Source organism: Emys orbicularis, chromosome 1 (assembly GCF_028017835.1).
Source record: "Emys orbicularis isolate rEmyOrb1 chromosome 1, rEmyOrb1.hap1, whole genome shotgun sequence".
NCBI lineage: Eukaryota > Metazoa > Chordata > Testudines > Emydidae > Emys > Emys orbicularis.
In genome coordinates, this window is record NC_088683.1 from 66,776,045 (window position 1) to 66,920,223 (window position 144,179).

The 144,179-nt window shown below is 42.4% G+C and overlaps 1 protein-coding gene across 1 annotated transcript; it reads left to right on the plus strand.

Annotated features, from left to right (window-relative positions):
• The first annotated feature begins 5,440 nt into the window (after positions 1–5,440).
• HMGA2 (high mobility group AT-hook 2) lies at positions 5,441–113,360 on the plus strand. Its single transcript, XM_065402406.1, has 5 exons — positions 5,441–5,557; positions 8,018–8,104; positions 17,444–17,494; positions 84,836–84,970; positions 113,169–113,360. The coding sequence occupies exons 1-5, from the start codon at positions 5,441–5,443 to the stop codon at positions 113,358–113,360; spliced, it is 582 nt and encodes a 193-aa protein (XP_065258478.1).
• Positions 113,361–144,179: the final 30,819 nt, after the last annotated feature.

Sequence of the window (144,179 nt, forward strand, 5' to 3'; positions counted from 1 at the left end):
CCTATTTTGGCTTGCACTCCTTTGTCCTTGTTGTTAATATTAATCGTGTTGAGTATCTGGTCACCATTAACCTTTTTAGTGAAGACTGAAGCAAAAAGGCATTAAACACCTCAGTCTTCGTGACAGCAGTCATTAGCACTCCTTCCCTCCTAAGTAGAGAATCTACTTTTTCCTTCATCTTTCTCTTGAACTTAATGTATTTAAAGAACCTCTTCTTATTGCCTTTTATGCCCCTTGCTAAATGTAACTCATTCTGTGCATTTACCTTTCTGGTTTTGTCCCTATATGCTTGTGCTAGTCTTTTGTGCTCCTCCTTAGCAATTTGTCCGTGTGTTTCTACTTTTTGTAGTATTCCTTTTTGATTTTCATTAAAGAGCTCTGGATGGAGTCATGTTGGCTTCTTACTATTCTTCCTATCTTTCCTTTGCATCTTGTGTTGTGTAAGAGCATCTGAGACTCTGGCTAACACAGGTGGGAGTTATTGGCAGTGTGTACTCAGAGAAGGGCTCTTGTCTATGGGACTTGTGTGTCCCCTTAGTATAACACAGCATGAGCCCGTTGACGTCAGGACATAGTTCAAATTCTGTCTGTTTTCCCAGGCTTTTGAGAAAGGGGTGGATTGAAAAATGAGCCAGGGAAATTATTTTTAAAATGTATAATCTTACATAATTTTTTAACCTATAATTTATAATGAAGAGTGAGGTCTTTCTAAAAGATATGCTCTGGCTCAAGCAGAAGTTATGGGGCTTGATACTGTGGAAATTCTATGGTGTTATGAGAGAAGTCAGACTAGATGATCTAATCATCCCTTCTGTCTTTAAAATCTATGATTTTTACTGAGCCTGAATAACTAAATATGTAAGCAGGAATTAATTAATTTATTTAATAAAATAGATCAGTGTTTTAAATGTTACATAATCCAGGATACATGGCACATTTAATAAAAATCTAAGTATTTAAATAAATAAATCTCTAATTCTTCTCTTCCTAATGATAAGCTTGTAAGCTCTTTGGGGCAGAGACCATGCATTCGTTTATGTGGGTAAAATACTTATCTCATGATAGCTGCTACCAGAGTCAAATAATAATAATTCTTGGGATTGTGATCTTTGTTGATAGACTAATGCTTAAAGCTAAGCCAAAACCTTATGCAGTGTTTCCTAGAGGAAAGTAGGGTATTCCAGTCAGGCTGTCATCGTTCTTCTTTATGGCTGCTCCATTTAATGAACACAACATCAAATTCAGGGATACAGGGTCTAAGTGGAACAATGATCCTTACTTGACAAGATTGGGTAGCTGTTAAAAGGAATTGGTTCCTAGATATCATCTCCACTGACCACTAGTGTGGAAAACCAGGGGCTACATGGCCACTTGAGAACTTGCTTGGCAGTAAGATTAGTGGGAAAGTGCATAAGAAGGTTGTGTAGGAGTATGCAGGCCCATTTAAGGGCCAGGGTGGAACTCACAAACAGAACAGCCTGGGGATAATGCAGAAGACTCCCCACTCTGTTCTAGTGACCTGTTTAAACAGGAAGAGGAAGCTGAGCAGAGTGGGAGGAGAATGGAAGCTGAACAGTCTGCAAAAGGGTGGTGAGCTCTCTCAATCTCCAGAAGGCTAGCCTGACCAGGCACAGAGACTTTGTTTGGGGAGCTCTGAACCCAGGTCCTGAAGTAATGATCTGTGAACTGTTATTTCCAAGTGCTCCTTCCCTGGGGCTCCATTAAAGAAGATATACTTATTTTGACTAGTTTGTTTTGGCTTCTTATTACTCTGATCTGTGCAAGATAATTTATTGATGCCAAGTTGGGGGAAAGAAAGGTGAGGATCACCTGCAGTGCCACTCTTGGGCACAGGGGAATGCATAGAATGGCCCTGCCTGTTACAAGTATCTTCAGCCAGGGTGAGCAGACAGCATCTGTTCCTCATACTATTGTGTCCTTTGAGAAATATTTGCTCACCTTTTGATAACAGTTTGATGTAAACATCTGCTTGTGAGCAGTTGCCTCAAAAACGTTGCTGCTTGAAATCCATTCTGAGTGCTATATGTCCTCTCTGCTTCTGTGTTCAGGTTCCCTGGATATGAGTGGCTTGAATTAAAATCAAGCTGTTTGATTAGTCAGAGGCAGATTTGTACAGTATTATAAATTCTTCCTTCTTTGGTCGATCAGGAATACCATGTTGATTCAAGTTGTAGCGGTTTTCAGGGGATGAAGAAATACACTCAGCTACAGATGAATGATGAACTCATGGGCCTTTATATCTCAGATGATAACACTTATTTGTTTTCTGTTGTTATTGTTATTCATTTCTATTTCCCAACCAGGATTAAAATTCCATCATGCTACGTACAGTACGAACACCAGTACAGAAAGTGACAGCCCCTGGCCTGAACAGCTTTCAAAGTAAGACAGATTTCAGAGTAAGATAGTTCTGGACAGTTGTCTGATGTGAATGTTGTCTGATTATGACATTACATTAATACCTTTGAATCATAGCATTGTCACCAGAACTGTTAAGAACTTGGTGAAGACACACAGGACTATTAATAGCCCATATGGGATGAATCAATAAGAACAGTGGTTTTGGAGATAAAAGTTCATAGGAATCTTATGTACCATTGTCTTACAGAGACATCAACAAGATGAATGGATGTTATAAAAATTATTTACTGCTACACCTGAAACTATTGATTTTATGATCTTTGTTTGAAATCTTGCTCTTTTGTGCAACAGTTAAATCTTTTGATGTACTGGATGGACTTGGAGATCTTCAGATTTCTAGAGCCCTGTGTGGATACAAAATTTGTATCCTCATCCAATCGGCGATCCGCAAACATGGTCCACAGATATCCACAGATTTGCAGAGCTCTAGATATAACATTTGGATCTGCATCCATCTGCAAACATGATCCCCGGATATCCAGAGATTTACAGGGCTCTACAGATTTCTTCACAATGTGAAGAAAACTGAATGTCGTTCAAAGTGGCTTTCTGTCTGTAGGATTCTTGTGATAGTCCATCTGTAAAATCTCAGGGCTATCTCTATCTTCATGGCTAGTTGTTTTGTGGGCTCTATTTCATACTGGGTTTTATTGCTGCTTGGCCCCCTTGTCAATAAATGGAGATATATCTATCTCATAGAACTGGAAGGGACCCTGAAAGACAATGGAGTCCAGCCCCTTGCCTTCACTAGCAGGACCAAGTACTGATTTTGCCCCAGATCCCTAAGTGGCCTCCTTAAGGATTGAACTCACAACCCTAGGTTTAACAGGCTAATGTTCAAACCACTGAGCTATCCCTCCCCTTATTAGAGCAGAAAGCGACAGTCCTGGAGGCAGCTAGTCTTAACCTATTGAGAGCTTTGAAGATAAGGACCCAAACCTTGAAGTGGATATGGAATTAGATGAGAGGCGACAGTAGCCTATGAAGCACTAGTGTGATGCTCCCAGTGTTCTGTTTTGGGAGATGGAATCCTTTGTGTAGCCTTCACAATCAGCTCTATGTAGAGTGAGTCCACCCTTGCCAAGATAAAGGCACGAATAACTGTGGCTAGGTCTGCATCTGAGAGGAAAGAATGGCCAAAGATGGGAGAAGACACTTCTGGATGCTAGCTGATGGGTTTGGTAAGATTTTTAAGCTGTGCACCTCCTAGACAGTTACAGGACACACCTTTTGACAAAGGGCTTCAATCAGTCCCTTAAAGTGTTCCTCTTTCCCATCAGTATCACCTCCACCCAAGCAAGTTTCCTTTTGAGCCAGCTGCACTTTATCCAGGAGCTGTTTTTCTTTCAGAGTCTAAGTAGAGATGAGTAACTGCATTGTCTCATTCTCAGCAAGTGCAGCTGTAATATTGAGAATCTAGTTAGACATATAAGAGGGAAGGCAGCACCAAAACTTCAGGACTGCTGCATGTGAGAGGTCTTGTGGAGGAGAAGTGAACCTGGTGAGCCAGCACTTAGTGGTTAATTGTACAGAAGGCTGATGAGAGGTCTAGAAGTACTAGTGTTTGCCCTTTTCCATGGGTGTAAGGAAATTATCTATCAATGCAACTAGTGCATCTCTGTGCCACATCCTGGTGTAGATATCTTACTTTTCAAATTATTCTTTGTTATTTGCATCAGAAATGTCAACTTCTGAATCAGATCCTATTTGCATCGTACCTTATTGGATTTCTTATACCTCTCATTTGGAGCCTTTGTGCAGCGATTTGGAGGTTGAAGTTGATGGGGCAGGACAAAATAACGAAGTCACTGGAGGAAGCAAACAAGCAGCTATTAGAAAGGTTGGTTGACAAACCTTTATGCCTGACAAGCTGTAGTAGAGGAGCTGAGGTGCATTTGTACAGCTGCCCAAACTTGGCTAGTTCAGGTTTGAGAGAGAGGACCAGTGGTGCTGGGACACTTTTTATAGTGGGCGTGCTGAAGGTGAACACCATATATTTGGGTTGTTATTATTACTTCAAGCTCGACGTGCCGGCAGCATCCCTAGTTCCAGCACCTATGGCAGAGGACTGGGGGCAGTGGGAATCCCCGGTCTGTCCCTTTAAACCTGCAGCAGCGAGTTGGGCATGAACGGTGCTGGACACGTGAGTTGGTCTCAGTGTGCTCTAGCCTGCCTCTGCTTCCACTGCTGCTGTATTTCTAATGTTTTATCTGGCCCAGGTCCAGCCCCCGATCCTAGGTTTTTCGCCCTGCCTCCTACTCCTCCTCGTATTTTTTTTTCACACAGCCCCCTCCTATTTTTTCCACCCACGGGCAAAGGTGTTTTTGTTTTTACTCATCCCAGTTTAATCCGTGGGCAGGACTCGCCTAATAATATTTCTAGCCCCAGCAGCTCACATCACAGACACCACAGCTCTCGCTCGCTCGCTCTCGCTCTCTCTTTTTTTAAATGATCGCTCTTTCGCTGCCGCTCACGAGCCCCCCATCTCCACAGTGTGCATGACTCCTGGCAAGAGGGCCGAGTCCCCCGTGCCTTTCCAATGTGCCTTCTCTTACTGGGTCCTGAGCCGGTCCCCGGGCGATAGCCACCGCTTGCTTCCCATTTTGGCAAGAAGATATTTTCCCCCCCACTTGGTTTGCTCCTGCTCTGCTTGCAGCGGTCCCCCCTCCTGGCATTTGTAGGGCTGCAATTCACCCTCTCTCTCTCCCTCCTTCCCCACCCCCCTTCTTGAATTGCGCCGCGTTACTAGCGATCCCTGTTCCCAAAGCGTACGGGAGAGAAGAGAGCAGAGTCCCCCCCTCCTCCTCCACCACCAGCACCGCTACCACCATCACCTCCTCCTCCTCCCCTTCTCTCCTTTTTGGCAGCACCAGGACGTCCGGTGTGCGGTGGTGGCAGCGAGCGGCGAGCGCTCGGGTTGAATCCCCCCCGCACCCCCCTCTCCAGCTTTCAAGGTGCTCGGAGCGATTGTTCCCGGCTGAGCAGCGGCAGCGGCAGGATGAGCACACGAGGGGAAGGAGCCGGCCAGCCTTCCACTTCCACTGCTGCCCAGGAGCAACCTGCAGCCACAGCGCCTCAGAAGAGAGGACGGGGCAGACCCAGGAAGCAGCCACAAGTCAGTACCCGCTCCCTACACGGAGCGCGCGCGAGAGGAGCCGAGCGTGGCCATGGACGGGCTCCCGCTGCCACTGGAGTCCTGGGGACTGGACAAGGCGGCGGGGGTGCGGGGGGGGGAGCTTTGTTGCGCGCCCTTCCCCGCTAAGCACTGAAGAGGCTCCGCCGCACGCGCCGGGAGAGGGGCCGGAGCTGCCCGCCGGAGGGGGGAAAGGCGCAGCGGCGGCGCGGGGTGGGTTGCCGGGCAGAGGCGCTGGCTATTGTGCGCGGCGTGGTGGTGGTGGCAGCGCTGTTCAATGGAAACGTGCAGCATGGAGCAGCGCAGAGCCGGCCAACCAGCGCGCGCTGGGTCATCCCCGAGCAGAGTTTGAAATTGCGAGAGGGCGAAGGGACTGAGCTGCGCTGGCTCCCTCCTCTCGGAGCCTTTGCAAGCTCCGGGGCTGTGGGGGTCGGGTCCCACCGGGGGCTGCTGCCGCCTCCGAGCTTGATCAGCCCAACCCCTAGATCCTGGAGCTGGGGGGTGCGGCTGTAAAATCGCTTGGCTTTTGGTCCCCCCGACCCCCCTTCGTGTGCACGAAGGTGCCCCCCACTCCCGGCGGCGGGGAGAGGCTGCTGGAGAGGGGCAGCGCCGCAGTCACAACACCTTTTGCATTTCCGGAGCCCTTTGCCAGGCAGGTCGTTCTTCCACCTCGGGGGGGGGGGGCTGTTCCGGGTTCTGGCGCTCCCCCCTCGCTTTGCACCCCTGGTCAGTTTCAGGGACTCCAAAAAAGGGGCGCATCGGGCCCCTCTTCGCTTGCAGGACCCGACTCGGGTTGAAGCTTGCTAGACTTGTGCCCCCCCCCCCCCCCTTCCTTTCCTGGAGTGACATTGCCACTCTGCTTCCCCGAGTCCGGCTTTTTCCACCCCCTCTGAAGCGGTGTATGCTGCGGGGATTTTGCCTGCGGATGCAACCAATTAAGCTTGCAGCTTTGCAGGGGCTGCATGGGGAAGCACCGAGCTGGAGGTTTTGTTTGCCATAATTCGCAGGCTTCGGAAGTACCGATTGGAAGTGTGTGGGGATTTCTAGTGAGCTCATTTAAACTGACTTCCGCGGGCTTTAAACATGTTTACTCCATTCGTTAGCATCTCACCACTTCCTTCAAAGCATGTCAGATGATTAGAAAATATTATGCAGAACATCCTCGAAAACATCCCCCTAAACTGGGGGATATGCGGCTGCTCCTGCCCCTCCAGTGTGCTCCTGAAAAATGCACATAAAATACTTATGGAAAACCACAAAACTGGAGCCCCACGTTTTCCCGCTCTGCCCTGTGACACTTATTCAGCTTTGCGATCTCAGCTTTATACCCCACAAACTCAGTTTACACCTAGCTCCGACAACGTGGTCTTGCAACAAAACCAACCAGTAGCATTGGGCTCTGCAAGTTTTGAGCATGGCTTTTTTTAGCATTTGAATGGCTCGGAGAGAAAGAAAATTGCATCTCCTAAAACGTGTTCGATCCAGATGTGCACCATGTCGCTCTGGCTCGCAACTGAGAATCATATCATTTAATCTCCTTTCCAGACTATCTAAATGTACCAGGGAATTTAAAATCTGAAGGGTTTTAGGCTGGTTTAAGTTAACAAACTGTATTTAATTAGTTTTACCACATCCTGTAATCTGAATGAAATGTTCAATATTTAGAACTAGACGAGTTTTATAGTATTTATGATTCACTGAATAAATATTTGGAATCCGAACTATTAGTCATTCATATCCATTTTAATGACTGGTTTATTTACTATCAAACACAGGGACCAGTTAAGAAAATTGCTAAAATAATCACTGTTCTTGTGTAGATATGTTAAACTTTTTCTTTACAGATATTTTATTTCCACAAATATTTGCATGCCAAAAATCTGTTGTAAAGAAATCTTTACATTTACATTTTAACAAAAGACAATTAAGTTTGGACAAATGCAAACTTCATAAAACAAAGGCAAATAAAAAAAATCAATTTGTGTCCTTAAGAGAAAACTGCAGATTACTTCCCAGTTTTTCAGTATTGAGCTTTTTCAAAAAATGTTTGTGATAGAAACTACATACCATAGTTGTATACTTTTATGATGAAACATAAATGAAATGGGTAATTAATTTTGAAAAACCATCTTTCCACAAAGTTCACAATCGCCATCCCTGTTAACAATTTGTGTTTTCTGGTATGTTTTACTGTTGTTAGAATATGCAAATTTTCATGATGTTCTTACATAATTACAATTTAAATGATAGACTCATAGACTTTAATATGCAAACTAGAGTTCTCTACTTCACTTTAAACTTTGTATCATTCTGTGACGTTGTGCATATTCATTTATACTTCATGTTTTTAGGTAGCTCTTCAGTTGTTGTTTATACTTAAGGTCTATTTGGGTAGTGTCTTGTGGAGATTCTTGCTACAATAGCATGTTTTCCTGTGTTTAGGAACCAACTGGAGAACCATCTCCTAAAAGACCAAGAGGAAGACCAAGAGGAAGCAAAAACAAGAGTCCCTCTAAAGCAGCTCAGAAGGTGAGATTATGAGAGAGAGAGAGAGAGAGAGAGAGAGAGAGCGAGAGAGAGAGTTCTTAACAATTACTGTCCACTCATCAGTTAGTTTCCAAATTATTCCAGTCATTCAGCCTTTGAACTGTAGGGTTTGAACCATTTTTAATAATGGAGGCCACATATTTTCTGCATTTTACCTTTGTAAGATCAGAGTTAACATTTGCTGCAGAAAGACCCTAGCACAGAACATATGAGGTCAATTTACTTTTTGTACAGTGCATGCAGTATGAAATAATATGACATATTTGAGGTATTGATTGAGATCTTCTGCAGCTAGCATTGTGGTCTAGAAAGAAAATCAATATTATTAATTATTATTAGTAGTAGTATTTTCCCAGTTTAAGATTTAAACAGTCTTCTATGCACAAAAATGAAAATTCATTGCCTGTACATTTATTTACATTACTACTTCAAAACAAATCTGTCTATTAAAGCTAAGTGCTTTGTCAAACATGTGCTAATTAGAAGTAAATCCAATTATGTGTTGATAGAAATATTTCTTGAAATTTACAGTTTTAAATTGTGATGGTAAAGTAAACTGTGAGTTACAGTAACAGCCTGCTATGTATTGTTTAGTAATCACTTTCAAAGAGGTTGTTTCTTGAAACAATATTAGTCTTTTGAACCAGTCCTACAATTTGGTGTTGCTAGCAGATACATACCATAGTGGTTCTGAATAGTTTAGCAATGGTACAGTCCAGTCCAGTGAAGACAATCTTTTTAGTTCATAGATTTTAAATTGCAAGTTCAACCTGAAAAACTAGCTTAATTTAAATTTAAATTTGCCAATGCTGTGCATTATAAAATCTTGCTAACAAGGCTAATAATACATTTATATATGACATTTTTTTGGTGAACATAAGTAAATAGAAGTATGTAGTTTTGAAAATAAGTACAGGAGTAATGGTTCTGTGGAGGTGTCCACAGCAGTTAGCACTAATTTACAGGTACTAAGTTGAAAACAAAAGGTTGTGAAATGTGGGAGTGAACTGTGGTGCTTAAGTGTATCAGTGGGTTTTATGTTATGTGGTAAAATGTGTGTTGGAAGATGGCTGTTGGCTCATCTAATTATGGTTAATTTTTAAATGTGGTTTACTTTGTGCCTGTGGGCACTGACCATGTTAAGTTCGATAGTTTTCAGTGTTATAAATTACCATAGCAACTAGTGATAAATATTAAGTTCTTTCATGTCTGTTTTAAATGTTTTGAATATTAGCTGAAGGAACATTTTCCTACAGTGTTTGAATTTCCAATTGTTTTTTAGTGTCTGGGCTGGGAAAAAACAGTATATTCAATCAATAAACGTATACGTTGGTAAAAATTGTACTTTTCAGGTTAGATATTTAAAATATACAGAAACCACTTTGCTACCCTAATAAGTGTAGGTATTTAGGTTTTTTTCTTTGTATAGTTAAAAATGTACATCAGATTCAGTATTAAACAGTTTAAAATTAATTCTTCAAAAGAGAGAAAACACATTTTTATTAGTTTGGAAAATCAAAATTTAAGATTAAACGTTTTGAATATTACTGTTGGAAGATTTCTAGCAAGAATAAAATTTTAAAGTAATTCTTCATCGAAATGTATTTTTAAAAGATATTTCTAGTAGAAATGTTAAAAGCTGTTAATAAATCTGAATGATTTAAAATCATCATAAATTAGAAAAGACTTTTTTATTATACAAAATTATATATTATGCAGTTTAGTTACGTTCAGATCATTTTGGTGCATGTAGTTCCTTTTTAGTCTGAATTAAGAACTGAACAAGTTAATAGCACCTTTTTGATTTTCAGAGTTCACCAAGTAACTACTGTAACTAAGGCAAACTCTACAGAATGTTATGTGTAATAAAATTTGACCAAGGGACACGTCTTATTTACTATTAAAAAATCTTTGATGTTTCCTTAAATATAAGTCTGATGTGGTTTTTTTTTTAATTTTTGTGATGGAATGATTGTTAAAATATGTATCTTGGGTAAGATGCACAAGTCTTTGGTAAATATTCCAAAGTGTAAAACAGTTGTAGAACTTTTAAAAATAAGTAAATAAATAAATAAAGTAAAAGCTTTGGGATCATGTTTCAACTAGCTATTTGTTGCTCTTTTTTAAAATAGATGTTGTAATATCACATTTGACACCTCAAAGTTTTTATTTTATACAATTTCTTTTATGATAAATCTCATAGTAAACATGAATTGAAAAGTTTGCTCGTTTAAAAACAAACAAAAACTCATGGTTCAGTTGTTGTTGGTATCACTTTTTAAAATAATGAATTACAGTTGTAATTTTCTGACATATATATTAATATATATTAATTGAACGGGCTCTATATCCTTTTCCAACTCTCAAAGCCTTGCTTGTTAACTTTGCTAAGACCCTATACATGTAAACTTGGTTGCTCTACATGCAATTGAAAATTGCTGGAATTTTCTATAGAATAGTGTGTGGCCTATGATTTTCAAAGTGAGCTCATTGAAATATACCATAGTGTTCACAACATGTAAGATAAACGTACACCACTAGAACCCACAGAGCGGACGTGAGAAGGCACTCATGATTAATTGATCGGGTGTTCTCTTGCAAACCATTACACATAACAATTAAAAATGTATTACACAAACTGGCAGAGAGCTAAAAATACTCAGACAAGTATTGGAGCTTTGTTTTGTTATACTTTAAAAAGTAAATACCCTTAAATCAGTTGAGGCACCATTTTCCCTGTGATCATGATTCCGTGGTATATTTAAAATTTCTTGGTGTATGGTTTTTTTTTTGTTTTTTTTTTACTTGCAGAGCTTGTGTTTGGACTTAGTAAACTGGCCTTGGGGCATTTGAAAACAAACTGTGCTTGTTAGGAAATTAGCAATGTGAAACTTGACAATGCATGCAGAATGTTGCAAGACCAATTGGACAGCTAATAATGTAGCAATTACTCTAATGTCAGGTAATACACACATAAAAACTGACTTGCATATAATACATATCTAGGCTTGGAAAGATGGATTTTTATCTGTAAATGTTTGTTGGTGAACGTTGATTTCACTGTTCACACACAAATCAATGAAAAATATTTCCATCAATAATAATCAAAATTTACATATAAGCAAAGTAAGAAAAATGCTGTGTGATAACTGGAGTTTGATTTAAGGATATTTACTTTGCATAATTTGATGTGATCACAATTTATGTTTGATCGGTTATAAAGCTTTATCTTTTTTAATCTCAATGTCTGCTGTCATTAAATAATTATTGTCTGACACTCTCATAATTTCCTACAACTGTGAAAATTTAAATTGATACAATTTTTAAAAAAATGCTTAAAACCCATGATTTTGTGCAACAGTGAAAATTTAAATAGATGAAAATAAAAAAGGCTTAGAAACAAACCAATATCAGTCAAAATTATATAAAAATAGAATTCTACCACGCTTATACATATTTATTACATGTATGTATTAGATGAATACATAAGGTAAACCTGCATTTTACAAAAAAACACCCCAACCTCTCAGTCACTTTAATTTTCCACAAACAGTGAATGCGAATAACATATTAACAGATGACAAGTAGGAGACAGACATAAAAGGACTCTAATCACATTGTACTAGAGTGTTTAGATTACTCTATCATTGGAGCTTATGTCTCTGAACAAGTCCTGCTCTCATTGATTTAAACCAAAAATGGAGGTATTCTCTTTTCTAAGGTTTATCTGTTTGACTTTGCAAAAAGAACAACATATTGACATCCCTCTATTATCTTCTTGGTTGCTCCGTACCTATGTTTTATTTGTTAGACTGAGGTAGCACTGTTACCGGTACATCTCCATTTCCCTTATGCATTCAGGGCTTTTCTTTGTTTAGCTCCTATATTTGTGCATGATAAAATTTCCCTTTTTTGGAATGAAAAAACACGCTTTTGGAGTAAAACGATAGAAATAGTTACTATGTGCCATAACAGAAAACTTCAGAAATGCATCCCAAAAAGTGCTCTTATGTCAAATTCACCTTCAATTTAAAAGTTTAGGTCCGGCTCAACTAAAATAGAGTCATTTGTTTTTCATTAGAATGAAATTAAATAACTCAAAAACGCGTGAGTTGGGAAATGCACACTTTGCAAACAAAAGTTAGTGGTACTGTTTGTATCTACACTTTGTTATATGCCTTCTATGAAGAGAGGTTTGTGTCTCTAAGTTAAATAGTCAGGTGAAATCCTGGCCCTGTTGAAATCAGTGAGAGTTTTGCCACTGACTTCTTTGGGGCCACAATTTCACCCTACATTGGTTGATGAAAATCTAGTTGACCTATGAGGAAAGGTTAAAAAAACTGGCCTTGAGAACAGAAGACTGGGGGGAGGGGGAACCTGTTAACAATCTTCAAATATATTAAGAGCTGTTGTAAAGAGAACTGTGATCAATTGTTCTTCATGTCCACTGAAGGTAGGACAAGAAGTAATGGGCTTAATCTGGAGCAAGGGAGATTTAGATTAGATGTTAGGAAAAACTTTCTAACTGTAAGGGTAGTTAAGCTCTGGAGTAGCCTTCCCAGAGAGTTTGTGGAATCCGCATCACTGGAGGTTGTTAAGGACAGGTTAGACAAACACCTGTCCGGGATGGTCTAGGTTTACTTGGTCTTGCCTCAGTGCAGGGGATTGGACTTGATGATTTCTTCAGGTCCCCTCCAGCCCTGCATTTCTATGATTCTATGTGATGTACAAGTGGCCATTGCACCTAAAACATGGAGACTACAGCCACTGAGATGTTTTCAGTAAGATGTGTCAGGCAGGACACCCTGTTTAGTGATAAACTGGGTAAATATGACATGGAAGCTATAACAAGATTATGTCTGTTCAGTACCTCAGAGTCCTTTTATTATTGTTTTTAACAAAGTGACTTCAGTAGAGGGACACTTCATTGTGCAAGTTCTCTTGACTAGGTTCGACAATAGTGATCTTTGTTGAGAGAGCTATCAATTACTCCAGCTGACCTATGCCTCTGACACATTTTATCTTGACATCTCAACAGATCATTTTGCAAAACAGATAGAGTATACAAGATATGGATTCTGTTGCATTTGGGTTTGTGCTTGACAATATATGGATGCCCAAAGAACACTTTATATCCATTCAATTATTTACACTCATCTTGTCTTGTTAATTGCCTTCAACTGCACAGTTTCAGTTTCTGCTTGGCATTGCCCACCCATGCACCAAGGAGGCGCCGGTGGTGGGAAAGTCAGACTCCATTTTTGCGAGCCCAGGACAGTGTGAGGTTATGAAGCAGCTTCAAGTCGCCTTGTGCTACTGAAGCTTAGATGAATTGCAGACCTTTCCATTGACTGTTAATTGCCTTTAATATGAAAAAGATTGAAGTGGCAGTTGTGATAGCATGAAAAATACCATTTTTTCAGACATATTTTGTGCTCAAAAAGCTACTTAATTCAGTTCCACTCCCAAAATGTTTTATCACAGCTATTAATTGCTTCTAATATTGCACATGAAAGTGTGTTAATTTAAAAAAAAGAAAAACACCCTTAAACTGCATATATGCTAACCTTCCCTCCCCTTGCTCAGCCCTCCTCTGTTTTATGTTCAGTGTTAAATGTTGTTGTGTTATGTTATATAGAGCAAAGTCATGTCTCAGCATGTTGAGTCATGTGCTGAGATATAACCCAATACAACACACCTTACTCTACATTGCATCAGAGGATTAAAAAGAAACAGCTTCCTTTGATTAAGCAGGTATAAACTGCAGTGGATAGCTGAGATCACTTGCAAGCTGCCGCCTAAATAATACTGTTTGTTATGTTTAGGAGGTTTGGTGCTCTCTCTGGATTTGTCCCTCGCTCAAGACACAACAGTGTAATAAAAGCAAACAGTTAGCAGAGTAATTAGATTAAATTGCTCTAAATATCTATTAAAAAGGCAAAGTAGTGCTGTTGTGTTGATGTGTTTAACTTCTTGTTAATTAAATTTTACATTTTTCCACACAATTTTATTTATTTGACAGGATCACTGCTAAATAACTAGTCATGACTCCAGGTATTTATATTGTGACAATATTGTGCTCCCAAAGTAAACTTGTGCTATATTTGTCAAAATATTAATATTAATAATAATTAAATATCCCAGTGAAAAACTGGAACTATGTTTCCTAGATTCCTTGTCTTTACTATCATCTTTTGACCATTATTTTCCTTCTTGTTTGTTCAAGAAGTGTTTTGTCTTTGCCTTTTAGAGTAGAGATAAAATGTCCATTACGGAAGTCCTTGTCATTCATCTTCTGCAGTTTAGTCTATGGAAACCTTCCTGTTTGCTTACAGCATCTCTCTGTACCAAAACATAATGAACTGGAATGCACTTCTGTTTGCCCAGCTCACCTCTGGGAAAGATTTGGTTTTGATAAGAACTATAGAAATGTTTTTCTTCTGACATGAGGTGGAAATCATATACATCACTAACATAGTGCCTTTCATTCCAAAGGGTCCTGAAGCACTTTACAAACTGATATACAAACTATACACAGGGAACACTATCCACTACTGAATGTAGCCACCTCTGGGGTGAAACATATTGTTAACAGCTCTCAGCCACACTGCATGAAGTTTAGGACTGGAAATGAAGATTGATTATTCAAAGAAATCTGCATGTACTCTTTCCAGTCAAGCTACTTTATATAGTCTAGGTCAGGGGTTCTCAAACTGGGGGTCGGGACCCCTCAGGGGGTCGCGAGATTATTACATGGGGGGGGGTTGCGAGCTGTCAGCCTCCACCCCAAACCCCCTTTGCCTCCAGCATTTATAATGTGTTAAATATATTTAAAAGTGTTTTTAATTTATAAGGGGGGGTCACACTCAGAGGCTTGCTATGTGAAATTAGTCACCAGTACAAAAGTTTGAGAACCACTGAGTTCAACCATTTAAATCCCTGTGTGGAGACTGCTATTCAGAAATAAACGGCCTTAATTCAGTTTATTTTTACTCACTTTATAAATGAACTAAACTGAACCAAATTAAGGCCACTCTAATTCTGACTAAATGAGAGTGTTCCATTGCAATGCGGATTTAAGTGGTGTAACTTCAAATCCACACCTTTAGTTAATTTGTATTAACTTTCCCAGGTGTCCCCATGTATACAAGCTCTAAGGCTTTGTCTACACTACACAGCTTTTAGCGATATGGCTGTGCTGCTACAGCTGTGCCACTAAAAGGCACGCAGTGTAGCGCAGTGTAGCTGCTGTTTGTTGGCAAAAGATAGCTCTCCTGCCGACAGAAAACTTCCACCTACAACGAGCGGCATTAGCGCTGTCGGCAGGAGCACTCGACAAAACTTTTGCCTTTCGGGGGAGGGTGTGTGTTTTTTTAACACCTCTGAATGACAAAAGTTTTGTCTTTCAGTTGCCAGTGTAGAGAAAGCCTAAGTGTCTTAAAACCTGAAGCGTATTTCACTGAGTCACCCCCAGGGGTTCTCAAACTGGGAGTTGGGACTCCTCAGGGGGTTACAAGTTGTCAGCCTCCAATCCAATCTCCGCTTTGCCTCCAGCATTTATAAGGGTGTTAAATATATTTGAAAGTGTTTTTAATTTATAAGGGGGGGTGTCACACTCTGAGGCTTGCTATGTGAAAGGGGTCGCCAGTACAAAAGTTTGAGAACCACTGGGCTAGGTCAACTTACTGGGTTTTTTAAAGTTTGATTTCAAGACCAGGTTTGCTGTCGATCTAAAAAAGTTCATGTTCATTTTTTTAAGGACACTGGCAGCATGATCTTAGTTTTAAGAGTAGTAAAACCTTAAAAAAAGGAGGGGGATTGTTGCTCCTTTACTAAGATGTCAAGTGTTGATTTAGAACATTTTAAACTGATCCATTCTTAAAAATTAATGCCTCAGATAGTTCAAACAATAACTATGTGTCTATTGGACATCATACACTAAAATTAATCTCTATTTGCGCGGTCCAGCTTATAAGGACATAATAATGAAGGGTTTGAAGGGAAACAAAAACCTCTTAAATAGCTAGAGAATACAGCAAATGTACTTCTTTAAAAAGTATTCTCATAAGAGGGTTTCACCTTACATGTAACACTGGTATAAACTGTTAAAGAGCAAGTTTACTCTTTTAACAAGTCTAAGTGATAATTTTGCCCTTTAGGAATGTGAATTTTATTTTTCACACATTTCTTCTTGGTGAGATTTATTTCAAGGTCATTTCGCTGCACTTATAGTGTAGGGTTTATAGGGATTGGCCCCAGTACTTTCCCAGCTCTTCTTGTGGGATTCATTTTACATGACAAGGCATTACACACATTTTACAGAGATATGCCAATAAGTGATTTATGTAATGAGACAATTGACTCCTGAGGGGAAGGTCAAATACACACACTCCTTTGAAGAAGCAATATAGGAAAACACGTATAATACACCAGGCATACAAAAAACCCTTGATTCTAAGGAATGATTATGCACATAGGGTGAAATCCTGGCCCCATAGAAGGGAGTTTTGCCATTGACTTGAGTGCGGCAAGGATTTCACCTGTAGTTCACCTACCTAACTACCATTATTATTAATCAGATATTGACATATATATGGTGGACATACTTTGTCTGTAAATAACATTTTATATGTAATTTTTCATCCAAGGATTTCAAAGTTGCATTACAAAAGTGGGTAAGTATATCCCACGGTCACCAAGCAAACTAATGACAGAGTCCTGAATGGAATCGGTGTTTTCTCTTTTTGAGCTCCTTGCACTAATCGCTAGGCCATGCTTACATATCAGGTGCCATTTCTAGGGCACCTACTGTTGAATTTTCTTCAACACTTAAAATGAAGACATATTTTGGAATGGTGAAAGGTGTGTTCAGAGTTTAAAGGACGTGTTTGCACCTGAAAAGGAAAATGTTACTCAGAATCAGGAAAGTATCACTAAGTAGAAATACACACATGTTCAAGATGATATTCTTTGTCAAACATGCTGGTTTGCTTTCTGAACATTATCAATAGAGGAAAAACAGGCAGACCATTGCGAATAGTCCATCAGTTTTAAAAAAGTTTCCTTCCTTCTTGAAACAAACTGTATTCTTTTTACTCCACAAGAGGGGATTTTAATATCTTTAAGTCTATGCTATCAAATATTAGAAAAAGGAATGCAGTCAAGATTCAAGCCACAGGGGAGAGAGAGACGGAGACTTAATGCCACCCATCTAATCAGCAGATACATAATTATGGATAATATTACAAGAAATATGTTCCCAGTTACCAGCACTGCTAAATAATGTTGGCTTATCAAATACATTGTTTTTTCACTTTACAGAAAGCAGAAGCCACTGGAGAAAAACGACCCAGAGGCCGGCCCAGAAAATGGGTAAGTATTCCACTTCTAGTCATTTGATTTATTTTTCTGCTTTATAAAACGTTTTAATGCCATTCATTAGAAGAAGACTATTTCTATTTCATTTTTTTTAAAAGAATGTCTGTCTCATTTCTTTCTGTTCTGTTGGGTCGAGGAAAGGGTTAAGGCATCAGAAACCTTATCTCAACTTCCTACCTTTAGACTCTGATAGTTTGCTCAAGACACTTTACTACTAAATGTTTGCTGGCATTGAATACTTATATGTCTCTTATCAGCATGAAAAGAGTCTCAACTCTTCCTTCAAAAAAAGAGTAACAATGAGATAACTTGTTCTGTAATTGAGTAACAAAGGTTAAAGGGGGTATTATCAGGCATCAGAAAGTGATTATGAAAGGTGATAAAATTCAAATGCAGTGTGTACAAGATAAAGTTAAAAAAACAAAACCTCTTTGTCTCTTTAGTAATGCTCCACAGTCCCTGGGAAACAGAGTAAATTTCCACCTCCAAAATCCTTAAAAGGAACAAAAATAAACGTTGGGTAACTTGCACCTAATGTTTTCGCTGTCTGGGCAAGCTGTATACCTCACATAGACTGGGTGATTTGTTATATTTTTCATTTGTCTTGTTATTAAATTTTAAAATATTGCTCTTTCACACTACTATTGGCTCCCTGGATGTTGATGTCAGAGACAAATGTATTTTCAGAAGGTGCCCTTGATCCTCTTGTCATACAGATTTCTGGTCGCTTGGAGTCTAGAAATTCAGTGTTCAGTTGTTGAGTACTTCTTGTACATGTCCTTTTTTACTTCTCTCCCTTATACACACACTTTCAAAAGGAAAGTGATGAAAATGTCACCTGAGTTAATGGGAGAAATTGACAGTGCAACCATATGTTCCATAATAAATTCTCTATCTAGTTTTCCTTCTCCCATTACCTTTAACTTCTACACATCTGTCCTCTATTTTTTTCTATACTTCTTTTTACTACCTCATCTCTTCTTCTTCATTCCTTTATTATGTTCCTTCTTCTCTTCCCTCATCTTCATGTTGTCATTTTCCCTCCATTAGCTCATCCTTTTCCTTTCCAATATATATTAAGACTGTTGTCAAGACATCCAGGCTTCCTAGAGCTAAAACAGCACCACAGGAAGCTTATAACTACAACTGACATTCCCCAAAGTGTCAGCAGCTAAGCGCAAGAGAGGAGGGATGGCTTTAACATACACAATAAAAATAGTCCTATTGTGGTCCCGTGATAAAAGTGCCTGAGGATCTTCCTCTAATATTGTGGAGAAAATCAGACAGTCACATACAGTATATACTATACATGTCTACAGTATTTAGACTAGGCAAATTTTTTGTACACAGAGAAGAAGCCCATTGGCATTAGGAGATTAGATAGTTTATAAAAACTTACATGAATTGGTAACCTTCTCAAAGGTGGCTTGCATGAGGCAAACACTAAATAGCTCAGTAAAATGTATAGCAATTACTATCAGTTTCCTTATAAGGTTGTCTAGAGTTTACTAGGGCCTGAGATTGTATATGTGGATGCTAACTGAACTTGTCTAATCCTCACATTGGGTGCAGTCCCCAGGGAGGCAAAATGAATGGCTGTTTTATGAGAATAATTTATAACATCCAACCTATCTATACCACGTTTGGTGTATGCGGTTGTAGGCAGAAGGTTAACAACTCTGTGGGAATGGAAAGTGTCACAGTCTGTGGTGCTAAGAGGTGCACCATCCCAGGCATTGTATCTGGAGATTAAGCTGTATCTTCTCTGAAGAGAAAAAAAAAGGGTATTTTTTTTATAGTTGGCATATTATACTTTGGTTTGTGTAGCTTATACTGGCAAGAGCGAGCAGGCAGTAGTAACAAAGAAATAAATACGGTACAGTCCTTTGGATGAAAAAATTGAACTGCAGAAATAAATTCTTGACTCTCCCATAGAGGCAGTCTTCACTCTGCAACCAGTTTAATGCTTTCCAACAATGTCACTCATTTCCTTGAAATTAGAGAGTATTTTAAAGCTCTGCAGTATTTTCTTATTGCAAATATCAGAAACGGAATCCTTTACCCATTCGCTACTGTACTGGATGGTTGTTTTTTAGTGAATTTTAGAAATAATATATGAGCATGCACCTAACAATGGGATAAAGTTGTAGACATTGGGAAATAAAAGTGCCATTTTCTCTCTCCTGCTTTTCTTTTTTCCAGCTTGAGTCAGGCTTGCAGGCTCCTCTTTACATGTGGTAAAATGGAGAGTCATATCACATTTTATACATGAAAAAATATTGTTAAATCATTAGGAGCCATTATCATACCAACAATTTTTAAGCAGTACTGTATTTGCTGTGGAAATCTGTGAGGGATTCTACCTAAAAACAGATGGGCATGGCATAATAGGGCCCACTGTGTTTTAACATCTAGCTTCTGTTCAGAAAACACCCCTTTTTATCACATGAATTTCATTTGGGTTTTTAAAGTACATTAGTGGTTATTTTCTTTGTTAATCTAGTATGTTTGTATCAAGCATTACTTTAAACAGTTATGTATCAATTAAAATAAGGAATGCGTAGATTTCCTTTGTGTTTGCGGGGGGCAAGAAATTGTATAGGACGGATATTTTTCTAAGTTTGTAACCTATTTTTGTGAGTTTAGAGGTTTTGTGTCATATGTTGTTCATCAAATTGTAAAGTATTATTTCTGCTGTTTCCTTCAATATGCACATGCAGAAATAAACTAGCTAACAGACTTCTGTAGAATTCTGGTAGCCAGTCTTTCTGCCAGTTCAAATTAAGTATTTAATATTTGTGACTCACAATTTTTTTTAGAAGAAGGACTAAATCTAGTTGACTATGAATGTATAAAACCTGGAGAAAAAAGCTGAAGTGAAGTGAGTGGAAACCTGTTTTACCAGACGTGTACAATAAACAAAGTAATATTTTTAATAAAATAATGTGTACTTTGAAAAATAGTCCAGGAAGATAAGATCCTTGTCTGTTGAACAAACAATAAAGAGTGAGTGGCTCTATAGGAAATAAATATTTGGTTATAAAGAAAAGCCACCCACATTTAGAGTTAATTGATTAAAAGCACTGAAGATAATAAGGAAGAACCAGATGGGAACCATCATATTTGGAATCAGAAATTCAGTTTCAGTTGTAGTAGAACCCATCTGTCACCACAAGTTGCTGGACATATGTGTGCAGTACAATAAAACTTTGGGGGGAGAAAATCCTATTATTTTAATGATGAAAAACATTTATTTGTATGCTTGTTACTCTTTAATTTTAGAAGTTTTGATACAGGGATATGATCTAGGTTCTTTGATGCCAGTGGAACATGCAGATGAAGCAACCTGGCTTTTTATTAGGAGAATTACTATTGTATGTGTCATAGATGTTCACAGCAATTTACAGAGATAATAAAGACATGAGGCCCCATTGAAGTCAATGGGAGTTTTGCCATTGTCTTCAGTGGGGCCAGGATTTCACCTGTGGAGCCTAACCCTACTCACACTGGAGTCAGTGAGAAGCAGGAGTAGGTCTCCATTGCCATTTCCCAAGGAGCCTACACGTTAAACTTCCACATTTTTTACATTTGTGTAAGGCTAGTAATCTGAGTGAAGTACTGTGTTGGGGCAGGAGCGGAACGGAGACTGAATAAGCAGTTATAATATAATTCATTCCAATGGATCATATTGAAAAGTCCTGGAAATTTCACAGACTTCTAGTGCTCTCAAACTTCAGTTTAATGGCGAAACCTGAAACCTCATTCTGAAGATGATGCTTTAAAAGGGTATTTAGGTTTGTCTTTCTTTTTTTCCCTCCAGATTGGTTTTTAGCATTGTCTGATTTCACCCCCACGTTGTTTAAACGGAAACACAACTTTTCAAAAGCACATAAAATAGCCAGGCATATTCCAAAGCTCAATATGCAGATGTTATAACTTTGTAAGGGGTCTGGAGTTGATGTGGGTAAGTGACTGACATAATGATATAATAGTATGAAACTATCTGGTAATGGATTGTGCAAAGGAGGGACAAAACTCCAACAATAACTTGCTTATAACAACAGAGGGGAAGTAGTTAATTTCTAAGCACAGTGCGTGCACAAACACACACACACAGAACCATTGAAACACAAATAACAGATGAATGTGATTTGTTCGGATAACCTGACTTTTTCTTTCAGGCAGCTATATTTACTGCCAAATGTGCTAAAGAGTGCATTTCAAATTGGTAGCGATAAAACAAACAGAAGTAAACTCCATTTCCCTATGCAAGGGTTTGAGCTGATCTTAACATGCGTAGGTGGACAAGTCTATGTTTCTGAAGTTTAAGGGTGTAATCCTTCCCCCATTGAAGTCAATAGAAGTTATGCCATTGACGTCAGTAGGGCCAGGATTTCACCTTAAATGCCGAAAATTAGAGTAAGAGGTACAAAACTGTTTTTAAAAAAGTGAAGAAAATGATTTCTAGCTGATAACTTTTTCTCCAAATTATATAAATACATTAGAAGCAAGAGGAAGACCAAGGACAGGGTAGGGCCATTACTGAATGAGTGGGGGGAAACAATAACAGAAAATGTGGAAATGGCAGAAGGGATAAATAACTTTTTTGTTTTAGTTTTCATCAGAAAGTTTCGTAGCAATTGGACATCTAACTTAATGAATGCCTGTGAAAATGAGATAGGATCAGAGGCTAAAATAGGGAAAGAACAAGTTAAAAATTACTTAGACTTAGTTAGATGTCTTCAAGTCACCAGGGCCTGATGAAATACATCCTAGAATACTCAAGGAGCTGACTGAGGAGATAGCTGAGACATTAGCGGTTGTCTTCAAAAAGTCATGGAAGATGGGAGAGATTCCAGAGGACTGGAAAAGGGCAAATATAGTGCCGATCTATAAAAAGGGGAATAAGGACAACCCAGGGAATTACAGACCAGTCAGCTTAACTTCAGTACCCAGAAAGATGATGGGGAAAATAATTAAGCAATCAATTTGCAAACACCTAGAAGATAATAAGTAACAGTCACCATGGATTTGTCAAGAACAAATCATGTCAAACGAACCTAATAGCTTTCTTTGACAGGGTAACTAACTGTGTGGATGGGGGGGAAGCAGTAAATGTGGTATATCTTGACTTTAGTAAGGCTTTTAATATTGTCTCACGTGACCTTCTCATAAATAAACTAGGGAAATACAGCCTAGATAGAGCTACTATACTGTGGATGCATAACTGAATGGCAAACTGTTCCAAGAGAGTAGTTATCAGTGGTTCACAGTCAAGCTGGAAGGGCATATTAAGGGGGGTCCTGCAGAGATCTGTTCTGGGTCTGGTTCTGTTTAATATCTTCATCAATTATTTAGATCAGTGGTGGGCAACCTGCAGCCGCACATGGCCCATCAGGGTAATCCGCTGGCGGGCCGCGAGACAGTTTGCTTACATTGACCATCCACAAGCATGGCCGCCTGTAGCTCCCAGTGTCCGTGGTTTGCCGTTACCAGCCACGTTACCAGAGCTGTGGGAAGCAGTGGACATCATGTCCCTTTGGTCCGCGCCGCTTCCTGCAGCTCCCATTGGCCGTGAACTGCGAACGTCAATGTAAACAAACTGTTTCGCGGCCTGCCAGTGGAGCCGCGAGAGCTCCAGGGCCGGATCAAAACCGCTGGTGGGCCAGATCTGGCCCGCGGGCCGTAGTTTGCCCACCTCTATTGTAGAGCCTTATGAATGAATCAATGCAGGCAAGACTACTGCCTGTGGACGGTCATCATTTTACCCACCTAAAGATCTTGGATGGGCTTTTATAGCTATAGTGGTCAGACTAATTACTAGTGTCCTCACAATTCCTAAGCTGAAAGTGTAGACAAGTGACATGAAGTTAAGTTACATGAAGAACAAGTTAAAAGACTTAGAAAGCATCATATTTATTTATATCGTTTCCAAACAGGATGATCTGCAAAAAGTATAATCTCTCAAAAGGCTAGAATGACTGCAAAAGCAAGTTATCCAGCAACCTTTAAGATTATCTCTAATTACTGGTGAATTTTTAAAGATTCATAATTTTGCCATTTAATTATTTTCTTTCCATTTGGCATTCTGGAGAAGGAAAACAACTTCTCCATTCTGGAAGCCAATGAATGGAAAACATGCCTTAAAAACATATTCTGCCTTGGATATATTTAGAGAGGTGTGTGCATCTTCATTTCTGTACAAGCTTTGGGTAGGTCTAAGATCAGAGTCAAGTAAAGGATTTTGTATGTGATATCACAGTTATCATCCCTGCTCAGAATTTTGGAGCCAAATTCTCTGCTGGTATAAGTGGGTGTGACTCCATGGATGGCAATGGAGTTCTGCCCATTTATACCAGTAGAGAATTTGATCCTATATCTTTATGGACTACAGTTAGGGCACGTCTACATCTAAAATGTTGCATCAGCGCAGCTGCATCATGCATTGGCGCAGCTGCACCACTGTAGCGCCAACATAGTGCGGTCTACACGGAGGGTTAGGTCGGTATTTTTCACATCCCTGAGCGACGCAGTTGTACCGATATAGGTCTGTAGCGTAGACCAGACCTTAACAAGGGCTTTTATTTATATTATCAAAAGGGTAGTTCACTGATGCCCTCTATGCCAGAATGGGGTATCACAAGATGTCCAAGTTAACCAAAGAGCAAAACTTTGCATTTCTATAGCATTTTCTATCTGAGCTTCTCAAAGCATTCATAGTCATTAAAGGGAAACTGCCAATTCAGATTGGCCCCAAACAGCAAATGTTCATGGTTGAAAGTGAGGGAAATGCAATAAGTAAGGAAACAGTATCAATAGTGAAAAGTAAGTTGACATTTTAAAATGTTTATTTTTTATAATCTCAGGTGTTATTAGTAGCATAGGTAAGAAAGTTAGTGTATTTAAAAATGATTTTTCATTTGACAGTATCCCTTAATTTTCATAGCACTTCTTGTCAGGTAGGTAAGTATTCCTGCATCCCCTTTTTATATATGGGAAAACAGATTCAGGAGCTACATTGCCAAAAGGGTAGCCCACTTCTTCTGAGGGAATTTTGCGCCTCCAGTATGTGCAGCCACAGTTCAGTTGCAGGTACAGTTCTTACTACCTGTGTCTCTAAGGATCTGACTGCACAAATCAGTTAGGTAGAGGTACAAGCACTCAGATTTGCTCCTGCAGTTCAGTTTTTCTCCATGAAAATTTTGTGGGTATAAAAGGAGATGTTGAGCCTCAGCCTATTGAAAATGTACTCCATAGAGGTTAGGAGCCCAGTTTTTAAGACATTTAGGTATCTAACTACCATTGAAATAAATGGGAGTTAAGCAGCTAAATATTTTAGAAATTTGGCCCTAAGTGTCTTGCCCAGGGTCACATATGAAATCTTTGGAAGAGCCAGGAATAGAACTCTGATTTCCTGATACTTGCCTTGTATCATAGGAAGGTTGTCCTTTCTTAGTAGCTCTCACTTGTCTACAGGTTAGTTGATGGAGGGAAGCACACATTTGAATTGTTTCCCAAACCAATGCATCTGCTTGTTTCCAATTCCTATAGGCTAAAGATGCATCCAGCACATGTCTAGCTGTCAGGACAATGACGTAGGGAGGACTTGGAAGGGCCTTGCATACTCTTTGTGTACAAGATGGATGAGGGAGTGTCAGGACCAGCGTGAGTTTCTGTAACTGGGCTCTATTTTCTATTTTTCTATTTTCTAGTTTCTATTTGACGGAAGTGTGAATCCTAGTGAACTTATCTCCTTCTTAAATCTTCATTGCATATAAAACTCCTGCATTTGTCTTTTAAAATGAGAAATACAATCATCAAACCTAGCTGGATAATTCCTTAAATGTTCTGAATGTAAGTAATCTATTTTATTGAGACACAAGGTGATTTTTGCTATGGACACTGGACATGTCCAGTTAAAGGCCTGCCACCAGAGCTGGCACTAGGCATAAGCAGACTAAGCAATTGTTTAGGGGCCCTGAGCAGCTCAAGGGGGCCCCCTGTTTGATTTTTTTATTATTATTTTCATAAGAACTTGCCTGTGTTAGTATTTTACTCATTTTAAAAACTATATGTTTTCAAAAAGATCCGAAAATAAACACTCCAGGCTCAGCTTAGTTTATTAGTATGTGTTGGGGGCACGGGGGGAAACATTCCTGAATAGGACCCCCAATGGGCTAGCACCTCCACTGCCTCCCACTTCAGAAATAAAAAAGTCAACACCTTACACCCTTGAGTATATGGGGGTTGGGGGGAAACCTGACACAATGAATGGAATACCATGTGTAAAAGTGTCATCTGATGGTTAGGCTGAGAGTCAGGACTCCTGGATTCTCTTCCAGTTCTTACTCTCTATGTGGTATGGGGGAAGCCACTTAATCCCTCTGTGCCCAATGCTCATTTACACTGTGGCCTCTAGCGGTAATGATAATTTCCTCCCATTTTATACTGCTAGAGTGGTGATGTTTAGTGTAAATGATAATAAGGCCCTCTGTGCTTAAATTCACCCATCTGAAATAAGGAGTTTGATAACACTTACTACCAGTGATGCTTTAAGCCTGATTCTACATTCTTTACATACCCCAATTGGAGATCTGGATGCAATGCAGGTTTGAGTCTCTTCCGATGGTTTTGGGATGCTTAATGTTTGGAAAATGCTTTGAGGTCCTTGAATGAAATCATTGCATGATGTAAGTGCAAGCATTATTATTATTATTTCCTTTCCCTTAATCATAGGACAAAGGTTTGCTTCATATTGAAATTCAGTATTATATTTTAGTTACAGTACAGGATTTTCAACAAGAAAGGGGGCTGCTCTCATTAAATACAAGCACCTGATTCAGGAAAACCAGTTTTTATACCAACAATAATGTACTTTATATGTGTCTTTAGTTAGCATTGCCCATTTATAGCCACTCAATTTTGGTACAGGTTCAAATTAAAAAAGTGTGAGGAACACGGCATGTTTACAGCAGAGCGATTATTTGTCTTTTTCAGGACCTATGTGCAGTGTTGTTTAGATCTTAAAAGAAAAATAAAATACTGGGACAAAACCTGCCGATTGAATCTGAAAACACTAACATCACAGAAAGATGAATCCAGATCTTTACCATTTAAAGAGTCAGTTAAGATATATAATTTAGCAATTTCAGATGCATCAGTGACATTGTCAATAAAGGAACAGGATATTTGCTAAGGTCCCGGAGAATCCAAATATTTTCATTCTTCAGGGAGACTCTGTAACAGGAAGCACCAAGGCCCAGGGAGGGGAACGACTGAATGAAAAAGTCATATGTTGAGGAACTTGAAATCTTGATGTTATAGATGATAACATTTATAATGCACTGTTTGTTCTGCAATCTTTTGTCATTCTCGGTTCAAAGTGATTCTGATTTTACAAACTCTTGTCAGTATTGGTCTGTGTCAGTGACTGTTGATGTAGTATAACTTCCTTGTTTACAAGCAGAAGGAACTGTCAGTCACAGAGTTTTCTTTTTTGTCATTGCTCACTTGGTTTGTCCAGCTTTAATGTTCCCTTGATTTCTTGGTGGAACTGTGACCTTTATATTGCGCAAGAGCATCCTCAGGGCCACTCTTAGTTGACAGATCTGAGGAGGGAGGTACTACATCTATGAATATGGCCATCTGTAGGCTTCATTATTTTTGCCCGGAGGCTGACATTGCAGAATTCAATACATTCATGGAACATGGCCCTTGTGTGTTTTACAGTGTGGCTAGGACTGTATACAAGGAGAGCTGCTTTCCATGAAGTCTTTCACATGAGCTTATTTCTTGCTTTAGCTGTTGAAATAGTAGTTCATTTCCTACTCGTTGGACCTTAGGCAATTTAATACATGTATTGTGTAATTTTACATATGTTGGGGAAGAAGAATTCAAGATAGTAATTCTTTTCATAGCAATTTATGGAAGCTAGTAGTGCGTAATGTGCTCTTTTGTTTTGCTTGTTATAGTAGAACCTCAGAGTTACAAACACCTTGGGAATGGAGGTTTTTCGTAACTCTTAAATGTTCGTAACTCTGAACAAAACATTCTAGTTTTTCTTTCAAAAGTTTACCTCTGAACATTGACTTAATAAAGCTTTGAAACTTTACTATGCAGAAGAAAAATGCTGCTTTTAGCCATCTTAATTTAAATGAAACAAGTACAGAAACAGTTTCCTTACCTTGTCAAATCTTTCTTTAAAACTTTTCCTCTTTTTCTTAAAGCAGCTTATGTTTAACACAGTACTGTACTGTATTTGCCCCCCTTTTTTTTTTTTTGGTCTCTGTTGCTGCATGATTGAGTACTTCCGGTTCCAAATGAGGTGTATGGTTGACGGGTCAGTTCATAACTCTGGTATTCGTAACTCTGAGGTTCTACAGTATATTTTATTTGGACATATCATCATAAGTTTATCCTTTTCTAGACTGTCAGTGTAGGTGTCTGTAAATTGCAGGGTCAAATTCTGTTCCTAGTTACAGTGATGTACATAATAATATTAATAAGCTAAGCTTGCAGTAACCACATTAATTTTAATGGATTTACACCAGTGTAAATGGGCCCATAGAGGTCTGTATGCTTTAGTGTACCAATGGGCGTAGCTTACATTTTGGAACCATTCAAATTATTAATGAATCAGCCGGGTTTAGAATTTTTTGTTTTACATCCTCTCTGTTTAGAATAACTGCTTAGCACTTAAAACTCATTAAAACTGGTAGTCCCTGTATATAGAGAGAATGGCAACTTTATCCAATATGTTATCTTAATCCATCTTGACTGTTACATCAATTATCCTAATAAAGATCAATTGGGAGCTTTTACAAGTTGTAATACAAACACATACGTGCGCTTCGCTATCATGATCTTATCAAAGTTGCACTGTGCTCACATATTTTTGGGGTTTCCTTAGTATTCACGTTGAACTCATTCATACTCTGCCCACTCATACTGCATTGTTTCCTGTTAATGATGCTTTGAAAAATCTGCTCAGGAACCTTTTTTCCATCGTTTGTCTGATACAGCACTTGGCTTACAGCATTAAAAATTCAGAGCAAAAACACCAGACTCCTGTGGGATGCATGCCTAGCTGTAGAAACAGTTTATGCCACCATTAGGTGCAACAGAGGTCTCCCTGGACTGTATTGGCCTGATTTTGGAAACATTTCATTCAGAGAACTCATGATGAAGTCAATTGAAGTTTTCCAGGCATGAAACAGCTGTAATATCAGGCCTTATATTAAGGTAAAGATTGTTTTAGTAAATACTTCAGGTGGCTATGGTCAAGTAGATTGAGCAGGGGGCTGGGATCCAGGAGATGTAGGGTGAAATCTTGGTCCCATTGAAGTGAACGGTCCTTTTCAATTCATCCCTGGATTCTAGTTCTTAGTCTACCACTGACTTGGTGTGTGACCTTATGCAAGTCATTTAGCTGTCTATAAAATGAGGTATTATTATCATGCTAACATAAAACTGTGAGATCCGTTGATGAAAAAGAGTGACATAAGTGCCAAATATTCATCTGCTACTCAGATTTAAAATGTTCTTTGTGTTTTGTTCAATGTTGAGTACATTGTGAGCATATATCATAATAACAGTTGAATCTCAATAAGTTTGGTACACATTTTACTTAGGTAGTGGTGTTTTGGTTAGAGGAAGGTGGAAGCACCTCCTGCAGACAATACCACATAAATAAAGGATTGATTAGACTTGTACAGAAATTTAGGATGGGATCCACAAAGGGACTTAGGCGTTGCAACACTGAGCATCATGGTGCCCAACTTTTAGGCACCTAAAAATCACAGGAACAACACTGCGATCCACAAAGATGAGTTAGGCACCTAGTCTCCCTGTACAATGAATGGGGAGAGATAGGTGCCTGAGCTAGCCAGTGGGATATGCCAAAGAGAGAGGTGAGTGCTAAACTTCCTCCTTTCTCAGAGACGGGGTCCTAAGTCTAAGCTGCAGGGAGGCACCACCTAGGGAATGATTTAAATGCCTGCCTTGCTCCACAGAAAATAGGGGCTGGGGTAGACAAGCCCACTTCTAGCTCAGTGGTTAAGGTGCTCATGTAGGAGACCGAGGTTCAATTCCCTCTCTCTGCTAAAGGTAGAGACAAGTTTTGAACAGGTGTCTCCCACGTCTCAGGAGAGTGCTCTAACCATAGGACTATGGGATATTCTGATTTGTGGGGAGGGGGGATCTCTCTCTCTCCCCCCTCCCCTTTGGTGAAGCTGTTCAGCTGTGGCTATGTAATGAAAGAGAGGTTAGAGCAGTGGGACTGGACACAGATCTCCCACCACTCTATTACAGTCATTCATTCTCGCGCTCGCTCTCTCTCTTTCTGCCCCAATGGCTGATCCACTGTTGATAAATACTTAAATAGTCATTATAGTTCCATGGTTAAATCACCCCCCTGAGCGTTGGGAGATCCCTGTTCAAATCCTTTCTCCCCACTCTGGCAGAGAGCATGGAATGAACCTGGGTGTCCCACATCCCAGGTGAGTGCTCCAGCCACTGAGCTAAAAGTTATAAAGTAGACTCCACCACCACTTTCTCGTCCAGCTGGATTTTGAATGGGACCTGATCCAGGGAGCATGTCTACAGGATCAGGCCTCACACACAAAGTAGGTGGCAGAACGCCTATCTTCCCCCAATTGGTGGAGTGCTCTGGGGCTTAGGTAAGAGATGAGCATCCAGCTGCCTAAAGGGAGGCAGGAATGTACATACCAAGAGGCAAAAATGTTGGCATGTAGGGAACTTTTACCATGAAAACTTAGGTGCCGAGTGAGTTTAGGTGCCTACAGGATTCGATGAGAATTTTGTGGATCACAATGAGGCCAAAACTGGACTTTAAATGCATAAATACCTTTGTATATCCTACCCTTATGTAACAGGCTTTTTGTTGATGTTTTTACAAAAGGATCATGTGTATCAAATACATAGTGTTGCTACTTTCAAAATTCAAATAATTCTTACTTTTTTCTAATCATTTCAGTGAAGCAGACAATTTAAAAGTCAAACTCATAACTTTACATCAGCAAAGTATTCTGTGGTGTAGAAAGATCCAGTAACTTGAATTATCTTGCTGCCTGAACTAGTGTAGTGTTCAGTTGAGGGAAGACATGGCATAGGTGGGATGCTGGGAACAGTTAGATGCCACTGCAAAACACATTCAGAATATATTACTCCATGGGCCAAATTCTTCAGGTCAAGGACCATGGGTGAAATTTAGGCTCCATTAAAGTCAATAGTAAAACTCCCATTGACTTCAATGGAGCCAGGATTTCACACCATGTATTTATATGTAAATACCTATGGTGCAATATAACTAATATTTAGTCTCCTCTAAGTTACACTAACACAATGTCATTGACTTCAGCTTTTGTGCAGAAGAGAACTTGTCCCTGAATCTATAAACTCTCTTGGGAGAGAGAAGGTTCTTCTTTGAGTACTGGTCCCTATATTTATCCCCGTCTGCATGCATGCACTCCATGTTCCTGAGACTGGAAGAGTCTTGCTAGTAGTGTCTGTTGGTCTGTGCCTGCGCTTTTTCCCTCCTCGTGCTCGGATCTGAGAGTAAAAGGGGTGGTGCAGACCATCCACCTCTCCAGTTCCTCCATATCGCAGCCCTGGTCTGAAACGGAACCCTTCCAGTGTCCATGGGAGCTGATCTTCCTATGTTGAACCTATAAATAGTATAAACTAAACATTGTATAAAGCAAAAACTTGTAGTTAGTTTAGTTAATTTATTAGTGGGCAACATCTAAATATCTAATAAATTAACTAAACTAACTACAAATTTTGGCTTTATACAATGTTTAGCTTATACTGTTTATAGATTCAACATAGGAGGATCAGCTCCAGGTGTCACCACCTGCCCTGCAAACTTTGGTGCCTCACAACTTGTTGCTGCTGAAGCTTCCAACCTGGGCAGCTCACAAACAACCAAACAGCATGCCGATCACATCATGAATGTCTGTTTATAGCCACAGCCCTAGTCCAGCAACTCTGACCCTAGCAATCTGTCAGCAACACACCAGCCATACACTGGCTTCCAGCAGCCTGGATTACTACCTGCAGGGTGATCCCAACACACTCCCAGTCCTGAATTTCCCCCCAAAACATGTGTTCTGCACTCTCAAGCCCTCTCCTGGGCAGTCCAGATATATTTCATCCGTTGCCCCTGGAAGGGGATCAATGTAGAACAGTTTGCTACCATAAATGGAGTTACCAACACAGTTCAGTTTAAAGACAGCACTAGTTTAGTTTTAATTAAAGAATAAAACAAATTTATTTAACTACATAAATAGATTTTAAGTGAGTACAAGTATAAGGCATTAAAGTCAGAAATGATTACAAGAGAAATAAAGATAGAATGCTCTTTAAACTTAACAAACTAGACCTGCTTCAAGGTGAAAGTCTTACCATATGCTCCCAGCAACAGGATTGAGCAAATTTCAGATCAGGGTCTCTCCCAAAGTCCATAGGCTGTTTCTTTTGTCTTCTTAGGCAGAAAAGAGAGAAATGGATAGGGAGAGAAAACTTGGGGTGTTTTTGCTCCTCACTTTCATAGTTCTGTCACCCTTTGAAATGCATTTTCCTGAGGGTTACCCCCAGATAAAGTTCATTCCCACTGTGAGGACATAGACAAAAAGTCTTGTGAAAGAGATTTCATACTGTTGTTTGCTAAAATGCAGATTTACCATGTCTCCCTCTTGCTGTTTAAAGGACCTTGTTTCTTACTTATATGTACATTCATATAAACACACATTCCTGTGTTTAAGACCTGCTTAACCAGTCCTGCCTAACCAGGGTTATGTGGGTTTGAACATGTGCTACCAACATCACTCAGGGGAATACATAACTTTCCATATAATGTTGCTGCACACATTTCATCATGATATTATTGATCAGTGAGTTATTAGTTTTTCAAATGATACCTTAGAAAGGTATATTTTGTTCAAAGATTATTACAATGGTGTATAGAGTGTGAATATAGGGGTGCATTCAGTTAGTGGTGCTGCAGTCATCAATACCACAGAGATTCTCATGCCCTCTGCCATCATGAGATCTGCTTGTCAGTCACCCACAGTGGGATACACATAGGGACCAGCACTCAAAGAAGAAAGAGAGGTTACTTACTTTCTGTCACCAGAGTTCTTCAAGATGTGCGATCCCTGGCTGTATTAAACTACCTGCCCTCCTTCTCCTCTGCTTTGGATCATAATACTTGATTCATGGGAAAGAAGGAACTGGAGAAGCGGTCAGTTTTTCACTATACCTCTTGCCCTTGGATCAGAGCTCAAGGAGGGAAAGAGCACAGGTGCAGATCAACAGACATTGCTAGCAAGAATCTTCTGGCTCAGGTGCCTGGAGTGTTTTCGTACCCATAGAGAAACAGAGGTAGGAACCACACATCTCAAAGAACTCTGGTTACAGAACATAGGTAACCTTTCTTTTCTGTGTCATACCATTTGTTTTTAACAGCTAGATTGAAATTCTGTAGGTATAGCCAAGAAAAAGAGTCCATAGCACAGAAACCCAAAGAGAAATGTTATTCTAGTCACAGTTTGGAAACAAATTAATTGTTTTAAAACCAGACTTTTTAATAATTCTTTTTACAAAAACAACTTCAGCTAGTCACTAGGCTATTTTCTAATGGCACATCCAGTGATGGTAAACTGGGTGGTACTGCTTTATGAAATCCAAGGCAAAGAATAATAATCCCATATAGAGAAAACACCTATGATTTAGGTTAACAGACCCAATTGGAGCTATCATAATTTGGGTGGGTGAAGAAACCTGTGTTAATGTATCATTAAGATTAAGACTTTAATCATTCAAATGCAAACAAATTCACGGTTCCAAAGTAACCTTAACTCTGCCCCATTGCAGTTATTGCCCCCATCCCTTGTGTCCTGTATTCTTTGTTCACCTGAACTCCCATTTACTTCAGTGGGAATATTGGAATATGCAAGGATATGTTTATTCATTTATTTATTTATTTGCCTCCTTGCTTTTGGTTAAAACCTGTTAGTTTGTGTTAAAAAGGCTCTCATAAAAGGTATATCATAAGAAACCCAGGGCCTGATTCTCTCCAGCATCACACCTTGTGTCTTCATTTCCACCTGTGCAAAGGGGATTTTACTCCCACACTGTGCAAGGCAGGGAAGAATCATATCCACATTCCTTCTCTTTCTTCTCTGGTTCTGTATTTGAATCCCCCCTTTCCTTATTCAGGAGTACATAAATGTCATGGGTACGAGTCTTGAAAAAGGTCTGGGTTATAGTAATCTGAGCAAAAAGCATTTGAAAAATTATAAAGGACATTTATTTAATTAAAAAATGTCTAAGTGGATTTATTTGGAAACTATCCAAGAAAATATACATCTAGAAATTTCAGGTAACCTTTGAGAAAGTCGTACAGCAAGTGGCAGAAAATAGGCATTTAGAATGAACACACTCTCTGAATCTTAACTACAGAGCTAACCCTGCAGCGTAGCTTATATCATGTGTAAGCAGAAGTCGTAGAGACAACTGGGAATCTGCATGGCTGGGTTCTTGTCTTGGCTCTCCTAGTAACCAGATGGGAGCCAGATTGTACCCTTCTATTCTGATATAGTGTTTTCAAAGTAGGGAAGGAGAGTGCAAAGGTGCCCTGTCCCCTATTTTTCACAGCAGTGGGGCACAATGGCAGTCCCTGTGTTTCCTAGAGTGCAGGAACTGCTACATCAGCAGACTCCCTGAAGTGCAAAGCATCCTAGAGGGGCAGGGAGGAGGTGGTGCCATAGCTCGCCATGCATTGATCTGCATTTATTTATTTGTATTGCCAAGGTGTTTTGGAGCCCCAATCATGGACCAGGACCCCCATTGTGCTAGGCACTGTAGAAACAGAAAAAACTATGGTCCTTGCCCCAAAACGTTGGTCTGGCACATTTGGGAAATATGTTGCACCTCTGAGGGTTTTAATAGCAGACAAGTCCCTCCTGTGTGCTAGGGAACACCGGGAGGAATTTCCTAAGCTTAATTTCCTTCTGGGGAGGCTGCACACTGCTCCTTAAAGGCACAGCTGAGCCCTCCAGAACCTTGGGCCAGTCATTTAACATCTCTGCCTCCATTTTCCCAACTGTTAAATAGGGGATAATAATATCTACCTCACAGGGCTGTGGTACAGTTTAACGTTTGAAATGCACTTCCAGATCCTTGGATGAATGGAGCTATATATGTGCACAGTATTATTTTTACTATATACTGTATCTAGAAAGCAGTGAAAACAAGATAAGCTCTAGCAATAGTGACTGGAAATATAGTGGAGGTCTACTGACCTGAAGGTTTAAAAAGGAATGTACTCTCCAGTATAATGCTCAAAGAATTGGTGTCCACTGGACAATAGATTATCATCCCAAATGGAAATAATTTTCCTTACAAACTAAAACCTTTAGCAAACCCCTCAACTGCCCTGTAAAAGTCCCAAGTTATTTTCTACCAAATGCAATATTTTTCTCCATAAAATGGGGAAGGGGGTTCCTAACAGTAACTGTACCTGTGACGGACTGTGGAGAATCTCCTTTCATGACCCAAGTACTGTGGGCTGTGTGTTTGCTCCCATCTGATTGTGGTGATACCCATCAGCCTTTGGAAAAGCTATCCCCTTCCGCTGCTTCAGCACAAAAATGTAGGTGTCCTGATGGTATTTGTGCCACAGAGGCTGGCCATACTGCGTGATCTTGATCATTGCATCCATATGATGGACAGCTGCAGAGTGTTTAAAGGAACACACTCACTTACACACATGTCATTCTTGCTTATTTCTGTGGATAGTGATAGTCGTCAGAAGGAGAATTATTTTCTGCAATCTGAGCACTGGCACAATCCATTGCTCTCCTTGACTGTGACAATGTTAGCATCAAGTGATAGAACTTCTCCACAGCCATACTGACTAGAGCCCTGCAAATCTGCTTTATAGTCACAGATATCCACATCCGTGGATCATTTTTGCAGAGTGTGGATTGGATGTGGATACAAATGTTGTATCCATGGGCTCTAATAATGATGTCTTCAGGCAGGGTGTGGGTTTCACTGTCTGCACCCAGGATGTTGGTGTACAGGTCTGCTTTGGAGAGCTCGCTTGACTATGGTTCTGTTTTGATCTCTAACAAACCATTACAAATAACTTGAGCCCCAATTTTCAGGAAAATGAGAGGTGTATAATTAGATGTGACTAATTAGCATTCAGCTGTGTACCAAGGAACTGGAAATGGTATTTGTCCAAAGGCAAATATTGCTGAGAGCAATAATGATAAAGTTATGTTCACTTTAACTGATTATTGCAGGAGGATACTTGTAATAAAAACGAATACTGTTAGTCAGCCTGGTTACCAGACAAAACACAACATAACAGACAATTATTTTCCTACTACATTTTTGTTATTAACTTACTGTTGCCATCAAAGGGCTAAATGGTGGCTTTTTTCCAAGCACCCCAAGCAAGAGGCAGCCCATTTTTGCAGGGGCAAACCAGGAGCCTCAGAGTCACAGGCCATGCCAACACTATGGACACTACATCGGCACAGCTACAGCACCATAGAACTATGCTGCTGCAGTGTCACTGAGTATAGATGTACACTACAGTGAAAGAAGGGGTTTTCCCATCACTGTAAAAAAGTAATGCCACCTCCCCGAGCGACAGTCGCTAGGTCATCAGAAGCATTCTTCCATTGACCTACCCTTGCCAACGCCAGGGGTTTAAGTGGACACAGCTGCAGAGTTCAGGGGTGTTGATTTTCCACACCCCTGAGTTCCACACCTATATTGACCTACCTTTTAAGTGTAGACCAGGCCACAGTCTACCTCCAGCTTTCCCCACGCTATGGTGGGGAAATACACTGTGCCATGTTAATGCCTAGTGCAGCGTACATCCTTCAGAGCACCAGCACTGCTGAGTTGGCAGGTGTAGTGGGGGGCTGAGTGGGTGACTGGAGCCAAGGCAGTGTCCATTCCCCACCCCTTCTAGGAGATTCCCACCCACGTGGGAGGGAGGAAATGTAGTGACCCGGCGGTGGTTGCTTTTCCTCCCCACAGCTATGTATGACACAGGAGATAAAAGGAGCGCATTACACCCTTTTACTCCTCTGTGCAGCCATACAAGCTGGGCCACGATTTCACCCATAACAGACATTGTTTATTTTATAAAGGAAAAAGTGCATCTAGACCATCAGTTTTTGGTCAAAGAGGTGCAGTGGAATCTCAGTGCATCCTGAATCATAATGAAAGGCTTTTTATTTACATTTACTATAAACAGAGTCTGGAAATTAAAGGTGTTCTGAAAACAATTACTGTTTGTTTGTTTCTCAGAAACCAAAGTGTCCAAAGATCTGGCCCTGAAAGCCCATGTGCTTATAGCAGTGACATAAGGGTTAGGATCGGTGGGCTAAGACTGCATGGTGATCATTTTAGCTGCCTCTTTTAAGTAACATTAGTTGATAGTGGAAAAATTGTAGTTTTGATATAAAGATCAGAGGGCCAGATCCATCTGATACTTTCTGCTCTGGCAGCATAGAGCAAGTGGAAAGCTGATTTCACCAGTCAGCCGAGGTGGCACAGCGCTATTAGCTGGTTCTACAGTTTCTTTCTACTCTGTCATAGGGGATGTGGGTGGAGCACAGCACTGCTCTAAGTTATGCTGAGAGCCATGTCAGCCTATTGAGTAGGCCAGAATCTGGGAGGCGCAGCTGTAGCCCTCACGCTCTTTCCTAAGCTGCACAGTTTGTGATGTGTTTCTTGAGAGGTGCAGCACAGAATCGGGCCCATAGTGTATGATTTTTTTAACCACTGTTTACACTGAATTTGGCCCAAACATCACTAACACAAAGTCTGAATTTGGCCTCTCTGGGTGGAAAAATGTAAGTACTGGATAATGGGTGAATTGAGAATGAAACTGACACCTTCATGGAGCATTTTCACACTTGAAGAAAATGGAAAGTGAAACTATTATTTATGCAGATGGAAATGTACATAACTAGTAATATTCAGTGTTATCTTTGCTACATTTGAAGATATTCACATTTAAATGTGGGTTTTCTTCCTCAGCTATGGTTCTTCTGGTTGGGCCTTCAATGAAGTCATAATCCTGTGATTGACATCACAATGTGTAATCATAGAAATTATTGTGATCTCGTAGCTTTATAACAATCCCAGAAAGATGGGGGATATAGCTGCAAGGAAGGAAGTTGCTGTTTAAACTCAAATATCTTTGGTAATTATCAGAAATAGTTAGATAAAGTATTAATATACAGTTCCATAGGACCAAATTCATCCCTGCTGTCACACTATTGAACTCAGTGGAGTTACAACAGAAAGGAACGTATCCCTTTGTGTCTGGAAGGGCTGATGGCAAACATGTGAAGGGGAAGTGAATTTATGCTTAAATCTAATATATTGGAAAGTTTACCTTAGTATGAAAGTCTTCCTTTATCTCTGAATTTCCTGGCTTTTGTGGATTTATATTAGATCCTTAATGTTATTTCAGTGTATTTTTTGGTGTTTGATGTCCTCTATGCTGATTTTATTGGGGAGAGAGAGAAAGAGATACTTAATGAAAATAAAAACAAGCTTTCATTGAGGGGATGGCTCAGTGTTTTCGTGAACAGTACACAGGTTCCAAGTGGAAGACCTCCACACACATGTATTAGAATAGCTATGGCATTCTTTTCAAGGCAAGAAGGTTTAAACAGCTCTTACTGAGCATTTCAGCATCTACTTTCCAAAGTTAAATATTATTGCCATTTTTAATTTTTTTTCTTCTTTAAAATGTACTAAGGCCCAGATTCTCAAAGGTACTTGGGCCCCTATCTCCCATTGAAATCAGTGGGAGTTAAGCACATAATTCCTCTGAGGCTCTTAAAATTAAAGACCGGCAGTACTAATACCTCATAGAAGACTTTAAAATGAAGGATTCTTATTCCTGGCTGTTGTAAACAGGTGGAGTAAATAGTTATATTTCTGCAAGTTGGGCACTCTGGTTTGATTTCCCACTGAAGTCATTTATTTCTGTGTAAAGTGTGCAGAAAACACTACTAGATCAGAATTCTCCCCTCACACTTTACACCTGCTAGCACTACTTTGTATATACACCTCTACCCCGATATAACGCTGTCCTCGGGAGCCAAAAAATCTTACCGCGTTATAGGTGAAACTGCGTTATATTGAACTTGCTTTGATCCGCCGAAGCGCACAGCACCGCCCCCCCGGAGCGCTGCTTTACCGCATTATATCCGAATTCGTGTTATATCGGGTCGCGTTATATCAGGGTAGAGGTGTATGTGAATGATTACACAAAATGGAGACTCGGGCCTCTTAGGGATGAAGTATGTGGAAGGTATCAGTTGCACACTGTTGTAACTCACTAGTTATGAAAGTAGGTCTCACCCGCCTCTCACACCGTTTTTTCACTGGTGCTATTCCATTGAATTCAGTGGGATTATTCCTGATTTAGACTGACAGACCTGTAAGTAGAGTCAGGCCCAGTGTGTATTAGATTTCTTTAGTGACTGGAAATATGTGTGTGGGTTTAGAATAGGTCATAATCTTGGGCACAGAGGAACTAATTATATTGTGACATATTCTAGTGGCACATGGTGTAATTAAGTAGATCTGATTCTCAGTTACACTAAAGCCCCTCTGGTGGCATAAAGAAGGTGGCAGTGGCCCTCTGAGAATACCTCTGTACAATGGGCCTTCTCAGCTGGCATACAGCTGGCATAAGGGCTTTGTGCCAGCCTTGCTCTTGGGCCCTGGTGTGAGGGATACATTTTGGGGGGAGGGACTGGCCAGAATGCATTGTGCTTTGGCTATTCTCTGGTTTCACCCAGAGCTGGGCAACCTTCTGGCTGCCTTAGAATACAAGTGCAAAGGTAGCATAAAGCCTATGCCAAGTGCAAGAATGGAGTAACTGATAATGGGGCCTGCTGACTTCACTGGCGTTACTCCTGATTTACAATGGTGTAAAGGAGAGTGGACTCAGGTTCAGAACCTGTACAGTCTGATTGGTGTGGTGCAGTCATGCCTAGTGGTGACAAGCAGAGGTGAAACTATTCCCACCTTTACATTGTGTATCTTCATGCTCAGGAGCAAGCAAAGTGGGGTATTCCTGGCCTTCCAAATGCTGGTGGCTGCTGGATGATATTCCTGCAACAAACTGTGCTATGGGTCTAACAAGGAGTTGTTTGTTCCCCTGCACTTCTTTATCCTCCTGCACCTTCAGGTGCATAGAGCATCCACTAATTTCTGCCATTTATTTTGGTCTTCTACTGGTCTGTTCAGGATTCTGAAGGTCATGCTGGTGGATTTGGCTTCATTCTCTATTGTTTTACATAGTGTTTCTCTACATCACCCTCTTTTTATCTTTCCAGGTGGTGCCCATATTATCACTTACTATAGAAATCATGTTGGTGGTATCCTTAAATCATGTCCTACATATGTCCATTGTTGTCTGCTAACCATATTTGATGCTTTAGATTGGTTTGCTCTCCTTAGAATTTCTGATATTGCAAGCAGCTCTTTCCAATGGACTCTGAAGATATTCCACAGTCATTTACTTTGGAATGACTTGGTCTTCTTATCAATTTCTGTTGTAGATTTCCATGATTCTGCTCCATAAAAGAGGACAGACATGATGCTGGTGTTAAAAATTCATATTTTTGTATCAGTGCTGATTATGATACTTTTCCAAATCTTTTCAAATGTATTAAAGTTGTTTGTTGCTTTTGATATTTGTTGTATGACATCTAGCTTGCGATCACCAACTTTGCACATCTCACTCCCTAGATAAGTAAAATGACTTACTACTTCTAGTGTTTTTTATCCACTCTGATGGTTACTTTTGGGACACTGATAACCATTTTATTTTGTCATCCCCTTGTTGATGCTGTATCTGCCAAAAGCTGGGTCTTCCCTTTCATTAAGCAATGTGTTGAACTAAGTAGAATAATGTCATCAGCAAAGTCAAGGTCATCGAATTGTGCTTTATTTTTGGTCCATAAAATTCCTCAGTTGGCTTCTGTGGTTACTTTCTTCATGACCTAGTCAATGACCAGTGAAAACAATAATGGAGACATAATACACCCTTTCCTAACTCCAGTTGTCAGTGCAAACCATTGGCTGATTTCACAGTGTCTGACTTCAAATTCAGCATTATCATAATTCTAATAATTTTTACTAGTATTCCATAGTATCCCATAATTTTCAAAGATTGTCTCCGTGTACGCTATCAAAAGCCTTCTGGAAATCTATAAAATTTATCATAAGAGACGGTTGCCACTCCACGCTTTGTTCTGTACTATGTCTGAGAACAACAGTATGGTAGGCACATGATCTCAGTGGTCAAAAGCCTGCTTGTTCCTCTCTTGGTTGAAGGTCTATTTGTTTGTTGATACATTCCAGGATGATGTTATATGTGATTTTCCCAGGCACTGAGAGTAATGTGATTCGTCTCCAGACACTGCAGTTGGTAAGGTCACCCTTCTTTGGCAATTTTACTATAAGGCCTCACTTCCACTGCGTTGGGTTCTTTTCTTCATTCCATATTCTATCAAAAAATCTAAGGAAAGTCTCGAGAGCTGTTTCATCACTTGCTTTAACATCTCTCCAGTAATGTTATCCTTTCCAGCTGCTTTCCCATTTTTGAGTTTACTGATGGCCTTTCTAACTTCTTCCATTGTAATATCTCCTAAACCAATATCAAGCTGTAGTGGTGGGTCTTCATTACATAGTTCTAGTAGTTCACTTGGACCTGGTTGATTTTAAACAGCCTGAAAATGTTCTGCCCATCTTTTCCTTTGTTCTTCTCCTATACTAAGAATCTTTCCATTTGCATCTTTAATAGGGCCTCCAGTAATGCTGAAGTTTCCTGTTAGCTGTTTGATTGTCTTATACAAGGCTGTAAGGTCACCCCTTTATCTAATATCTTTAGCATCTTGACATGATCTGGAGGATGGCGTGGACTGCACTCTCAGCAAGTTTGCAGATGACACTAAACTGGGAGGAGTGGTAGATATGCTGGAGGGTAGGGATAGGATACAGAGGAACCTAGACAAATTAGAGGATTGGGCCAAAAGAAACCTGATGAGGTTCAACAAGGACAAGTGCAGAGTCCTGCACTTAGGACGGAAGAATCCCATGCACTGTTACAGACTAGGGACCGAATGGCTAGGCAGCAGTTCTGCAGAAAAGGACCTAGGGGTTACAGTGGACGAGAAGCTGGATATGAGTCAACAGTGTGCCCTTGTTGCCAAGAAGGCTAACGGCATTTTGGGCTGTATAAGTAGGGGCGTTGCCAGCAGATTGAGGGACGTGATCATTCCCCTCTATTCGACATTGGTGAGACCTCATCTGGAGTACTGTGTCCAGTTTTGGGCCCCACACTACAAGAAGGATGTGGAAAAATTGGAAAGAGTCCAGCGGAGGGCAACAAAAATGATTAGGGGGCTGGAACACATGATTTATGAGGAGAGGCTGAGGGAACTGGGATTGTTTAGTCTGCAGAAGAGAAGAATGAGGGGGGATTTGATAGCTGCTTTCAACTACCTGAAAGGGGGTTCCAAAGAAGATGGATCTAGACTGTTCTCAGTGGTACCTGATGACAGAACAAGGAGTAATGGTCTCAAGTTGCAGTGGGGGAGGTTTAGGTTGGATATTAGGAAAAACTTTTTCACTAGGAGACTGGTGAAGCACTGGAATGGGTTACCTAGGGAGGTGGTGGAATCTCCTTCCTTAGAGGTTTTTAAGGTCAGGCTTGACAAAGCCCTGGCTGGGATGATTTAGTTGGGAATTGGTCCTGCTTTGAGCAGGGGGTTGGACTAGATGACCTCCTGAGGTCCCTTCCAACCCTGATATTCTATGATTCTATGATTTTCTATCAATATGTGCCCTTTTATCTCTTTTAGCACTCCTTTTTAGCTCTCTATCTAGAGGTCTGTATTTTTTTTTTTTTTTTTGGCCACTTGTTTGTTCTCTTCACATATCTTAGCATTCAGAAGTGTTTGCTTTATACTTCTTTTCTTTCCCATTGCTGCTCAAGAAGCATTGATAATCCATTTTTCCCTTTTGGATTTCACTGTTATTAGAACTGTATTTGCACTTTCTAGACAGCAGTCTTCCCACAGGTATGAGTGTCTTGGTTTTCTTCAGTTAACTCCATTAGAACACTCAATTTGTTTAAAAACTTTTAATGTTTGGATCTTTTAATTGTGCACTGTTGATGTGTGGTCTTTTAACTGCCTTCATCCTTTTTAACTTAATCTTCAATTTAGCAATACACATGTTATGGTCACTATCCACACCTGCTTCCCTGTATGTATGTACATCTGCCAGTGAGCTCCGAAACATTCTTGAAATGCAGAAGTGATCTCTTTGGTTCTTTGTAGTACCATCTAGGAAATTCCATGTCACTTTCTGGATTTCTTGATGAGGAAATATTGTTACACATATCATTTGGTTGTTCATATTGCAAATTTCTACTAATCGTTCACTATTTTGGTGCGTGTCCAAGCCCCTGCCACACTTCCCATAACTTTATCCAACCCATCCTGGTTACTTCCAGCATTTTGTGTTAAAATCACACATAGTTACTATGATATCATGTTTTGGGACCTTCATTAACATATCATGTAACAAATTGTAAAAGCATCTTTTTCCTCATCTGGCTTTTCGTTGGCTGGTGCATAGCACTGTGTGACTGTTAGTTGAAAGAATCTAGTCTGAAAGCCAGCTCTAAAAATTCTTTCATTGACTGATTCCCACTCAGTTAGTGCCTGTTTTGCTTCATTCAACATTAGGATTGCTATGCCAGCTTCATGTCTACCATCCACATTCCGAGAGTAGACTGATGCTCTTATTTGTTTCTCTTAAGTGCAGTTGGTTCGAACTAAACTAACACACACTAAAAAGCAAATTCCACAACCCTCTTATCCCTTGTGTAGAGAATCTGATACTCTTTTCCTAAGACAAACAAACAAAGATAAAAGGCAATAAGGCCCAAGTCCACAAAGGTATTTAGGCTCCTAACTTTCATTGAAATCAATGGAAGTTAGGAGCCTAAATACCTTTCTAGATCTGGGCCTCAATGTCTCCTTTTGTTTGTGCTTTCAGAGTGCAGAGCTGGGGGGGACTAAAACAAACCTTTCCAAGAGCCTCACTGCTTGTCCTACAAGAAGCAAGGTGGGTTGCAGGACAGAGTGGTTTATTCATATCTGCAGCAGCTAAGTAGTGCCTCTGAGTGTTTGGCGGGGAAGTGTTTGGGGCAATGGATAAGGTGTGAGGCAGAGGCAAGGTACAGAGGTTTTGAGAGCAAAGATATGTGCATCTGGTGGGAACAGGCAGAGAAACACCAAATGCCTTTTATTGTTCTTGTTCTTCTGCTGCCGCTTGCTACCCAGAACCCACAAATGCATGTGGGGGCAGTCTACACAAATCCTATTCCCGACTTTGTGGGGAGTGTGTTTACTAGGAAGACATGGGGGACTGGGATCAGGACTCCTGGACTTAGTTATTATATTGCATGAACATGAGCACCTTTGTAGAACCCAGATACTCTCATACTGGTTGTTGTTCTCTCATCTACCACAGCATTGAGAGGATTTGGTGGCAAATGTTCACGATTCTATCACCCAATGACACAGAAAAGAGAACCAAACTCAGACTTCAAGTACTCCCACCCATTTGTTCTGGTACCATGCAGTGAGTTTGATTTCTCGAGTTGCCATCTTATGCTTCAGTGTTATACTGTACATATTTTCCTGAGTAAAGAACAATAGCCCTGTGCAAGCCACAAAATATTTTGTGCTACATTCCTACCCCTGGAGGGCAGAAAAGAAGCACAATGATAATCTTAATGATATTTGAAGGGCCTATGTCCTGCCATGGCTAGAAGCATTTTATCAGCTCATTATAAGTACTTTCATAAACTGTTCCAAGCACTAGTTTTGGGCCAGCCATCATGAAGGAAAGTTTTCAGTCGCTGATCTAGGAACAGCACTTGCATTACTTTATGCTGTTCAACAGGTTTTGGGGAAATTTTTGCTTCCTTTATTACTAATTAATTTATTATTATTATTATTTATTTATTTATTTATTTATTATTGCTGGGAACATTTGTAGGAAAACAGGATCTAAGTGTTCATCTGCTCAACTTGTTTATTCCCTAGGTACAGCATCACTAATCCTCTCTTTGTGACATCACAATCATTTACACAGCAACAGACTGTGATGTTGCAAACAAAGTATTATGACTTTGGGTGCAGAATGAGCAGATGAACTCTTAAGAAACAGGTTTTCAGGCAAATGCCCCTATTAAACAATACAGTGGAGGAAAAAAAGAAAAGAAAACATATGAGGTAGATTATCAAGAGCTGTCTCAAATAAAATGCTTTTCAAAATTTCCCATGAGGTCATAACATTGTTTTAGCTGAAGGCAATAAAAACAAATTTTATGAATCCCCCAGAAACTAATTTTTGACATAAGTATGTCTTGGAAATGCCTGAAGTTGCCATTTAAAGCTGCCATGTGTTTGTCGGAAACAAGTTTCATTCTGACAACTTGAGTGCTGAGTTTCAAGACAATGCAATTTTAAACATCAAAGTTATAAATCATTAAAAAATCACAAGGAAGTCAAAATCTGCATTCAAGATAGCTGTAAGTAGATTTAGAAACTGGTCTTTCATTATAGCAGTAGAGTGCCTTGTTATAGTTCATTGAAAAGTAGCTGGAACTTTTTAGATTAGAAGCCAGGATTACATTTTTCCTATGTGCTTGGGAAGTGCTTGAGCACATTTTGGGCACTAGTACAATCTAAATCATAAATACAAATAACTTTCCAGGAAGTTTGTGTTTCTAGAAAATAAAAACTTATTATTTTCCATAAGACAATACAGGACTCCCCCCAACCCCTCAAACACATTTTCATGAGTTCCTGTTGCTTTTCAATGGTATATTAGCAGATGTATTGTTTTTGGTAAAATAATACATAATCAGGGGAGACGGAATGATTTGGGTAACTACTAATAAGGTATCGGTCCTTTACATTCTACAGTATGTCATTGATTTGAATTTGGCTTCGATCAATAGTGAACAAAAATTGTTACCATCTGAGGCAATCTGAAAGAAATAACTTAGTGGTTTCAGTTCAGTGCCTAGAAGACAGGTGTTCATACCATTAAAAAAAAGTCCATTAGTACGATTTGCTGAACTATCCTCGATACAGAGACTATTGCTGATGGTGCAACTGCACCATTGCTAGAGGTGCTGTAATTTTTACAATTATATTATGAAAACCTACTTTGAATAGTAGTAAAAATGCCTGAGCTTCAACTTGACTATCAGCTTACTAAAAATGCAGCTATACCATCGCTGGCTGCTATTGTAATATGGGTTACTAAATTCTCCAGTGTGGATGCACCCCCAGAGGTAGTCTCTCCAAGTCACGCTCAGTGGCAGGGCAGAGCTGGGAAGCTTGTTCCACCACCGGTGTGTGCTGTACCTCTTCTATCAATAAGGCAATACATAATTTAATGGATGAAATATTTCAGTAACTTTCTGCCTTTTGTTAGGGGTGGACAGGGAGGAACCTTAAGGAATTGAAACAATGTATTTGCTTTACATGACAGAAAGAAAAAGGATGAACCATGTTGTCTAGTGGCCAGGACACTGTATTAGGAGGTAGGGTGACCAGACAGCAAGTGTGAAAAATCGGGACAAGGGGGTGGGGGGTAATAGGAGCCTATACAAGAAAAAGACCCCAAAATCGGGACTGTCCCTATAAAATTGGGACATCTGGTCACCCTATTAGGAGGCAGGAGACCTGGGGTCTGTTCCCAGCTCTGCAACCAACCTGATGCATAATCTTGGGCATGTCACTTAGCCTCTGTTTCCCCTCTCTCTCTTTGTCTGTCTTAATTAAATACTTATAGAGTATAAGCTCTTCAGGACAGGGACTGTCTCTCACTACACAATTCTACTGTGCATAACACAATGGGGCCTTGATCTTGGATGGAGACTCTAGGCATTACTGTAATACAAATAATAATAATAAATGAACTACCTGGGATTTGTACCAATTGTAGAGTGTAGTTGATAAATATGTTTCCATGAAGCAACTGAGTTCTCCTTGGAACAGCTGAGTTGTAACTATGCAGTCCCGTGTATTCTGAAGAGTTACACTTAAGCTCCAACATACAGTAGAACCTGCTTTAGAGACCACCTCTGAAGAGAGACCACCTGTCATGAGCGACTACATGCAGAGGCCATGAAATTTTTCACTGTATAATTTAACTGTGAAGAAACTGAGAAGAGCGACCACCTGTCATCTGTGGCCTATGACCACATTTTCTTACTGCCTTCAGAGCTGGGCTGCTGGACAGCGGTGGCTGCTGGACAGGTGCCCAGCTCTGAAGGCAGCACCCCCCACCAGCAGCAGCACTGAAGTAAGGCTGGCAATGCTGTACTGTACCTTTGAAGAGAGGCCATCTCTTACAAGCAACCAATTTTGCGAATTCCCATGAGTGGTCGCTCTTGGCAGGTTTTACATATAAATATACCCTCAAAGATTTAATTGATACAAATTCCAATCCTTTGATTTACTTCAAGAGATTTAGAATCAGTGGCCTTGATAAGATTCTTTCCTGGATCCCTGCCTTTGTTTTATAAATTTTCTCAGTCCACATCCAGAATTGATGAGGTTTATTATTCTTTTTAGAAGTTCAGTTGATTGGTTAGTGTGCCTCAACATTGTCAAAAAATTGTGGACATCAAGAGAAGGATATTCCATAGATTCCCCCAAAAGTGGGTTGCAAGTGTGATCCAAGTGTAGTTTATGGGAGGAGGGTTTTTTCTGTGGCTGATAACACCATAAAACTTCTGTGCTTTTTGTTCAGTGTGTGGTATATAGTCACTTCTCAGACTACCACTATAGAACAGTTTTGCCATACTTTGATAGGACCAAATTCTTTGTGTGTGTGTTGCAAGTACACCTCTACCCCGATATAACGCTGTCCTCGGGAGCCAAAAAATCTTACCGCGTTATAGGTGAAACCGCGTTATATTGAACTTGCTTTGATCCGCCAGAGTTTGCAGTCCCGCCCCCCCGGAGCACTGCTTTACCATGTTATATCCGAATTCGTGTTATATCGGGTCGCGTTATATCTGGGTAGAGGTGTAGTTAACTTTCTTAACTGATGCCACCCTCCACCCCAAATGCATATGACCCATTGGGACTACTCATGTGAACAGGGGCTGAAGCAATGGGCCCACAGTAACCAAATGGATGATGTGACTGTTGTTTACCCATGATTAAAATATATATATATATTTTATATATATATTTTACTATTTCTTTCCATAAGATCATTTCCATGTGAGGACAGAAGGTCATGCCCATGACTTAAACAAACCAAAACCAAACCAAAAAAACCCAAAAAACAAAAAAACAAAAACAAAAAACAAACAAAGAAACCCCAACAACCATGCACAACAATATGGCCCCTGGCCAATGTTTCTTTCTCTGGAGAACCCAGAGGTGGCAAAGTCCAAACCAAGAAACTGAAGATCTGTAAGAGAGCTCAAAACAAACAAATCAACCCCCTCCCTGGTGTTTCTGCCTCCTAGCCAGTCTTGCTGAGGTTCCTGATGGTCGTGAAGATCTGGCAGGCAAGTCCAAACAAACAAACTAGAAGACTTATGATAAATTTCAAAACAAATAAACCAATCTCCCCCCAGGCTTTCTTCCTCTCAGGCATTTTTGCAGGGGTTCCAGACATTCTCCAGAGATCTGGCAGGCCAGTCCAAACAAACAAAGTTCTCCGTGTCGCTGGCAGCAGCTCCATCTCCATTCACTGTTCCCAGCATGCTCCATTGGGAAGGCCCATGAATCATAGCAGTCCTGGGACTATACTACTTATGATTCTCTCTCTGGCTGGCTATGAGAAAGGGAAGCCTCTCCCTGCCCACACATCAGGGCTTCAGTTCCAGGCCCTACACAGAGTTAATAGCCTTGGTTCACCTCAAACCATAAACTGCCACCCTGGGACCACTTCCTCTCTCTCAGTGGCTGCCTCCTTTTTTCCCCGAGGTCTGTGTTTACAGAAAATCCCCTGGCAAGGGGTAGCATACTTTGGGAGACTTCCCTTAAAGGGCCAGCATGCCCCATTAGAGAGCTAATCTGTCTACACTTGCTCTTCAGCATCTGTCAAATTCAAATCTCAGTGTAAGCTTAAATATAATTGTGGTTAATTAATTACTTATTTTGGTTAGTTAATGACAATCTTACTCTGCTCAACAGAGTCTGCGTGCCTAAGGTATACCCACCCATCAGACACTATCTTGTGCCCATTCCCTTTTTTTTTGAGAAAGACAGAGGAAGTGTCTGTTCTATGCCAAAGTTTCTCAACCTTAAATGATTTCCAAATTTCCTTCCCCTTGGCAGAGTTTGGGTAGTGTCTCTCAATTTTGTTTGCACCTCTTGAAACAGAAGAAAGAATTCTCACAAATGGTATTTAAGTAATAAAAATTGAAGCACAGGGCATTTCCTGGGCAGTAGGACTTGCTAGGAGGAATCATTGGCTTTCAACTGATCTTCCCAGCTGGTCACCCATCCTGAGGAAATGCCCTGTACTGAGGTTGCTTTATGAACTGAAGAGGGAAAATAGGCATGCACTTTTTATGAATGATGCCATTTCAGTTGTATTATGTGCAGGCCATTTACAGAGGATCAGTGCCCTGTACACTTGTCAGGTAGATTGCCTGAATTATCTTTTAGCTTTAAGCTCTGTAGAAACAATACTTACACCGTTTGAACATTTGGCTTACTTTCACAATTCAAGCACTGATCCGGTTTCTAAGGGTATGTCTACACTGTATCTGAGAGTGTGTCCCCCAGCCTGGGAGAGTGCTTCCCAGTTTGGGTAGACGGACACGCTATAGCACACTCAAAATAGCAGTGTGGCCATTGCGGCACAGGGGACAGAATGGGTTAGTCAGCTGAGTACAAGCCTGCCCACCCCCCAGGTCTGTACTTGGATGGCTACCCCATGCCACAACGTCCACACTGCAATCTTTGGCATGCTAGCTAAAGCAGACCTAGCACATTTGTCCGCCTGGGCTGGGAGGCATGCTCCCAGCTGCTGTGTAGACATACTTTGAAGGTATTGGGCAGTAAAGCTGCTTGAAAATGTAGATTAGGTTGTATGGGGATAAATGGAGGTGGCATATTCAATTTTGAGAGCCGGTATGAAGTCCTAGAGTCTATGAAACAAAGAAATCAGAGTATACACCTCTACCTTGATATAACGCTGTCCTCGGGAGCCAAAAAATCTTACCGCGTTATAGGTGAAACCGCATTATATTGAACTTGCTTTGATCCGCCAGAGTGCACAGCCCCGCCCACCACGAGCACTGTTTACCGTGTTATATCAGAATTTGTGTTATATCGGGTCGCGTTATATCGAGGTAGAGGTTTAGTTATTAAGGTCCCCTCTTTCCACTGTGTCACTCTTCTTCCCTGTGCCCAGTCCAATGGGATGTGGCCGCCTCCTTGCTTCTTTAGTTTTGCCTCATTACTATCCCAGCCTGAGAGAACTTTGTTCCCAGAAACATTTACCCTAGTGGCCAACATAGTCTTCATCAGGAGCCATGGGCAAGTAATAACACCAGCAAATTATTCCGCATGGGGGGAACCTTCTAAAATAGCAATGATACGTTTGGTCTGCAATCCAGTTTGGATGTCCAAAGTAACTAAAACAAGAGGAGGAAGAGGCAGAAACCACCTGGTATTTATCAGGTAATCTATACCCATTAGTAGATGAATAAATAAGGAAATATTTGGTACATTTTTTGGCACATACTCTGCCTGTGAGACACCCTAGAATCTGGTTGAGACATAAGTCACCTTTGTGCACATAGAGGTATTTTTTAGGCATGAGGTGGGTGGTTATTTTAGTCTCAGTTTCTCAGTAACTATACTTGGAATGATTACATGAGTAACAATGTGAGACATTTTAATGCCAGAAGAAAGTAATGAGTGGTGTTAACTGGAATTCTTCATACCCACACCTCCTTTGCAACCTGAACCATAGCAGAGCAGTGGTCTCCTGCAGCTGTGAGCTCATAAATCTGAGAATCAATCTAGGTTATGTCGATTTTCATTCGGACCAGCCCTCTGTCTTTGCCAAGAATCAAACTGGTGTACTGGAAGGTTTCGATACCAGATCTTGGGACAATCAGACACATTAACGGAGAGATTTGGGAGCTCAGAAAGTTGAGATTGGTTTCATTTTTTGGTTATTTTTCTCCAAAACAGGTGTTTTATTCTGTTGCTCGATGAAGTAGCAGTGCCAGTGACTAGTTTGAAGGCATTTTGGTATTAAATTGTTTAGATATTGACTATAGTTTTCAATTACACAATAAAGCCTGATGGGTGCATTATAATGCCCATGTTCATTTTACAAAATGCTCGTGGTCTGGGGTCTTTCTATGATGTATGTATGGCCTGATTAATGTCTTCATTACCTGCTGCAGACTTTAGAAATTCTGTATAGTCCAGATGCAGGGAGCTGATTATGATGGAGGAGTAGCATGTAGGGAACCACATGCAAGGCAATTAGGTCAGATCTGAGCAGATGGGGAGAGCGTGAGTGATAATGTCCAATATGGGGAATGGGAAGGAGAATGTCTCTGGGGAGATGGGATGCTTTCTGGGAAATAATGAGTCCATCTCTGAATGGCTTGTGACTCGTGAGGACCTCAGACACCCATAACTGAGGGTACGTCTACATTACCCGCCAGATTGGCGGGTAGTGATTGATCTATCCGGGATCGATTTTATCGCGTCTAGTGTAGACGCGATAAAATCGATCCCCGAGCGCTCTCCCGTCGACTCCAGTACTCCACTGCCACAAGAGGCGCAAGCGGAGTCAACGGGGGAGCGGCAGCAGTCGACTCAGCGCCGTGCACACGCTGCGGTAAGTAGACCTAAATACGTCAACTTCAGCTATGCTATTCTCGTAGCTGAAGTTGCGTATCTTAGGTCGATCCTCCTCCCCCCCAGTGTAGACCAGGGGTGAGCAATTCTTAAATATATTTAAATACCTAAGGAAATTCCCGAGCAGAAATCTTGGTTAAACCATAGTTATGGTTGAGCAGATTGTAACTGAATCACCAGCCTTCTATAAAATACTAACTAATATTTTAAAACTTGGGAAATCCAACATTAAAAATTATACTTTAAAGAAAAAAAAGCTGGCAAGTATGAAAATGCTTAGTCAAGGTTGTCCAAAGAACTTTTTCTCTGCCCATGTTGCTTCCCTCAGAACAACCAGTACTGAAGACAACCTTTTCCACAAAGAATTCACAGGTACATTTAAGCATTGACTCCTATCAATAAAGAATACATGTTACTAAAATACCTTGCTCTTAATTAGAGTTGTTAGGCATATGTTAATGAAAATGAAATGTTTACAAAAAATGGAACCAATTCTTTTAAAGTATAGATTCTCACCCAACTTTCCACCAGCTCCAGTCTTAATCTTAAACATGCACCATACTGTCATCTATATCAAACTGCACCAGTGTTTATATCATCGTCCAGTATAACTCCTTTCGTTTAAACCATACAGACCCCACACTGTTTCAAAAACCAGATACACCCCCCACTTCATTTGTCACCCATTATGTACATGTCAGTCACAGAGCTACTGCATCTACAGATAGAAAATTCTAAGGCCTAAATATTTAATTTATGGCATTTACAGGGTAAGAGTAAAGCTTAATGAATTGGCAAAGAATCACACTTCATATGTATGGAACCAGTGCTTTATCATCCTTATTTACTGTGGCATGTTTTACATGCAGACTGTTCAAGTACAACGTTTTTTCCAAAAGTAAGGTGTTTACTGACATAGGCTCTGGATTCATAAAGTATTTAGGAAAATGCTTCACAAAATTTCATTCAGGAAGATGGCAATAAAAAATACCACTTTACAAAATAGTTATGAAGGTTGGAAGACTGCTGGTGAGCAGAGTTAAGGTTGTTCAGATCCCCTTTATTGAATATTTCCATACTTTCCAATATTTGATATGTTTTTAAGTTAAGTTACCCAGATTTAAAAAGTTGTGGAAGTTTTTAAAAATGTAATATGCTTATAAGAAATTTTCTAAGAAGGCTAGTGTTAACTGCTGCCTCAAGTTTTTGTTGTAGTTGGTTTTGGTTTTTTTCCCCCTGGAAATTGATATCTTGTTATTCTAAAGGCATCAACGTACATCACCAAGAAATTGTACAGTATGGGTATGACCTTCCTGTAGCAACCCCTACTGGCCAAACATGGCACTGCTGGCACTCCCTGGTGTTGTGGAAAAAGTCACCCACGCATTATTTTGATCAAAGACTCAGCCTGAGGCCCGTTTACTGATTACACACCAACACGATGGGGGCAGCAGTTATCGGAACTGCTCCCCCCGAAGCAAAGCATACAGTAGCTTTTAAAGCTTAAAACCACAAACAAATTACACATACTTGAGTAATAATGACCTTATTTGGAATTAACACAGGTTAAGAGTTGGGGTCTTTTTGGTACTTTCCAGCACCCTTTTGCAACCTTGCCGTGTATGGATGTAATTGAGTTAAGGTCTCCTCGGTACTTTCCAGCATCTTGCTGCAACTTTGCCTTTTATGGGGTGCTGTTACACAATGCCCTTCACGGGGTACAGTCACATAATGGGGTAGTTGCACAATAGATATAGGGGAGGGCATGAGTTACATTTATAATTGCTTTACACTTATAGGTTACATTATTGTTTTACACAAGCGGTTAATGTATTTTAAAAGCCTCAGGCACCTATTGCAGATTGTTCCTGCTTTAGGGGCTTTCCATTGCCTCCCCCCGTCCCAACTTCTCCCTTTATCACAGCGGTTATGGAACACAACTCTTAGCTTGGTTCAGGCTTTGGGCCTGCCAGCCACAAGGCGGGCCCAGGCCAAGCAAACAAAGGCCTAAACCATTAGGGCTAGCCTAATTTTTCCCCCACACTGGCTTAGTTTCCTTCCAGGGGTGGGCCTCCTCAGCTCTCCACACACAAGTCAGTGCTGGAGATGTGGCTTAGCCCTCCAGCCAAGTCACAAAACAAGAAGTCCAAACAAACTAGAAGGGCCTCGGAACAGGACCCATAGGTTGGGCTGAAAAGAAGCCCCAAAGGGCAGAAGAACCTTCTAGTTTGGTTTGGACTTCTTGTTTTGTGACTTGGCTGGAGAGTCTCTTTCTCTGCTGTGGGTTAGAGCACTGACCCCAGGCTGGTTCCCCTGAAGTACACTTTCCTCTGCAGACCCTGGCTCAGAGCCTCACACAGGAGACTGTCCACTCCCTGTGGTTCCAGCCCATTCTGGTATAGAGCAGTGGGTCCTCGGCTAGTTCCCCTGGAGTCTCTGACCACCTCAGCCCCTGACTCAGGGCCTTCCACAGGTGCCTGCCCATTCCCCATGGTTCCAACTCCCCAGACTGAGCTCTTTCAGTCCTTTTTAAGGCCCACATGTCTATTAATCTATCACCTGGCCCTTGGTTGTCACACCCCCCCAGGTTGGGAAGCATTTAATTAATTATGGCACAGGTGTGGCTGGCACCATCTTCCCTTAAAGGAGCCAGACACCCTGTGACAAGTACACTTGCAAGAATATCTGCTGAATGAATCAGTTTCTAGTATAGGGTTGCCAGGCACCCGGTTTTCGACCGGAACGCCCGGTCGAAAAGGGACCCTGGTGGCTCCGGTCAGCACCGCTGACTGGGCTGCTAAAAGTCCAGTCAGCGGCGCAGCGGGGCTAAGGCAGGCTCCCTGGCTCTGCGCGGCTCCTGGAAGCAGCCGGCATGTCCCTGCAGCCAATAGTAGGCGCAGGTGCGATCAGGGAAGCTCCGCACACTGCCCCAACCCCGAGCGCCAGTTCCGCAGCTCCCATTGGCTGCAGTTCCTGGCCAATGGGAGCTGTGGGGGCGGTGCCTGTCGGTATGGGTAGCGCACACCGTGCAGAGCAGCCTAGCCACCCCTTGGCCTAGGAGCCAGACATGCTGGCCACTTCCCGGAGCTGTGCAGAGCCAGGGCGGGCAGGGAGCCTGCCTTAGCCCTCATGTGCCGCCGACCAGGAGCCGCCTCAGGTAATGCCGCCTGGCTGGAGCCTGAACCCCCTCCCGCACCCCAACCCCCGGCCCCAGGTTGGAACCTCCTCCCGCACCCTAACTCCCTCCCAGAGCCCGCACCCCAACCCCCTGCCCCAGCCCTGAGCCCCCTCCCGGAGCCTGCATCCTGCACTCCCTCCTGCACTCCAAACCCCTCTGCCCCAGCCCTGAGCCCCCTCCTAAACCCCAAACCTCTCATCCTCAGCCCCACCCTGGAGCCCGCACCCCTAGGCAGAGCCCCCACCCGCATCCCAATCCCCTGCCCCAGCCCAGTGAAAGTGAGTGAGGATGGGGAGAGCTAGCAACGGAGGGATGGGAAATGGAGTGAGTAGGGGCGGGGCCTCAGAGAAGGGGCAGGGCCTCGGGGAAGGGGTGGGGCAGGGCAAGGGTGTTCGGTTTTGTGCGATTAGAAAGTTGGCAACCTTATTCTAGTACCCAAAACCAAGGAAGTACTTTTAAATGAGTAACTGGTCAATTATTGAATCAACTAACATGACTCTTTAAAGGAATGCAATTAAAGTTTAGTTTATCAAACTAACATTTGATAAGCAAAACTATGTAAATCTCTTAAACCTGATCCAACTCTCATTAAAACTGAAGGGAAGGCTTTCATTGACTTTAATAGGAGTTGATCAGGGTTTTACAAATGAATTAAGAGATAGATCTGTTTAAACTTTAAGGTATAGTTCTTACAAAATATAATTTTGCAGGTAGGTGGTAATTTAAGTTTTGTCTTTAATAACCAGACCACATATAAATTATCGGGATGATGTAATAAAAGTTTAACATTGGCTTCTGTGTTGGTCATTTGAGATTTTCAGACAGTTGGAAAATGCTAGAATAAAATTTTAGTTTGACTATTGCTGTAAATGATTTTTTTCTTTAGTTTACTGTGCTGAGCAATAAGATCTGTTTGCTGAGCCAAAGTCCAGAATTTTGATTTTAATATGTTTGTCTCTGTCTCTTAGGCCAGTTTGCAAAAAAAAAATTAAGTAAAGGAAGCAAATTAGATGAACTCTTTTTTTTCTGTCTTTAAATGAAAAGCATTTTTTTCCTTTCAAACTCCGAAGCATGCCTCTGATCTGTTTGTTTATTGCATATTCAGGTCAGGTAGAAATCATAATGCTCAATTACCTGAGTTTTGTGGGATTAAAATCTCATCCTTTACATTTATTAATGTAGTTTTTGGCATGTAGTTTCCTTTGGTTTCATTTATATAAAAAACAACATAGTAATAATAATATATGCACCAAGAGGAGTGAATTATGAAGTGGAAATTTTAAAATAACAATAAACAAAATGCTGGTCTCCAAGTAGAATAATATTTCTTCTCTGTGCTTTTTGGTATTCTGCTCCCCTACTGGGAATTTTGCACATGTCAAATGAGCAGAATATCAGATCTGTGAATCAAGTCTGATAGAAAAATCCTTTACCAGTTAATAGGGTTATAAAGAAGTTTAATTTGGTTCTATAGAAATTTCTCTAAAATCCATTTAATAGAAAAAATATCCTTTATATAGGAATTTTGGGGCATCCTATATAATTCTATAGCAAGGATATAATTCTGTATTAAATACTGTAGGTAAATTTTTGTTTTAAAAAATCTATGGAGCATTTATTTTTTTCTATTAAATTCTATAGGATTTTTTCCATAAGGACCTGTGAGAATCAGTGTGCAGAATTTAGCCCTAAATATTTACAGCTTGATATTATAAAGGACATTAGCAGATGTAGAGTGTTTGGGACACAGATAGCAGCAAAATGAACAAAAGGATACGATAAAGAAAAAAAAGATAAAATTGGGAAATAGGGAAAAAATGAACAAAGGAAAATTTAGTTTGACTATCAGGAATATTTCCAAAGAGCAAGATATATTAGATCATGGAACAGTCTCCCAAGGGATGTACTGGAAACCCTACTGCTTGAATCACTTAAGGGACAACCACTAAGTTAAAATGAAATTTGAGATAAGCTTAGCTATATTTGCTGACACCCTACTAACCAAGCTGTGGGCAGCAGTAAGCACAAAAATAAAATTAAATGTTTACAGTTCTCCTCCCCGCCCTGGAAATTCTCTCGTAAATGAGAAAGTGCCAAGGACAGCTGAATATTCATCATTATGTAACACTGCAGATGCCATGATACCCAGGAGACTTATGCTGTCGTCCAGGCCTTGAAAAATCCACTCCCCCATTCATATGTGATGAATAGGAAGCTTTCCCTGGCAAGTGCCATTAACTTTTACAGAATCTAAGTATTCAGTGGAAAAAAATAAGTCTCTAGTCTGTATGGTTACAAAGGTTACCTTCAAAACGTGAATTGAATGTAAATCAATATGGTGCTGTTTGTCTGAGTCTGCAGATAGGCAGTCCCTGTGCCTCTACTGGTGCTCAGAGCTTTGCCAAGGCTCTTGTCAGTTTCCATTCCCGCTATTTAGAATCCTGTTGAAAATGGTGAAACTGAGAAGTTGTAGCTATTCACTTGGAGGAGAGCTCAAAAATAGAAGCTGGAGGAGAGGTAGAGTAGCAGAGACTATCTCATAGTGGTAGCAAACAGGAGGCTTTAGAGCAGCAAACAAAGAGAGAGAATGTTCTTTCTCTCTTTTAGCAGCATGGGAGGGGAGGGAGTCAACTCATCAGAGGCTAGTATGAAAGATGGAGTCACCAAGCAAGGTACAGAGACACTACTCCGGTAGGAATCCCAAATCCCAGCACCCTTTTCTTTTTCCCTGCAGCTAGAGGAGTTTTGGCTTTTCACCTGGGTATTGTTCCTAGATTTTGGGGGGACGTATGTGGGTCTTTCTTACAGGTTGTTGACTAGTAGATTTAGTCCTCTGACTGTTGACTCTGTCACTGAGGGGTGAATGAGGAAATATGTGAGGCTGTAAGTGGGAGAGAAAGAAAATGTGGGGATAAATCAGAAAAGAGAAGTATGGTACCAACTGGGAGAGATTTTGATGAGTGAAGGAAGAAGACACAAAATAGAGAGGTAGAACATAGAGGTTTAGAACACATTATAGGAGGGAAAAGAAAAATGGATGTAAAGAGAAGAAAAAGAAAACAGACACTGAGGACAAAATGGGAAAAGACATGCCATAATCTGTTATACCACAGAAAAGAAAGGAAAAGTGGAGTGAAGACAGGAAGGGTAAGAAAGTACAGCAAACGCAAGAGAGCAAGCTATACTTCACAAAATTTATTAGAAAGTTGATTTACAATATTTTTCAGTAAATAGACAAAGCACTCATAGACATACTGTGAGGAACAATCCTGTATTAGCTTGCAGATGGACTAGATGGCCTGTCCAATTCAAACTTGTGTGATTCTATGATAATATTAACATTAGAGAAGCATGTGGGGGGAAAATCATAGCAGAGATTGGAAAAAGAGAGAGTTTGAGTGCAAACCCAATCTCAGTTTAACTGATGGGCCCAATGCAACACTGACAGATATCAGTGGAAAAACTCCCATTGACTTCAGAGGGGAATGGAGCAGGTCCTGTAGCAGGAGTGGGCAAACTTTTTGGCCTGAGAGCCACATCTGGGTATGGAAATTGTATGGCAGGCCATGAATGCTCACAGTTCCCGGCCAATGGGAGCTGTGGGGGCGGTGCTTGGGGCAGGGGCAGCGTGTGGAGCCCTCTGGCTGCCCCTACACATAGGAGCCAGAGGGGGAACATGCCACTGCTTCTGGGAGCCACACAGAGCCACGACCCGTGCGGAGCAGTGCAAGCCCTGGACCCACCCCGCCATCGGGAGTTTGAGGGCCAGATTAAAACATCTGCAGGGCCGTAGTTTGCCCACCCCTGCCCTGTAACATCGTTATTCCAATTATACAGTATCATCTACATGGCGAAAAGTTTAATTATAGTGTTCCATTCTCAGCAGGCCAGCAGTTCTTTCTAGAAATAGGAAGAAAAGGACAACGCCACATAGGAACCTCCAAAATGTCTAAAATGAAAACAGAAAATTTTAAAAATAGACCAAGATCAGGGCGAGTCAATTTTTATCTTAGTGAGGGTCAGTCACACTGGCTGCTGTTTAAGAAGAGTTGTTGTTTCTGGAAAGTCGTGCTGAGCAGTCCTGAATGAAAAGTCCATACTTTGTAGATTGTGAAGGTGGGGCCTGATCCAAAGCTCACTGCAGTCAAGGGAAAGGTACCCTGGGGCTCTGGATCAGGCTCATGTCTCCAAAACACACGGCTAGAAAAGCAAGTGTAAAAGTTTATAGGCATTGCATGTTGGTGAGTGTTTCCAAAATTAAGGAGACCCAGCCTCTGACTAGAATGTTGGTGTAGCAGGGTGGGGAACCTCTCATATAAATCCTACCAAACAGAATATTTCTGCTATTAGAGTCCACAGTTAAGGGGGTGGAGGGGAAATAACACAGAGCTGGTTAAATCATCATCACCCAGCAAACTCTACACTCTAGTATCACTCTAGGAATATTTAGATAGCATTCCAATGTTAGTTACTCAACATGGTAACATACTTCTATCCCTTCATGTCAGCTAGGAAACCAAATATCATTAAGATTCCAGGTATTATTTTCCAGTTTCTTTTTGTTTCTTTGCCCTTTCATTAGATGGGTTCATCCTTCATAATCAATTTTACCATAGTGGGTACCAGATCACCCATAAATGCAAGCAAGTGAGGCTTTCTATAATTAATCAGGAATTCCTAAAACTCTAACATTCTTTGACCATATCTGGTGTTCTCAGAGTTCTAAACTTCATTTGATCACTAAGTTCCTTTACATAGGCTTTCTGGAAAGAGCACTCTATCTAGCAAGTACAGAATTAAAACAGTTAAGGTTTGAGCTCTTAGTAAATGAGGATTTACTTTCCTACACAATTGACTTGAATGTTTTTTGGAGGAGGGATAGCTCAGTGGTTTGAGCATTGGCCTGCTAAACCCAGGGTTGTGAGTTCAATCCTTGAGGGGGCCATTTAGGGAACTGGGGTAAAAATCTGTCTGGGGATTGGTCCTGCTTTGAGCAGGGGGTTGGACTAGATGACCTCCTGAGGTCCCTTCCAACCCTGATATTCTATGATTCTATATTTTCACAGCCAGGCTCTCCACCCACTTGTGCCATATGTTCCATTTAACATTCCAGGTCAGGAAGTTTAGGAGAGATACCTTTCACATCTAATGACAATTAAGTATTCTATATCGAGTCATTTTTTTCAGTTTACTAGCTCCAGCATTTCACAGATGGAGCTTTGTGCTAAAGAAATGGTAATTGAGGAGGGCTTTGCATTTCCACTGAAGAGTGCTGACTTCTCAGCTTTGCTTTTATAATTTGGTATTATAGGAGGCAACGGCAGGCAAAGAATACTTTATATACAGATGGAAAAACAGATTTTATAGACATAGCTGAAGCCATCAAGGAGTTTAGATAATTGGGAGCTTCCATCCCATGGAACTGTGAAGCTCTGCAGGGCTGAAGCTAAGCTCTGCATGAGTGAAGTTGGAGAGGAGTTTTGGTCCAGATCTGCAGCTGGTGTGAATTCTCACAGGTCCTGCGAGCTCTGACAGTTTACACCAGCTGAGGATTTCCCCTGTGCTGCATCTGCTGTTGAAAACAGTTAAGCTGTTAGCTGGGTTAAGCTACCAGAAAACCATAAGCCTAAAGGCAGAAACAATGAAAACTACAGGAGCTGGACAAAAAAGCCACTCCCTGGATTCCCAGGCAGTCTCCACCCTCCATATCACATTTTAAACAATGTTGGTGTGAGGGTAAGTCAATATGCTATCTACTGTCAGAATGAAGATATAACGAAATTACAGCCCAGGTATTGTGTATAAGGGTGATTCATACTCATATATTTACCTTGTGAATTATTTGCATTTCATTCATTTAATCCACAGAAAATGAGATACCCGAGGACAATAGACCAATTTCTGCTTTGAGTTAAACACACGCATACAACCCCATTGAGATCCCAGGGTTGCAGGAACGTATCTCACAGCAATATCTGCCCCAATATCTACTCTATCTCACAGACTTAAACAGAAAGTGAAAAGGTCTCCCTTTGCTTACACACACACACATACACACTCTGATGCATTTGCCCAACAGTTGGCCAAGTTTGATAATCCACTTATAATAAGTAAGAGAACTGTTGAAGGATCCTAGTATAATAGAGTACGTGTTACACTGTAACATTTACAGCTTCACTAACATGCAGCTAATATATAACAATTATGTCCCCTGCCTGTGCCGCTATAGGCATGACACCTCTAACTGTATTTTAGTGCTGCGGGTAATAGGATAGAATTGTTTTCATGTACAATTCAAAACACATTTTGAGCCTGGTTTTGAAAAGTGACCTTAATTTTTGTTCCTTCAGTTTTGCTTCAGGAAATAATTGTGGTTGCTGTTTATAGCACTTAGAATTCTAATGACCTAGTTGCACCTACAAATTAAGCAATTAGACCTCTAAGAGCTAGAAAATGCACCTGTGAAATTGCACTTGTAGTTATTTCTGGGAGCAAGATTTTGGCCAGAAAATCGTTGGCTGAATTCAGGCCCCTTTAACCTCCCCCTCTCTTTCCCCTTCCCCCCCCCAAAACAACAACAACAACCCCTCAGGGCCTTTAAATTTGTTCATCACAAAACAGTTATTGCCACAGTTCTAGCTCTTGTTAGGTTTGGTTAGGCCAAGGAGGACTCAAATATTTGATTCACCTGAAAAGCCAGTGATCTAGAGCAGTGACTCATAGTAGTGACAATTTGTATAAAATATAATGTCTTTGTGGGACTACAGTGTTAGTGGAAGATGCTGGGTAGACAGCCTGAAGAAAAGAACATTCTGCATACAGAGAAAAAGGAGAGTATATGCAGGAGCACTGCAGATTTCCTCACACGATCCCAACAACGTTCCTCAACCCACTGAGGGACCACTTAAAGGGTGAGAGAGTAGGTTAGGCTTCATTTTGTCCTCTCAACTTAAATCCCCCAAAGGGTGGAACTTGAGATGGGGAATTCTCTTCACTAGGATTTGAGACCACCAACTCATTTCACATAAGCCATCGAGCAGCTGTCAGGCTGTAACAACTTTAGGTCACTAGCAACCTGGTCTATAGTTGAACTCATGACCTCAAGGCAAAAGCCTCTATATCTCATTACCAATCCCTGAGATGTCTGATCCCCAAATATGTCATATAAAAATACATACTTATAGCTTACTTTTGAAATATATTACATTGCATTTGTACACGACTGTAGTAAAGTCACAGTGGGGCAAAGATGTCCTGTTGCGTCAGCTCTTTTCTTCTTTTTTACAGTGCCATATGGCATCACTGACTTACACAATAAACCATAAATGAGAAGCGAGTGACATGCACAGCCAAGGGAATATTTGACCCTCAGAATAGAAATGAAGCTTCAACTTTAACTGCAGTATCTCTACTGAGATGCCTTACGTCAAGGTTAAAAAATGGGCAGGCTGCCTGCTGTGCAGTGAAACTGCAATTGTTTGTGTCTCCATGTGTAATTCTTGGTGTGTTGTAAATGGACCAGTCTTCATTTTAACACTTCCATTTGCCTGTCTTCAGCAATGGAAAATGCACAGTTACAACATGTCTATCTATGTATTGGCCAGTTTGGAAGAATTGTGTACATGAGAGCTTACTGTTAGGGTGGTAAGAAGCAACAGAGGGTCCTGTGGCACCTTTAAGACTAACAGAAGTATTGGGAGCATAAGCTTTCGTGGGTAAGAACCTCACTTCTTCAGATGCAAACCTGTGACTTGCATCTGAAGAAGTGAGGTTCTTACCCACGAAAGCTTATGCTCCCAATACTTCTGTTAGTCTTAAAGGTGCCACAGGACCCTCTGTTGCTTTTTACAGATTCAGACTAACACGGCTACCCCTCTGTTAGGGTGGTGTTGGGGTTAATTCTAACTCACTCAAATTCACCCCAGTAGCTTGTCCCGAGTTGGACCATGGTAACATGAGCTTAGGCAGGAAATAATATGCCCCCCAAACTTTTAAAACAGTGGGCAAAACTCATCTTGGGTACAAGTTCATTGAGTCAATGGATTTACACCAGAGTGAATTTTGCACGACCAATTTAAAGTTAGAAAGATTCAAATCAGAAATAGATTCCCCTCAGCTAGCTCAGAGAGGTGTCCCAGATAAAGGGGCAGGTTCACATCCAGAGGAGAGCAGATGAGGTTTCCACCTCTGCTCTTCCATAGGGGTTACATGGAGGGCAAGAGCAACTTTGGTTTCCACAGGGGATGTTCTGCTGTCAGTGCTGTCAGTGAGGAAATGCTGGATTAGAGCATGTCCCAAACACAACAGCTATAGTTTTCCCAGGCTAGTAATGCACAATTTTAGACATGCACTGGTCCTTTGTGGCACCCCTGTACAGCTACATCCTCCGTCTTGTCAGACTTTCTGCTCCCAGGAACCCCATGAACTCTGGATTATGACAATGGAAGTCTGCATAAATCAGCAGTGAATCTTTGCCCTGTAAATTTAGCCTGTAATATGGGATGGACCTTGAGGGACTAAATAAATCATCAAATGTATTATTCGCTTATCACTTTAGTATCAGCATCTCAAAAATATTAGAGACCTAAGCTGGACAAAACCCCTCTGAAAGGTTATCCCCATTTTAGAGCCCAAGAAACCAAGGGTCATTGACTTGGTCAAGGTAGCACAGGAAATCTGCTACACAGCCAAGAAGAGAATATAGATCTAGCAGACCCATTCCTTATCCACTAGCTCATACTTCCTCCCTTCTCACCTATTGCACCTTAAGAGCAATTTACACAATGTTTTTAAACAGCACATCTGTGTTCTCAGGTGCTTTAGGATACTGCAGTTTAATCTAATCCCTTGTTGGGATTCCTATCAAAGATAGAGTAACAGTTACAAAGGAGTAATCTTTTAAAAATATGTTTAAAGAGGGTTAGTTCAGGTCAGGAAAACATTGCTAAATAAGGTATTGCCTGCAAGTCTCATGCTGAGGTAGATCAGAAGTAGTTTAAACCTAGACATCATTATTTTACTTCACAAAGAACCAGAGGTACCAAGGCGAATGCAAAAAAACCTAGTGAACATGTGAATACCCCGTGCTCAATACAGAGACATTGCTAAAGGCTGTGACAATAAAGCTTCTATTTTCACCAGGCCAGTAAATTAAGTGAGAGAACTGAAATTCCACCCTTGTTTTAGGTCCAGTTGGTGAAAGACATAGGAAGAGAAGTCAGGACCTCCTACCTTTTGGCTCTGGTTACATTCTCTTTGGCTAAGAGGACAGTTTAGTAGTAGCAAGACAAAGGTGTCTTTTGCCAGACCCTGGGTTTCCCAGAACAATTGGAATGTCATCAGGACCAATTTGGAGCAGTTCACGTCACCGAAAAACTAATCCAGCGGTGCCTGCATACGTACTGCATCATTCCGTAGTGCAAATTTAAGAAGCTTAGTTCAAAAGCAAACAAAAAACCTGTACTGTGCATGACCAGGACATGGTTTTGGAATACTCAGAACTCAGTCAAATCAGTCCATGGCTGTATTGTCTTCTCTGAGAAATCTCAGCAGCTTTGGAGGGAGGACAAGATGACACACCATGTCCCATCCCCCCCCCCGACACACCTGTTCTGCCTATTCCTGTACCCAGCTTATCCATTCTCTGCCTCCTGCCATGTCACAAACCTGTGGAAAGCCCACTTCAGGATCCAGAGGAGAGATGGTGGCAGACCCCCATTTTGGAGGAAAGCCACATTACATGGAAAAAATAGCCTACATGTGTGGCTCTGGAGGGTGGGAAGGGGGACACAATCCAGGCCAGCAGTATTTGCTGTTTATATTACAGAAGTTCCCAAAATGTGCTATGTCCTCTGCAGGCAGAGGCCATCCCCAGAAGTGCTTACGATCAAAAAGACAAAACACAGACAAAGGGTGGGTAAAAGGGACACAATATAAAAGCAAAATGATCAGGCGGGTGATTAGTACGTCTTGTTATATACACACACACACACTCTCCCCAGATGCCCTTGTACCTAGACATTGTTTCTTCCTTTTCAGTTCTGTTAAATGCCACTATTCTTGGCCACTGTAACTTGGTTTGTAAGCCTTGCCTGCTATCATTATTATCTAAAAAAAAATTAACCATTTATCTACTTTCCAGTTTAGTTATTTTAATCCTGTTTGTTGATCAGGCCTTGTCTCATTTCCATTTATTTTCATGATACTTGCATATTGATTGATATTTATTTAACTTATGACAAATGTCCATAATGAGGCTCCAAACTAGTCCCTGTCATTTAGTGTCTGCAACTCTTTTGTAGACACCCCTTTGGATTTGTGTACATTGGGTAAAGAAGAGATCCAGCTTTTCAATCTGCTCATGCAGTTCTTATTTGTGCGCTGTGCATGCCAAATTGCAGGCACAAGTTTGGAAAGATGTACATGGGGTCCTTTGACAATTTGGTCATGGAAGGTGCTGAAGTAAAACCTTGGCCCCAATTCTCCAGAGCATTCCGGCTGCTTTGCGCTATCCCAACAGTACAAAGCAAACATAGAGCTGCAGATCTCGGAACTTGAGGATTCTCCTTGCCCAGGGAAATTCTTAGGCACTCTGGACCACCCTAATGGATCCTACACACTCCCTGCTGATGGGGACGTGGTTGGGTGCCTCTGCATCCGTCTGATCCACGGCTGCTGTAACAGTCCCTGAGGACTTTTGACACCCAGAAGAAGACAGAGCACCAGCAGTTGTAATTTGCACCATGACTAGGTCAGTGCTTGACAGTTTCAGGATGAGGAGATCACAAAAAGAAGCAAGGCCTCCTCCAGACTTGCACTGAGCACTCACTCCTCAACCCTTGTGGAGAATCTGGCCCGCTAGCTGTAAATCCAAGCAGAGAGGAATTAAGAGATATAGAGGCCAGGGAGAAAAGATTTGTTTTAAGATGAGATTTGAAAAGAGATGTAAGATGATCTACAGTAGGGAGAGTTCCCAAAGGACAAACAAATGAGTGTGATATTAATATAATACACAGTAGTGAGTAAAGGGTAGTGTATCAGGTGTATTATCATATTAGGATTGTGTTAAATTAAATCACTAATGCACACTCTTCAGTTACATTAATTAATGTGCTCTGCTACTCATAAATTCCACAAGGGTGTCATCTTTTGTGGTACTGAGTACCTCTTTCAAGGTGCTGAATGCCATCAAGTTCGTGGGAGTTGTAGGTACAAGTCAACAATATGCAGGACTGGATCAGTGGGGAGGCTAGTTGATTACTCTTTCCTCCAGAGTAAAGGGCTCATTTAGATCAGAGATGAAAATGAGTTCTCCTTTTTGTGGACATCACAAAACTAGTACAGGTTTCGTTCAAGAGAGGCTCAGGACTGGAAGAACAGAGGAAGATTGGGATGCACGGCAGAGCAGTGTGAAGCATGGGCCAAGTTCTCTGCTGGTGTAAATTAGCACAGTTTACAGGAAGTCAGTGAAGCTTCACCAGTTCACACCAGCAGAGAATTTGGCCCCGTGTGTCTGCCCTAACGCAAATCAGTCTTGTTAGTCTGTCATTTTCACTTGTCAAGTAGGTGGGCAGGGATGCCAAAATAGTACCAAAATGTTTGACCTTGCCCATGGGGGATTCGACTAGACAGTAGTTTGAGTTATAACTTATTAGCCAATCAGACAGTCCCCTTTCTTCAGCCCGATTTATAGATTAAAGCTGAAATACAGATTAGGAAACTGGTAATTAAGTCTGTCATACCATTCTTTGATGCTGAAAAATATGTATTTATTTGGTACCTCTGAGAGTAAGGCTACTTGGACATGGTTGTGTCTACTGACTGCATATGCACATACTGGCAGGTTGGTGAATGCATCCCAGCCCAGCTACATCGACTCTCATGTCATACTAAGCCTTTCCTGAGCAGAGAAGGTTGTGCCAAATTGCATGTGTGCTTGGTTGTTCTGTGCAAAGGGAGTGGGATGATACTAAAAATCATTTCTGCTTGTGTCTTCTGCCAATATCTGGGGCTCCTGAGGTGAAATGCATTAACTCACTGCACCAGTAGCCTTGTCACACTCCATCCTGGACTCCATTATTGTATTGAAAGCATGGTGCCAAAGAGAGCAAATAAAGAGAAGAATGGAGCTAATTTAGAATTTGCTTTGCTTTCTTAGCTTTCTGCCATAACCTTTATATTATACAGTAAAAGCTGTGTTATCCAGCACTTTACCAATGGGAAAGGTCTAAAAACTGACATTTTGGGAGGGGGTGCGGGCTCCTGGAGGGAGTTTGGGTGCAGTAGGGGGCTCAGGGCAGGGGATTGGGGCAGAGGAGGGCTTTCGGGGTGCCGGATCCAGGCAGTGCTCACCTTGGGCAGCTCCCTGCAAGCGGCAACATGTCCCTGCTGCTTCTAGGCAGAGGAATGGCCGTGGGGGCTCTGTGTGTTTCCCCTGCTCCGCCCTGAGCGCTGGCTCCGTAGCTCCCATTCTCCAGGGACTGTGGCCAATGGGAGCTGTGGGGGCGGTGCCTGTGGGTGGAGGCAGCGCGCAGAGCTGCCTGGCCGTGCCTCTGCCTAAGAGCAACAGGGACATGTCGACGTTTGTGGGGAGCTGCCCGAGGTGAGCGCCACCCGGATCTGGCACCCCACACCCCCTCCCATGCCCCAACCCCCTGCCCCGAGCCCCCTCCTGCACCCAAACTCCCTCCCTCTTAGTTAACTGGAATTTTTGACTTACTGGCACTCCCCATTACCCCAACATACCTGATAACAAAACTTTTACTGTAAATACATTTTAATACATTCTTACCTTAATTAAAATTAAAAGACATAAAGTGAATTAAAGGAACAACATTAAATGTATGTTATTGACCTGAAAGCTCTTTGAATTCCTTTGATAAGTATTTAGCTGGTTTGGCAGGCTGTGGAGCAGATGGGGGTCATTTTACTTTGTGTTTATTACTAACATTAAATTCGAATGTATCTAGATATATACAGATGGTTTCTGTTTAATTGTATTCCTCTCCCCCTTGCCTTCACATATCCTTTTCCTCTTCCACTGTAAGAGCTTTGGTGTAGGGATTGTGGACGGGATTTCTAAAAGCATCTAAGTGACAGGCGTGCAAATCCCATGGATGTCACAGGATTGCCAACACCAAACACTCAGAATCAGGCCCCAAAAATCATGAGATTGGCTCAGAATCATGAGGGTTTTTTTAAAAATACATTTTTTATGTTTGCCTTCTCTTTTTTGCACCCTTTGGATGCACTCAGTTCAGGTTTTCAAGCTTTTTGCAGCAACCATGAGGGCTGGAAACTTACTTTAAAAAAAGCAATTAAAAAAAGAAACAGAGTCTCACATATTCACATGACTCCAAGAGCTGGAGCTTTAAGAAATACATCAAATATTGCAAGACACTACATGAGACTTGTGCTCCGAAAATTTTACCATGTGTCTTTGAACATGTTTATACAGCCCCTAGCACAGCGAAGCCCTGATTCTGACTGGGGTTTCTGTGTGCCACTGTAATATAAACCTCCAAGACAGGAGTAATCCCACTGACTTTGACATAACTGATGGTGGTATATGTCAGGACTACCCCTGTAAATAAGCCTATCCAGGATCAGGCCCATAGGTACTTTGCCAGTGAGTGTAGTTGGTAAGGTGCATATCAGAAGAGCATCTTTCAGACTGTACCAGAATAACCTTTACACAGGAGTCTTTCAGGAAGGTTTTAAAAAACCTGTTGTAGGTGATGTCAGGTGCAGCAATTGCAAGGCAGCAATTCTGATCCATCATATAAATACATGTTTATAAATTATTTACTCGACTGTTCTGGTCTGTTGGGTAAAATATGTATTTAGGGCATTTTTTTTTGGCAAATGTATCAAGTGCCCAGCGAAACAAAACAGCTTCTTCAGCTTTTTCTTCTTCAGCTTCTTTTATTCAAGTCTATTGGTTAAATTTGGAGAGCCAATTCCTGCAGTCTTCACACAGGCAAATGTCCCACTGAAGTCATTTTTGGAAATGGCCGACTAAGTGGAACCTCGCTAATCCACACACTATATAATTCTCAGCAAAAAATGTCCGTCTCTCCCCACTACACAGCAAAGATTTAATAGCCCAGGGCTGTAGTGAGGTCTCATGTTACAGAGTATTTTTACAAAATATTCTGCAGAACATTTACTGGTACGTTATGAATGATTAACACAAGCAGTTAGAATTGAGCTGCAATTGTCAAAAGAAAGGGAGAAACTCCATCTGGGGGGCATTCTCCTTGCTTTTTTATTGTGCTTCTCTGCTCACCCCCTAGCTTGCAAATTGGAAACATTTGCAACAGGGCAAATCCAGTCCCCATTCCTGTAGCCACAGACAATCCCCTGGCAGTGGGACCATTGTGGTTCTTCTGCATGGGGGTTGTGCATCCGGTGAGTATTACAGGGCTCCGTAGACAGCAGGTGGCGGCGGGACTGAGCTGGGCCAGAGAAAGGAGCAGGAGCAGTGCTTGAGAATTTGTTTCTATGCGTATCCTCTTCCCAGCAGAGTTGAGATGGTGCATAAGGGATACAAGTCACTCATGGTGTGGAGGTCCTTTGGCACCAATTAAGCTCTGTATAGGGAGTGTGTTGAGGGGTTGCTGGTGATGTAACTATACATCCCCTAAGCACCAGCCCTCTATAGGTCAGAGTGGAAGCCATGGTGGAAGTGGGCAGGGGGAGGCACTGGAGATCCACATTTGCAAGGATCCTGTAATCACAATACTTCATGTAACACAGAGGTGGAAGCCACTACTCCAGCCCAGGAGCTGGAATAGCAGCCATGAGGAAGTTGTGCAGCCACCCACCTGCTTGGCCTGACTTCAGGAGATGGAATTCACATCCCCAGCCATTCACATAAACCTTGACTAATTGAGTATTATGTGTATGGCGTGGATTTCACCCTAGGGCAGCATAGGGCTGCCTCATTGCCCCATGGGCTTATGGGGAGAATGCATCTCTATCGAGCACCGAGCCCAGTTACTGTCCTATGGATTTGCACCAGTGTCTCTCCCCATCATGAGCGTGATTTATTGATGATCTATTATATCTTCTAATTTCTCCATAGACTCCAACTCAGACTGTCATGTAAAGTCTCATTTAGGACGTGTCCTATCCAAGTGAAAGAAGAAAAATAAGCATTCTGATCAAATTCGCATTATCTACCTGCTGAGGCTCCTTTTCAGGACTGAGTATCTTGGTCATTATTCTTTTCTTTTTCCTCTTCAAACTACCTGGCTATGAGACAACCAGCCTTCCAGTGTCCTTTTGTAGAAATGGAAGATATATACTAAGTAGCATCCAGGCCTAGTAACCTTCTCATTTGTTTAAGCATTCATATGATTTTAAAAAGAGCCAAACCAATTATTTTTGAAATATGGTAAAAATCATTTGCTCTCAAGCTGACAGCTGTATGCGCCAAGTTTTGCTCTGTGAGCCAGTTTTTACTGACAGTTGTAAACCCTTGAATCTAGGGGTTTATAATGGAAACTGCAACTCAACCTTCCCTGAAACTGTGCAGATGCACTACTGTAATATAGCTTTAATTACATACTGTATAGCTATTACTTGTAATGAAAGCAAAGGACATGCAGCCTTCTAGCATCACACAAACTGTTTATATTTGGGATGGTTTGCAGGTGAAAATCTGTAGCGAGGAACTTAAAATACAGGCTCTAAACTGCTTGAATTCACTCCTTCAAGCCCTGGGTTGTGAAGTGATTTATTTGAGCTACAGCCTATAGACCATACATCACCTTCCTGGTTGGCTTTGTTGGCACCTTGTCACATTCTTGCGGGCTTGAGGAATTCATTGTTCTTGTTTGAACTGATAAGAACAAAAAAGGATTTTCTGCCTGAGACCTTGGGAAAGGCAGAGGGGGTGGAATGTTGACACGGAACAGCAGGGCTGCACTTTCCCAAGCTTTTCACCCTTTGCATCAGCCTGCATTCTTCAATAGCAGGGAAGCACTGACTTTAGGTGTGTTGGTTGCAGCTTTATTTACTGTCCTCCAGAAGCAGGGCCCATGGAGATGGTGGCGGTGGTGGGGCGGGGTGTGTGTGAGGGGAAATGGATTGTTTCAGCGCACGAGATAGAATTGCTCAGAAGAGATTCTAGCATCACGTAAAAAGACCACAATCACCAAAAAGGAATGCTAAACTTGAAGTGTCTTAAGATTTGAGCCAGTCACCTGAAGTTCATCTAATTGTGTGTGTGCATTTTAGGAAAGGTACCACATTGATCTTTTTTCTTCCGTTGTGTGTAACCCCTGGATGCTTCACCTATTACTCAGGCAGATCGCATAAACCCGTGGGCTGCGGCTGGCCCTTGAACTCAGCCTTTAGGAGACAGTAATAAAGATTGAGAGCATCATTTTACTACTTAGAGGCTTTGTTCTGGGTTAGCATATCACCTAGCACAATGGGCTTCTGATCCATGACTGGGGTTTCAAGGCACTACTGTAAAACTGCTACTACTAATAATAATAATTAGTAAAAGTAACACTTAACAGTTTCAAAGCACTGTAAAACTTTAGTCTCACAATAGTGATGACAAATATGAAACATTATTATCCCTATATTACAGATGGCAAAAACAGAGGTTAGGTGACTTGCTCAAGGCCACCCACTAAGTTAGTGGCAGGGCTAAAACATGACCCAACGAATCCTTGGATTCCCCTCCCATGGTCATTCCTATATAGAGCTGGGGTTCCCCAACTTTTTTCCCTGAGGCCCACCTGTGCAGCTGCATAGGCACTGCGGCCCCACTGTTAACACTTCTTGAGGGAAATTATTAATTTTAATTATTGCATACATATAAACTATAACATTGCAAATAAACAATGTACATTTCCTTTTCATTTTATGCCAGCGGAGCATCTGGGACTGTGTTGCGGCCCACCTCTGGGAACCTCTGATATAGAGGATGCTATCTCTCAAATTATCTGAAAAATGGTCTGTGCTACAGGTCTGAGGGCAGCATTTAACATTAAATGGGTGAAGTCCTCACAGGAAGAGAGAGACTATGTTATTGTTTGAGTAAAAGGGAATTGGCTCAAGATGCACCCTTCAAATAGAAAAGCATATCTGACTTCTGATATTCTGACAAAGGAAGGCCAAGAGTGAAAGGGTAGAGAATAGTAGGGTTTCCAGTTCTTGCCACTGTAAAATCCTGTCCCTAATAGTTTCCCCAATATTTGAGTGGCTCCAATGACAAAGTTGCAGGAGCCGCAGACACTGGGACTGGAAACATCTTAGAGGTGCCTTGGCAGGTGTAATGAGGGGTAGGGCCAGGATGAGCTCTTCCCCTGGACCTAGCACATGGCTCTAGTGGCCGGTGCCTTTGGGGGCACCACCTAGGGTGGGAAGCAGGCTGTGCTTCCCGACCCTATAAACAGGCTCTTACCCCTCCTCCCCCACACATCTCCCTGACCCAGCATATAACACCACATGGGTCAGAAGCTCCTTCACCTCCCATGGGGGATGGAAAGAGCGAGGGACTGGGCCAGGCTTTCTTCACTCCCCCCCACCAATCACACCCATAACCTCCATCTTCACCACCTCTGGGATAAAAGCCTTCTTCTGCTATTGATCAGCCTTGTTAGTCCTGTAGCTCAAGTGGTCGGAGTCTGTCTGGAAGTGCTGTAGCCTTAGGGTTCAAGCCCTGCTAAAGATACGCACTGTGGGGGTAGTTACAGTTGTATATAACAGAATTATGTTTAGCTTTCTCATTCTGAAAAATTGTTGTTGACTAAGAGTCAGGAGACCTGGGTTCTAGTCCAAGACCCTATGGTAAAAGGGTAAAAGGGCCACATCTGGCCCGGGTCATCTGACTCAGGCTCACGGAGGTGAGGTTGCTGGGCTGAAAGTCGTCATTTAGACCCTCGCAATGTCCCAGACCTCGGGCTTCAGCCCGACCTTGAGTACCTACACAGGGATTTTTCAGCCCCGCGAGTCTGCATCAGCTGACCCAGGCCAACCAGGGTTTTTTATCCCTGTGTAGACGTAGCCTATCACCGGCCTGCTATGTTACCTTGGGCCAGTCACTTGTGCCTCAGTATCCTCATCTGTAAAATAGGGATAATGACACTTATGTATCTTTTTGAGGTTGCCAGATGCAACCTGCTCTATACATGCAAAATAGTTAATGTGATCAGCATAGAATGCACTGGTGATAGGGTTGAATGGATTCCCTGCACTCATGGGAAGGCTTTTATCCGGAAGGTCAGATTAGTCCTCACAACTTGAAGGAGTTAGCAGCATTCAGCTAAGGCACATTCTGTACCTATGTTTTATGTTTAGTTCACAATGATGGCAGCTGTAATTAAACAGTCAACACATGTCATTGCTACTTATCTTGTCTTAAGGAGCAATTTCCATTATGACTTCATTAAAGGCAAGAAAGATCTGAGCAGAAGCAACTGGGGTTGTAGAACAGGCCAAAAAGCTGCAGTACAAGGTGAAGTAGTTGTGGATACATGTGAGCGGGTGGCTCGATACATAGCTTATAAAACTTGTGTTAGTAAGAAGAATAGTCTATAACACAGAAATTCTATTTTCTGCCTCCACACTCTCTTCTGCTCCCTTAAAGAGGGATGTTTTTGGCACACATATGAGCAACTGTAAGCATCTGCAGCACTTCCTGCCATGGTAGTGTTAGGTGCTGAGTTTTTACAGTGCAAATGTAACATCACCTGCACCTGTTCCTCTCTTGCCACACATAATGCTGCAAGAATCACAGGCCCCATGCTGCAGCCCTTACAGAACTGGTCCCATTGACGTTTGTGAATAAAGGCTGCATGATCAGGCACCACCTTTGCAGGTTGTTTTTTAAACTGTTGTTTTATTTTAAGATGACCCCTGTTTATTATATCTGTTTCTCCAAGACCAGCTCCTCTGACATTCCTCGAAACACATTGGTGAGCCTGCCAGCTTTGAGCTTTGCCTTTTTCTCATGCTTGGAAACTGCCCTGCTTTCCAGGATTGAGCTCACTGACAGTGTATCACTGCTCTCTGCTGGAGAAGCTCTGAGCTAGGCTAGGCCTCTCTGGTCTCCAGCTGGTTGTCAGGAATGCAGATACGATGGCTGAACTGATAACCTCTAAGCCTTCAAGATTAAACTTGACATAAGACTTATTCATGCTTGTCATACAGTGCAATTTAGGAGCTTTGTTGTGCAGGCTGGAGACAGATTCTTCAGAGAGGAGGATGAGAAAGATAAATACAGCAACACTGGCAAGACCCAAATATCTGCAGGCACATGGACTCAGCTCCCTGGTACTACATGATAGGCACTGTAGTGATGGTCACAGATTTCTGCATTAGTCTTTCCTGATTGCATTTGCAGCCATGTAATATTTTTATATGCAAGTGTAAGAATTTTCTTCTGGTTAGATGCAATAAAGTCCTTTCATAATGTTTTTGGTTTTTTTGCACAGGTGGGTGTGGCAGGCAATCAGTCAGTAGGGTGGTTTGTTCTATTTCTAGGAGTAAATATTGAATGGGTTTCATTTGGGTCTTATTGATTAGATTTCAGGAGTTGTTAAACTTAACCTTACTGTGGCAGAAAGTGTTGCTGACACATTCAAAGGCACAGACGTGATCTGTGCTTCTCTGCAAAAATCACAGGTGAAAACTATATTAAAAATAGTCTCTCCAGCATGAGCCCTCTCCACTCCCTCAGACACACACACATAGTATATCCTCTAATTTTTTATACTTCTGCAGGTCTGGTATCCTTTTTATTTAAAAACAACTTGATGAATATAAATAATAAAAAGGCAGCTTTACAACAGCAATAAAGTGCTATTATAGTCTACAGCATTCCAAGTGAATTATTGCTGTGCTGTCAAAGAAAACAAAAACATTTGGGAAGGACTGTTTATTTTACAGTGGTTGACCAAAAGTATGCAAGTGGTTATAAAAAATGTAGACAGCTAACGATGGGAGGTTCCACTTGCTCATTCTAAAAACCCATTTACAAACCTTTGACACTGACTTTAGAGCACTGGAGATAATGATAGGCACTTCCCATAGGGAAACACTGGCACTTCCATATCTCTTACAAACCAACATTCCCTCCACCTCTTCTCACCCCTTCTCCACCACCCAACCCCACAGACAAAAGGCAGGGGATTTTTACAGTTGCAGTGGAACAGTTAAGCATGCTGCAAGCAACTATTTCTGTGGAGCTGTTGAGCTTTATAGTACTTTTGCACTACAGTAAAGGTGTAGCCTGCATATCTGTGGATTTATTTGCCTTGCTGAGAGTTTGCTAGGAGTTTGTCTCTTTTTTATTAAAGCTGCACCATTCAAACCTCTACACAGAGCAATTTTCTGCCATCAGTCTTCCAGCATACAGAACTCCTTGCTGAAATCAGTGTATCAAAGTTGGTAGTAAAATGTGGCCTGTAGTGGTGAGGTGAAGAGATTTCCCATGTTAACTGTTTCTTCTGTCTCTTCAGAAAGACATGTTCTGATACGGCAAGGTGCTGAGCACCTCCTGCTATGTATTGAGCTCCCTTATCGTCCACTAACCTCAGCACATAACAGGCACCGAGCACCTCAAAGGATCAGGCCCAAAATCACAGCATACATAGTTGATGATATAATTGAGGGCTTGATCCTGAGTTCCTCATGGACTTCATTGGCAGTTTGCCTGAATACAGAGCCAATGATTGAGTCCTAAATCCTTATATCTGGATGCTTATGGGCTAAATGCAGCCCTCTACATCCTAAAATACATCTCACAGCTGCCTTCTCTTTGTAACTGTACAGTGAGGACAAAGTTGATCATCCATGGGATTTTATTACTAGTGAATCCAAACAGTAAGCCATCTCTATTCATCTGATACAGTGCAAGCAAATGTTATGCCTGAGTGCCTTTATTCTGGCTTGAAAAATACATGTGAATTTATTAAGGCTGTCAAGCGATTCAAAAAATTAATCGCAATTAAAAAAATTAATCGCACTGTTAAACAATAATAGAATACCATTTATTTAAATCTTTTTGGATGTTTTCTACATTTTCAAATGTATTGATTTCAATTATAACACAGAACACAATATGTACAGTGCTCACTTTATATGTATTTTTGAATACAAATATTTGTTCTTTAAAAAAACAAAAGAAATACTATTTTTCAATTCACCTCACACAGGTACTGTAGTGCAATCTCTTTATCATGAAAGTTGAACTTACAAATGCGGAATTATGTACAAAAAATAACTGCATTCAAAAATAAAACAATGTAAAACTTTAGAGCCTGCAAGTCCACTCAGTCCTACTTCTTGTTCAGTCAATCACTCAGACAGCCAAGTTTGTTTGCATTTGCAGGAGATAATGCTGCCCGCTTCTTGTTTACAATGTCACCTGAAAGTGAGAACAGGCATTCTCATGGCACTGTTGTAGCCTGCGTCGTAAGATATTTACGTGCCAGATACGTTAAAGATTCATATGACCCTTCATGCTTCAAACACCATTCTAGAGGACATGTCCATGCTAATGAGGGGTTCTGCTCGATAACGATCCAAAGCAGTGCAGACCAACACATATTCACTTTCATCATCTGAGTCAGATGCCACCAGCAGAAGGTTGGTTTTCTTTTTTGATAGTTCGGGTTCTGTAGTTTCCTCATTGGAGTTTTGCTTTTTTAAGACTTCTAAAGGCATGCTCCACACCTCGTCCCGCTCAGATTTTGGAAGGCACTTCAGATTCTTAAACCTTGCTGTAGTGCTGGGTGCTGTAGCTATCTTTAGAAAACTCACATTGGTACCTTCTTTGCGTTTTGTGAAATCTGCAGTGAAAGTGTTCTTAAAATGAACAGCATGTAGTGGGTCATCATATGAGACTGCCATAACATGAAATATATGGCAAAATGCGGGTAAAACAGAGCAGGAGACATACAGTTCTCCCCCAAGGAGTTCAGTCACAAATTTAATTAACGCATTATTTTTGTAATGAGCATCAGCATGGAAGCATGTCCTCTGGAATGGTGGCCGAAGCAAGAAGGGGCATTTGAATGTTTAGTATATCTGGCACATAAATACCTTGCAATGCTGGCTACAAAAGTGCCATGCAAATGCCTGTTCTCACTTTCAGGTGACATTGTAAATAAGAAGCGGCCAGCATTATCTCCTGTAAATGTAAACAAACTTGTTTGTCTTAGTCATTGGCTGAACAAGAAGTAGGACTGAGTGGACCTGTAGACTCTAAAGTTTTACATTGTTTTGTTTTTGAGTGCAGTTATGTAACCAAAAAAAAATCTACATTTGTAAGTTGCTCTTTCACGATAAAGAGACGGTATTGTATGAGGTGAATTGAAAAATACTATTTCTTTTGTTTATCATTTTTATAGTGCAAATATTTGTAATAAAAATAATAATATAAAGTGATCACTGTACAATATATTTGAAAATCTAGAAAAACATCCAAAAATATTTAATAAATTTCAATTAGTATTTTATTGTTTAACAGCGCGATTAAAACTGTGATTAATCATGATTAATTTTTTTAATTGCGATTAATTTTTTTGAGTTAATCACGTGAGTTAACTGCAATTAATAGACAGCCCTACAAATTATGAACCTGATCCAGTGCCCTCTGAAGTCAGGGGAAAGATCCATCAGATTCATGGGGCATTAGATCAGGCCCTAGGTGCAGCTGTCATGATTCTGGCAAGATGCCAGTAGGATCTCATTATTGGTTAAGTCTACACTGCAATAAAAAATCCGTAGCACCGAATCTCAGAGCCCAGTTCAGCTGACTTGGGCTCATGGGGCTCAGGATGTGGGGCTATGAAATTGCAGTGTAGATATTTGGGCTCAGGCTGGAGCTACCTTGCAAGAGGTGAGGGTCTCAGAGCCCAGGCTCCAATCCACGTCCAAATGTCTACACTGCAATTTTGTAGCCCCACAGCCTGAGCCACATGAGCCCAAGTCAGCTGACCTAGGCCATGTGGTGGGTCTTTTATCACAATGTAGACATGCCCAATAGGGAACAGAATTCACCACCCTTCAAGAGCATGTGACAATGCTTCTTCATAGAGCATATTTCTTCATAGTTCCCGCTTCTCCAGTCCTGGCAAGGACACTTCCCCTGGATCATTTTCCCCTACCTCCCCTACCCCACAATGTCTGGAGACCAGATTACAGTTGGCAGAAGCAGCCATGTATTTACAGGAAAAGTATGATTGTCTTTTTGGTGAAAAGGTCAGTTTCCTTTCAGGAAAGACATCATCTGATTTGAGAGAGGCTTTCTGATTGCTGCCCTCATGCTGTGAAATCCATGGATTGATCACTGCTTTTGCAGGTCACAACATAAAAGCTGGCTAAAAAAATCTTAAAGATTACAAAGCAATCTTTCAGTTAATAGTGAAAATAATAATAAAAAACCCACTCCAGCAAATCCACGTGCTGACTGGTAAGTAGTGGAAAGACTAGGTTGGGTCTGGCGCTGTTTTTAGACGATGTCCTGCAGGGGGAAAAAATAGAAAGAAAGCAAACTGCTAAAGAATTTGATTCATCCACTGCCCTATTCCATACACACAGAAACATGCGCACACTCAGAATAGTTGTTAATGAAGATTTGTTTATGAAGGAAGCATGTTAATCCCAGTGAACCTGCCTTTCATAAACGTGCTGGGATTACTGAGTCACTGCTGTTTACACATTTTCCTTCCCTTTAGCTGTACGCCCTTTCCCATGTGTTCATGCAGTGCATGTGAATTGGTCTGAGGAGAGCTCCTGGGAAGTCCCCAAGTAAGCCCCTTTATGTGGAATTTCATTAGAAAGTCAAGGTGGGGAGTATCTATGAGCCTCTTGACAGCTGATCAGTACACTTGCCATTCATTTACCACCCTAGTTGACCGCTGGTGCCAGAGAATGTACAGTATTACCTCGCCTTGCTACATAATTAAAGTTATCTGCTCTGACCAGAGGAAAATAAGCATGGGAAAGCCTTGTGCTGATGTTTGCCAAAAGCAACCTTGGTCAATGGGAGAAAGAAAGAAAGAAAGAAAGAAAGAAAGAAAGAAAGAAAGAAAGAAAGAAAGAAAGAAAGATGCTGTGTGCCTGTGCTTTTTGCTGCTTGTACTAGAATCATGCACTGCTATTTCTACTGTTTTTGCCAGTTGGCATCAGTCCACCTTTTCTGTTCATGCTCAAACAGCCAGGAACAGTATGGTGAGAGAGGAAGCCCCTTCTCATATACTTCTAGCTGAATTGCCAATGGTTTGCTTTTGTAGTGGATCCAGCAACAAAACAAAACAACCCGGTCAAATCAGCTGTGTTCATTAACAAATAAAGCCACTGAATAATATTGCAGTGGCATCTTGGTGCTCTGCCGTACTCTTCTGAGTGCCATTTCATGCAATACCTTCCATAAAAAGGATTTTGATTTACTTAGAGGCAAAAACAAAAGTGTGTGTACATTAGACTGGAATAGCTACTTTGTTAGACCAAAGAGCCAAAAAGAAAACCCCCAAACCACCTTCTAGTCAAGTTTAGGTAAAGGTGAATGAACTTGATCTAAACTGATGCAGTTGATTTGAACTTTAGCACAGCTGAAAAGTACAAATCAATTGCAGTTTCTCCTCTGTACGGGAAATGGTAAATGCTGCATATAAACAGCATGTAACGAGAGAATCTGAGTCATCAGCTTACATGTGCAGCCTGGGCATGCATTAAACGTTTCTTGTGTCCAAGTTATAGCCACAACTGAAATACCTTTAGGGGGACTGAAAAATTTGGGTGAAGAGAGGGAAAGGTAAGAAAAACCCTAGCTATTTAAAAGGTATGAATATAGAAGTAGCCTAAAGATGTTTCAGAATTGTAAATGTGTCCTGGCAATTTTAATGGAGTTTATACTGGTCAGAGGTTTGATCCCATAATTAGCATTTTGTGATTGTTAGTTCTGTTAGGCCAAATTCAGCCCTGGTGGAAGCAGGCTCATTGTCACCAGCATCAGTAGTATTGTGCCTACATTCACCAGGGCTGAATTTTGCCTAGGTATCCAACTTGAAAAATGATCTTTAGGCTTTTCATCTAACCACTGATTCTGAACCAGTCTTTCAGAAATACTGCTGATGTGCCCACGCATAGGGCCATGTCGTACTCTCTGCACTGCTTCCTTCTGTGGACTCCAGTGGGAGCTACTTACTAGTTTTTGCATCTCAAAACTAAATATAGACCATAGTATTTGCTAAAGTAACTTGCCATCAAGAGTGATGGAGGGGAATATTTCTGTCAGGAACAGTGTGGTTTCAGTGGACTCAGACACTTTTATTTCTAGAATTTATTGGTGCCTGCACATACTTCTGTGCATTAAAACTTCCTCTTCTTCAGCTGGCATCCTGTAAAGGAACAGCCTGCGCTAAGAGTGATTTATTCAGCTTTCTAAGAATTCTAGACTAACATTAATGTAATGTGTTTTGAGAAGCCTAATAATCATTATTTAAAATGGAAAAATCCATATTTTAAAAAGACCTGCCCTCCTTTGAGTTCATAGAATCATAGAATATCAGGGTTGGAAGGGATCTCAGAAGGTCATCGAGTCCAACCCCCTGCTCAGAGCAGGACCAACACCAACTAAATCATCCCGGTCAGGGCTTTGTCAAGCCGGGCCTTAAAAACCTCTAAGGATGGAGATTCCACTACCTCCCTAGATCAGTGGTCTCCAAAGTGGGGTGCGCAAGAGGATCCTTGGGGGTGCACAGCAGGAGGAGCATTTTTTTTTTTTTTTGCTTCGGCAGTTCGGGCGGGAGTCCGAGTTTTTTTTTTTTTTTTTTGCTTCGGCGCGGCAGGGGGTGCATGCTCAAAATTTTTTTACTGATAGGGGTGCACGATCAAAAAAGTTTGGAGACCACTGCCCTAGATAACCCATTCCAGTGCTTCACCAACCTCCTAGTGAAATAGTGTTTCCTAATATCCAACCTAGACCTCCCCCACTGCAACTTGAGACCATTACTTTTGTTCTGTCATCTGCCACCACTGAGAACAGCTGAGCTCCATCCTCTTTGGAACCCCCCTTCAGGTAGTTGAAGACTGCTATCAAATCTCCCCTCACTCTTCTCTCCTGCAGACTAAATAACCCCAGTTCCCTCAGCCTCTCCTCATAAGTCACGTGCCCCAGCCCCCTAATCATTTTTGTTGCCCCCCGCTGAACTAATGCTCTCTAATTTGTCCACATCCTTTCTGTAGTGGGGGGCCCAAAACTGGACACATTACTCCAGATGTGGCCTCGCCAGTGCCGAATAGAGGGGAATAATCACTTCCCTCGATCTGCTGGCAATGCTCCTACTAATACAGCCCAATATGCTGTTGGCCTTCTTGGCAACAAGGGAACACTGTTGACTTATATGCAACAAGGGCACACTGTTGACTCATATGCAACAAGGTATTAAGTGGTATTTATTCTTCTCAGTATTTCTGAGATGATGATTAGAGAAACAGTTTTAACCAATAGTGAAATATAATACTTTTAACACTTGCCACTTACACAGCATTTTTGAAACATACTCTCTTTTATGCCAAGCTTTAAGAGCTATCAACATTCCATTTAGTAGATGGGGAAACTGAGGCAGAGAGTGAGTTAGTGGCAAAGTTGGGAATGGAAATCAGTTCTTCTGACTCCCAGTTCATTACTTATCCACTGGACTCTGCAGCCTTTTCAATCCCTAAATATGTTCTGATAATAAAAACAATAAGTAAATATATTTTATAACTGTAGAAAAAAATCTTAGCTGTTCTGGTAAGTTTTAGCTCTAATTAATGCAAACATTTATTATGAAGTAACTTGTATCTTTCAGTTACTGCAGTTAATTTTAAACAAGAAATATTCCTTTGTTTAAATGGAAACCTAGTTGCAGTTTTTAATCTTCCCCCCCTCCCCCAGTCTCCTCATAGTTGGGAATACTTTGAAAATGGAAAACCTAATCATTGGGCTACTCTTCTTCCTACAAGCAACACTCTGAGCTATAACTACAGTGTGCTAGATTCATATTCCAACGCGATCCAGCCTCCCTAATCCACCCAGCTTTAATGTCTTCTGAACCTAGGGCATCTGCTTTTGGAAAGTCTACAACCTCTGCGTACAGTATCTAGGCTTGGTAACATTACACGAAGAGCATGGAGAGTCTAGAATTTAATATCCTTTGGGGTACTTTTGCTTCCTTGCTTTTTATAGACAATGAGTAAATCTGTGAGAGTCATGTAAGTCTAGAATTACAGTAGATGTTGTAGGCCTTGTATATTCTGTATGGCAAACGGTAAACTGCAAATGCTCCGGCCTCCATTCTATTTAAATGGTAAGGGCCAGACCATTGGCTGGTATGAATTGGTGTAGCTCCACTGAAGTTGATGGTGCGATGCTGATTTACACCCGCCAAAGTTCTGCCCTGAATAATTTAATGTAAAGCAGGTGCTTTATTACCTAACTCTAACCCTGACCCTTGAGCACTGTAGGACAACTAAAAGCCATCCATCTTCAGATTCTCTCCCGGCAAAACATTGCAATGACCAGACACACCCATGCTGAACATTTTTTCAGGAAGTGAGAACCAGTTCAGTCACATGTAAGGTTCGTTATAAGTTCTGGTAGCCTTTAAGAGTGATTATTTTTTGCCCTTCATAATAGAAGCACATGCAGTGAAGCAGGACCAGCAAAACTGCTCCCCTCATTTGTGTTGGGTTTATCAATGAGCAGAGGTTCTTGGGCGATCTACCACACTCTCTCTCCCAATGTTAGTGAGCCTTTCACACCTCCACACACGATGGGGAAAGCTCCCCCAGCAGTTTGCCTGTCTGAGATATTGAAGCAATAACCACAATGGTGTTTTTGGATAGGGAGAGAGATTAGGGATTAGAGGAGAGTTTGAATGAGTTCTTGGTAGGAGCACTTAGAAACTGGGATCTGTTTAACCCTCCAATCTTGCTACATTAGTCAATAGCTCAAAGCAGTAACACGACTCCTTCCTACATAAAGAAAATATTTTCTTGAAGATTTACAATAATATTTGTTCAGGTAAATAATACTAGCGCACCAGCAGAAAGGGGTCTGAACACGGGAACCCTTTGTCTGGATTCACTGAAGCTCTGCAATAAGTAGCTTGTGGATTTTCCCCTATTTGTTGTGTTTTTACAAGAGGAGCTTATATTATCCTGAGTGCTTCAGGGCCTCGGTGACCGTCAGTGCATGACTCCATTTGAGGTGGCTCTCATGTACTCTGCGTATTCTCTTATCTATTTTAGGATTTTATATTGCCACCCCTCACTGCAGTGTCTGAGCATCTTGCACGCAGAATCGATAGTAACAGCAACGTCCATGGTGGATTTCGTGGAGCCTCTTCTTCTTCTCCCTTCTTGGAGTAAATGCCCTGTTTGGGGTTTGGGTTTATATGGTTTGGTTTCTGGAGCGTGCACTTGGGAAGGTGGGGGTGCCACATTGCAAATGTCATTCTTGTTATGGTGGAAAGGCTTTATTCGAAGAGGAAGTGTTAAAATACCTTTATGCTGCAGCCAGGCACATAATTTGCAGCTTAATCTGGACAGTGTGGCTAAATGTAGCAGTGAGGCCATGGTAGCATAGGGTTCAGTGCAAGATGTAAAAGCCCCCCAATCCTTCTGGGTGCATACTGGCATTGCTATCCCATGCTGAAGTCTGCACCACTGCATCCTCACTGATATTTTAAGAGAGGTAGCTAGATTAAAGCTAGCATGGGTGTGTCTACACGAGCTGCAGATTACACCCCGGGCTACACTGTAGACGAAGCCTTAGTCTTCTAATTGTGCTTGCTAGACTTGTCAGACCCAGGGCCGGCTCCAGGCACCAGCGAAGGAAGCAGGTGCCTGGGGCGGCCAATAGAAAGGGGCGGCACTCCGTCCATTATTGGGGCGGCACGTCCAGGTCTGCGTCGGCAATTCGGTGGTGGGTCCTTCAGTCCCTCTCTTCCTCTTCTGCGGCAGTTCGGCGGCAGCTCAATCGGGTTTTTCTTCGTTCCCTTTTTTTTTTCTTCGCCGCTTGGGGCGGCGAAAAAGCTGGAGCTGGCCCTGGTCAGACCACTCCATCCCCACATTTGTCTTTTGCAAATGGACAGGCAGTTCTGTAAAATGGAGGAAGAACGTTCATACATGGGAATCATACCAATCAGAAAAGTTTCTGCCACTTGCCTGATATATTCTGACCCCTCGCCCACGTCAGTTACACTATTAGTTGTCCCTCTTCATTCTCTTCCACCCTGTCTGCTTGTGTATTTACACCACACACATCACCATGGCCTGTGAGCCCACTTCTGAGTGCTAGTATACACTGAGAGGGAACACAGGTGATCCTTCTGTTCCCTTGGGTCTCTCTGGAACTCAGCTCTGATGGGGAAGGGTTAGGAAGAGTAATAGACATCCAGATTGCTAGATTTTCAAAAAGGGGTGGTAAAGGTAACTTGTGGGAGGTGGCAAAAAACATTTTTGTCACTCAGTAAGGTGAGCTGTGTAATCATTCGCTGCAGCTTCTGCACTTCTCTGACTTATATTGAGCTGTGCATTGATCTTACATTCTGTCTAGCCTGGGTTTATTGGCCTACAAGTGTGGATATGGTAGATTAAAAGTACTTTTACAGTTGTTACCATCTTTATTCCGAGCAATACAGTGGTACAATCTCTGCACGAGCTTTCCTCAAACCCAGTCTGCTTCCTCGTCAACTAATACCCTCCTTCCCATCTGCCTTTCTGCCATAGCTTGGGGCCCAGATGCTACTGCTACAGGAAGTAGCCTGTGATAAGATTACACATCCTCATTGCTCTGTTGCAAAGGAAACTCTGTTGTCTAAGAGATATGCCTGGTTGAAAGCAGTGTTGTGCTGATCATACGTTCTTGGTCTGATGGATTAAGAGTGTGCTTATAATTTGGGTTTGTGTGGAAGGAAAGAGAGCCGCCTTGCATCTCCAAGTGTGGGCTGCAGAGTCCATTCAGTCGCACATGTGTTTCTTCTCTTCTGTCTCTCTGTTCATTTTTGGCCTCCTACTTATTTTCTCTCTTTCTAACCCTATGCTTCCAAACACCACCATCTATTTAGTCAGTCTGGTGACTGCAGTTTTATAACAATCTGCCTACTTGTTTCCTAGTGGAAGAATAAAAGAGAAAGCCCTGTCTCCCCCACTGACACTCACGCTGATGGTCTTGGCTGGGAAACAGATACTGTTGGCAGAGATCAGAGAGGAACTCACAGTGGTAGCAGAAGAAAAGAATTTGGCAGGGAGGTGAGCCACATGATTCTGATTCATACTGTACTCTTGAAATGTGGCAGGAGGGCTAGGAAAGGCTTTTAGTGCCAGCACAGAGAAAGCAGAGACACTCACATTCAAACATCATATTCTTTTTATAGCACAGGCATGCCTCATAGGAAAAATATTGAACTTGGCCTTCCAGCATGAAGAAAATAGGCCCAACTGTGATTTTACTGCTTGAGTCACTCACTTAATCAGTTACTGGTTGCATGTAGGAAGCCTTCTATTAGGCTAACTTAGAAAATTTGTTTTTAATTAATTAATAGTGACACTGAGCTGTTTTTTCATTTGCTAAAAACTGCTTTCATTTGTAGTTTCTTTTATGTAAAAAACACTCTAAAGATACTTTAATTCAGAAGAGTAATTGTCTTAATTCAGGCAGTTGACTTAAGTGCCTTATAGATGGGTTGTTTTTTGTTTTGTTTTGTTTTTTGGTAGTCAATGTTAGTATTTTGTTAGAAAAGCTACCCAATTGATGCATTTGGGGCCAGATTCTGTTACGTTTACTCATGTCCCTTATCATTCAAGTGATCCCACACATGGAGCAAATGTGAGTAAGGGAATCAGAATCTGGTTCTTTATTTATTTTAACATCATATCTTGAAGCATAATATGCTACAGAGAGGCTGTAGACCAAGTCTGATTTAATGTAGTTTTACTAGTTCTGAAAAATTCTAGGTCTCCTTTGTCAGTTCACCCTGTTATGAAAACTTAAAACGACACAAGACCTGCTATTGGGTAGACCCCTCAGTTTTATTCTGACTAAGCTCTGTTGTCTTTTAGGGAGTTGGCTAGAAACACAATTAGAAAATTGTAGCTGTATCTTGTAATGTAAGTCTCCAGAACGCTGCACATTTACAAGGCCTTTGTTGGCTCAAAGGCTTATTGCTTCCCCATGTGCCATAAATCTGTATCTGCATCAAAAAATGTAGGGGCTGTAGTATATGGAAGTTCTTCTTCCTCACTGAGTGTGTCTCTGACAGATTTATATTGATGGTTGCACTGCACTACAGTCACAGACTTCTATTATATTCAAGCTCCACTAACTCAGTCCCTATTTCCTGTTTAAGGTGAGACAAGGTCCTGTATGAATGAGGGGTGAAATTACAGCTGAACTCTCTAATTGCTGTTACTACAGGAGAACCTTTAAGAAATATAGCAAGACATTTTGTGTCCAGAGCTACCTCTGCACTCCCTTCACCAATTTGCTTTATGCTAAGGCAGTCCATGTTTCTTCCCCTGCTCCCCCCCCCCCCCCCCCCGTGGAAAGAAAAGTCAGTAAATATATTTCAGTAAATCTCATTATATTTATAAAGGTTATTTTTAAAAGGTCAGATGTACTTTAATGTTTGAAGAACAAAGCTATTTTAAGTTCCCCAATACTTTCAAGACCCTTCCTGGACTTTTAATTAAGAGCATGTAAAATGCAAAATACTGAAAGTTAAACACCAGCGAATGTTATTTCAGGCTTCAGGCTTAGGCATGTTAATTTAACACTGCACAGATCTAGTTTTGGAAACAGTACCTGTTCCTGCTTAGATACATTCATATCCTGATGAACACTCCAAAGGTTCAGAGGGGTAATCGCAATGTTCTTCTGACTGACCTCAATAGTAGCTACTTCCTGCTGGCTCATGGATGATTGTTGAGTGACTGAATCACTACCGAAGGGTATATGTTTAAATGTCGGCCACAATTCCTGAAGCAGAGAAATGAACATAAAGTGTAATTGATTTATCTGATTTGTTTTAGGTAGGATTCTCCCACCCCCCCGACATTTCATGGTGATAGGAAGAGAGAAAAATCCAACACTTAGAGTCAGATTTTCCAAAGCCTCAAAGTGACATGGGGCACAAAGCCCACTGAAAATCAAGTCGCTTTGGGACATTGGAAAATCCCACCCATAAACTCCTCCAGTAGACAACAGGTCTGATTCTGTCTCACTTGTACCAGATGAATACCATTGGCTTCAATCACTCCCCATTTACACAGGTGTAAGCTCTAAATCAGGACCAATACAGAGGCAACACTAACTAACATTTAGAGAGTGACACTCTCAAATTTACCTGTTGCTTGTGCTCTGGAAATGCTCTCCTCACATGCATTTGAAGGGTGAACCAACCAGGGATCTGTCTAACATACCAAATCTGTCTGGGTTCTTACACTTAGACCATCAACATGGTATCTGATCCCCTCACCAAAAGACATCTACAAGACTCCATCCAGAGAGCACACTCTATGTATGCGAAGAGAAATGGAGAAGCTAAAAGGAGATAAATTGCAACAACGGAAGGAGAAAGGGGGATCAGCACTGCACAGCTGCCCCGACGCTTCCTTATGCAGGCACTAGAGCATCACTAGGTGGCATAAAGATGCAGTATCAGCTGCTTTGCCTCCACCTTGATGCAACCAGTGACACAGGTGCGGCCAGAGAATCGCAGGCATGGCCAGATTTCCCTGATGACCCAGCAACCTCTGATTAGTAGAAATGACATCTCCGGGTGCCAGGCAGCTAGCGTAAATGAGAGGAACTGAACCCTCCTCAGGGTTAAGGGAGTGCAAAGGGAGTTTAAAGCTCCCATAGCACACCCCTACTATGTTGTGCTGAGCACTTTTTGGCCTCAGCTCAGCATCTGGGCCAGTCAAGCTGTTTTTATTTTATAGAAAGTTTGCTTTAATCAGTAGTTTGATTTTAGGATTTAATGGTGGTTTGGCTGCTTCTAGCAAAAAATAATAAATAATCTGAAAACATTTCTGGCTTTGGATGAGAGGGGACTTCAAACCATTCCAGATCCAAAGCCCATCAGTATAAATCCTCACTCTTTTTATTTTAGAAGAGAGGACTGGTATGAAACTAGCTAGCTATGGCCCCTCATTAACCACAGTATGTGAGCCCCTCACAATCTTGAATGTCATTATCCTTTCCATGCCCCAGGGAGGTAAGGAAGTGCTATTATCCCCATTTTACAAAAGGGGATCTGAGGCACCGACAGACTAAGGGCCAGACTTTTAAAGCTATTTAGACAACCAAAGATGCAGATAGGCAGCTAGTGGGATTTTCAAAAGCGCCTGGGCACCTAACTCCCATTCAAATAATCTATCTGTATCTTTAGGGTCCTAAGTACCTTTAAAAATCTGGCCCTAAGGGTACGTCTGCACTAGAATAAAACACCCATGGTTGGCCTGTGTCAGCTGTCTCAGGCTCATGGGGCTCAGGCTTTGGGGCTATAAAATTAAAGTGTAGTTGCCTGGACTTGGGCTAGAGCTTGGGCTCTGGGACCTTCCCCCTTCGTGGAGTCCAAGAGCCCAGGCTCCAACCCAAGCCTGGATTCCTCACTGCAATTTCATAGCTCCACAGCCAGAGCCCTGCGAGCCCGAGTCAGCTGACACAGGCCAGCTGCGGGTGTTTGATTGCAGTGTAGACGTACTGTAAGTGACTTTCCCGAAGCGCCTAGCCTTGTCTCTACGGGATGTCAGTTGCTTATAATTATCCAGCTTTATCTTGTTTTGTTTTGTTTTTCAATAAGATACAACTGAAAAATACATAATGGCCCCATAAAATCTTCTATAGGTGGTTGATTTGTTTTCTTTGTACTACAATTAATGCTTCATAACAGCTAGTAAATCAGTGGTTAATTCATGGAAATTTTTGAGCACAGCCAAATGTACAAAATAGTAAAAAGAGCATGTGTTTAGATTATACAGCCTCATCTTGGAAGAGAGAGCTCCCACTTTTCACGCTTTTCCATGATACCCTGATTTGACCACTAGTATGCATCACAGTCACATTGATGTACCGCACTATTCCTTCTTTTAGGTAGTTTTAAAAAAAAATTACCAAAGATGTTAAGGGCTGTTTGGTGGGGTAAAAAAGAGGGGACACTTTTAGAAATATATTTTAAAAGGTCAGCCATCTGCTCAGCTTTGAAAATAGGGCTCAGTAAATCAAGTTTTGGTGTGTGTGCATGCATTCGTGTGAGTGTGTGTTTGTGTGTGTGCTTGTGTGTGCCTTTTGCAGGCTCTGCATTTTTCTTTGATGACCTATTTTCCTAGTTGATAATTATCTTGCAGAAGATGCTCTTAGGATGTATGCAGCTGATGGTAATTAAAGAGCTGGTGTGTAGAGACGTGCACCTCTTTTGGAGGAGGCGTAATTATGGCTTGTTCTGTCAGCGTGTCTGTTCTCTCCTAGAATTAATTGTGCTTTTCTGTCGCGGGGGTCTTTTAGCACCTAATCCCGCAAAATTCTGAGTAGCTTCAATTCCCAGTGACTTTAACGAGAGTAAAGGGTGCTCTGCACCTGGTAGGAAGCACTGGCCCCTTGCAGCCCTTTGTTTCCATCTCTGTCCATGTAAATGCAGTAGGGTGACCAGATGTCCCGATTTTATAGGGACGGTCCCGATTTTGGGGTCTTTTTCGTATATAGGCTCCTATTACCCCCCACCCCCGTCCCAGTTTTTCACATTTGCTGTCTGGTCACCCTAAAATGCAGAGATAATAGGAGTGCAGGGCACAATGCCACATGGCCTTTCAGAATGGCTGAATTCTCATTTTTGCCTACAGGTCAGATTCTGCAGCCCTTACCCATGTGAAATAGGATGGTACCTTACTCCTCTAGGCGTCCCATTGAAAATGATTCAGCATGAACAAGGATGTCAGAATCTGTCTCTGTTTGATTAAAGGCTCAATCCCGCTCTTGTTAAAATGGCAAAATTCCCATTGATTTTGATGGTAGCAAGAGTGGGCCCTTATCCTTAATACTGTGTAGCAATGGCTTGGTATTGGACTAACTGGCAGTAGGGAGAAGGTAGTTGTTTCTCTATTAGTCCCCTGGATTGATTTTTAATTATTAGACGATAACAGTCCTTTTAACATTGCTGGGCTCTTACAGATAGTCAAGCAGTGAATAATGTAACAGTGCTCTGAATAGGCCATATTTTGTTTGATTATATAACTCTGTATCCTATGACTGCCATTGCGCTCCTTAATAGATGTAAATCCACCAGGACCAGTAAAAAAGCATTTAAAACAAATAGTAAAATGAACAACATTTGCAGAGCAATAAAGGTACCACCTTTGCAACAACTTCACTCCCATTTTGAAAAATGCTAGTGAATTAATCTCCAAAGTTGCAAATAAATAATATTTTATTAGGTTTCAGATATGCGTGCATGCACACACAGAGCCTAACAGGAACAAGATTTTTAGTTCACTCCTTGCACATTCCAGCAAATTCTCTAAAACAGAACATAAAATAAAAGCATATAACTGGATTTATGAGGAAACATATTGCAGATAGGGACATACTGTGAAAAAAAGTCATTAAGATTGTTCGGACCTTAGGAAGTGGGGGCAGGGGAGGAAATCATATTTATTGAAAGTGTTTAGGTGAGGATTACATGCAGTTATTCAGTTCAGGATTTCAGTAGCAGATAAAATCTTCTAATTCAGCCATAAAATCTGTATCTGATTCTTCACACCAAACAAATAACAATAAATGGTTTTAGTTCCTCTGGAGGAGGAAATAGAATGAAGAAGCCACGGGGCCAAATTCTGATCTCACTTACTTGGGTGTCAGTGAAATCAGTGGAGTTACTCTGGATTTACACTGATGTAAATGAGATCAGAATCTGACCTATAGTAGACAGAACATTGCCACTATACATGGCCTGGGGCTATTTGGTATAAAAACATTTTCTAGTACCGTTCATATTGTTGTAATTTAGCTGACAGAATCCTGGTAAGCAAACGTGGACATAATGTTGCATAACAAATTGTAGCTTAAATAAAATCTGGCTGAATTCCATGGGTCTGATTCTCCACATATTGATACATACACTAGTTTAAATCAGGATTTAACTCAGCTGAAGTAAATTGAGTGGCACTTATGTAAGTGAGGGAAGAATCAGGTCCCACATGTCATGTCTTTTGTTATTTGCCAGGTGCTGTCCTGTCTTGCCCTATCTAGTGAGTTTTATTTCTGGCGGAATGTCTCTGTATTCTCAAGCTGAACACAGCCAGGCATGTCTTTCATTCTCTAGTGTAGTGTGATTCCTGCATCACAGTTCATAGACTGCAGGTATTATTTTTGTATATACATGGAGCCAGATCTGTAGCTAGGGTAAATCAGCAAAGCCACATTGACTTCAGTTCTACCCCAGATGTGGAGCTGTTCCATTGTTTCTGAATATTTCTTCTATTTTCTCTTTTGCAAGCCTCAGGGTCACGTTCTCAGCGGGTGTAAATCATCGAATCTTCGTTGACCTCAGTGGATTTACACTGATTTATACTTACTGAGAATCTGGCCCCTCAAACCTTATATCAATTTAAAAAAATGAACTAGAAAAAAAACATCAGGAAAAAGAAATAAGCAAAGTTGTTGCTGTAGGGAAACATTTAAATTATGCAATACTAAAAAAAGTGGTATTATGAGTATAGCCCTTTAGTTCATCCTAAACCGAGTTCGTACAGTTTCAAAAAACAAGGAATGTTTCAAGGAGGTCTTTGAACATTTTCTTCGAATGTTCATTGCATCTAAGATCCCATTTTTTGTGTGCCTTTATTTGCTCCAGAATACCGCCAGACTGCCAACAAAGGAGTGCCTGTGCTCCCAGGAATTTTCTGCATTCCTCTCTGGAGTAGGCATTTTCTCAGCTACAAAGGCCCTTTGGCGAATTCCCTCTAATCATTGGATTTACCCTGGGCTCTGATAGGTGCCATTCATGGACTTGGTCTGCTGTTTGATTGGGCTGGGACAGTAATGGGCTCTTTTCATGATAAACAAAACTAAGGAACATTACTGGAGGAATCACAAAGCTGCTCTTGTAGGGAAATGTGGTTCTTTCTCTCTCTTTCTCTTTCCATTTTCCCCTGTCCTCTCTTTCCCTTTAGTCTTTTCCTCATTCTTTCCCTGTTCTTATGAATGTACATTCTTTTTGGTCTATATGGCTATTTTTAGTAGCAGATTCTGTGACCTTTGTGCACCCCAGTAAGTCAGTGGGCCAGTTCAAGGCCATTGTGGACCTCAAAAGATTCCATAAACTCATATACAGTAACTGCATGGCCTCCTTTTTGTAACTGATTTTACATACCTTCAGAGGAGGGATGTGTAAGGAGTCTGATTCAGAGGTTTCCTTCACATTGGGGTAGGTTCTTCTGAGTTTGCATCCCATAAATAGCTGGCATTTGGGGAAGGAGGGGAAGGACAGGATGTTAAGGAATGTCTCACCTTGGCATCAAGTTTCCACTGCTCTTAATCTCTGTCTCTCTGGGTATAGTTATTCTGTAGTGCTTTAGAAAACACATTTGCAGGTTTTTTTCTCCTTAGCAGCTGGTTAACAAGTACTATGCTTTTCTAGTAATGGATATGTTGAAAAAAGTAATTTTCAGAACTCAAAGGGGTGATATAAAAATTAGTTTTGCTTTATAAAAAATAATCTCAGCAACCAAAGATCAGACAATACTGCATCTTTTTATTATTTAGAGGGGAGGAACCAAATAAAATGTAAACCTTGTGACGCTCCTTCTAATAAGGATGTTTGATCCTGGGAATGGCTAACGTTAGAAAGTTTTTTTCTCAGTCTAATGGAAGTTTTATTATTTACTATTGGCATTTCTGAGAGCATGATGCTAAAACTTTGTGTACTAAGAAGCATGAGCTCCACACCTACAAAGCAGCCCACCAGCGAACATGTGCCCTAAGCCAACATGGAGCCTCATTGACTTCAATAGAATTCCATGTGGGTGAAATGGCCCCTACAGATGAATCCCTTCGCAAGATCTGTAGTTCCTTTCATTTAAAGATCTCAAACCTTATTTGATGAAACCTTCCATTATCCCAGTGCCGGGAGGACAAACAAAATATTTCCCGCAAGAAATTCTGAAGACAAAAACTTTGAAAATTTTTGGTTAAAAAACGTTGGGCTGCCACCTGGAAGTTTCAGAGCAGTTTGTTTTTCATTTCAAATTTTTTAAACCGAAAATAGAGAAATAAAACATTATTTTAAGTCAAAATGAAGCAAGAAGTTTTCATTTCAAAAATTTCCATGGGAAAACTGAATTTTTTTTATTGGAGTAGACATTTTCAAATGAAAAATTTCAGTTTCAATTAAACTATATTTTTTGGTCAGGAAAACTTCTACACAATTTTTTTTCACCCAGGTCTAGTAATTTTATAGACATGTAAACTTCCACTTAGAGTCTGATTCTCCTCTCACTTAGACTACTTAACTCCATTGACTTCTGTTTTCCTTGGTATAAGTGAGAGGAGAATTTGGGCCAGAAATAATAATTGATTTGTTGAAGGCCAGGCTGTGAGTCTGTGGTGGAGTTGGGAATAGAACCTGGGGTGCTGACTCTCAGTTCCCTGCTCTAAGGATTTGACAACACTACTTCTCAAGAGCATCTCAATGTGTGATTTTACCACCTCTAGTGAAAATAATACTATGTTCCTCACAAAGAGAAGGATGTAAGAAACATGTGAAATGGAAATCAAAGCATGGCCTACCATGTCTGTTTCACATGGCTTCTCACATTTATAAACTGATAAATAATTCCCCGGGTGCCAGTCTAATCTGAAAATGTCACGAGGGAAGATGATATATTGCAAGAAAATTGGGGTGCTATTCTAAAAAAATGTGAATGATAGATCAACGGATTGCTAAACCAAGGCAATACACTTGACAACTCAATGTTGTGGTACACTGGACATCTCTCATAATTCTTCAGAATAGGGTTCTTGAACTCAAGCACCTGATGGCAGTGGTTAGTTTTGTGGAATCATAACATTAATACTGTAACCATGCCCATTTGTAATCCTTTTCTGGGGCAAGCTACTGAAGGCAATATTTTTTTCTTCAAGTTTTCATATAGCCTTAGCATTTCTTTTTCTTTCTTTCTTTCTTTCTTTCTTTCTTTCTTTCTTTCTTTCTTTCTTTCTTTCTTTCTATATTATGTTGACATGTGAATTGCAAAAACTAAAATACTGAAAGATACAAGATTCAAAATGATTGTCTTGCTTCTGAAAAGGTATAAGCAAGAAACATATGACAGCTGGTTAGTTAGAATGTTAATGGACCTCATTAAAGGGAATCTACTACTCAGTTCAATGTAAGTGGCTGTAATTTAATAAGTACACTACAGCCCGATTCTAATCTCACACTTGTGTAACTTCATAGACTTTAGAGTTACCACTGATTTATACTAAGGGAAGTAAAAACGAGGAGTCCTTGTGGCACCTTAGAGACTAACAAATTTATTTGGCCATAAGCTTTTGTGGGCTAGAACCCACTTTATCAGATGCGTGAAGTGAAAAATACAAGAGCAGGTATAAATACATGAAAGGATGGGGGTTGCTTTACCAAGTGTGAGGTGATAAAGCAACCCCCATCCTTTCATGTATTTATACCTGCTCATGTGTTTTTCACTTCATGCATCTGATGAAGTGGGTTCTAGCCCACGAAAGCTTATGCCCAAATAAATTTGTTAGTCTCTAAGGTGCCACAAGGACTCCTCGTTGTTTTTGCTGATACAGACTAACACGGCTACCACTCTGAAACCTGTCACTAAGGGAAGTGAAATTAGACAATAAAGCCCAGATTTTTAAAGATTTTTTAGATGTTGTTCCACAAGCCCTGAGTGATTTAGACAGCTAAGTCCCATTTTCAAAAGTGACTTAGGAACTTTAGTCCCATTGAAAGTTAATGGGACTTTGGCTTCTAAGTGCCTAAATCACTTGTGAAAATGAGACTTAGCTGTCTAAATCACTGACACCAGCAATGCTGAATGGAGCAGTGCCTAAATACCTTTAAAATTTTGAGCTAAGTATTTATAGTTGTATGTTTTTGAGTTATTTTTGACATGTTTGTATGTGAGGAGGAAAGAATAAAGTGAATATGTTAAAACTGGATGGAATTTTTCAAGAGTAGAATTTTTTATATCGAACTGAAATTGTCGCCTTTGTAGAATCATAACAAACACAGTGTAATAGACAGTGTCATTAGGTTAAATCAGGAAGAACAAAAAATTTATTCCATAGATATATAGGAAACTCTTATTAAACACATTGTGTCTTCTATGCCAAATCTTGGTCCCATTTGGCCAAAATTGTCATTGACTGCTAGTAGACCAGGATTTGCCTCTCTGGATTATGGAAACAAGTTAGTGTCTTTATTGGTGGAAATGTGTATGCCTAGTCTTACAGCAAAATAAACTTTTCTGTGAAAACTTGAGGTTTTGAGTTACAGTGCTTAGGGGGCAAAAGGTACTTTTCCATTTTATGGAAATTGTTCTAAATTTTTCATTCACTCACAAATCAAAAAATGGCTAGGCTCGAAGACTTAACTTGTTTGATTCCCAAACTAAATCATAGGCCTCTTCTTACCTTTTCAGGGTCCCTAATTCCTTCCTGACATTTTCAAAGGAGGGCCGGGGATTTATATAGCTGACAGAGCCAGGGAGAGATTGAACGAGCCAGCAGCTCAGCTGACAGCTCTAAAATGAAAATGAATGTGAATACATGAAAATAAATAAGAGGACATTTGTCTTTGAAGAAAGTTGGGCTAGAAATGACTGTAATACAATACAAAACATATAAGCTATCAGGTCTGTCTTAGCCTTGACCAGAATGATCTGGAAAAAGGGGTAAACAGTGAGTGGCAAAATTTGCAGATGATACAAAACTATTCATGATAGTTAAGTCCAAAGCAGACTGCGAAGAGTGTGACAAAGTTCCTCCTCTATCTTGGTGGGTCCTGCACTTATTGGCAGATTTTCTTGCCTCAGAGATTCACCATGTGGGTTGGGGAACAGCCCAGAGACCTTCCCCTCTGGAAGAACCCACAGTCCAGGTCAATTGGGAGGTTTGGGGGGAACCCGGGCCCGCCCTCTACTCCAGGTTCCAGCCCAGGGCCCTGTGGACTGCAGCTGTCTATAGTGACTCCTTTAACAGCTGCATGACAGCTACAACTCCCTGGGCTATTTCCCCATGGCCTCCTCCAAACACCTTCCTTATTCTCACCACAGGACTTTCCTCCTGGTGTCTGATAACGCTTGTGCTCCTCAGTCCTCCAGCAGCACACCCTCTCACTCTCAGCTCCTTGCGCCTCTTGCTCCCAGCTCCTCATACTCACACCACAAACTGAAGTGAGCTCCTTTTAAAACCCAGGTGCCCTGATTAGCCTGCCTTAATTGATTCTAGCAGCTTCTTCTTAATTGGCTCCAAGTGTCCTAATTAGCCTGCCTGCCTTAACTGGTTCTAGCAGGTTCCTGATTACTCTAGTGCAGCCCCTGCTCTGGTCACTCAGGGAACAGAAAACTACTCATCCAGTGACCAGTATATTTGCCCTCTACCAGACTCCTGTACCCCACTGGTCTGGGTCTGTCACAAGAGCTACAAAGGGATGTCACAAAACTGGGCAACAAAATGGCAGATGAAAGTCAATGTTGATAAATGCAAAGTAATGTACATTGGAAAACATAATCCCAACTATACATATAAAATGATGGGGTCTAAATTAGCAGTTATCACTCAAGAGAGAGATCTTGGAGTCATTGTGGATAGTTCTCTGAAAACATCCACTCAATGAACAGTGGCAGTCAAAAAAGCGAACAGAATATTGGGAATCATTAAGAAAGGGCTAGATAATAAGACAAAAAATATCATATTGCCTCTATATAAATCCATGGTACATCCACATCTTGAACACTGCACGCAGATGTGGTCTCCCCATCTCAAAGAAGATATATTGGAATTGGAAAAGGTTCAGAAAAGGGCAACAAAAATTATTAGGCTTATGGAACAGCTTCCGTATGAGAAGAGTTTAATAAGATTGGAACTTTTCAGCTTGGAAAAGAAACGACTAAGGTGGGGATATGATTGAGGTCTATAAAATCATGACGGGTGTGGAGAAAGTAAATAAGGAAGTGTTATTTACTCCTTCTCATAACACAAGAACTAGGGGTCACCAAATGAAATGAATAGGCAGCAGGTTTAAACAAACAAAAGGAAGTATTTCTTCACACAACACACAATTAGCCTGTGGAACTCTTTGCCAGAGGATGTTGTGAAGACCAAGACTATAACAGGGTTCAAAAAAGAACTAGATAAATTCATGGAGGATAGGTCCATCAATGGCTATTAGCCAGGATGGGCAGGGATGGTGTCCCTCCCTTCTGTTTGCCAGAAGCTGGGAATGGGCAACAGGGGATGTATCACTGGATGATTACCTGTTCTGTTCATTCCCTCTGGGGCACCTGGCATTGGCCACTGTCAGAAGACAGAATACTGGGCTAGATGGACCTTTGGTCTGACCCAGAATGGCTGCTCTTATGTTATGTTCTTATGGACGCTATGCTCACTCTAGCAAGTCATTGTTTCCCCTGAAATCCTATTTGACTTTGTTATTTTGTAAATGTTATCTGAGGTTACATTAGACTCCATAGGCTAATTTCACAGATTTCACAGGCTCTGATGGTCCGTGCAGAAAAGTAAACCACACCCAACAGAGTGAGTACACGTGTTTAACCTGACAGTTGTTGAAGGCTTGGGGACAGCAGAAAAAAGACATCACAGCAGCTGAGCCCCATCAGGTGTGTAATTGCAAAGGTGCAATCTCCAGAACTGTAATATTACACCAGACGTTGCCCAAAGACCACTGGTCTTTCAGCTGCCTCGTATCAAACTCCAAACCTCAAGTGCACAATTTATTATTAATGATCCCTGTTACTGTGAACATGCACTTGGCTCTCATCATTGTCGTATCTGAGCGGTTTAATGCATTATAATGTCTTAATTAAACATTGTAATGTATTTAATGCACACTTCAGGATGTATTACATCGGGCTATGCAGCCTCAGAGTACACATACTTTAATTGGAACATGTGACTAATGATTGTATATTCATCATTCCAATCAGTGTTTTGACACCTCTATTTTTAATTCTTTTTTTAATTACACAGCCTCCTCCCCCAGAACAGTCAGTGCCACTAACACAACAGTAATAAAACAACATGAATGCAACATTATGTTTGAGACTATAGCCTTGATTTCTAATGATACTATCTCCAATGCTGTGTTATCAAATAGATTTCCATAATTAAATTCTGCGGTTTATAACATGCTAGAAAGGTAAGGTGCATTTAAATAATGAAATCTTTTCCTGATGAATATTGTTAAAAACTAGCTCCATTCTTCCCAAAGAACTGGTGCTATAAAATGCCAAAAGTGGCTTAATTGCTATCCAATATGTTAATTTCAAATGACAGACTAATAGCCTTTGAAGTCTAATTCCTGATTGCATCTAATAATCTGGTTTTTATAGTGCCTGAACTTTAAAACATAGGCCTGCAGCTAAACTCATATGGGGAAGTAACCATGAGGTCACATTTTAACAATGATTGAAGGTGAAGTTCTTTTGGTGTTCTGTTGGAGACTACAGTGGAATCATCAAGGGGTCGCCCTGGAGGTCAGCGTCTCCAGCAACAAGCTCCACTTTTGTGCAGATTTATTCTCCATCTACTTGAATTTCCTAAGAACGGTAAAAGTAACAGTTTGAAATCAATGGCAGCTCATGTAAAATATCCCTTTCCCCCCACATGTAGGACATGCTGACTTCGGAGAGAAGGATGTGCGCACATGTGTTGTTCCACCTTTGACAATGCATTTAAAAGAGACATTGATCCCGGCCTCAGATGGCATTTATTAGTTTTTACACCAGACAGTTTACACCATCGGAAGCTTTGGTCCATAATCAAAGCCTTTTGGATTATTTGATTCCTGCAGGTGTCATGTTCAGTAATTAAACCATTGATTAGGTTAAAAAAATACTGAAGTGGGACAGAAAATTATCCTTAAAAGTAGAATCCACTTTCAATGCAGGACTGCAAATTAAATCAGAGTCCTTTTTACAGAGTACATAGAGGAGTCCCTCCTCTCTTTACATATCAGTGATGCTAATGGGATTTAAATCACCAGTATCAAGGGCACAATAGATGACCGTGCACATATGTGTATGTTTTGGCCATCCTTCTCAAAATACATGTAGCATTTACTTCCTCAAAAAGGCGTAGACCATAGTGCTTATTGGTTCCTTGTTCATCTGTTTACAAGCAGATTTGCTGTGGCTAGCTGCTTCCCATTGAGCAGTGTATTCTGCATTCTAAGCCTGGCTTTTCTCTCATTTGCACTAGAGTAAATCAAAAGTAATTTGATTTTCAACTTGTGTTAGTGTGAAGAGAATCATTCTGTCTGTCTGGTCTCCATATGGCCCTCACACAATTGCTGATAAGACTCAGGATACACAACAGTTGGTTGAGGCCCATCAGATTTTATTAGAGTTTTTGACAAAACCGAAACTTTTTCTGCGAAAAGGTCAGTTTTGATGAATTTCCCATTTTGAATTTTTTTTTAAAATGCCCTGTTTTGACATTTTCAAAATAAAAAGTTCTGCATTTCAGTTTGAAACAACGTTTTATTTCAAAATTTATAGGTTAAAAAAAGGACAAAGATCAAAATCAAAATGAATGTTTCAATTGACCCAATCAAAAAAAAGTTGAGATTTTCAGTTCACGAAAATTTTCAAGATTTCAACTTTTTATCCTGATTCGAGGTGGGAAAATTTTTTGAAACCTTGAAAATTCTCATGGGTTGGAAAAAACATTTTTTGCCTAGTTTTAGATTTTTACACAAAAGTATTTCAAATTGATAGTATATGCTCTGTTTTGGGATTAAAAAAGCCATAAAGAGATTAAGGGCCCATCCTCAACTGAAGTAAATTGGCATAGCACCATGATTTGGTGATGATTCAATTAGACTTTGTATTTTTAGTTCTCACATGATTAGAATTAAGATACAAAAGTTCAACAGTGAGGGTAATTGGTCACTGTAGCACTTTATTTAGGGATGTGGTGGATTCTTCAACACGTGCAATCTTTAAATCAAAATTGGCTGTCTTTCTAAAAGCTATAACCAGATGTTATAGGCTTGATGCAAGAATCACTGGATGAGGTTTCTGTGTTATGCAGGTGAGACTGATCTCTTCTGGTCTTAAATTCTTTGAATCTATGTTTGGTGTTTTAGAGTTTGTTTTAGTTTAATAGTGTTTTGTAAACTGTGCCTTGCTTCTGTGGGAACATCCAATTTCCTGTTGTGTTAAGGCCCCCACATGTTTCTCCAGCAGTATAAAGGGACCTTAAAATCAGCAGAATTCCCCCCAGAAATACCTATGCTATAAGGAGGCTCCCCAGCTGTCATGGAGCTGATGGAATGGTTATATGCCAATTGACTCTTGCAGCCCCTTTTAGGGACAGGGAGAACAGGACAGGGCCCATGCACCAGTGCACACCAAGTACTCCGGGTTGCCCACATCCTCCTGAGTAAGTAGCCCAAGTGTCAGTAAAAAAAGTTATGAGGCACAAAGTTGGCTGGTCTACCTTCCCCATACACCTCTGCTCCCACACTGAGTGCATCTCAGCAGGAACAGATAATTGGGCCCCTTGTTATATGGCTTGGTTAGCCTTGCAGAACTATACTCTGTGTACTTGGGCCCCACCTGAATTCCACTGTAATTATCTTTACAACATAGATCATGCCTACACCTTACGAAATTCAGGCTCAAAGCACACCCCTTTGGAAAGGGTTTGTTTTATTTATTTTTCTAGGAAACAGAAGTTAGCATCCTATGCTTTGTACTGATGCTGTTTTCCTTGTTTCTCACACTTCCCTGCCCCTTCTACCACCTCCACCCCTCATACAAAAATTGTTTAACTTGTCGGTGTACTATGTGCAATAATCATGTTATCAGCTCAATCATGTTATCAGTAGAAATGTCAAGCCCTGTCTTTCCATAACCCCCTGTGCCTTTCAGCCCTGGTACTTTCAAAACAGTACACATCAAAGTGATTGTTAAACCTGGCATCAGTACAGACTTGTGCTGGGACCTGCCTCATTTAGTATAAATTTTATTACCTCTGGAATTTAAAAGGATGTTAGGTGTAGCATGTCCTACGGGCAGGAAACAAACAAGGGCTTGATTTTAACCCTGATTTGAATCCAAATACTTTATAGTATAGGAATCACTAATTTCTATTTAGTCTTTTTAATAGCCTCTGAGCCAAGTTCTGCCCTCAGTTACACCCGTGAAATCTCATGGCAGAGAGTGAGGGATGAAAACTCCAGTGCTGATATTCTGGATTTATACCAGTGTAACAGATTCAGAGTGGCCTAAAATCAGTAGTTTTCTGTTTACATTAAAGAAGACACATCATTTCATAACGCCTGCTATTCTGTGGGTAGAATTTGAGGATAGCAGTCTTAGGCCTGGTCTACACTAGCCGCCGGAATCGGCGGGTAGAAATCGACCTCTCGGGGATCGATTTATCGCGTCCCGTCAGGACGCGACAATCGATCCCCGAATCGACACTCTTACTCCACCAGCGAAGGTGGGAGTAAGAGCCGTCGACGGGAAGCCGCGGAGGTCGATTTTGCCGCCGTCCTCACAGCGGGGTAAGTCGGCTGCGATACGTCGAATCGTAGCTGAATTTGCGTATCTTAAATCGACCCCCCCCTGTAGTGTAGATGTAGCCTTAGAGAATTGACAGAAGCCAGTCAATGCTAGTCTTAGTTTATTCAGAGCATAATGTCAGTTGGCATGTGATGAGATCACAATTTCTATTAGCTGTTAATTGAATTTATTACAGCGGTCCTTCCTGGTATCGCTTCCGTGGAGGTCCTGTCAATGTTTCCATTATAAACTCTGTATATTAGCGGTGTATAACACAGCCATAAAAATTCTCTCCAGACTGAAATGTAGTGCACAAACTCTTAGCTTAGATCCAAGAACATTTTTCTTTTCCACAAAATTTGAAGGAAATCGGTTTGGCCATGATTTATTATTTAGAAGATGTCAAAAATAGTATTTTGGCTGAATTTTGCCATTTTTTGCATTCCTTTCACTAAAAAAGAAACAAATGCTTTTAAAGTAATAATTGTTTGTACTGTTTTTATGTTTAACAAAATTAGAGAGCTGGTCAAAAAGAAAATACTTCACATATGTTTGACTGACTTCAGCAAAAAATGGACAAAAGGAGCACATATGTAAATATGTCATAGTGCCATATACCTCTTTATGTAGTGGATTCTATTTTAGGCCTGATACAATTCTTCTTCTTCTTAGTGGGCAAGGTTGTCTCACTCTGGAAGAATTGTTTAGAAAGCTTATTTAAAAATAGTAAACTCTATTTGGGAGTAGGACTAAGAATTTGCCATACGGGATCAGAGAAGTGGTCCATGTAGCCCTATGTCCTGTCTGACAGTGGCCAGAACCAGGTGCTTCATAGGATGGAGCAAAATAACAGGAAATTATAGACCAACCTGGCCATATGGGAAGTTTCTTCCTGACCCGAGGCTTTTAATGGTTGACTTATCCCCGAAAGCAGGAGGATTTAGATGTACATCTCATTGTTTGTGCACTTTGTAAAATGGCACTAATCTACCTTTTCAGTTCGCCATTAGTTTCTGTAACTATGCATATAGAATCAGGCATAAGTAAACAATTCAATCAATGTGCTAGATTCAGCTGTGACTTATACTCTGTGCATCCTCAGTTAATGGGGTTCCACTGGATATAAGTAAGAGCAGTCTGAGGCCCAAAAGGATATAGAGACAGTGGGTGGGTGAGGTTCTGTGGCCTGCAATGGGCAGGAGGTCAGACTAGATGATCATGATGGTCCCTTCTGACCTTATAGTCTGTGAGTCTATGAATCACAGTCAAGAGTTTATTCACCTGTTGGGTGGGAGGAGTCCTCCACCACCCCATCCCACCCTTCTCCTCTGGTTTCCAATGAGCTTGCAAGACTGTGTGCTGGAGAGAGGAGTTGACACACTCTCTCTCTCTCTCTCTGGAACCCATCATTGTACTATCTGAATGCCTTTTGCTGAGTGTAAGAATCCCACAGTGCGACATGCTGTTGATATTCGCCAGTGTTACCATCAGTGAAAATTGTTTTAAAGAGAAGCCTGGGTAGAGAGGGAGTTTATGCTTCCCTGTTCTTCAGCATGGGTAAGCACCCTTGTAGGTCTGGCAGCTCCAGAGCAAAGGCAGAAACAATTGGTGATAAGATTGGGATTTTTTTTTTAAAATGTGAGCAATATGAAGCAGATGCCTGACTCTTCAATAAGTTCAACACACACTGGAGGGTGGGTTGATACGCCTCAAATGTTAACATGTTTCTGAAATCCAACTAAGGGCTTGTCTACACTAGCAAGTTTCTGTGCAGTAAAGCAGTTTTTTGCGCTCAAACTGCAGACGGGAACACACTGTCAAGCCACTTTGTGTGCAGAAACTCCTCAGCTGCAGCGCTGCAAAAAAACCACCTCGCTGAGAGTCTTAAGGCTGTTTGTGCAGCGGCTCCAGCGCTCTATTGCCAGTATTGCTTTCTGCGCTGTAATTGGCCTCCGGAGCTGTCCCATAATGCCTCAAGTGACCTCTCTGCTCATTGTTTTGAACTCAGCTGCCCTGGAGACATGCGCCCCTTCCCTATCAAAGTTCCGTTTCTGACAGCGGTTGTGTGCTGTGCTGATCTGCTCCAGGACACAAAGCAAACCATTAATGTGGAATTGTTATACCAATAGAATAAAAACCAGCAGGATCTTATTAAGAGGGATAAGGCAAAGATGCCACATTTATTGTAAATATAATGATAAAGCAAAAGATAAAAGTAAACAACGTTGTTTGACTACTTATTCCTATCACTACTTATTCCTTATACACACACACATATATATATATATATATAGATAGATAGGTTCATTCATACAATCATTCATTCAAGTTCTGTATAGGTGTTATAGTTACCTGCCTAGAAGTTGCTCATGCCAAGTTACTGGCCAGGTAGCTTAGTCATGAGGATGGAGCTGAGTCTGTGTCAGATGCATCTGATGCTCCTGGAGGTTGGCAGCAGAACCAGAGAGACTCAAAGTCATCAGTCTTTAGAGTCCATTTTTATAGGAATTAATTCCTGTGTTAGTCTATGGGAGCTGTTTCATCCTGCTGTTGCTGACTCAATCAGCAGATGGCACACATTCCTGTCCAAAGTGGCACATTCCTGGTGGCTCCACATTGTCCGAAGTTTGTGTTTCTCATCCTTCCAGGTGATGGGGTGGATGCCAGTTTACCCTCCGGGGGTTTTCTGGTCATCCACTTGACACATTCTTCGGCCGATGGATACTTCCTTTCTAGGCTGGCACCTCCCTAACCATCCATGTATATCAAGCATTCATCAACATACATTCCATACCTTAACCATATTTTAATTTACTGTCTCCACCACTTTTGGGGTGTGTGCTAATTCATTTGAGACTCCCGGCCCTTTAATCACAGAGGGTGGGGGGTCTGTCCTAGGAGCCGTTGAATGAAGTGAAAGTCACTTAACAGCTTACAGTGTTTGTTTACATTGTATCAATTATTCAAGAACAAAGTCAGTTAACTTGTTTGTAAGTTTTACATAGTAGTAAAGTATCTTTCACAGGATAGATACAATCAATGGTTTCTACAGACAGTAGCTTACAAGTTTTAACAGAAGACCCAAGAGATTTTTGTACTTGGTGAAACTGTTGGATTTTAAAGTGTGGGGGACAAATTATGAGGGGGTCACTGTCTCTTGGGGGAATCACTGTTAGTACCTTCTTTAATATCCCTACAGAATGCTCATGCTGTTGAACACAGAGGGTGTGTGTGGGTGTGGGTGTGGGTGTGTGTAGAGAGAGATTGCTGTGCAGAGAGCCCAAGGAGGGAGGTGGGGGCTGATGTCAGGGTTTCCCCCTCCCTCTGCCTCAGGACTGGTTGCTTCCTGCCACTGTCTGAACGTACAAGACAGCATGCTGACACACTCTCTGTCCCCACAAACACACTGTCTCTCTCCGCCCCCCTCCATACACACACACACTCCCTGTCACACACTCTTCCCCCCACCCCACTTCAGTTGAAAAGCAGCCAGCAATGTAATAGGATACCCATGGAACAATGGGATTGGGAATTGCATGAGGCATTGCAAACCCTTCCCAAAGTACCCTGCTGCCAGTTGCACAGTGGGATAGCTACCACAGTGCACTGCTGTCTTTGCCATTGCAAGACCTGCTAATGTGGATGTGCTCAAGCGTCATAAGGAGCATAGTGTGAACACACAACAGCAGTTTAATTCCAGCATTTTAATAAATGTGGTATAACTTGTGGCGCAGAAACTTGCCAGTGTAGATACACCCTAACACTCATGATCTGTGGTCAAGCTCCATCACTAAAATGGCTTGGGGCCAGATTCACCCATGCAGTACAGCTGCTTTTCATCACCCGAATGCAGGTGTAACCAACCCAGAGAGGATCACTCCTGGAGAAGGATGATCTGCTGGTGGGGTAGAGGCATCAGAGGAACTATTACACCACTTTCTTTGCTGCCAGTGTAGCAGTTAACATAGACGTGAACTGAGGAAAGGAAGCATGGGTGTGACAACACTGCCCTACACAGATTCTTGGCTGCGTCTTTAGCCTCCTGAGGCACTGCAGCCTGGAATAAGTTAGAGCAATTTTTTTGGCTGATCCAACTCCGTGTAAGGAAACTGTCCCTGTGTTAAGTGGCACCAGGACAAGGGAGTGCAAAGGCAAACTTTAAGCCACGTTTGCATCTCCTTACCCATTGCACCCTGTGCATTTCAGCTGTACCTGAGAATCTGACCCTTCTTTAAAAAAAAAAAAAAAAAAAAAAGATGAAATTTTGTAGGCATCATTAGTATGTAACGTAAACTTGGCTTGTTTGGAGACTTTATTATTATTTAAAATTTTAAAACTAACAAATCGTCGATGTTTGCCAGTCTGCTATTGCACAGGTTCAGTAATATTTAAATTCTCTCTTTTAAATACTCTTTTCCAGGGAGAATGTGTTGCTTGTGAAAGTTGCTAGAGTGACAGCCCTGGAAATTGAAGTCCTCTGTTAATCCCCATGATAGGACCAGTGCAGTCTGGTCTCGGCATGTTGATGCCTGGTGATATTATTTGCTCCATACATGCTTAGAATATTAACAAGTTAAAGCCCTCACCTGGAGGCATGACAGAGTAGCCTCCTTGCCAAGCCTTTGACTCTGCTGGGATTGCCAACAAGGGTTCCAATTAGTATCAGTTGCAACATGGTTGGTTGTGCAGCGAGAACCTGTCCACTGGGAACTGGGCTGACACCAGCGCATTGTTTCACAACAGAGTAACTTTAGAAGGCATGAGCTACATCTGCGTTTAGTCTTTAAGGTTTCCTACAGGAACTGATGTGACAACCACTTTGAAGGAACCAATAAGGTTGTGGTGTCACAGACCTGCATCTTAATCTCATCAGTTAAGTGTAATATACAAGGTACTTGACACAGAACATACGCATGTAGTACTGCATCGCACATGTGGCACATCTCGTCTGAGATGTCAGACTTTCCTGGAATGCTGGCTCTTCAAAGAACAACTACCACTGCAGACTAGTAAACATGGTGGCCCATGGGGAAGGGGTGAGTGTCTCCCTTATCTACACTGATGTGATACATCATAAACTGCACCTGACAAAGATCCTTTCCTGAAAGTGTCTATATTATGTATAGGCTGACAAAATACAATGTTTCAGCTCCCAAATCACCATTACATCAGAGTTGACAAAGATTCATGCAGATGTAATGGAAGGTTCGTAGTGCAACTATACTCTGCTTTAGAGACTTATGGAACATGAAATGACCAAAGTAGACATTAAAAGATTAGACAAAATAGATTCTTTTATGTTATGTAAACTTGGCCATTAAAATGAATTTGAAGTTGGATTGGGCCTTGCTAGAATTCATAAATGCAAACAAATACTTTGGCTTTAAGATAAATTCTTTGAAGTAATTAAGCTGTTTCTCATAGACCATAGGAAGGAAGAGAGAGAGGGAGAGAGATTGTTATTGTTAATTCTGTTTTTAAGTATGTAGGAAATGTTCTGATACTGTGGTAATGGGGAACACTCCCTACCTGTGTTTTGCCACTTCTAGATTGGATTACTGTAAGGTAATTTCCACTTGGAAATCTCACCTAGTACAGAATGTGTCTGCTCACTTATTTAGCTGTGTTTCCCACCTGGAGCACATTATGCCTCTGCTCCATAATTTGCCCTGACTAGTCTCCAGGTGCAAGTTGTTGGTTTCAACCTATCAATCTTGATGTGGTTTGATGCCACCATAGAGACTACCTCTCTACTCATGTGATCATGCAACAGTTAAACTGAGTGGTGGCACTCAACTGCCAGGTTTAAACAACAGGGGGTTGGCAGAATGGGATTTCTTAGTGAGGGGTTCCCCAACTCTGGAACTTACTCCTTTGCTGGCCCATTGGAGCCAAGATCTGTTGAACTTCAGGACACATTGCAGAGCCTATGTATTCTCCTAGGCACTTTGTGTGTATGGGTTGTGAGGGAGGAATGTGTGTGGGGTTGGCGGGTTGGGTTGTGATGTAGACTGGTCCAGGAACACACAATAGCGTGTGTTGTTACAACAAGGGAAAATGTCCTGATTTGGGCCAGTTGGAAATTTTCCATCAAAATATCTTTCTACAGAAAATTGGGCTTTCAACTGAATGAAATTGTTTGTTCTTGCCGGACCCAGAAGTGACCCAGATAGTCAGTATGAGTTCTGAGCATAGGGAGATGTACAGTGTTACCATAGGCGTGCGCAGCCCATTTCATTAGGGTGTGCACCCAGGGAGCCCCGCCCTAGCCCCGCCCCTGCCCTAGCCCCACCCCCACCCTGCCCCCATCCACTCCCTCCTACTTCCTGCCCCCTGACTTCCCCCCTCAGAACCGCCAACCCCCCCGCTCCTTGTTCCCTGACTACCCCGTCCTGGGACCCCTGCCCCTAACTGCCCCCCAGGACCTCATCCCCTATCTAAGCCTCCCTGCTCCTTGTCCCCTGACTGCCCTCCTAGGATCCTACCCCCTACCTGTCCCCTGACAGACCCCCGGGACTCCCACGCCTATCCAACTGCTCCCTGCCCCCTGACAGGACCCCCAGAACTCCCAACCCATACAACCTCCCCTGCTCCCTGCCTGCCCCAACCCCTCTCCACACCCCTGCCTCCTGATAGCCCCCCCAGAACTCCCGACTCATCCAACCCCCCCCCAGCTCCTTGTCCCCTGACCACTCCCTCCAGAGACCCCCCCCCACTAACTGCCCCCCCAGGACCCTCCTTGCTTCCTGTCCACTGACTGCCCTGACCCCTATCCACCCCCTGCTCCCTGACAGACCCAGGGACTCCCATGCCCCATCCAACCCCCACTGCTCCCTGACTGCCCCCTCCAGAGACCCCCTACCCCTAACCACCCCGCCCGGGATCCCACCCCCTATCCAACCCACCCTGTCCCCTGACTGCCCCCACCCCTTATCCAACCCCCCTGGCCCCAGACCCCTTACCATGAGATGAGGCTCCTAGCCTCCCTGCGGAGCCAAACACTGCCCCACGGGAGCGCGCAGCCCCGGCCCCCAGAGCGCTACACACGCGGCAGCATGGCTCCAGGGGAGGGGGGAGCATGTCTGCCTCACTGCGGAGCCAAATGCTGCCCCGCAGGAGTGCGCAGCCCCGGCCACCAGAGCGCTGCGCACGCGGCGGCATGGCTCCAGGAGAGGAGAGAAGGTGGGGGAGGGGCCGGCAGCTTGCTGCGCTCGGCTGGGCGCTCTGGCCCGGGAGCGCGGACCCCGCGGCTTGCCACGTTGGGAGAGTGGAGCCATTTGCCCACCCCTGCATTAGGATGTGCCTGGGCACACCCGGCACACCCCGTGCGCATGCCTATGAGTGTTACCCTTTAATTGCTTTGCTTATCTGGGAGAAGGAGGAGACTTTATAAGGACATTTCATTGTTCATGTGAACTTTGTGGGCCAGGTGGTATAAATTGGTTTAGTTCCATTAATATAGAGCTAGGCTAAGGATGCAAAAGCCGATCTGATGCATCAGAGTGGGTCTTGTTCTCTATGCATTTGTTTAAAAATTGTGTGTGCACCCGAAGCACTAGATGAGCACATTTTTTGAAATAAAAATAAATAAATCAGGCTAATTTAGTGTGAGTTCTGTTTTTTCTTTATGTTAGTTATTTATGGCACTGGAAATTACAAATTAACATGGGTTCCCAGGAAGTATTTGATCTAAAATAAGGAAAATTCCTTTAAAGGAGAGATATTTAAGAGGCCAACTGTTATTTATTTTATTAAGCACATAAGGGTTATTTGGATCTATGTCCTGGCAATAATTCCTGTGTTTAGAGTGATGCTGATGGGAAAATTATATCCAGCAGTTTATGAAAGGTGATACTGTGTCAACAGATATGCAGTGGGTTGGGACATGTGACAATAATCTTCCATGGCACTCAGAGCTTTCAGACCATATGCTTTAAATCGTTAGTAAAATATATTGCAGAACAGCTTCCTTCCCTCCCGCCCCCAAAGAAAATAAAAAAAATCTGTGGGAAGAGTGGGAACTAATGGAGTTGCTGCTGTGTGGGTCTTCTAGGAACAGGGCTCAGGAGGAACTGGGGAGAGGCAACTATTGCACCTCTTGTTCCAATGATTGAATTAGGTTGATATATGTGAGGAGATCATAGAATCATAGAATATCAGGGTTGGAAGGGATCTCAGGAGGTCATCTAGTCCAACCCCCTGCTCAAAGCAGGACCAATCCCCAACTAAATCATTCCAGCCAGGGCTTTGTCAAGCCTGACCTTAAAAACCTCTAAGGAAGGAGATTCCACCACCTCGCTAGGTAACCCATTCCAGTGCTTCACCACCCTCCTAGTGAAACAGTTTTTCCTAATATCCAACCTAAATCTCCCCCACTGCAACTTGAGACCATTACTCCTTGTTCTGTCATCTGGTACCACCGAGAACAGTCTAGATCAGGGGTAGGTAACCTATGGCACGCGTGCCAAAGGCGGCACACGAGCTGATTTTCAGTGGTACTCACACTGCCCGGGTCCTGGCCACCGGTCTGGGTGGCTCTGCATTTTAATTTAATTTTAAATGAAGTTTCTTAAACATTTTAAAAACCTTATTTAGTTTACATACAACAATAGTTTAGTTATATATTATAGACTTATAGAAAGAGACCTTCTAAAAATGTTAAAATGTATTACTGGCACGCAAAACCTTAAATTAGAGTGAATAAATGAAGACTCGGCACACCACTTCTGAAAGGTTGCCGACCCCTGGTCTAGATCCATCCTCTTTGGAACCCCCTTTCAGGTAGTTGAAAGCAGCTATCAAATCCCCCCTCATTCTTCTCTTCTGCAGACTAAACAATCCCAGTTCCCTCAGCCTCTCCTCATAAGTCATGTGCTCCAGCCCCCTAATCATTTTTCTTGCCCTCCGCTGGACTCTTTCCAATTTTTCCACATCCTTCTTGTAGTGTGGGGCCCAAAACTGGACACAGTACTCCAGATGAGGTCTCACCAATGTCGAATAGAGGGGAATGATCACGTCCCTCAATCTGCTGGCAACGCCCCTACTTATACAGCCCAAAATGCCGTTAGCCTTCTTGGCAACAAGGGCACACTGTTGACTCATATCCAGCTTCTCGTCCACTGTAACCCCTTGGTCCTTTTCTGCAGAACTGCTGCCTAGCCATTCGGTCCCTAGTCTGTAGCAGTGCATGGGATTCTTCCGTCCTAAGTGCAGGACTCTGCACTTGTCCTTGTTGAACCTCATCAGATTTCTTTTGGTCCAGTCCTCTAATTTGTCTAGGTCCCTCTGTATCCTATCCCTACCCTCCAGCATATCTACCACTCCTCCCAGTTTAGTGTCATCTGCAAACTTGCTGAGGGTGCAGTCCATGCCATCCTCCAGATCATTAATGAAGATATTGAACAAAACCGTCCCCAGGACCGGCCCTTGGGGCACTCCGCTTGATACTGGCTGCCAACTAGACATGGAGCCATTGATCACTACTTGTTGAGCCCGATGATCTAGCCAGCTTTCTATCCACCTTATAGTCCATTCATCCAGCCCATACTTCTTTAACTTGCTGGTAAGAATACTGTGGGAGACCGTTTTGCTAAAGTCAAGGAATAACACGTCCACTGCTTTCCCCTCATCCACAGAGCCAGTTATCTCATCATAGAAAGCAATTAGATTAGTCAGGCATGACTTGCCCTTGGTGAATCCATGCTGACTGTTCCTGATCACTTTCCTCTCCTCTAAGTGTTTCAGAATTGATTCCTTGAGGACCTGCTCCATGATTTTTCCAGGGACTGAGGTGAGGCTGACTGGCCTGTAGTTCCCCAGATCCTCCTCCTTCCCTTTTTAAAAGATGGGCACTATATTAGCCTTTTTCCAGTCATCTGGAACCTCCCCCGATCGCCATGAGTTTTCAAAGATAATGGCCAATGGCTCTGCAATCACATCCACCAACTCCGTTAGCACCCTCAGATGCAGCGCATCCGGCCCCATGGACTTGTGCTCATCCAGCTTTTCTAAATAGTCCCGAACCACTTCTTTCTCCACAGAGGGCCAGTCACCTCCTCCCCATGCTGTGCTGCCCAGTGCAGTAGTCTGGGAATGGACCTTGTTCGTGAAGACAGAGGCAAAAAAAGCATTGAGTACATTAGTTTTTTCCACATCCTCTGTCACTAGGTTGCCTCCCTCATTCAGTAAGAGGCCCACACTTTCCTTGACTTTCTTCTTGTTGCTAACATATCTGAAGAAACCCTTCTTGTTACTCTTAACATCTCTTGCTAGCTGCAACTCCAAATGTGATTTGGCCTTCCTGATTTCACTCCTGCATGCCTGAGCAATATTTTTATACTCCTCCCTGGTCATTTGTCCAATCTTCCACTTCTTGTAAGCTTCTTTTTTGTGTTTAAGATCAGCAAGGATTTCACTGTTAAGCCAAGCTGGTTGCCTGCCATATTTACTATTCTTTCTACACATCGGGATGGTTTGTTCCTGCAACCTCAATAAGGATAAAAATACAGCCAGCTCTCCTGGACTCCTTTCCCCCTCATGTTATTCTCCCAGGGGATCCTGCCCATCAGTTCCCTGAGGGAGTCAAAGTCTGCTTTTCTGAAGTCCAGGGTCCGTATTCTGCTGCTTTCCTTTCTTCCTTGTCTCAGGATCCTGAACTCTACCATCTCATGGTCACTGCCTCCCAGGTTCCCATCCACTTTTGCTTCCCCTACTAATTCTTCCCTGTTTGTGAGCAGCAGGTCAAGAAGAGCTCTACCCGTAGTTGGTTCCTCCAGCACTTGTACCAGGAAATTGTCCCCTATACTTTCCTGGATTGTTTGTGCACCTCTATTGCTCTCCCAGCAGATATCAGGGTGATTGAAGTCTCCCATGAGAACCAGGGCCTGTGATCTAGTAACTTCTGCTAGTTGCCGGAATAAAGCCTCGTCCACCTCATCCCCCTGGTCCGGTGGTCTATAGCAGACTCCCACCACCACATCACCCTTGTTGCTCACACTTCTAAACTTAATCCAGAGACTCTCAGGTTTTTTTGCAGTTTCATACTGGAGCTCTGAGCAGTCATACTGCTCTCTTACATACAATTCAACTCCCCCACCTTTTCTGCCCTGCCTGTCCTTCCTGAACAGTTTATATCCATCCATGACAGTGCTCCAGTCATGTGAGTTATCCCACCAAGTCTCTGTTATTCCAATCACATCATAATTCCTTGACTGTGCCAGGACTTCCAGTTCTCCCTGCTTGTTTCCCAGGCTTCTTGCATTTGTGTATAGGCACTTAAGATAACTCGCTGATCGTCCTGCTTTCTCAGTATGAGACAGGAGTCCTCCCCTCTTGCGCTCTCCTGCTTCCTCCTGGTATCCCACTTCCCCACTTACCTCAGGGCTTTGGTCTCCTTCCCCCGGTGAACCTAGTTTAAAGCCCTCCTCACTAGGTTAGCCAGCCTGCTTGCGAAGATGCTCTTCCCTCTCTTCATTAGGTGGAGCCCGTCTCTGCCTAGCACTCCTCCTTCTTGGAACACCATCCCGTGGTCAAAGAATCCAAAGCCTTCTCTCTGACACCACCTGCGTAGCCATTCGTTGACTTCCACGATTCTACCCGGGCCTTTTCCTTCCACAGGGAGGATGGACGAGAACACCACTTGCACCTCAAACTCCTTTATCCTTCTTCCCAGAGCCACGTAGTCTGCAGTGATCTGCTCAAGGTCATTCTTGGCAGTATCATTGGTGCCTACGTGGACAAGCAAGAAGGGTTAGCGATCCGAGGGATTGATGAGTCTCGGCAGTCTCTCCGTCACATCATGAATCCTAGCTCCTGGCAAGCAGCATACTTCTCGGTTTTCCCAGTCAGGCCGGCAGACAGATGACTCAGTCCCCCTGAGGAGGGAGTCCCCAACCACCACCACCAGCCTCTTGGGAGCGGTGGTCGTGAAACCCCCATCCCTAGGACAGTGCATCTCATGCCTTCCAATCAGTGGAGTCTCCTTCTGCTCCCTTCCCTCAAATGTATCATCTAATCCACTCTCCGCATTAGTACTTGTGGAGAGAACATGAAAAAGGTTGCTCACCTGTATCTGCATTGCTGGTACATGGACGCTCCTCTTTCTTCTTCTGGAGGTCACATGCTGCCAAATTTCTTCACCGTCCTTCTGTCCCCGCTGTGCAGCCTGCTCTGATTCTTCAGAATGTTGTGCCCGTAGAAGCATATCCTGACGTCTGTCCAGGAAATCTTCATTTTCTCTTATGCAATGCAGGGTTGAGACTTGTTTCTCCAGACCGTGAACCTTCTCTTCCAATATGGAGACCAGCTTGCACTTTGTACAGATGACTGGGAGGAAGGATAGACTTGTGATATTTCAATCCATAGAGCCATAGGACGGAGATTTGTTTGTAAACATTTACCATTTGAACACTCTTGAAAAAGCTTTGCTGCAGCAAAGACAAATAGAGCAGGGTGGACTGGGTTCTGTGCCCACTCTTCTACCATTGTAAGACCTGCATCAGAAATTCACATAGGAAACAATTTTCAATATGCCTCTGTTTTCAAGCATCTCTGTTTTTGAGTGCCCAACTTCAGACACCCTATGCCTGATTTTCACCCACAGAACATCATCCTTTTGAACGAAGTACAGCACATCCTAGTGTATGTAGGTCAGTGGTGGGCAACCTGCAGCCCGTGGGCCCGCACACAGCCCGTCAAGGTAATCCGCTGGCGGGCCACGAGACAGTTTGTTTCCATTGACCATCTGCAGGCACGGCCGCCCGCAGCTCCCAGTGGCCGCGGTTCGCTGTTCCCGGCCAATGGGAGCTGCAGGAAGCAGCGCGGGCCACACTCCCCGCAGCTCCCATTGGCCAGGAACAGTGAACCGCAGCCACTGGGAGCTGCGGGCGGCCATGCCTGCGGATGGTCAATGGAAACAAATTGTCTCGCGGCCCACCAGCAGATTACCCTGACAGGCTGTGTGCAGCCCGTGGGCCGCAGGTTGCCCACCACTGATGTAGGTCTTCCTTTTTTCTGGTGATGAATGCTATACAGTGCCTATAAAGAATTGTACAGTAGGGCTCTTTGTTTGAAGGCTAACTCTGGGAAAAGTTATTTTTCAGTTCATTTGAAGCCTATTGTAAAGACCCACTTATCGCTTGAACGTCCTTTCTCTAGTCTATTGTGAAGGGCTTGCAGGATTAAGCTCCTAGTAACAGAACCTTGTGATAATACTAAGATCTTGGTGCCCTTTTGAATAACAGAGAGAGCACAAACTTGGGGGAAAGGGAGAGAGCCCTTTTAAATTGAAACTGCACGTCTTTGGCTCAGCCTGTCAAACTGAAATTTCAGACAGGAGGAAGCCCCTCAGACCACAAATAAACTCTCTTCATTTGACAGTAATGGGCCAAAACCTGAAATCCTTGCTCAGGCAGAATTGCCAGTGAAGTCAGTAAGAATTTTGGCTGAACAAAGGCTGAAGCTTTTTATCTGGTGTTAGTAATTATTACTGGCATTTCTGAACCTCCTGCAGGTGGCGCTCATCTTACCAAGAAAGTGGACTGTGTTTGTGGAAGCAGTGGCAAGGGAGTCCTACGCCGAGGCAATAAAACAGTTTACATTCTGCATTAATATTGGTTTAACAATCATAAAAAGAACATAAATGTTTAAAAATTAAACATTTTTTGTTTTAATACTAAACACTGACATTTTTTCTTCTGATTTTTAAACCACCATTAAACTAGGCTGGAAACTGTTTTACAGTCTCTTACTGTATCTCCGTCATTTTTCAGCATGAGAACTGCCAAGCATCAGAAGGCTCCGAAAGGCTAATTGTAATTGAAAAGGTTATTTTCAAATGCACATCAGTGTTTATTCATGGTGAGAGGTGATTCTTACCTTTTGAACTTTTTGACGGCTGGCCCAAGTGTTCTGATGTGTCAAGCAGATTGCTATTTCCAGTTCAGCACTGAGAATAAGGGACTAGCTCATTCCAACCCATTTGAAAGATCAGCAGTAGCTTTCTGATGGGATAGGGGGCTAGTCAATATTTTAGGAGCATCTTTCAACACAGCCATTAGTTTTATCAGTCAGAAGTTTTTAAGAAAGTCTTTCTTAACCCACCACCTAAATCAATGCCAATATATAGCACTTTTCCACCAGTTGGATGCTTTCACTGATCCTGTTTGCTAATAAGAGTACCATTGTGTGGCTAGCAAATTCACACACCAAGAAACAATGAGCTAGGATCCTCAGCTGTAGTGAGATACTTGCTGCATCGCAGATGGGTATGGCGGGGGGTGGGGAGGGCACAGAGGATGATAGCTTTTTACTACCTTTGCACTCCCTCATCCCCTTGGGATGACAGTAGTGGGTAGAGGGGAACCAATCCAGCCATAGTGTAACTTAGAGCAGTCTCAGAGTTGCTCTAATTGGAACCAAGTGCCAGAGGCCCCAGGATGCTATTTCCGCAGCTGGGAATTGCTGGAGAAGACATGCCTCCTACACCTGGGGCCAGGAGAGCTGCTCCTCTCACTCCATACCACCTGATGACTCCTGGGGTAGCAGGCTAACCTGACTTTCCAACTGCTTTGCAGTGCCACAACAGAGCAAAGCTGTTTGGGTGGGAGAAGCAGGGGAACAGGACCTTGGCCACTGTGTGTCACTTACTTAGAAACTCCACATTCTGCCTCTCATTGTCCCACCTGCGAATGCCTTTCACTAGGTGTCATCTAATTTAGAGATATTTTGCTCCCACTTTCAGGGATGAGCCTTAAGTTTCCCTTAAATAAGGAGTTACTTAACACAGACAGTAAGATTAGTTCCCCATCTACTCTACTTCCTGCTATGTCCCTTCTCAGCCTTGGCCCAGTCCACTTCATAAGAGTATCTATCACTGGTGCTTGAAATAGGATTGTGTCTTGAAACACCCTCATTATAAAAAAAAGTTTCAAAATACTATTTCTTGTAGTGAAATCTCTGGGATACTTTCTTGTCAGGGACACAGCCAGCCAGCTAGATACCGTACAAAAAAGCCCCAATAGTGACACTTTGTCTTAAACCATTGAGTTGAGCTCCACCATATCCCCATAAATAAAATCCATTTTAGCAACATGTCTTTCTACTTTCATTCAGGTTCCATCAAATACACTATATATGGCTTTGGACTGTAGCCTGCTCTGCCAGTCTATGCTGTATGTCTAATATCAGTAAGTGTAAACTCAAGAGGAAAAAGTAGGACGGACCAGAAAGACAACTATGTTTGAGTATGGAAAGTAGAGGGTATTGATAATAAGGCCTCTTATCTAAGATCAAGTTTAATATCTGTTTTGTTCTTTGGAAACAGTATCTAAAAATGTGCAGAGATATGGATTCCATCAGGGGTCTTCCATCTCTAAATTCTATGAGCCCATATCAGTATTCTGAGATTTGTAAGGTTGTACAATTGCTGGAGTTTGTACTTCTGGTTTTAAAAATATATATAATTTTTAATTATTATATGGAGATATCCTATCTCCTAGAACTGGAAGGGACCTCGAAAGGTCATCGAGTCCAGCCCCTTGCCTTCACTGGTTACTTCAAGGGCTGAATTTTGTTTTGAACTATTCACTCACAGCACTCATGGCTGTTCATATGAGTTGAGAGCTGCTATCTAAGGGCAGAGTTGTTTTTTTTCTTTCCAAGGGTGATCCAGAAGCACTTGATTTTCAAACTTGTTGACTGTCTGTGTAAAGATCTAGCGAAGGCTATTTAGCTGTACAGCAGTGGTCACCAACCAGTCGATCCTAGAGGATCTCCCAGTTGATTGCAATCTCCAGCGGCACAGTGGGGCTGCTGCAAAGACAGGCTCCTTGCCTGCCCCGGCCCCATGCCGCTCCCGGAAGCAGCCACCCCGGCCCTGTGAGTGCGGGGGGCAGGGGTCTCCCTCCGTGCGCTGCTCTTGCCTGCAAGCACCGCCCCCGCAGCTCCCATTGGCCGGAAATGGGGAACAACCTACCGTATATTGGCCGGGAACGGGGAGCTGTGGCCAATGGGAGCTGCGGGGGCAGTGCTTGCAGAGAGGGGCAGAGAGGGCATGTGCCACCCGCCCCCCCCCTCCCAGGGGCCACAGGGGTGCACTGGCCCCTTCCGAGAGTGGCGTGGGGCCGGGGTAGGCAGGAAGCCTGCCTTAGCAGCAGCCACGCTGCACCGCCAACTGGGAGCCTCCAGAGATAAGTGCTGCCCAGTGGGAGGCCACACCCCAACCCCCAGTCCTGAGCCCCCTCTCGGAGCCAGTACCCTGAACCCCCTCCTGCACCCCAAGCCCCAGCCCTGACCCCCCTCCCAGAGCTTACACCCCATACCCCCTCCTGCACCCCAACCCTCTGCCCCAGGCTCAGCCCAGAGCCCCATCCCACACTGCAAACCCCTTGACCCCAGCCCAGAGCCCGCATCCCCTCCTGAACCCCAACCTCCTACCCCAGCTCAGTGAAAGTGAGTGAGGGTGGGGGAGAGTGAGTGACGGAGAGAGGGGGGATGGAGTGAGTGGGGCAGAGCTTTCGGGAAGGGACGGGGCCTCGGGGAAGGGGCGGGGTAGATCCTGGGTTGCCCTTAAATTCAAAAAGTGATCTTGGGCATAAAAAGTTTGGAGACCACTGCTCTACAGTAACAGTATCAGAGCCTGTCATACCCTTTGGAATGAGGTAAAAGCATACAGCCATGACCACACCACCTCATTCTTCAACTACTGTTTACAGAAGATGGAAGAATGCACTCTGGCAGTAACCCAGCTCTCAGGGACATTTTGGCCAAACTGGAGGATACTGAGGGAACTGAATTGCTACCATATTTTTGTAGCTGTGTGTAAAGCATGCATATCTTTCAGCAACAGACTGTTTGTCTTCTCACTCTGATTGTTAATGACCATGAAATGCCAGCAGGAGGGCAGCCAGGACAGTGATTCTCGTTCTTTCTCTTTCTCTTTGTAGCTATCAAGGTTCTAACACTCTGGGATAATGAAATAATATAGGTTGTCAGTCCAAAATAACAACACTTTACAAAGTGGAAATGCAAATTTCCTGTGATATCCCTGACTAGCAGGTGGTATTTCCTGATATATTGTTTCTGACCTTCAGGGAAAATGATATTATGAATTGACTTAGGAAAACGAGCATGGTATCAAGGTCCAACATTTAAAGTGAAACAATGAGAGTCTTTCCAGCGGGATAGTAAAGTTGAGAGGAGCAAAAGAGAGACAAGTAAGGGCTTAGATTTTAAAAGTTTTTTTTAACTCTTATAAGCATAGTGATAAAGCAAGCTTCATTTTAGACACCATGGGCTAAACATTGCAAAGGTTGTGATACATTTTTGTGTGGCCAAAATCGAATGCAAAAAACTATTTAGCACAAACCAGTAGATATTTATAAAGTTGCATTACTTATTAATGGTGCGGCTTTTTCAATTTTGTCCCTGTGTGCTAATACTTGTGTACCTCCAGATAAAAAGAAATATATTTAATTGTGCTCTTAACCGTAAAATCACAGGTAAAAATAAGTACCGGTATGTTTCCATTCATTGAATTTTGCTTGGAGAACATGTTTGATTACAGTCAGACAGCAATTGTGCAAAACTTATTTGCTCTCATAACTTCTAAAAACCACAGGGCTTTTGCTTTATAAAAGAGGCTCAATAGTCATTGGGTCTCTTGATCTCACTGGCCACTTTGTAGTCCATGTGAATGAACTTATAAAAAGATACTGGTCTATTTAAATAATGCCCCCTACATTTATTCAAGTTACATCCAGGGTCTAGCTAAAGGTGAGACTGAAACCCCATCTCTCACATGGATATTGCTGCGCATTCATATATTGTATTGTATTGTATTGTATTGTATTGTATTGTATTGTATTGTATTGTATATAAACCAGCTCATGGCTGGGAGATCTATCCAATACTTAGGCACAACATGATGAGTCATGAGGTTAATTTTCCTTGGGCAAAACCCCACAACCCTTATTTATATGAGCTATCCATTCTCATGTGTGCATTCCCATTGGTTTCAATCAGGTTGGCTTCAATAGCACTAATCACATGAATTAGGGTTTGCAGTATTGGGCTCCTTGTTTTAGTGGACTTTAAGTTGTCTCCTTAACTTTGCTTGAACAGTTATTTGTTATGTAATTCCTCTGTGTGTGTGTGTGTGTGTGCGTGTTCGTGTAAGGTAATACTACAAAACCTTATGGCAATGATTGACATGACTAACTTAAGGCTGCGAGTCTGTAATGGAAGTCACGGATCCCATGACTTTCCAGAAGTTCCGTGACTTCTGCAGTGGACGGTGCGACTGACCCAGTCTTGGGCCACCGCATTCCCCACTCCCAGCAGCAGTGACAGTCCCGAGCTGCGCGCCACTGCCTCTCCCCGCACCAGCTGCAGTCCCAGGGCCGCACACCGCTGCCCCTCCCCGCACCACCCATGGTTCCGGGCTGCGCGCAGCCACTCCCTCCACCCCACCCCAAGCACCAGCAGTGGTTGCAGGCCACATGCCACACCCCTCCCCCAGCACCAGTGGTAGTTCTGGGCCACACACTGCTTCCCCCCCTCCCAACACCAGCAGCAGTCCCCGGCTGCCCCCTGCCTCGGAGCACCCGCGGTGCCCCTGAAACCTCCTCAGCGCCCCCAGAAACCCCTTCCTGAGCACCCAAGATTTAGTCAGGGGTATGGACAGGTCACGGGCCATGAATTTTTGTTTACTGCCCGTGACCTGTCCATGACTTTTACTAAAAATACCTGTGACTAAAACGTAGTCTTACTAACAGTCCACTGCAAATTTTTAAAGATGTAGATATCTGACCCTTTATTCATAGATTTTAAGGCCAAAAGGGACCATGAGATCCACTTTGTGAACTCCTGTATAAATAACACAGAGACCATAGGTAAGGCTGCGAATCTTTCATGGAATCCGTGACTTCCATGACTTTCCGGGACCTCCGTGACTTCCACAGCTGCAGCGGCTGACCCCAGGGCCACCCCAGCAGCTGGGCGGCCCTGGTACCAGCCGCACCAGCCGCTGGTCCGGCAGCCCGAGGCAACTGGTCCCAGGCGCTGCCCCGGAGCAGCGGTCCAGGAGCAGCTCCGGCACCCCAGGCCACCCCCACCCAGAGGAGCAGCAGTGGTGGTGGGGTCCCGGGCTGCCCCCCTGGCCGGGAGCAGCAGCTGTGGGGCCCCAGGCCGCCCCCCAGCCCAGAGGAGCGGCAGCGGCAGGGTCACGAACCGTTCCTTGGCCCGGAGGAGCGGCAGTGGGGACCTGGGCCGCCCCCTAGCCCGGGAGCAGCAGCAGCGGGCCTGGGCTGCCCCCCCAGGAGTAGCAGCGGCGGCAGGGCCTTGGGCCTCCCCTCACCCCTAGGAGCAGCAGCGTCCACTGGAACACCCTCCCGCCACTCCCCCCCCCCCCCCCCCCCCCCCACAAGCAGACTACAGAAAAATCCTGGCCGCATTTGGCCACAGTAGGCAAACTGTAATATTCACCTAGGCATAGTTTAAAAAATCGGAGAAGCAGTGTGGTCCGGTGAATAGGATTCTGGAGACCAGTATGCTAATCCCAGTTCTGCCACTGAATTGCTGTGCAACCTTGGGCAAGTCATTTCCCCTCTTTGTCTCTCTCTTTCCCCTTCCCACCTTTTCTCTGTCTTCTCTTTTTAGAATGTGAGTATTTGGGGATTGTAAGCTCTTGGGGCAGGGACTGTCTTTTTTGTTGTATGTTTGTACATCACCTAACACAATGGGGGCCTGGTCCATAACTGAGGTTCTCAGTCACTACAATATTACAAATAATAATAATAATATAATAGTAGTAGTAATGGGGACCATTTCTTGCTAAGTATTTGTTTGTACAGTGCCTGTCATAATGGGGCCCAATTTCAGTTGAGAAATCTAGGGGTAAGTCTAAAACCCGCAGCAGCGAGTCCAAGAGCCCAGGTCTACAGACTTGGGTTCACACCAGGGCCGGATCCAGGCACCAGCGAACCAAGCAGGTGCTTGGGGCGGCCAATGAAAAGGGGGGCGGCACGACCGGGTCTTCGGCGGCAATTCGGCAGTAGGTCCCTCAGTCCCTTTCCTCCTCTTTGAGCTGCCGCCGAAGTGCCGCCGAAAAGGAAGAGAGAGAACGAAGGACCCGCCGCCGAATTGCTGCAGAAGAATGAAGCGGCGCGATTGAGCTGCTGCCGAAGTGCTGCCGATCGGCTTTTTTTTATTTTTTATTTTCCCCCCGCTTCGCCGCTTGGGGCGGCGAAAAAGCTGGAGCCGGCCTTGGCTCACACTATGGCACTAAAAACAGCGGTGTAGACTTTCGACCCAGACTTGAACTCCCGGGGCTTCAGCACCTGAGTCTGAATGTCTGCAGAACTATGTTTTAGTGCCGAAGCACAAGCCTGAATCTGTAGACCCAAGCTCTGAGACTGGCTGCCGTGGGTTTTAAAACACAGTGTAGACATACCATAGGAGCCACAGTAAGCTAAATAATAGTGATTTGGAAACACTATGATATTCTGCCAAATAGGATCAGCACTGGGCAGTCAGATTGCTGAACTTCACTTACAAGATAAAAATTGTTCAAAAATGAAGTAAGAAAGAAATTTCAGTCATTTTCACTGTTCAGATTACGAGGGTGTGAATAGCAGTGTGCACCAAAGTGCTGCGCGATATCTCTCGCCATGTGGACACTGTGGGTGCAAACTCAAAGGTTCCTAGTGTAATTCTCTTCAACCAGGACTACATTAACATGAACTAGGAACCTTTTATTTCATGCCTGCAACAGCCACACGGGGGAATTACAGTGCAGCACTTTAGTGTGCATTGCTATTCATACCCTTGTAGTCTGAACTGCGGAGCAATGTTTACAAGCCCTAAAAAAATCTTAATCATAAAAACAGAGTATACTTTACTGTTATGAATTAAGATCTTCTGTGATTGTCCAGATCAGTAGCAGTGAGTTTGGGTCTAATCCCTGTTCCTTAAAAAAACAGAATACAGCAGGGCAATAATACCACAAGAAGCAGGCACCATTCCATTGCACCAACATGTGTAGTTTGGAAAAACAGCTTAATCTACATTTCTCATTTTATACAACAGAAATAACATCCCTGTAATAAAAACATGATCACAGGATGAAAGTCTCTGCTGTGAAAATAGGTAGTGATGTGAATTTTTGATAAATGCATCAGCATGAATTGAGCAGCAGGAGCACATGGTTTTGTGGCAGTGTCCTGTTCTGTTTGTATTCCCCCTTGCACCAGCATTCGGTCAAATCTCACAAGCTAAACAAGGGTCGACAAGGTCAGTACTTGACACCTCCAGTGAACACCTATATGCAGAAGGAAGTGGCGTTGGTGATTCACTAGGTGGCACTCTTCCTTCTGAATGACTTAAGGAACCAATGCCCCAGGCGGGTGTTAAAGAGCATTGTGCAGCTGGAGGTGTTGTCTTTCAGATGAGATGTAAAACCAAGGCCCTGACCACTTGTGGTCATTAAAGTTCCCATGACACTTTTCAAAAGAGTAGGTGTATTGACCCTGGTGTCCTGGCCAAATTCCAGTTTGGATAATGACATCCTTCCTACCCTGCAGCTTAAACTGGATATGGTATTTTTCACCTCATGCCCTAAACATATGTAACAGTGCTGTGCTGTTAAACAGCTGCCATATATCATCCCTGAGATGGCTGTGTTTCAGTGGGGAGTGAAATGGATCCCTGTATAGGGTTTGTAAGTCACTTTGGGATCTTACAAAATTGCTCGGGATCATTAAGTTCAAAGCATATTGCAAAGAGTTACAAAGGGATCTCACAAAACTGGGTAAGAAAATGGCAGATGAAATTCAGTGTTGATAAATGCAACGTAATGTACGTTGGAAAACATAGTACCACCTATACATACAAAATGATGGGATCTACATTAGCTGTTGCCACTCAAGAAAAAGATCTTGGAGTCATTGTGGATAGTTCTCTGAAAACATCTGCTCTTTGTGGGGCAGCAGTCAAAAAAAAGCTAACAGAATGTTAGGAACCATTAGGAAAGGGATAGATAAGAAGACAGTAAATATCATAATGCCATTATATAAATCCATGATACACCCACACCTTGAATACTGTGTGCAGTTCTAATCACCCCATCTCAAAAAATATATTAGAATTGGAAAAAGTACAGAGACGGGCAACGGAAATGATTAGGGGGATGGAACAGCTTTCATATGAGGAGAGATTAAAAGGATTGGGACTGTTCAGCTTGGAAAAGAGGCAATGAGGGGGCAATCTAATAGAGGTCTATAAAATAATGAATGGTGTGGAGAAAGTGAATAAGGAAGTGCTATTTACCCCTTCACGTAACACACGAACCAGGGGTCACTCAATTAAATTAATAGGCAGCAGGTTTAAAATTAATATAAGGAAGTACTGCTTCACACAAGGCACAGTCATTCTGTGGAACTCATTGCCAGAGGATGATATAAAGGCCAAAAGTATAACTGGGTTAAAAAAAAATTAGATATGTTAGATAGGTCCCTCAGTGGCTATTAGCCAAGATGGTCAGGGAAGAAACCCCATGCTCTGGGTGTCCCTAAACTTCTGACTACTAGAAGCTGGGACTGGACACGGGTTTGGATCACTCGATAAATTGCCCTGTTCTATTCATTCCTTTGAAGCATCTGGGACTGGGACTGGCTCCTGTCGGAAGGCAAGATACTGGGTTAGATGGACCATTGGTCTGGGCCAGTATAGCCATTCTTATGTTCTTCCTTTCTTAAAGATTAAAAATGATGTGCAAATGTAAGGTGATATATTTTACTATTGTTGTTGTTGCTATTATTGGTTAATGCATATTTATATGCTTTTTAGAAAAAAAATCCAATGTTTGACCCAATAATGACACTGTTGTGATCCGTTACAGATCTCTGACAAAATACCTTGTAATGTAAAAATAAATTCCTTATGGGTGTTACTAATAACACCGCAAGGGACAGATTTTTCCATCTAGATTCTTTATACAATTCTCTAAGCACTTCCCAGAATGCTGAAGTATGCATATAATGATATAGGGCCTGATCCTCATAGACTCATAGACTCATAGACTCATAGACTTTAAGGTCAGAAGGGACCAATATGGTCATCTAGTCTGATCTCCCGCATGATGCAGGCCACAAAAGCTGACCCACCCACTTTCCCTTGAAGTCTTTAAATTAAGTCGCAGAGAATCCTCCAGCCTGCGACCCCTGCCCTATGCTGTGGAGGAAGGCGAAAAACCTCCAGGGCCTCTGCCAATCTACCCTGGAGGAAAATTCCTTCCCGACCCCAAATATGGCGATCAGTAGAACCCCGAGCATACAGGCAAGATTCTACAGCCGGACCCTTATTTTACCAGCGATGGCTCGTTAATGCCTAATTGACTAAAATCACGTTATCCCATCAAACCATTCCCTCCATAAACTTATCTAGCCTACTCTTGAAGTCAGAGAGGTCTTTCGCCCCCACCGTTTCCCTCGGAAGGCTGTTCCAAAATTTCACCCCTCTGACGGTTAGAAACCTTCGTCTAATTTCAAGCCTAAACTTCCCCACGGCCAGTTTATATCCATTTGTTCTCGTGTCCACATTAGTGCTGAGCTGAAATAATTCCTCTCCCTCCTTGGTATTTATCCCTTTGATATATTTAAAGAGAGCAATCATATCCCCCCTCAGCCTTCTTTTGGTTAGGCTAAACAAACCGAGCTCCTCAAGTCTCCTTTCATAGGAAAGGTTTTCCATTCCTCGGATCATCCTAGTGGCCCTTCTCTGTACCCGTTCCAGTTTGAGTTCGTCCTTTTTAAACATAGGAGACCAGAACTGCACACAGTACTCCAAATGAGGTCTCACCAGCGCCTTGTATAACGGAAGCAGCACCTCCTTGTCCCTACTAGAAATACCTCGCCTAACGCATCCCAAGATCGCATTAGCTTTTTTCACAGCCACGTCACATTGCCGACTCATAGTCATCCTGCGATCAACCAGGATTCCGAGGTCCTTCTCCTCCTCCTTCACTTCCAACCGATGTGTCCCCAGCTTATAACTAAAATTCTTGTTAGTCATCCCTAAATGCATCACCTTACACTTCTCACTATTAAATCTCATCCTATTATTATTACTCCAATTTACAAGGTCATCCAAGTCTCCCTGCAGAATATCCCGATCCTTCTTCGAATTGGCAATACCTCCCAACTTTGTGTCATCCGCAAACTTTATCAGCCCACTCCTACATTCGGTTCCGAGGTCAGTAATGAATAGATTAAATAAAATCGGACCCAAAACCGAACCTTGAGGAACCCCACTGGTGACCTCCCTCCAACCTGACAGTTCACCTTTCAGTACTACCCGCTGCAGTCTCCCCTTTAACCAGTTCTTTATCCACCTCTGGATTTTCATATCGATCCCCATCTTTTCTAATTTAACCAATAATTCCTCATGCGGCACAGTATCAAACGCTTTACTAAAATCGAGGTATATTAGATCCTGTATGTTTACCTGCATAGGTTAGCCCTTGTACACACATGGATCAATTTGCAGGATTCAGGCTATACTGAGTCCTCTCTTTTCCTTTCAGTCTGCAGGACTTGGATTTTGTTAATTTTTGTTGGTGGTATCATGGGAATGCTACATCAGTGAAGTGGGTTTTGCATTTTGCTCTGAAGGGCTCTGAGGTTCAAGGACATCTTGATCTCTTCCAGGAGCTTAGTCTCCGTAACAAGGCTGACCCAGGAGCTTGACAGTCCCATTGTTGCACTGGAACCCAGCTGTGATGGAAGGTCAGGATTATGCAGTATAGGGTTGTCCCCAGATAAGTATAGCCAATGCCATTGAAGGCTTTGAAGATGAGGATTCAAACCCTTGAATTTGACTCAGTATTCACTAGGGAGTCAATGCAGAGAGTAGTGCACTGGTGTACGCTGTGCTCTCTACACCCTGAGTTGCTCAGCACATAGGCTGATGTATTCTAAACCATTTGTAGCTTTTTTAGCATTGGTGGTTTCACTCAGAGACATAGATAATTTCACTAATCAAGCCAGGAGATCACAAACATGAAGATCACCAGCAAATCTGTATCTGACAATGAGTGGTCAGTTTTCTTACTAGCCCTAGATAGAAAAGGATGTTTTTTAGGCCCAGGGTTGTTTGGGTATCCAGAAGACACATGAAATTGGCAGTTTAGAACTTGACTGTTTTGCAAAATGCAGTATTTACTATTAAGAAATAAATAAGCACAAAAGGTAATTGAATATGTAAAGTGACTAAAAGTTAGGCTATCTCACCTTCATGAGCTCTGTTTGCTTGGCCTCAAGAAATTATCTAGACTCAGTAGAAAAGGACAACTATACAATACCCAATGAGCCACAAATGAGCAAACTAATCACAAATTGCTGAGGGTATGTGCCAGTGAGTGCAGACAGAAGCTGAAGTTAAAACATGGCTAAAAGGGGCACACGTTCATTAATATAAACCCATCTAGATTACCCCCGAAGGCAAATGTTCTTGGTAGATGATGAAAGACAAAGAGGCAACGGTAACGCCTATACCATCACTCCTCATCACCCCTTTAGTGCTCCTATAAAAATGAGCATCCTAGTTGTCTTATGTCAAAGGGGGGAGGGATAGCTCAGTGGTTTGAGCATTGGCTTGCTAAACCCAGGGTTGTGAACTCAGTCCTTGAGGGGATCACTTAGGGATCTGGGGCAAAATCAATACTTGGTCCTGCTAGTGAAGGCAGTGGGCTGGACTTGATGACCTTTCAGGGTCCCTTCCAGTTCTATGAGATAGGTATATCTCCATATATTATTGTAACACCTAAACAGACCTGCATTTCTGCACAAGTTGCTGTACTGAGAGGTCATTAGATCTCTTGTGCAGGGAGAATGAGGATCCAACTATCATCAGCCTTAATGGTGGGTTGATTCCTTATTTACAAGAAGAGGCATATCCCTCAACTCCCAAGAATAGTGCAGCTAGCAGACCTGCCATCACCATTGCTATTTTCTACCCATCTGGGAAGAAGGGGATCTCTTTACCCATGGTGATCACTATTAAAGGTCCACTCTAAAGGGGTACAAGATATATTTGATCCTCGTAGCTAAAGAAAACACAACACAGAGATGACAAAATCAGACTATTCCTATTGACCCCCAAAACACAACCTTGCAAAGTGGTGGGATGCCCTTGACATAAGTGAAAGCCCCAAAATCTATCACTTGAAAGCATACAACAAACCAAAGACACATCAACAACACAAAAGTCACGTATAACGGCTGGGTGGACAGAAAGCAGAACAGTAGAGGTCCACATTTAATGGGCAGTACAAGCTGAGACTAGGGTGACCAGATGTCCCGATTTTATAGGGACAGTCCCGATATTCGGGGCTTTGTCTTAAATAGGTGCCTATTACCCCCCCACCCCCGTCCCAATTTTTCACACTTGCCATCTGGTCACCCTAGTTGAGACCCCCATCCCCCAGTCTTTGCACCTACCAGGCAGGAGGGATTCACCAGTGACAGCACACCTTTTGTAAGCCATTGACAAAATGGGGAAGTGTCAGTCCTCATGGCGTTGCCCCTGCAATAGAACTCCAGTTACAAAAACACCCACATCAGCAAGGAGAGACACACAGTGAAATTAAAAAACAACAGAGAGTCCTGTGGCACCTTTAAGACTAACAGCTGTATTGGAGCATAAGCTTTCGTGGGTGAATGCCCACTTCGTCAGATGCATGAAAGCTTATGCTCCAATACATCTATTAGTCTTAAAGGTGCCACAGGACTCTCTGTTGCTTTTTACAGATCCAGACTAACACGGCTACCCCTCTGAGTGAAATTAAAGAGTGTCTGAAAAGGATGCAAGTTTATTAACACATAACCAACTACCTGAATCCTGAAGGCAGGAAATCCTGGTAGCTGATGAAAGGCAGGGAGGCAGCTATACTTTCCTCTGCACCATCATCAGCCGCTCATATATCAACATGCCGTAGCTGTCTCACTGCCAAGGCCAAGCAGTCTTGTAATTGCCCTCATCCACCACACTGATATATTCTCTGATCTCATGTAGGCAGATTAGATGCTGTGGCAAACCCAACTCCCATTCGTCTCACATGGTGGGTTGATGCATAATCTCCTGAAAGACATAACTCCCAATGCCAGCCACAGCAGGATTTTGGGGCCAACCATCCCCTTCATTTATCCAGCAGGCCGTTCTTACTTTGCCTCCCAGGATCAGCCAGCCACAGTTGCCACTAACTGGCATCCCCAAACCACATATTTAACTAACCAAAAATAAAATATGCCTAGCTGGGGGGCAAAGGTGTTTACATTGTGGGATACATTCTTTCAACCAAGAGCAGCATGTGGCTCAGTGTTTATAAAACACTTATAACTAATTACTTTATTTTGTCTTTTAAAAAATATAGAGAGCGAGTGCCAGGAAATATAAGTAAATTATTGAGCAATGTGATTGGCTGAAATGTTCCTTTCAAGACAGCTCCTGAACAACAGTACATTTTAAAACTGGACTGCTTTCCCAGTGGCATATGGTGCTTTGTGATATGGGAACAAGGAAACCACTTTAAGCTGTAATGGCTAGCAGGGTTGTAGTTAAGTGCTTTAGGCACTGCATTCTTGATGCAGTATCATGTTACGGTAATATTATGAAAAAAGCTGCAGGGGATTTGCATGCATACCTAACACACACATCTTTGATGTTCACAATGTTAGATCCAAGTAACAAATGTGATCTTCAGGTTAGACACAGCTTCTAAAAGACTACTAAACAATTTTTGCTAAACAGTTACATAATAGTTCTTTTTAAATTATTGAGAAAATTCTTATCTGTTAGACTGGTCTAAATTCACAGTAACCCCACTGACTCACTGATTTCAACAGAGTTACTTCAAAATTACGTTGTGGTCACCAAGAGTATATTTTCTCTCTCTGTGTGTGTTCATGTTTACTTAAATAAAAACTTCAAAACAAAGACCAAAAATACAGTCACAATTAGGACAAATCACAGACATAAAAAGAAGCTATCCATACCCTCCCCACCCCAGACTTTGTACTGAAAACTAGATGGTCAATCCGGTATGTTAGGTCCCCATGCTGCCTACTGTTCCGCCGAACTTGTTAGTTTTTTCTCCATCATTGCCAGCAATGGAATAACTGCACAGTAGTGTGAACTAGAGTTTCAGGTGTGTCACTCTGTGCCTGAAGACAGGCTTGAACAGCAACTCTGCAATAGATAGTATAAAACCACTGCGTTAACAATTGCCAAATTCTCAAAAAAAAAAATACATGGCAAATGTCCGATCCAGGTAGGTGTTGAATCTTCTGGTGTCTGAAAAAGTCCAAAATCCAGTAGTCCATCAATCTGGCCACACAACAGTGGGACTCTCAGTTTTGAAGCCAACAAATCTCAATTGTGGACATTAAAGGAGCAGAATTGTAAAAAGTGCTCCATTGTCTCCTCTGATACAGACCAGGTTCACCAAGGGCAGTCTATATCTACTGTGTGCTTTCCTCATAAGTTACCTCTAACAGACAGTTTACCATGAGATACCCACCACCATACATCCTTGTACTTGAAGGCAACTCTGTTATTTAAAGGTACAACAACTCCCCACTGACACAGTCTTCTGGGCAAGTCAGTACTGCCGTATGGAGTTCTGAAAAATACCCCTTAAGTGCCCTCCAATATAGCAGTCTCCTAAACTGTGAGCCACCATGCTGGAGTGCTGTTGCCTGAATTTGGCAATGGGAAATACGCCTTGAGGCAAGTTGTATGTAAGAGGGAGCTGCTGGGCAGGAAAAAAAATTCCTTTTTAGGGGCTGCATCCCCTTTTCCCCACCAGTTACTCCATTTCTTCTCCTGTGACATTTCCCAGTAATACTGGAAAATAAGTGCACATTTCCTGCCCCCAACCATGCAAACCTTATGAAAATTAAAAAACAAAACCAACAACATCAAGAAAGCTTCAGGGCACATCATCCCCAAAGCCCCCTTCTTTAACTGGCAAATAAACTATATGTCTCTTCACTAGGTTACATTTATTCTCCCAGATCATCTGAAAAAATAACTAGGTCAGTTTGACCAGCAATTTTCTAGGGGAGGAAACACATATGCCACATAAATGCAGAGAGGTAACAGAAATGTTTTAATTAACATCACCCATTCTGCCAGCATCAGGGTCCACCTCTTCCACCTCATCACCTTAACCTGGCAGGAGGCAAACTGCTTCTCCCAGTTCAACTCGGCTACTGAATCCCTGACAAAGGTGAGTCCCAAAATATCTATAACCCCATGAGGGCTCCTCCCATGAGGAAGGCAGGTTCACTCTGTCCAAAGCTTTGGCTTGATCCAAAGCCAAAAAAAACCCCTCCCACTATCCTTGTCTCCCAATTTCAAATACTTCCTACAAACTACACAAAAGTGCCTGCCACTGTGCAACATTTAACTGTTTTAGATTGGCAGAGATGCAATAATTCCCCAGCTATTTTCCCCAATCTCTCAGCTAGAATGGAAGCCAACATTTTGTAATCTATGTTCAAAAGAGGAATAGGCCCCCAACGCCTAATCCTGTTTGTCTGCCAAAAAAAACCCCCAAAAGGACTTAATAAAAGGAAGATCCCAATGTGCCTCTAATCAAGGCATCATTGAAAGCACATGAGAGCACTACAGAGAAGGGATCCATAAATCTCTGATAAAATTCCACTGTCAAACCGTGCATCCCCAGGGAAGTTCCCTTCTTCAGTGGCAAGATACTCCTCTGCTGGCCTCATGAGCAAGTCCTGTTCCTCATCTGCCAGTGTTGGAAAACCTGCAATACTATTCAAAAACTGCTGCTGCTGCTGCTGTGGGAATGGAGGAGTGATTTGTCCCTGAAAGAGCTCACTGTGATATTCCTGAACTATCCTCAACATGCCAATGGTGTCCCTGTGGACCTGCCCTTTGCTTAGGATACCATAACCCCATCATACTCCTCTGCAGTCTCTTTTCCTTAAATCCTGCATATATATCAGAGGAGGTTGCCCCACCTTTTGTCCTAAAGTCCTTTGCAAATGTAGCTGATCCCAGCTTTCTCCTGTAGCATGGTAATATTTCTTTTTTAATTCCTCTAAAGACGCTTGTTTCTATGAATTCTCCAGCCCACAGTCAACTATCAAGATCTCTCAAATGGCTCTGCAATGCTAAATAATGCTTGTAATCAGTTGTATACAGGCAGCCTGAAAAAGGAACATAGAGAAATCACCAGGCTCTGCTTGGTCAATTCTCCACAATTCCATTTGGGATGCATAAAACTCCCGAACTGTTTCTCATACCATAAAGATGTATTCAATCTTTCTGATTGCAACAGCATTATTGAGTAAGGTATTTAGTTTCCAATAACTGCAGCCAAACATCACTGTTCCATACTCTACAAGGTATGGACCAAGAAGTGGTCAGAAAATTGCAGATTGCATTGCACAGTATCTGATCACTGTGGTAGTTTTCACATACACCAATCGACTACACAATTCCCCTCTAAAAAAAATGTAAATGCTCCCTCCTTTCTTAAACGAGGATGCCCAAAAACATCCTTTAACCCAGGAGTATCACACACAACTTGTAAGTTAAGATTCATCAGCTTGTAATGCTGCAGGTTGCTTCACTCTGTCACTCACTGCAGCTAAACAATTAAAATCCTCCGTACAAAACAACTGTCAAAAGGAGCAACCTCTATAAAAAGTTCTTTCCTCAGTTGCTGACACTGTGGATCGAAGATGCTGACACAACGATACCTCACATGCAAATAACATAAATCAAATAAGAAGCCCCTTCCCAGCTGCAGTTCTACCACACTCTGTACCTACACTGCATAAGTATAAAACAGTATCCCTACTCCTTCGTAAGTATCCAGCACTGTGGACCAAAAAGATAGGCCCCTCTTCCAATCCCTCTGAGCTTCCATGTCACACCTGGATCCCCACCAGATCCAAATATTGCCCCTCCAAAAACTAAAAGATCATCTGCCTCTGGCACACACTCAGAATGAAACATACGTTTCACGTTGCAACCTTCAGTACTATCTAAACAAAGGCTCAGCTCCGTGTTGTTACAGGTACTTGTGATCCTCATCTAGTTGTCCACCATGTCACTGCTGATAATCCCTCCATTTTACTCGTCTCTAGGGATTGGTGGATAGTTGACACTTGTGCCCCAGTGTCCCTCCACGCGATAACCTTCTTTCCGCCCACTCTCAAGGTTTCCCTTCGCTCCAAGGGTATGAGAGAGGCATCTGGGCCTGGGGATCTTTGGTGTGATTGTGGTGTAATGAACTGTAATCGGTTGGGGTTCTTGGGGCAGTGGGCCTTTATATGTCCCAGTTCATTACATTTAAAACATCGCCCTGCTAAGGTATCACCAGGGCGATGTTGGTTGGTGGAGACTGGTGTGGTGGGGTGAGAAGGCATCTGGGGTTTCCCTTGGGATGTAGGTGGGGCCTTGGGTTGTCCCCGGTGGTAAGGTTTTGTTTCGGGTTGCCCCTTCTGATATTCGCTCCAACTGCTACTAGTTTTTTTCTTTTCTGCCACCTCCACCCATTTGGCTCCAATCTCCCCCGCCTCAGTTACAGTTTGGGGCTTCCCATCTAGGATGTACCTTTCTATTTCCTCAGGAACACCCTCTAAAAACTGCTCCATTTGCATTAGTAAGGGCAACTCTTCTGTAGATTTAACATTTGCTCCTGATATCCAGGCCTCCCAATTTTTCCCAATGTGGTAGGCATGTCGGGTAAATGACACGTCTGGTTTCCACCTTAGGGCTCTGAACCGCCGACGGGCATGCTCGGGTGTTAGCCCCATTCGGATTCTGGCCTTGTTTTTAAAAAGTTCATAAATGTTCATGTGTTCCTTAGGCATTTCAGCCGCCACCTCTGCTAAGGGTCCACTGAGCTGCAGCCTCAGCTCTACCATGTACTGATCTGTAGTGATGCTGTACCCCAGGCAGGCCCTTTCAAAATTTTCTAAGAAGGCCTCAGTATCATCGCCTGCCTTGTAGGTCGGGAATTTTCTGGAATGGGAAGCGGTACCTGGAGAGGGGTTGCTAGGGTTGGCTGGTATATCCAGCCTAGCCCTTGCTAATTCCAGTTCATGCTTCCTCTCTCCTCCATAGCTCTCTTGTGGGCAGCCTCCTCTGCCTTAATTTCTAATTGTTTTAGTTCCATCCGTCTCTTATGTTCGTTTTCTTTTTCTGTTGCTTCTAGTCTGGCCAGTTCTAGTTTGTTAGCTGCTTCACTGGTAGTCATTTTCCTGCTTTCTTGTGCTGGGCCACACCCCTCTGCAGTTCACTGAAACTGGGATGCACTCAGCTCAGGGCTGGCTTAGGTAACAGAGACTTTCTAACTAGCTATCCCCGAGAGGTAGAAAGAAAAAAAACAATTCAGCTTGTAAATTCCTTTTGCCAGCTGTTTGCTCACTGCTTGAACCCTTCTCTTAACAAAGACCCTTGTTAAAAAAACTTAACACCTCTGCATTCAAGCAAGGATAGATAAGATATGCATCTACCTTCAGCTCTGCTTTCCAAGCAGCTAGAAAGGAGAAAAAAAATCTTACTGGCTTTTGGTTTAAAATGATCCCACCGCTCTGCCACCATGTCAAGGCTCCTTCCCCACTCTGAACTTTAGGGTACAGATGTGAGGGCCTGCATGAAAACTTCTAAGCTTAACTACCAGCTTAGATCTGGTCCGCTGCCACCACTCCCAATGTGCTAATTCCCTTCCCTGGGTAGCCTTGAGAGACTCTTCACCAATTCTCTGGTGAATACAGATCCAAACCCCTTGGATCTTAAAACAAGGAGAAATTAACCATCCCCCCTCCTTTCTCCCACCAACTCCTGGTGGATCAAGATCCAACCCCCTTGGATCTAAAAACAAGGAAAATCAATCAGGTTCTTAAAAAGAAGGCTTTTAATTAAAGAAAAAGGTAAAAATCATCTCTGTAAAATCAGGATGGAAAATAACTTTACAGGGTAATCAAACTTAAAGAACCCAGAGGAATCCCCCTCTAGCCTTAGGTTCCAAGGTACAGCAAACAGAGGTAAACACCCTAGTAAAAGGTACATTTACAAGTTGAGAAAACAAAGATAAAACTAACACGCCTTGCCTGGCTGTTTATTACAAGTTTGAAATATGAGAGACTTGTTCAGAAAGATTTGGAGAGCCTGGATTGATGTCTGGTCCCTCTTAGTCCCAAGAGCAAACTCTCCCAAAACAAAGAGCACAAACAAAAGCCTTCCCCCCACCAAGATTTGAAAGTATCTTGTCCCCTTATTGGTCCTTTGGGTCAGGTGTCCGCCAGGTTACCTGAGCTTCTTAACCCTTTACAGGTAAAAGGATTTTGGAGTCTCTGGCCAGGAGGGATTTTATAGTATTGTACACAGGAGGGCTGTTACCCTTCCCTTTATAGTTAGGACAGGTAACATCTTTTAAATCTATTACTACATACTGTGGATTACAGCATACTGTATATGGAGATGTTGCATTTGTTGTCTGGGTGGTAAAAGCATAGCAAAAATTCAATTTGGCTTTTATGCTGCTTTGCAAGGATTGCACAAATCATTTGTTTTGAACCCTGGGGAACACATATCCATGATTCCTTTTCAGATATAACAACATGAGCCAAGTGCAACATTTAATGTACCATACAGCAAAATGGTTCCACATCAACGTCTTCCCTGCAAGTCTGGAAATGGATTACCTACAATAATGCAGCACTAAGCCCAGAGACGACCCATGCCAGCAGATAGTGGGAGGGCAGAGTGAGGGCAGCCAGCTTCAGCAGTGTAAATGAGCAGGCTCAGTTCATGTGAGCATCCTCCCCCCGTTATCTCTGACTAAGTCACTAGTTATATTTTTGGTACATGGAAAATATATTTATATTTTGGATGAAGGATAATGACTCCTTTTGAAAACTGCTAGGATTTCAGCAAACTCCACTAGAACTCTCTCTGAAACTTTCCATCAGGAGCATCAATTTCCTGGATTAGGGTTGCCAGGTGTCCAGTTTTCGACTGGAATGCCCGGTCAAAAAGGGACCCTAGCAGGTCCGATCAGCACTGCTGACCGGGCCGTTAAAAGTCCAGTTGGCAGGGCTGGCAGGCTCCCTACGTGGCTCTGCGCAGCTCCCAGGAAGTGGCAACATATTCCTCCGGCTCCTAGGCGTAGGGGTGGCCACAGGGGCTCTGCACGCTGCCCAAGCCCCGAGCGCCAGCTCCACAGCTCCCATTGGCTGGGAACCGCAGCTAATCGGAGCTGTGGGGGTGGCGCCTGCAGGTGGGGACAGCACACAGAGCGGCCGTGCCTCCATCTAGGAGCCAGAGGGACATGTCGCCATTTTCTGGGAGCCACCTGAGGTAAGCGCTGCCCAGAGCCCACACCCTGAAACCCCTCACGCACCCCAACCCCCTGCCCTAGCCCTCAGCCCCTTCCTGCACCCAAACTCCCTCCTGGAACCTGCACCCCAAAACCCCTCCTGCACCCCAACCCCCTGCCCTAGCCCCAAGCCCCCTCCTGTACTCCAAACCCCTCAGCCCCAGCCCAGAGCCCCCTCCTGCACCCTAAACCCCTCATCCCCAGCCCTACCCCAGAGCCCATACCCCCAGCCAGAGCCCTCACCCCCTCCCGCACCCCAACCCTCTGCCCCACTCTGGAGCCCCCTCCCACACCCTGAATCTCTCATTTCTGGCCCCACTCCAGAGCCTACACCCCCAGCCAGAGCCCTCACCCCCTCCCACACCTCAACTCCCTGCCCCAGCCCGATGAAAATGAGCGAGTGAGTGAGGGTGGGGGAGAGCGAGTAACGGAGGGAGGGGGGATGGAGTGAGCGGGGGTGGAGCCTTGGAGAAGGGGCAGGGCAGGGAGCGGGGCAAGGGTGTTTGGTTTAGTGTGATTAGAAAGTTGGCAACCCTATCCTGGATGCAACAGTAATTATCAAATATGGCACCTTAAAAACATCTGTTTATCCCAGACATACAAAAACATCTCTAGCCAACCAGTTGGCTACCAGCACATTTGCTCAGACACTCAAGGCATTCAAGATAAACATATCGGGCCAGATCTTCAGCTGCTATTAATGGGTGTAGCTCCATTGATTGCCCTCATTTCATTGTAGGCAACTCTTTTAGAGGGAAATCTTTCCAGCCTATGGCAGAATAGTGGAAGTCCATAAATGGGACTGGCTTGCTGGGAAGAACCAAGTCAAGTGATCACTTACAGTGAAGCACTTGACTCCCACTGAAACATTATCAGAAATTCAATTGTTGCTGTTCAGCATGGATGACTCTCAGATATATACGCTAAGGTCAGCCATGATGGTTATTCATATGACCTCCACTGCAGTTTACCCAATGTAATTGTCAGGTGCCGATTCCAAACTGTCAGAACATCCAAAGGCATAAACCCTGTACCAGACATGGCTGTGAAAGAGGCATAGTACAGATGATATCATCCACATCCCCTGTAAGCCCCAGCCCACCCCGAAAGAGCATGTTTCTCTTCATTCACCTTCTCACACCATCTCATTCAGTGAAATATGAGCCTCTCCTCCTTTTCTTTTTTTAGAAGATGCTGCTGAAAACATGAAACAAAAGGCAGTGGCTGCAGCAGAGCATGCAGATTAAAGGGAGGAGAAACTGTCATTGGCTGCAACTGGGAAAGTGTTACTTGGAAAGACATGCATGACCACCCACCTATGATGCTGTGTGTCAGATTCCTTGGCTTAGGTTATTGAAAAAATTTGGGAAGAAACTGGATTCCTGTCATGTTGCACCCTGGGACCAGATTCACAACATCACAAAAATCAGCACCACAGTGGGCACTAAGTGCGACCTTAGTTGGAAATGTTATTGGAAAAGGCAAAGAGACTGAACCACCTTCTCTCCCTTAAAATTAGTCCTTCTAGATTCAGGTTGATGCAGCTTGATTGGGCATCATAGGCAAAGGTCCGTTAAAGGGGTTTTAAATCTTTTTCTTTCTGAGGCCCCCCCAACATGCTATAAAAATCCCACGGCCCACCTGTGCCACAACAACTGTTTTTCTGCATATCCAGTAGATTAAAAGTCAGGGCTGGTGTTAGGGGATAGCAAGCAGGGCAATTGCCCAGGGCCCCACACCACACTGGGCCCCGCAAAGCTAACTTGCTCGGGCTTCGGCTTCAACCCTGTGTGGCAGGGCTTGGGCTTCATCTTTCTGCCCTTGGCCCTAGTGAGTCTAATGCTGGCCCTGCTCTCTGGTTTATTTTGACGGACCCCCTAAAACCTGCTCGCAGCCTCCCAGGGGGCCCCAGATCTCTGGTTGAGAACCACATATTTTATCTGTTCTGTGGATCAACAGGGCGCTTCAGTTCCCACAGCTGTCAGTTTGTCACCTTTCAAGAGCTCTTAAAAAGTCACATTAAAGTTTTAAAATTTAGGGGCTTGTCTATACAGAGACATAGTGCATGGCAGGCTGGGGTATGAATTTACATTGCATCAGCCTGTCATGTACTAAGCAGCCAGTGGAGCCTGCTGCCAACCAATCAAAGTTCCGTAGTGCACTATGATGTACTGCTGTTTCAAACAGCCACATAGCGCCCTGCAGGCTGGTGCACTGTATATTCGCACCCCGGCTTGCCACACACTAAGTCTCTGTATAGCATGGGCAGAAGGTAGCATAGGCAGGGGAAGGCTGTGCCTCCCCAAACAGCCTGGTGTTTCCCTGCCCATGCTCCACCCCCAGACCTCCTCCTGCCTGCTTCAGTTCCCCTCCCGCTCTTCTGTGGCTGAGAGGCTGGGGGCAGGCAGGCTGGGGCAGGTGCACCCAAGACTTCGGGGCTGGGGCCACGCCACACCACACGTCCATCTAGTGCTGCCTGCCCAGTGCTCTGGGGCTGGGGGTGCTCCAGCCACACCGCCTGCCTGATGCGCGAGGGCTGGGGGTGTGGGAGGGGAGGGTGGCAGCTGCAGGCGGAGGGTACTCTGGGCTCCGGTGCGGGAGGGAGGCGGAAGGGGAGGGCTGGGGGCTAACCTCCCTCAAGGACGTGTTCACCCGCCACCCATGCGTATAGATAAGCCCTTAGTTTCAGAAAAGCGAATGAAATGGGGGGAATGCTAAAAAATGAAGAGGTGGGGCAGAAAGAGAGCAAGGAACAGGGAAAATGATGATGCAGGCACTGCAATCAGGATGTGCAAGAAGAGAAGACTTTTTGTGCCCTCCTCCAGACAGTGAATCTGAGCAAGACCAAGCACACTTTGGCCCTAAACCACAGCTTCTGATGGTTGTGGCTATTAGTGGGCTCCCATATTTGAATTCAATATAAACACATAGAGAATGACTTAAAAAACTGATTTCAGCTGAGTTACACTGTTGTAAAACCAGTGTAACACAGTGGAGAATCTGACTTAGGGTATGTCTACACTACCTGCCGGATCGGCGGGCAGCGATTGATCCAGCAGGGGTCGATTTATCACGTCTAGTCTAGACGCAATAAATCAATCCCCGAGCACTCTCCCATCAACCCCTGTACTCCACCACCGCGAGAGGCGCAGGCGGAGTCAACAGGGGAGTGGCAGCAGTCGACTCAACTGCAGTGAAGAAAACCGCGGTAAGTCGATCTAAGTATGTCGACTTCAGCTACGTTATTCACGTTAATAAAATTATTCACGTAGCTGAAGTTGCGTAACTTAGATCAATCCCCCACCCCCAGTGTAGACCAGGCCTTATATACTTCAATCAGAGATATAAGCCCCTTTTGAATGACTAATTATTTTGTAACCTCTACTGCCCTAGAAGTTTAAGAGAAGTGTAGCTGATATTATGATTGACATATTTAAAATAATCAAAAATGTTTTATATCAAGGCAACAGAGTGTAAAATATATTCACAATTATTTACTGTGCATTGAGTCTTGATTACATCCTTGATAAACTCTGTTGGATATTGTTGATCAGTAATTAACAGTTGAGAAGAAATGAGACTTTTCCTATTTACTTGCCAACAATTCCTTTCAAACTTGAAGAATTCTTTGTGGAAAATCTGCCAGTAACTCTCAGTTATCCAGATGTAAATCCATTTAAATTAGTGTTACACTGGAATTATCCTGCTGTAAATGAGAGCAGAATCTGACCCATTAGCTCTTTCCCAGGGATTTCTCTCATGTTTTTATATTTTCCCCACAACCTAAAACTATTAAAAACATAACAGGCGTCTAGCCTTCTGTTGTGAAGATAGCCTTCACTATGTAAACACAAAGGGTGAAATCCTGGCTCCGCTAAAGTTAGTGACTAAACTGCCATTGACACTAGTGGGGCTAGAATTTCACCGAAGGAGATCAAATACAAAGGCCATAAAAGTACCTAGATAAAAAGTTACTATTGCCTGTTAAATCCTCATCTCCACAGGCTGAAATTTCCCTTTAATGTGCTTGTCATATTGGATATACATGTAACAGCCTGAAATTTCTGTTATCTGAACAGGTTTTCCTAGAACTAAGTTTTGAATATGCAAACAGAGAAATATCCTATTAAATATCCTATTGAGATAACTGAGTTCCTTGCTACTGTCATTAACAATTAGGGTGAAAGTGGTGTTTACATTGCTATAGGCTAACGGATATTGGTTTCCAGTGGTGTGGCTTGTGGAAGTTTGTGGGTTTCTATAAAACTAAGTCCAACAGCAGGGAGGTCAGTTTAATAAACTAATAAATAGTTTTTCAATGATCCTACTTTGTCTTTGCTATTCAAATCTAAAAGTAGGACCAAGTAGAGTAGAAAATAAAGACTAGAAATAGCACATATTTGCCAAAATTCTCCACAGATTACTATTATCCCAGTTTATGAGACTACACAGAGCACTCTGGAATCTTTGCACTATAAGGGTCTGATGGTATTACTGTTAGATTCTAATGACCCATGGCTGTGTACATACACAGACACCATGGTTGCCTGTTAACTGCAAACATGGGCTGTAGGCAGTAGGATTCATGATCTTTTGCTCCCCAAATTTTCAGGCATTTTACTTACTGAGCTAATAGAGAATATGCTGTAGCTCTTGGTGACGGTTGGACATATATACTGTTTTTAGGTCTCTAACCACTGTAGTGCACAGTAGTCTCCAACTGAGAAACCTGCATACCTGGTTCTATTGGATAGAGGGCAAGAATATGCATATATATAAGCCAATATATCACAAGTTCTGCATTGTGGATTCATGTATGCAGTTAAGAAACTAAAAGCAGCCTTTGTCCATAACTAAGGATCCACTCCCAATCTCCCAAAACATGGATCGCCAAATATGCATGTCTTGCACAGTTGTCAAGTAGGCGGGGGCAAAGTTGGATTAAAACTGGTTGAGGGAGGTTGGGGTTACAACAGGAATAATTGTGCCACCTCTTGAAACTGTTTGGAGGGATATATTTTTTAGTTTGGATTAATTTCAGTTTAGCTAGTATTATTTGAGTTCTTGAACCTTCTTGGATGTGTAGGTCAGCAGGGATTTCTACATATCATTTTACACTTCTGTTAAATTAGAGCTACAAATGCTAGGGTGACCTATGTAATGAGTTGATTGTCTCAATACAGTACTTAGTTGGCATTAGTGTAACCATCATAACTGCCATTAGTGTTCACCTTTCTTGCTAATCTCACCAACAGAGCTACCGACATATGATTGTATTGTCAGTGTTGATATTGTACTCGCTTGTGAGTAAAACAGAGAACTTTAGTCTCCAGGGATTGTCCATCTAGCACCTTTCACAGCACTAAGCTCACTTTAATAAGGGAGAGAGACAGATCCAAATGCAATCTTTTAATACTTAAGAACAGTGTGGATTGCAGCACTTTGGGGACAGAAATCAATTAGTGGATTGAATTCATGCATAGTATTTTCATCTGTAATCATTATATAAGTGTTCCAGCATTGTTCATTTTATTTAAAGGAAAAGCTATGCATATTCTTCCAGCCAGCGCCATGAAGTTTCAAAATATAACTTATAATTCAGTTATAGAAGTCTCCCAATTAATACTGAAAACATTGGAAGGATTACTTGCATGGCATTCAGCAAAGTCTGTGAAAGCCCAGGTATGAAACACTAACAAGGGCTAACTTGGCATTCCTACTTGGAAATATAAACAGGGTGATATTGAGCAGGAGTATGGAGATGATATTGCTTTTGTATTTGGTACTGATGAAACCACTGCTGGAATAATGTGTCCAGTTTTTTAAAAAATGGAGTGGGTTCAAAGAAGAGCTACAAAAATGATTTGTGGTCTGGAGATCATGTCTTACAATGAGAGAGTAAACAAGCTCAAACTAGTCTACAAAGAGAAGGGTTAAGAAGTGATTAGATCAGGGTCTGTAGTTCCCTACACAGGTAGACAATATCTGATATTATAGACTTTTTAGAGGAGGATGTTGTAGTCATTGAGGCAGGATATAATGAGGCCTGAGCAAGAGATTTGACTGTGGGGAGGGAAAGGAAAGGATGCATCTCAGATGTTGAGAAGGAAAAGGTGGCAGGATTTGGATATGACCTGGATGTCAGGGCAAGAGAAAAGAAGTCAAAACTAATCCCTAGGCCTGGGTGACAGAGAGAATGGTGGTGATTGTCAGCAGTGATAGAGGATGAAGGAAGTGAAGAAGGTTTGTTAGGAAAGATAAGGAGTTGGGATTTAACTATGTGAAGTTTAAGCTGAGGACAAGACATCTGAAAGGTCTGTTCATGTTGTCACCACAGTTGTTTTTTTCCATCCAAAGTGCAGTTTCGTATCATGAAAGTATACAGTTAATTTTATTTTGCTTTAGCTAGCACACTAAAACAAGACAATTTTAAAGTTGGTGAAGAAAATCCTGCTCTAGTCTAGTTTCCATTTTATACTAAAAGAAATTATTGCTATTTAATTTCTCTTCTCACAGGAATATTTTTAATATCTGCCAGTGTTTTAACACTTTTGCTTTGTATTTGCATGAATTTGAGGATGCAGCATAAGTCTGTGTCTTATAATCGTGTTTGACCAAAAGATATGAATTTTGCTTTCATGTGTCCAGACTTGTGACTGATATTCCAGATAATATAAAATAGTCTACTTTTAAACTAGGCAAAAAATAAGACTTGAAAGTTATATGCTACCCCAAATGTGATCTTTGAAATAAACAAGACTACACATCTTTGAGAACAGTCAGAGATACCACCCTTTGCTGTTCAGAATCCATAAGTGACACTCTCAGCTGATGGAGTCTTTTATTCAGGGCTCTCCAGTTCTGTGTACAATGTTATTTTGCTCCAAAGGATTTCTTTAAAGTCCTTTGTCTCTGGCATTTTTTTATAGGCGCTAACTTTTTTTAATATCCAAGATGAATTCTCTTTCGCCCCAGCAAGTTGTACATTTAAATGCAACAGCCTTTTGAATTAGAGGTGTCTCATTTCAAGACACTCATTGGAAGATGCAGAGATCTGTTAACACAATGAAGTGAAAGCTTAGTGAGCAGAGGAGGTTACATCATTAGCTTTTCAAAGAGTTAACAAAGGAGCCAACAGATACGCAGCCACTACAGTCAAAGAAAGCATCACTAGAGCAGGACACATAGGCCCTGATTCTGTGCAGAGTCAGTTTCCCTGAACTCTCTCATTGCCTTCAAGGCAGGGGATACTCCAAGCCTCAGGGGACCAGACTAAATCTCGCTTGACTTTACCAAGCAATATTTGCAGCCCTTATGCAAACAAAGCACTCATTGATTCAAACTGCAGGAGCCCAGCCCATACAAATCATTGTTTTCTACGTGGCAAAGCTTTAAATGTCATGGGCTTCAAGGGAATATGCTGATTTATGCCAGTTGAGGATCTGACCCCTGCTTTAAAGCTTAATCTAAGTCATACAGTTCTTCCTTATAAAAGCAAAATAAGCAGCATATCCAAGACCACAAATCCACAGTATTTTGAATCACAAGAACTCTAGCTAACAAGGAGCAAACTGCTCTCAGCAGTAAGATAGCAAAGGTCCCGAGTGAGTAAGAGTCTCATAAAACTTGGTCAGTATCAGAAACAGTTTCCAGGCAGGCAAAGTACAACATTTTCCCTTCACTTTTTATGAATGACTGCAGTATTGTGCTTCAATCAGAGTCCTCTACTAAAGCCATTCATAAAAATAAAAACAAAACAAACACACACAAAACTTTCTAGGTTCAATCTGAAGCCACCGGGTGCCAGAGGCTGGGAAAACATACTGGCAGCTCTAACCCCAACTGGTATTGAAAGTATTCAAGGGTCTTTTCGGTGGTCTGAAAAGTATGAAGTGCTGTGTGGAAGGGCAGCTGGTAGAATTACTGTGACACATACTAGGCAAGGAGCCAGAGCTGGCCTTGTTTCAGACATTGTCTTTCCCCTCATTGAAGTGTCAGGAGCTAATTCATGGAAAATTTGGTGAGTTGGCAGCTCTTTCAGTGGATTTCATTGAGCTATAGTGTGCAACAGTCACATGAATGCAGGGTCCACGGCCAAAAAAAATGGGGATTTCTGAGCTATAGGAATCAAGTCAGCCAGTGAGAATGTCCATGGATTTTGTGTGGTTTGTGAGTAAACATGTGTACAGGTGTAATCAGCAGGGGGAAGAAAAGTCAGGGAAGTGCTAATGATTGAGATTATTGATGAGCTCAATGAATTCTATTCTT

What these genes read in the sequence shown, in the direction of transcription:
- HMGA2 (XM_065402406.1), top strand. Translation starts at nt 5,441, where the DNA reads ATGAGCACACGAGGGGAAGGAGCCGGCCAGCCTTCCACTTCCACTGCT. An exon ending in CCTCTAAAGCAGCTCAGAAG is followed by an intron (nt 8,105 to 17,443) that starts GTGAGATTATGA and finishes TTCACTTTACAG; the next exon opens with AAAGCAGAAGCCACTGGAGA. An exon ending in GAGGCCGGCCCAGAAAATGG is followed by an intron (nt 17,495 to 84,835) that starts GTAAGTATTCCA and finishes CTTGTTTCCTAG; the next exon opens with TGGAAGAATAAAAGAGAAAG.